This window comes from Sinohyriopsis cumingii, chromosome 2 (assembly GCF_028554795.1).
Source record: "Sinohyriopsis cumingii isolate HCF-2022 chromosome 2, ASM2855479v2, whole genome shotgun sequence".
NCBI classification, from domain to species: Eukaryota; Metazoa; Mollusca; class Bivalvia; order Unionida; family Unionidae; genus Sinohyriopsis; species Sinohyriopsis cumingii.
Genome location: NC_142962.1, coordinates 27105073 through 27224638, shown reverse-complemented (window position 1 = coordinate 27224638; position 119566 = coordinate 27105073). Strand labels below are relative to the sequence as shown.

The 119566-nt window shown below is 38.8% G+C and overlaps 1 pseudogene across 1 annotated transcript; it reads right to left on the bottom strand.

Annotated features, from left to right (window-relative positions):
- Positions 1–843: 843 nt before the first annotated feature.
- Positions 844–83741, bottom strand: LOC149804520 (uncharacterized; annotated as a pseudogene). The gene is made up of 8 exons (XR_016413984.1): positions 83664–83741; positions 78881–79606; positions 77260–78847; positions 42176–42444; positions 37629–37793; positions 16368–16574; positions 11544–12393; positions 844–5124 (listed from the first exon to the last, which is right to left on the bottom strand). The product of XR_016413984.1 is annotated as an uncharacterized LOC149804520 (transcript).
- Positions 83742–119566: the final 35825 nt, after the last annotated feature.

Genomic DNA, 119566 nt, shown 5'->3' with positions numbered 1-119566 from the left:
TTTTTTAACGAGCTGAAATAAACTATAATACAAATATTTTCCAGTATCAGCAACAAGCTGAAATAAACTCGTTGACTCATAATATAGTTAAAAGTTAGAATTCCTGTAGAAATAGCCATGTAAAGTTTAGCAAACATAACCGTTGTATATTGTTTTTGTATTGTCAGTGCACGAATATACGCTATTTCGCCTCTCTCTATCCCTCTGCATCATGTTTTAGTTCAAAATGAAATCTAAGGAATGTTTTCCTTCACGTACGCACTTCAGACACAAACAGTTTGTCAGTCTGTCCATCTATCATGGTTACGTCTTGATTTTTTCTAACCACTTTAGATAAATTCTCACACACAATCTCACAAATATGTATGGGTATATGAATGGGTATATGTATGGGTAAATGAAGTTAAATGGCTGTTTTGCAAGACTGTAACAAACTTATTGAAATAAGATCGTACGTTTCTGACTAAACAATACATTGAATGCCATTGGTAAACACTGTTGTCATCATGATCATTTATTTTAGCAATGAACAATCTTTTGCTAATCTCTCTCTCTCTCTCTCTCTCTCTCTCTCTCTATATATATATATATATATATATATATATATATATATATATATATATATATATATATATATATATAAAGGCCACATTATCTAAATATGAGAGAGAGAGGTTTAAAAGCGAGAGCGATTTATCACTTGGAGAGTTTAGGAGAATGTTGAATTTTCAAAAGGGAAAGGTCTTGTTTATTTTCAGTTCTCCTGATAACTAATTGTGATATGATCGTCAATTTAAAAACAAATTTTCTTTTAAAATAAGAACCAATGCTCTGGAAGAAAGGTAGCATTTGCATTGTTTTATTATTAATCAAATACTGCTTTGCTTTTGAGACACGGTTGTATGCATTCAACCTGACCCGAGTTACTATTTTCATTCAGATATCACAGCGCCCTCTGCTGGCATCGTGGTGCATTATTCTATAGCATCTTGCGTCATGCATCATGCTAGCTTGCATACTTTAAACCTTTGATGCTAGACAGTGTGTTACAAAGTGAAATAAGTCAAATGCAAAGAGAGATGAAAAGATAATCATAATGTTAACGTGTGTAATATTAAAAATGGCCATAAAAACACACACAGGAGATACATACATACATACATACATACATACATACATTGATTGTCTTACGATTATTTGGCAAAGCACGATTCGTTGGGCTTAGAATTCATTCAGTTTAGTCCCAATGAACAGTGACACTATTTTGTCTATTTTTCTTCGATCTCTGCTATTCACCCTTGGTTGCCACACAGGGAACTTTCTAGTGCCAAAGATAAAAAGTTAAGGACGCAGCTGAAACAAATTAGTTAATAATGCTATTTATGTGCAAAACATGGAATGTTCAAAGAAATTTACACAGTAGTCTTGTTAAAAGGAAAATATCAAATATTCTCCTGCATGTTTCACAGTATCAAGACATTATTGTTTCTTAATGTAGCATTCCATATAAAAAAATTTCACTTAATGTAGTAGTCAATATACATACAATATACTTTGGTTATGTATTATCCAATATACAAAGAAAGGGTTTTAATGTTCAACTAAGTTCACCCTTAATTAACAGAATAAATCATAACCGAAGAATGTTCTGCTTAGCTTGTACATAATATACACGAATTCTTACAGTGTTTAAAATATGCAGTGTTAAATAATACATAGAACAAAATTACATTGTCATATGTATGACATGGCGTTATTATATTACACAATAACTTTGACCCATTCTGCTAAATCTAGGTCTGGGCCTGCCTTATATGCAGGCATATGAGTATAACGATCTTGCAGATTTGAGGATATAAAACGTGGCTGTTGTTTTAATATTCATTCTACAGTTTTACTAACACATCGAAGTCCGATTGCAGACTTATTTTGCAAAGCATTAAAATAATTATGTTTTATCACAACAAGCTTTCGCCAGAATACGATGTATCACAGTTTTGGACCTCAATCTGATGTCTTTATATTGGTTACTCTAAGTAAAATTTCTTTATCGAGCCAAAACGTAAGAGTTGGGCTATGAACAGTGTCTACGTTATGACAGTTGTGACCCTGAAGATAGTGAGAAAAAATGTTGGACACAAGAATTACTTTCTATGTCAATAAAGTATATTATATGATAATTGGATATGTCCTCAGTGGTTCTAAGTGAAGACCCAGGGGAAGGATCCTAGGCATTAAGGACCCAGTGCTTACTACGTATATTGATTTTGATTGTAATGCATGGTGTATACAGTATGTGTTTATATGTAGTGGATCACATTGGTTTCCAAATTATGACCCGGAGAATGCGCCTCAGGGGAATAAGGACAGACAAGACCCAGAACCAGTACTGGTTCAAAAACCATGTTAGCTGTCTACTTCTGCAATATTCTTAATATAAATGCAAAGACAGACGAATGCTTCATATCACATGTGTATTCAGTTCTATCAAAATTTATAGCAATTAAGGGTAACCTCAAATCATCTGCACCATCAAATTTTAAGGACTCATTTTGTTGGGAAAATAAACATAAAATTCAGACAGCTAGTTTTGGAGTTCTAGGCTTGCCAAAAATGTTAACATTGACTGCTGATACCGACAGGCAACATCATGCACGCAATTTTCTCCAAGAAAATGAAAAGCAATTCATGGATAACTTTGCTATGTGGCTGTTTTCAGGTACGTTTTCCGTGGTAAGTTGGACACAAGTGATCTGACCTGGGAACATAAGGAGTGTTCCTTCATTAAATTACATGAATGAATGCCACTGCAAAACCGAGAAACAATCTTTTCTGCCCCAACATTGCCAGCCATCGGCCTGAATTACCACAGGCTGAGTCTTACACTGGATGATAACAAGTAAGTGATCAATACAGTCAGTTTATATTGTACATACAGTCAGGTGATGAGCTCATTGATGATAGCATCTCATAAAATTAATTATACAATAAAACAGATGAAAATTTGAAAAAATTAATTTGTCACTGTATGTAATGTTTATGTAGTTATTTTAGCAGTGGATATTTATTTTCACCCATATAGGGATTGCAGATTTTGATCACAATAATAAATCCCTTCAGACTTTAGGATCTACTGGTTAAATGTATTATCATTTCGTAAAACTTTGATATAAAAATTCAAAACTAGTGTCTTTTCTTTCTTGAGTTCAATCATTCTTTTTCTACTGGTATTTAAATTCATTAAATGTTTGCATATCACCAATAAAATGAACAAAATACTTATGAGTATCGCGGTAATGTATCCACTGCGATATAATATACAAAACTGTTCATGCCACGTGCTTGTAATGGCAATAACTGTTCATTCCACGTGCTTGAAAATGCCCAGCCCAGTTAAGAAACTTATCTGACTCCAAATTTAAGCATGACTTAAAATATTGACTATTAAAACTTGCTTTCAAATGTTGTACGACTGGATGGTTTTTGAGCGTTATTTTCAGGCCAATGATAATATCACGCCGTGGACGTGGGAGGTGCGAGCCTTTCCCAAAGACAGAGTAACACAGCCAATTGTGTTTAGAACCATAACGTTAATATCCTTCGTTCATTCTAAAAATAAGTTTGCTTCTTGAAGAAACAAACACCTGGATTTAAAAAATAAAATTACAGTATACACTAACCCATGGATGAACTCGTTGAATCCAGGGTTAAACTTTTAAAAGACCAAAATATTTAATTAATTCACAGGATTTCATCGCAATTCGTCATAAGAGATATAAACAGAGTGGAATTGGTATATATCACGTCCTATCTCGGTATCTAATTCCACGCATTTCAAGTCTCTAACTTGTTCAAGGCTGTAACTCAGAGTTATCAGCTTTATACCAGCCACTCACATTACGTCTCTTCTTTTATGTTAAAATATTCCAAAATGTTATTGCAGTCAATTGTCTTATCTGTGTATTGATCTTTCGACGCAATATGTACCCTAAAAGGGCGATGTTAGAAATTTTACGACTCTACTTGCATTGTACGTTGCTGTTATATGATCACGTATCAATTTACTAGTTTGTTTTACCAAACGGTGTAAATCGGAATTTATGATGGATGGACAATGAATGATTGAGAAATATTCAGATGAAATTAAGTTAGATTAAATGTTGTGTACTCAACAAATTAGCAAACGAAAGTAGATACTAAAATGTCTGACAACCTGATGTTAAACTGCAAGCAATAAAAGGTAGAGCAACAGTTTATTACGCGGTGCAGGCTGATTATGCGACATATCACAGAAGCGGCAGAACAGCGACAGTATAACAAATGCAGGTTTTTGTACGAGATTAGCAGAAGTTCATTCATCTGAACTTATGGATGACATATACATTTTGAAAAAATGGGAATTAACATGAATAAACACTTGGTAAATTGTTCAATGTACTATCTTGACTGATACAATTACCGCTGTATCCTTGACCTTCAGTCATATAACCCACTCATTCCATAAGATGTGACCTTTTGTAGGATTCACATAGATAACGTGTAAGCTGTCATATTATAATTGATTTAGGTCTCGATTTGGAAGGATATGATAAAACAACAAAAGTATGTTCCAAATTTGCACACGACGTCATAAGGATTCAGCACTGTGAAAGTTTAATGCAACATATAGTTTAAGTCAATTATCATTTCTTTCTTTAAAAACACATTGTCTGTAAAAGTCATAGGAGCGGTTTCCTGATCTCCATTTCTGTTCCCCAAGTCTGCTCCTTGCATTTCTGATCACTTCATCTGGTGTGTACGAGTACTGTGGGTCCGGACGACTTATATAGATATCTTGCTTCAATGGGTTTACTGCGAACTCTTCTTCGACGATTGTTCTGGTGGCGAACAGATGTTTTGCTCCATAATGAATGACCTTAATTGTCTTTTGCCCGGGGTTGACTTCTGTCAGGATACCCTGGTGCCAGATCCAATAGTATCTGAACTCCACAATTTGTCCAAGACCAAAATCTCCCCAAGATTTAACAATATCCATATAAAGTTGTTTCTTCTCTTTCTCAAAGATATTGTTTAAGGTGTCTGACAAATGCTCGGCCGCCTTTGCAATTATGATGTCCAGGTTCCCTGAAATAATAATAATAATAATAATAATAATAATGTCCGGCCTAACCATCATTCATTAGAATTCTTCCTTATATAGTAAATTATCTGATCATCTGTACAACAACAAGAATACTCAAAGCAGACGAAAAGGGCTCTCGTAAAATATTTGTGAGGCTATGCTGGTGCTCCGATTGGAAGATACAGACAGAATCACATGTGAATGGCATGGAATGACTACATGACAGTCTACATGGTAATAATATCTCACTCGTGGATCATGGAAGTCTTGAGCCCGAACTCCGTGTCAAAATACTAGTTGAAGAGAAAGTCAGTAAAACGTATCGCCTGCTGTAAAGGAACGATATAAACGTTATATATTTACGATATTGGTCTGAATTAGATATTTTGATCCAGACAATAGCGATCATCACCACTGACATAAAAATATAAATCAGTTCTCAATAAGTGCGTGACTCTATGCATCAATCGATGTAAACTGGAAAAATGGAAACATGAAAATATTAAATTTGAGATCAGGTAATTATACATCGTATGGATAAGAAAGCAAGACACTGCGCTGATGAAACTTCAACTTTCATATCGACTACAAGATACAACGAAGGCAAAATAGTACTAGCAGATTTTCGAGATCTATGCCGACTTCAAGAGGCAACAACGAATTCAAGATAGTGATACCAGAACTAGAACTTTAATGTCAACTACGAGATACAACAACGAAAACAGGTTATTGCTTTTAGAATTTCAGCTTCCATGCCGACTACAAGATGCCACAACAAAGGCAACATAGTGCTACCAAAACTTCAACTTCAATGTCGACTACAAGATACAACAACGAAGACAGGTTAGTGATACTAAAATTTCAACTTCCATGTAGACTACAAGATACAACAACGAAGACAGGTTAGTGATACTAAAATTTCAACTTCCATGTAGACTACAAGATACAACAACGAAGACAGGTTAGTGATACTAAAATTTCAACTTCCATGTAGACTACAAGATGCAACAACTAAGACAGGTTAGTGATACTAAAATTTCAACTTCCATGTAGACTACAAGATACAACAACGAAGGCAAGATAGCGCTGCTAGAATTTCAACGTCCACGTTGATTAGATGATACAACAACGAAGGGAAGATAGTGGTACCAGAACTTCATCTTCCATGTCCACTACGAGATACACCGACGAAGGGAAGATAGTGGTACCAGAACTTCATCTTCCATGTCCACTACGAGATACACCGACGAAGGGAAGATAGTGGTACCAGAACTTCATCTTCCATGTCCACTACGAGATACACCGACGAAAGGAAGATAGTGGTACCAGAACTTCATCTTCCATGTCCACTACGAGATACACCGACGAAGGGAAGATAGTGGTACCAGAACTTCATCTTCCATGTCCACTACGAGATACACCGACGAAGGGAAGATAGTGGTACCAGAACTTCATCTTCCATGTCCACTACGAGATACACCGACGAAGGGAAGATAGTGGTACCAGAACTTCATCTTCCATGTCCACTACGAGATACAACAACGAAGGGAAGATAGTGGTACCAGAACTTCATCTTCCATGTCCACTACGAGATACAACAACGAAGGGAAGATAGTGGTACCAGAACTTCATCTTCCATGTCCACTACGAGATACACCGACGAAGGGAAGATAGTGGTACCAGAACTTCATCTTCCATGTCCACTACGAGATACACCGACGAAGGGAAGATAGTGGTACCAGAACTTCATCTTCCATGTCCACTACGAGATACACCGACGAAGGGAAGATAGTGGTACCAGAACTTCATCTTCCATGTCCACTACGAGATACACCGACGAAGGGAAGATAGTGGTACCAGAACTTCATCTTCCATGTCCACTACGAGATACAACAACGAAGGGAAGATAGTGGTACCAGAACTTCATCTTCCATGTCCACTACGAGATACACCGACGAAGGGAAGATAGTGGTACCAGAACTTCATCTTCCATGTCCACTACGAGATACACCGACGAAGGGAAGATAGTGGTACCAGAACTTCATCTTCCATGTCCACTACGAGATACAACAACGAAGGGAAGATAGTGGTACCAGAACTTCATCTTCCATGTCCACTACGAGATACAACAACGAAGGGAAGATAGTGGTACCAGAACTTCATCTTCCATGTCCACTACGAGATACAACAACGAAGGGAAGATAGTGGTACCAGAACTTCATCTTCCATGTCCACTACGAGATACAACAACGAAGGGAAGATAGTGGTACCAGAACTTCATCTTCCATGTCCACTACGAGATACACCGACGAAGGGAAGATAGTGGTACCAGAACTTCATCTTCCATGTCCACTACGAGATACACCGACGAAGGGAAGATAGTGGTACCAGAACTTCATCTTCCATGTCCACTACGAGATACACCGACGAAGGGAAGATAGTGGTACCAGAACTTCATCTTCCATGTCCACTACGAGATACACCGACGAAGGGAAGATAGTGGTACCAGAACTTCATCTTCCATGTCCACTACGAGATACAACAACGAAGGGAAGATAGTGGTACCAGAACTTCATCTTCCATGTCCACTACGAGATACACCGACGAAGGGAAGATAGTGGTACCAGAACTTCATCTTCCATGTCCACTACGAGATACACCGACGAAGGGAAGATAGTGGTACCAGAACTTCATCTTCCATGTCCACTACGAGATACAACAACGAAGGGAAGATAGTGGTACCAGAACTTCATCTTCCATGTCCACTACGAGATACAACAACGAAGGGAAGATAGTGGTACCAGAACTTCATCTTCCATGTCCACTACGAGATACAACAACGAAGGGAAGATAGTGGTACCAGAACTTCATCTTCCATGTCCACTACGAGATACAACAACGAAGGGAAGATAGTGGTACCAGAACTTCATCTTCCATGTCCACTACGAGATACACCGACGAAGGGAAGATAGTGGTACCAGAACTTCATCTTCCATGTCCACTACGAGATACACCGACGAAGGGAAGATAGTGGTACCAGAACTTCATCTTCCATGTCCACTACGAGATACACCAACGAAGGGAAGATAGTGGTACCAGAACTTCATCTTCCATGTCCACTACGAGATACAACAACGAAGGCGAGAATGTGCTACTAGAACTTCAACTTCCTTGCCGATTAGATGATACAGAAATGAAGGCAAGATAGTCATACTAGAATTTCAACTTCCATGTCAACTACAAGATACAACAAAGAAGGCAAGATAGTCATACTAGAATTTCAACTTCCATGTCAACTACAAGATACAACAACGAAGGCAAGATAGTCATACTAGAATTTCAACTTCCATGTCAACTACAAGATACAACAACGAAGGCAAGATAGTCATACTAGAATTTCAACTTCCATGTCGACTACAAGATACAACAACGAAGGCAAGATATTGCTACCAGAACTTCGACTCCCATGTCAACTACGAGAAACAACAACAACGAGATACAACAATAAAGACAAGACAGTGTAACCAGGACTTCAACTTCATATCGTCTACGAGATGCAATAACGAGGGCAAGATAGTACTACTAGAATTTCAACTCCCATGTCGATTAGATGAAACAATATAGAAGGCATTACATACTGCTGGTTGGAAAAAAGAAAAACTACTAAAGGCATATCGGTACAGTTGAACTCGCAGGTCGAACGCAAGCAATAATGAAAATTATTTGAAGAGAAGAAAGACATAAGGCACTTCAGTGACGTTAACAGTTCACGAATCCTATGCATATTTTGCTAACTATCTGAACCACTGTAAGGATTCGTGGGAAAAGATGTCAATAGTGTTAGTACCTTGATGATTGTTGCTTCTGCGGATAAGTTATCAGAAAATGAATTGGCATTTATTTTCAGTTCTACGTAAAAGAGTTTTCATTCTACTAATCAAACTCCGACGAAATATTAGGAATGTAAATCCAACGTTGTACATGATTCCAAGCACAATTTATGCCACATAGGACCTCTCGGCCACCAGTAATATATCACCCACTAGATCTTCTCTGAATATATGCAAAACACTCTGTCGCAATCGAACTAATTTTCATGCATATTCGGATCATTATCAATGGAGTTAAACATGTTTATCTTAATCTGAGTCTAGGACATTGGAATTCCCGCTTAGAAAAACTTAGTGTACCTCATGTTTATCATGTTCTTTATTATAATTATAGTAATAGATCTTATATTCTTAACAACTTAGAATGTACCCGATATTTAAATTTTGACCCTCATCCTGGTTCTATTTTTGTGTCTTGGTTTTTAATATAATGTTGTGTACTTGATAAATTACCCATTCTTGCAATAACATCTTTAGCAGAATCAGTCTTATGGTTGTGTTCAGTATTTCATTTGGGCGGAATAGATTATTCAAATTAATATTCACTGGAATTAGAAAGAGCTCAATATTAATCATGGTCTGAAGCATTAATTTGAAATTATAGTGAATTCAGACAAAGATATATTTGGATTGTATTACAGACCACAGGTACATAAGCATATTCGAGACTACATGCACATCCACACATTCAGTATTGGAACTTTGGGATAGCACTTATGTTTGAACTTTAACGACTATTCGAGATTTAATTTACAAAAATGTAAATTCTTTTTAAATTTTCACTTTTTATTCTAGGGAAATAATTTTTTTCTGAATTTTTTCAAAACTTGTTGGTTTTCGCTCTTTTCTGTAACTTTGTTTCAGACCATAGAGTCGTAACAAGTTCATTCCTTGTTTTCACAAATGCATTAAAACTAGCGAGACAAACCGTAAGAAAACTCCAATAGGTTTCTCTATGACAACTTTTTATTTATATTGCTTATAATATGACTGGAATTCACGCACACGTGTACTACACATCTGTAAGATTTTTCTATATCTTGTCCTTGATTGATAACAAAAGTAAACATTTCCTTCGATGTTAGAATTTCTTTATAACACTGTTTCACATATTGTATGTATGTATGTATGTATGTATGTATGTATGTATGTATGTATGTTACGACAATATGGTCTTAAACAAAGTAACAGAAAAACCGAAACCAATATGGTATGTATGTATGTATGTATGTATGTCTGTATGACTGACTGACTGACTGACTGATTTTATTTCCTCTTCAACAGAGATTACATCAGATTAATCAAAAAATTCAGGATAATGCAAGATCATAAAATAGAACAGAAAAGTGACAAAAATACAATAGTAATACTGTGTCAGCTACCGTACTGACAAAACGAAATATCTCAATACCTGCAATTATGCAAATCTGCAATCATTTGGCTGAGCATGGCTCTGATCTTTTAACAGTTGCTTGATGATAATATTTCGAAAGGTTAATACGTCTATATTGTTATGTGCTTAACATTACCTTCGAGATAGCAACGAAAAGGAAATGGAAAACTTATAACAGTGTAATTATATATGTAGTTCTTTTTATATGACACATGTATTTATGCATATATATACTTGTTTGCGCGTATGCGTGCGTGCATGCATTTATCTATGACTGACTGTCTAAATGACTTAGTTACCTCTTCAACAAAGATTATATCAGGTTACTAAGATACATATTATACGTATCATACGATTATGAGACAGTATAGACGAGAACGCAAGCATGATATATATATATATATATATATATATATATATATATATATATATATATATATATATATATAGTCAACTAATGCATTTACAAAATGAGATATATAAATACAGAAAACCATATAGAAATCTCTAGGAAATATACATAAACAAATACATAAACACACACACACACACACAAATATATATATATATATATATATATATATATATATATATATATATATATATATATATATATATATATATATATATATATATATATATATATATATATATACATACATGCACACACACACACACATATATATATATATACACACACATACACGCATATATATATATATATATATATATATATATATATATATATATATATATATATATATATATACATACACATACATATAGATATATACATACATACATACATACATACATACATACATACATACATACATACATACATATGCATACATACACACACATTCATATACACACATATACATACATATATATACATACATATACACATACACACATATTCATATACACATACATGCACACACATTCATATACATACATACACATATATATACATATACATACACATACATACACCCATACGTACATACATATACACATACATATATATACATAACCATATACACCGTATACAGCTGTCATACAACAAAATTTGCGGATTTGACAAGAACACGTTGGCCTTTAATTTTTGTATTTGTAATGTTAATTTACTACTTACTTTTTATATCATGTTTGAACATGTTGGTTGATAGTAGGGCATATATTTTATTGTAGAATGAAGCTATGCTGTTTGCGGTCACCAACATGAGTCTATCTGTTACATCATCGTCAATAGACGACATCCAGTCAGCCCTGCTTCCAAGAAGTGTCTCCAACAATATATCTTCTTCTTGATTGAATAAGTTAACCCCATCTCTCACTTCTAAAGAGTCAATCACTCTCTCAAAGAAAACGTTTCGTTCCTCAAGTAGCATTTCGCAACCTAAAATAAGATGTTTCGCTCTGTCGTCAGTCTCTTTTCCGCAGAGTTTGCATACCATAACTTTACCAACAGGCATGATGTACAGTTTCATTACTTCAGAAAAAGGCCATAACATGGATGGAAATTTACGCCCAAGAAACAATATACTACTTGGTTTTAAGTCCAAATGAATGTTTCTGAAGTGAATTAAGTCACCCCTTAGTTCTATATTTGCTCTCCAGGTAGTTTCTTCATGGTTTTGAATAATATCAATAATATGTCGATTCCAGACGAGTTTTTCTTCTGTTTGTACTCTTGCTGCACAGTCTAAAAGAGCACTTCCCATACCATATTTCTTAGTTATTCTGTTAATATCTGGTATAAATCCCGTCTGTTTTAGCGGGTTGGTCAGATACTGACATAAGCACATAATAAAAATCTTTTTCCAGATAAAAGTCCAATCGCCCTTACACAATCGGTTGAAAAAGAGCAATTTCATCCTATCTATGTATGCTTCCATTGACCAGAGTCGTTGCCTCCGTAGGCGAATATTTATCGAAAGCTTGCATACGTCGCGCTGCATATCTCTGGTATAACTCAAGTTCTTCTATATTCGAGTTTGTGATACCTGACCATAGTTCACATCCATGTAGGACCGAGGGTAGAATAATTCTTTTCCAAATCTTCAGACTTGTTAAAGGGTTCATTCCTCCGTCTCTGATACCAATAAAATAAAAAGAGTTTAACAAGCGTTTGCCTTTATCGCATGCTTCTTTTATCGCGTCTTTTGGGTTTAAGTTGTATTTTAAAGGTATGCCGGCATACTTCTTACTTTTGACTGCCGGAACTGGAGATTTGTCGAGCAGAAAAGAAGGGATACCAGTCGTTCTTTTGTTAGTAAACAAGATGGTGCAACTTTTATCTGCGTTATATTTTAATCTCCACCTTTTCGCATAGTTGGAAATTTATCAAGCAGCTGTTGCATTGAATGATGCGAGTTAGACATTACAGTTGTGTCATCTGCTAATAAGACACAAGGCAGGTGGAGATCGACAAGTTTTAGACCTCGCAAAGTGTGATCTAATTCCGTGATTAAATCATCTATCATTACAAGAAAGAACCAGGCAGACAAGATACGGCCCTGTCCTACACCCTGCCTAATATCGAAGAGTTTGGACAGCTTGCCCGCAAATAAAACAGAGCTTATTACTCTCTCAAACGAGTCTTTCGTGATGCGCTAGGTCTTCCCTTTGATGCCAAGTCTGTACAACTTGTAGAATAATCCGTTGTGCCAAACTGTGTTGAAGGCTTTAGCATTATCAAGAAATGTAGCATAGACAGGAGTATCTTTATTCATATAGTAGCATATAGATTCTTTAATACAGAACGCTGCAGTGATACTACCGCAATTATTTCTGAAACCATATTGCAATGGATTTGGAAAAGAAATCTGCTTAGAAAATATAAATAGTCTACTATATATAATTTGTTCTAGAACTTTCTGAAGCACTGGAATTATAGTTATATCACGGTAATTATTCACATCTAATTTGTTATTTCCTCCTCCTTTGAATATTGGTATTACCAAACCTTGTTTAAAGTGGCACGGGTACTTCTCGGCCTCGTACACTTTTGTGAATATAATTTCAAGTAATTGTACACTTCTTGGAGGGTCCGCAAACAGTAAATGATCAGCATCAATACCATCGTGACCACATACCTTATCTTTATTGAGAGAGCTAATTGCACTACTGATTTCTTCTCAAGTGGGAATTTTATCAACAACTTCGTCAAAGTGTGAATAGGTTTCTTTACTCTGTTTTCTAACCTCTGCTAAGACCATCTGGTAATGATTCTCATCGTACAGATAAATATTGTCAGGTAGTGACAAACTGGAAAAATGATTTGCCCATAACTCTCTAATAGAGACGAGGTCGCGTACAATTTTTCCGTTTGATTTGATTTCGTGAATGTAATCACGTTTATTTCTTTTATTCCGTATAAACTTATAGAAAGTAAAATATCGAGCTCTGCAGCCTTTTCAAGCTCACTGAATTGTTCTCTATCGTACTTTTCTTTAGCTTTCAATAATTCTTTTGCAAACAATTTCTTCGCTTTCTTATAGTTCGCGTATGACATACATTCCCAACCTCTTGGCCTACCATTAGAAATCCATGCCCTGCGTTTCAGCCGCATTTCCGTGTCAAACTTTTTTACGTTTAGTAGTTTCCAATAGGGGTTAGCGTACGGGCAAAACGTCTCTATGGGGAGAAACCTAGAAGCTGCTTCATGTAAAATCTTTACTGTCTCTTGAATAATAATTTCAATATCGACATTCGTCGCTAGTTCTGCCTTATGCAGTTGCGCTAACAATTCATTGCGTGTTGTTTCCTTATATCTATTTATTTGTTCTGCCGAGGCTTTCTTCCAATTTATGGAATGAATGATATGCTCGTCGGCCATTGTTGTATTATGTACAAAAGGTGTGACCAGCTCTGTTTTTACAGGATGATGATCTGAAATGGTCAAAGGATGATCATCTATTATTTCTGCCTTAACCACTAAATCGAATTTACATTTTTGCAATAGTATATGGTCTGTCAAAGATTTTGATTTGCCATCGGTTGAGAAAAAAGTAAAATCAGACCCTTCACAAATGGATTGACTATTAACAGATACTAAATGCCTATCGCTCAGAACCTTTCTAGAATAGTGCCTCTAGCGTTTGATGTTAGACAATTGTTTTGTGCTAAACAGTGAACTTAACTGACCATTGAAGTCTCCGGCGAGTATGGGAATGCCTTCTTTGCAGAAAATATCAAACTGATCCTTTAGTTCTTCTAATGTTTCGGAGTAACTTGGGCTAGGAAAATTAGTTGATGACAAAAGTGCTCCGAATATAAAATATTTAAGTCTATCGTTACATTTTACCTCTATCCCTAAAACTCTGTCACTGCCAGCGCTCGACAAGGGATTAAAGCGGAGTGATTTCCTATAAGGGATTGCTATTCCCCCGAACAACTTAGTGGGTGCTGATTTTGCACTCCATGGGGTTTGTTCTTGGGTAGGGTGTTCAACAAATTTAAAGTGATAAGTATAAATCTGTTGATCGTGGAGTGTTCCCTGGCATAGTCAGAGACAAAGTCCTTGTCTAAAAGACAAGGGGTATAAAACACCTGGGACAATGCATTCCGCAAAAATTAGCGATGCTAGAATTAAGTATGCTTGTTGTGCTGTCCATACATTTCGCAAAATTTGGAATGCTATAATTAATTATATGTATTGTGATGTTCATGCATTCCCGCAAAACTAATGCTAATATCTTTTATATATTTTAAAAATGATATTTATTATATTCCGAAAATATTGATGCGATTATTTATGCGATTAAAAACTTGCGTAAACCTACCTCCGCCGTTAATAGGGGTATACGACTTAATGAACAGCTTGACCCCGGAAAAATTACAGATGATTTTGAAACAATGCAAGAACGAAAATCTGAGGGGAAGTACACGCTAGCCACATTGCACAGGTTTATTAAAATGCTATGAGATTATCTCTTGCTAACGTTGATGATTCGCAAATCCAAGATTTTACCCCACTTGCAATTGCAATGGAGCGAATTAGATCAGAGCTGTCAAATGAATATGAAACAAAAATGACTGTGGGTGCGCGTGTAAGTAGTTGAAAAATGTATGTATGACTGTAGAACAGACAGAACGTGAAACGATCGATTGTAAGTAATTTGATTGTGAAAGTGAAAGTTGTGACACTGATCCCTGATTTTATCCTTGACAGAGTCCTGGTGTAAAACACCAGGGGGGCGGGTATTGGAATGTGACTGGCTAATAATAAAGCGCGCGTATCATTGAAAGATATTGGATTTGTGTATAACTTACTAGCTGATTGCTAATACAGAGAGCGTTTCGTTGATCCTTGAATCTGTCAAGGGTATTGTGGAATATGTGTAACCTATTAGCTGCTTGTTAATAATAGAGAGCGTTTCACTGAACCTTGACTCCGTCAAGGGTATTGTGGAATGTGTGCTAATAATAGAGTGCGCGTTTCTTTGAAAATTTGTTGTAGTGGTCCTGATTTCATCACTGCTTTTATCAGTTAGACAGTTTTAAAAAATATTATTTTTTACTGTGCAGATAGTAAGAAAGTATTTTTTACTGTACAGAACGTTCAATGTGAAACACTGCAAGGTCTTGACTGAGTCTTGAGTGAGTCCTTGTCTTTCGACGGGGAGGGGGGGGGGGGCGAGGAGTAGAGTTCTACACGATACTAACGCGAGCTTAAACTCGTACATACAAACTTAAAGTCAGAGATTCGTCTGTAAAATCAAGCAGGTGCCCGAGTTGGTAAGTAAGTTTAAAATGTATCCGTGAAAAAGTGCATTATGACATCGTAAATAAACAGGATTATCAGGTACTAACACATTCAAATATTCAGGGGGACGTCAAGGGTAAGCGAATAAAGAATATATCCCTGCTCACTGTGTCTAGATTTTTTAAGATCTACTTGAAATCCTTCATCTACAGCAATGCAGACTAAATTTACAGATATTGTTGATGTTACCTTCACAACACCTGGTGATATATGCTCAACATCAGCAGCAGGACTCTTGTCATGTTTGCGAATACTTGGAGGAGGTGATATCGCTCTCCATGCCTCGACAATTTTGGGGTATTCATCATTGATGTCGCTGACGTTTATCTTCAGCTCATCATCATTAAATCGCGGTATTTTAAACGTCGGCAGCTCCTCCTCTGTGATTTTGAAGTACTGAAGAAATATTTTCTAATAGTTGAGTGGCAGTAATTCAAACTTGCCTTCTGCACGTCGGCTTGCGATATACATTGCAGAAATATCAGCGATGACTGCTTCCAGCCAGTGAACGTATTTGAGGTCAAACACGAGATGATTCAGGCGCTTGATCTGATAAATGATCTGCTGTTTCAGGCCATCATTTGGATTCTCAGTTGTGTACGCGGAGAATAACTGGCGAAGTTGATCAAGTGAGTTCGTGCACTCTGCATCTTAAATGTTATCCGATATCGATCCGTTTGCGACATTATTATTTACCTCTTGATTTAAATCATGGATCTAAATCAAGAGGATTATAATCTTTGACAGAGTCCTGGCATAAAATGTCAGGGGGTCGGTTTCCTGGTGCTGCTTTGAGATGATATTAAGAATATCAGCAGCACCTACCAATAACTGCAACACCAATTCCTATTGCTGGTGCTGTTATGTATCTGGATGATAATGTTCCGATTATCGTTACTGTTTCAGCGACTACAGCTGATGCAGTGTATACAACATCGTCGATGACGACAATGTGTCTGTTATATGTTTTTATGTTATCATCAATGATATTTTCAGTTGGTTCTGCCACGGGCATGCTTGCTGGTATCTGAAACATTGAACGTCAATTGCAGGGTCAGTGATCTTGCTCGTTATGTAGAGAGCCAACACTCTAAGTAGGTGGCATTTTGGCGACGATTCAAGACACCAGTAGTACAACACGACCAAGCCTTTTGATTCGGGTTCGACTGCAAAGGTTTCCTCTTAGTTTTGCTCTGATATCACTAGCATAGATCCAGAAGATACGTTAAGTGGATAACGCCGTGAAATTGTGGTATGTATTGTAAATGTTATACCGCCGAGTACTGAGAACCTGTACGCACCGGGAACCTCAGCGGTATGTTTGATGGAGTTTCTGAGTGGTGTCCATAATGCTGATCCGGACGCTAGTATATATACATCGTTGATTGGGGTTGTAAGATGAAATACACCATCAATAAACGTTTTGATGTCAACTAGCTTAACGCTGACGACTTTTGGATTTCCAAAGAAATCACCGGCTAATCTAGTTAGGTTTTGCGAAAATTCAAAAACGTATTTACATGATTAGCATGCTCAGATCTGAATGTGATCAATCCATCATTGATTGTAATTAACGAGGTCATCATTGGGGTGTTGCTGTTGTCCAAGTATTTCTTCGTTGCAGCGTTATCGTTTATTTCTAGTTCTCTAAGACCAGTAATTGTATTACTAGCCATATTGAGATCGCCATTCTTTGTATCACTGGTTTTAGAAACGTATTTACTAATCTCAGTTCTGGTCGTACCATCGCTGTTGTCCACGTATTTTTGTTGCCACGTTTTCGTATGATCTTTGTTCTCTCACACCAGCAATTGTATTAGTAGCCATGTTGAGATCGCAATACATTATATCTCCAATTCTTCTGATAATTCCAGTAATTTATCCAATGAGTGAAAGAATTGATTTCTCCAAGATTTTAATTTTACCGTTTTTAGTAAACACAACTAAGTTATATTCGGTAGCGCCTGAAACCCGCAGAATAATATCTGCCAACGGAATATTGCTTGTCTTTAACTGTCCTTGCTGATCCTGCAAAACAAAAACTTCATTTTGTTCAACATCAGTGAGATGCAAAAGATCAGCAAGTTCAACTAGTGTTGCATATTTGGATAAATCTATGTCACTCCCGAGGCAAGCGTCGAGGCAGATCTTCCTTTAATATCTACCACTGTGTATTACACTAGGACCTGATTAAAACGACGGGCGGTATACTCATGTTAAACGTTATGAGGTAGCAGACCACCGTCGGTGGTCCATGATGGCATTGACACAGCATTTAGAATCGCTAGCGATTCTATTCCACTTATAGGTGGATACGTTAATGTCTGTGTTAGTAATTTTGAATACCAGATCCGAGAGCAATGCATTCTGCTGCTGCTGATATACTGTAAAAATTCTTTCGGTGATGCCAGTCCATACGAATCAAAATAAACAACTCTGCATGTGCCAATCACGTATGCAACCCAGTGAGTGTCCGGACCAGAACTTTCATCGAGATTAATAATATCGTTTCTTTGATATTTGGTTGTTTTGTTAATTGTTCACGCATAAAACACCTTTGAAGATTTTAATTTTTAATTTCTTAGCAGCATCAAGTAAATCAAAATTTGACACTGGAAGATCGAAACGCATTCCGTTTAACGAAGAGTCTCCGGTAGTCGCAGATCTTGCCCATACCTCGTTCCCTGGCACCGTATACCAGGCAGTCTTATACCGCGTATCTTTGCTCTTTTTTTAGAGGTCTTTAATCCGTGTTCTGTTGTTTTCTTTAATGCTATCATAGCAGCAGTTCCAACAGCACCAAGTGAAGATTCTTTTGCAACATCTGGAGCCTCAGCGGCTATCACCACTGGTATAGATACAAGAAGTGGAAATATACCACCCGTCTTTGCTATGTCCTTAATAGCACCCGCTGAAAGATCAAGTCTAACACAGGTCTTTAATTTCTTGGTGTCATTGAAGTGTTTGAGTTGACGTTCTGTCAGTGATAGTTTATTTCGGAGATTCAACTCTGTGGAAGTGCAAGTCTTAGCCAAACAGTTAGGAGCACCTTGGATGACTCATGCGTACGACGATGCCACTAAAACCCCACACGCCTATTTCCTCGTTGTTTTAATCCTCCCAAATATATGCGATTTAGTTCCCTCTGTTTCACTACAGTTGCCAGAAGGATGACCTGTCGTGTGCACGTCCCCGTCGTCGACTTGACAAGAAAAATGTATAAAAACCTCGGACACTTCGGGTCTGTCTCACACAACTTCAACATGACGTCCCTTCAGTCTCATCTTCCCGTCAAATTGAATCGTGCCTTCTAAGGTATCAGTCACGAAAAAATCAATCAATACGTGCTCGTGTCTTAGAAGCCAGTCTCAAAGAAGTCTTACGATAGTTTACGGTGACAGCACGTCAATTACTACAAGGTATCATTCACATTCAACATCAAACCAAACGCTTTTTAGAGCGAAATAAAGTAGCCTTGACGCATCGATACTCAAACCAAAAAGCAAATCATTTTGAAACCTGGAGGTAGCGGTTCCCTAGGAGGTGTCATCATTCGCTCCCTCTTAAAATGGGATTCTAATGCCCTAAAATTCTCCCCAAGACAAAGCCACGCCCAAAAAAGCCAAACGAACTTAAAAGATGAAAAGAGCAACGGTGTCAAGACAAGGTCACAACCCCAGAAAAAGAAAAGCCCACAGAAAAAAGAAAAGTCCACAGAAAATCAAAAGCCCCAAGAAAACAGCCTATATCCGCAAGAGAGGCACTTCGGCCAGGGTGCATCCTTACATTCGCAAACCACGACCAGCAGCGACGGTGACCGCGTCTCCAGTTGCCTCAGGTTGTTACATTTCTCCGTGGCTGGTGATGCCTGCCAAACTCAATTTGACACCCGTTCTTCCTCGTTTGATGCAACAATGGAAATTCGCATCTCTTATAACGTCTCCTCTAGCGGTGATACCCTCCTCCTCTTTAGCTACAATGGCTGCTGCTCACAAAGTACCTTCCCCAAAATCAAAGTCCAAGAGAGATCATGCATGTTACAGAGTTTACTGGATTTGTCCAAGCAACAACTGTCCCGATTTAGTCCTTTGCGAACCACTATACGACGTGTGATGCCCGTCCTCAACTTGATACGACGTAAAAACAATCAGTGGCGACGCATTCCAGTATAAAAAAGACTTGTCACAAAGGATGGGTCTCGGTGTTTTGTGCTCCTGAACGCACAAAGATGTCCCCTCAAAGAAGAGCACACTCTTACCATCGTCGTTCTCCTGTTCAAAAAGGAAAAGGGAAAAGAAAAGCACAGTCTCGTCATCCGAAAAAAGGCTTAGCCAAGCATCGACGTCACCCCCAGAAAAGGCATAGCAGTCCAAAGAAAAAGAGGAGCCAACAAATGGGAGGATTCTTTGGGCTTTTTGGAAACACATCGCCACCTTTTTGAAGAAGCGATAGTACAAAAAAAAATAAAAAAGAGTGTGGGGCATGTCATTGACATCAGTGTATTTTTTTGGTGTGTGCCCCGGAACCGACAAAGATGTCACCCCAACCCCACCCCGAAAACATCCTTCTTCACTCCCCAAAGGAAATAAAAGGAAAGAACTGCCTCCTCGTTTAGTCAAACATGTGGACATGTATGTCCTGTTTAAGACGTCTCCATCCAAACAAAACTCATTCAAACAGCCTCCAAAGACGTCATTGATACCCCTGTTAGGAACTTTTGTCAAAAGAAAAGGGGGACCCAAGTTAGGGCTCCTTGGAAGTGTTCTACCCATGCTTCCAGGAAGATAAAAGGGACCTCTGGAGTAAAAAGATCTCAGACGTGACCACAGAAATCGAATGGAAGGACGAAAACTGGCTTTAGTTCCTTACACACGAATGATGGCATACCATCGTTGGCAAGAACAAAGGACCCCGCATTTGCCTCCCAATCCTTATTTGTCCCAGTTACAACACGAATTTCAGTCGTTGATAGATCGCAACGATTTGTCCGAAACAAAAATCGCAAAAGTATGGACAACTACTGCAACGACTGCAACTCTTTCACCATAAATCTTTAGACGAAACAGCTCTGCCAACTCTGAACGTTTTTAAGACCCTAATGAAACGTACATCACCATCACCACCACCTCCAGAGGTCAAGACAGACATAGAGCCACGAATGCCTGAGGAAGAAAAGGTACGAGGTCTTTTCAACACGGTCAGCAGCTCCCATTCCGGCTTCAGCGTCCTTTTTTACCCATTACCCCCACTCCCCAACGTGAAGTACTTAAAACTTGGGTTAAAAAGACGTCCACTCCTCCTTCGATAGAAGGAAAAAAAAAGATGGGAAACCAGAAGTGAAAAAAGATAAGAACACCAAAATCATCCCATTACCACCTCAACCACAACAACTACCCTCGACTTGGCACATAGGACACGTAAAGCCGTTTCCAAACCACCATTTTGTGCCATCCAATGTAGTATCATCGAAGAGTGGGTAACTTATTACAAATGGAGAAGGTATTAGCCAGAATTTACTACGATCTATACCATCCTGCAGATTACGGAGGAATTCAGAAATTGTGTCGCGCTACCAAAACCCGTCAGAAAAGTCTCCGTTTACCTCTAGTGCAACGATGGTTACATGAACAAGACACGTACACTTTACACGAACCTACTGCACGAACATTTTTCCAGAAGTCGCACTCGAGTAGAGACATCGATCATCAATGGCAAGCCGATTTTGCTGATATCTGTCATTTGGCCACCTACACTAGTGGCTACAAATATTTGTTTTGTGTCATCGACGTCTTTTCTAAATTTGCCTGGGTCGTGCCAAACCGACTACTGAGTTAGTGCGTGCCCTAAAACTGGTGTTAAACAAAGCTGTCGTCACCCTGTTCGATGGAAAACCGACAAAGGCACCGAATGTCTGAACCAAGCTTTCGAAAAAGAATTTTAAAAAAACGTGATATTCATTTTTTCACCAGCGAGAATACAAAACTGAAAACAGCATTTTGGAACGTTTTCAACGTACCTTGAAAGAACGCATGTGGATAAGTTTAACGCATCAACACACTCTCAGGTAAATCGACGTCTTACTGCACCGACGTACCCCCCCCCCCCCAAGAAGTGACTCCCGATAACTTAGTGACCGCTTTTGAGCGCCTGTTTGGTACGTTCCCGGCGGTGTCTGTCCCCAAGGAATGTGGAGTGTTGGCAGCAGGAGATTGGGTACGCATTGGCAAAACGAAACGCAATTTCGACAACGGTTACTTACCCAACTGGACCACTAAATTGATTCATGTCACTGAACGAGTGCGTGGCCGTCATCCTGCCGTTTATAAATTGGAAGACATGAACGGAGAAGTGTTAAAAGGAATGTTTTACTTACCCGAGTTACAATGCGTAACCAAAAACGAAGACGAAGTGTACGACATCGAAAGCATTCTCGAACGATGAACCCATAAAGTGACTATAAAAAGAAGTGATATCATGACCTTTCACACAGCCTCACATAGCCTCAGCTACCGCTACCACCGCAGTGACCACTCTTTCACCGAGTTCTTCTCTGCAAGATCTACAAAAGCATACTTTGTGGGTGTGGTGTGGAGAACGTGTGCCTAAAATCATCTTTTTCTGCCAAATCTTTGTGTTGTATAGTGTCGTCGGTGCAGCCATTGCCAGTTTGCGTTTGCAACAATTGTGGAGCATTTTTCTGAGCTGTTGAATCGGTTACCTTCTTCCCAATCTTTCCCTTAAATGCTCCTCGAACGGGAACAACGGGAATCTTGTGCCCAACGCCAGTCACCATCACCACAACAACAATCACCAAAATAATCTTCTTTTAGGCACTCCTCTGACTTCTAGTGACCCCTTGGACAGCAGCAGAATTATGAACACAATAAACAATTTTACTTGACGCTACCCAGAGACAGTTCCATGGTGGTGTTTCCCAAACACACCTTGTGCTGTTTCACAAGGATCCAATTGGATCACAAAGCTCATTAGGAAGTGGCTTGGTCGAAATCATTCACCCTACACAAATCCTAAATGTCCTTCCAAATCAAAATTTATTTACGGTCGAAGTTCACAGCGAGCACGTGCAAAAGTACTTGAATAGCAATGTAGATTATAAAATAATAACACAGAACTCACAAACTCAAAAGTTGACATATAATTTGATAACTCCATCAGGCTATTATTTTAGCGGTCAACATTTGGTTAGCACGAAAAGGAGGAGGACTTGCCATATATGTTCAAAACGATATTACAGATGCAGTAGAAACAGACACTAAAATTAATTTAAATGGAAACCTAATTGAATATCAAACAATCAATATTAAAGTAGGACAAAAAAACTTACATATTTATAATATATATGACCCTGGCGGAAATAATACAAACCCCACCCGGACCTACTCGGAGTTATTCAAAGGTAATGGTTTAAATATCATAATTTGTGGAGACTTTAATGCACACCACACTGAATGGGGTGGTAACCATATAGACACAAGAGGTAAAAGCATAGAAAAATACGGCAGAGAGAATCAACTTGTAATATTAAATACCGGCACACCCACAAGAATAGACGCCAATCCACGGAAAACTGACACCTATTGATTTAACACTTGCAACACCAAACCTTGCACTTCTCACAGACTGAGAAGTGCTACAACAAAGTTCATCTGGCAGTGACCACTTCCCGCTATGTATAAAAATATACATACAATGTCCAAAAACGCAAGAAGTAAACATACAAAAATGGAAAACAAAGCAAGCCAATTGGGACCTGTTCCAACAAGCCGTGAGCAAGATACAACTAGAAGAACTTCAAAGTAACGATGCAAATCAATGCTATCACAACATAACCCAGCCTATAAATGAAGCGGCAGAAAACAGTATACCTAAAACAAGCTGGAAATCCAAAATAATTGTATACCATGGTGGACAGACAATTGCCGCATAGCCATCAAGGAAAGGAAGAAAGCTCTCAACCGTTTTAAACACACAAAACTAGTTTGGGACTTTATAATATATAAGCAAAAAGAAAACAACACAAGAACAGTAATAAAGGAAGCAAAAACTAATTCATGGTGAGCATACTGCTCCACACTCAACCACCATACTAACTCTAAAGAAGTCTGGGCAAACGTCAAAGCCATGAAAGGGAAGTTCCCGACAACATCACCAAAAATATCAGGAACCGACACCAACCAGAACAAAGCAGAACAGCTGGCACGACATTTTGCTCATTCCAGCAGTAATAACAATCATACCAAAAAATGTATGGAGCAAAGACGGGCACTCGAAGAAGAATTCCCTCACATATTCCTAGATCAAACCAACAATGATTCACCACTAAATGACCCATTCAACCTCGATGAATGGAGAAATACACTACTTAACGAAAAACAACCACATCCCCAGGTGAAGACAACCTCGGCTATGACAGCTATAAACAATCTCCCGATAAATATGCAAAGAATTATACTTGACATGATAAACCTAATATGGCACACTGGAAACATACCCACATTATGGAAACAAGCAGTGGTCATAGCTATACCAAAAGCGTGACATTATATAGACCCATCTCCTTCACTAACACCATCTGCAAAGTCATGGAAACAATGATCAACAACCGGCTACGGTACCACCTGAACAAAACCACCTACTTACTGAAAATCAAAGTGGATTTAGAACCAAACCCTCCACCATTGATCAGCTAATTCGACTAGAAGCCAGCATTAAACTTGCCTTCAATGCCAAACGGAAAAAAGATAGGCACTTAATTGCGGTATTCCTAGACCTCGAAAAACCGTTTGATATGGTCTGGACTAAAGGCCTCATCTCCAAACTCAATCAGTTCGTCATAACAGGAAGAATGCACCTTTGGATCTCAAACTTCTTAACGGGGAGGCAAATCAAAACCAGAGTGGGCGATGTACTCTCCGAGAATTACATTATGGACAACGGAACTCCACAAGGAAGCTTAATAAGTCCAACACTGTTCAACCTGATGATCAACAACTTCTGTAACAATATTACCAAACAAACTAGTCGAACTGTCCCAATTTGCTGATGATAGTGAAATATGGAAGGCAAGCAACCGCAACAACCAAAACAACATCAAGCAACTACAGAAAACCTAGACGCCATCAGCAAATGGGCAGACAACTATGGATTCAAAATATCTGCTACTAAAAGAGTAGGAATGCTTTTCTCCCCAACAAACAGGAAACCTACTACATACCCAGAACTCTACATCCAAAATACACCAATCCCATTCGTAAAAGAAATGTACTTTTGGTGACTGTTACTTAACGAAACACTTAATTGGAAAACGCACATAACAACCCTAATAAAAAAAATGTCAACAAGACTTTAACCTCCTAAAAATATCAAAGTGACAACGTGGGGAGCTGACCAACAAACTATGCTCATGCTCTACAAATCATTAATCAGGGCTAAACTGGACTACGGTTGCCAAGTGTGTGCCTCGGCAAACAAGGACTTGCTTAAGAAACTGGACAGCATACAATATAAAGCAATTAGACTATGGTACGGGGACTCTACCTAACATCTCACTCGAGGAGCTACAAATACTGACGGGAGATCTATCAATGCACCTCAGGCGAGAAAAGCACATATTGAGATATGCTACCAGAACTCAATACATCAAGATAACAACCCAACCAAAATGATGATTAAAAAGTGCAACATTCCGTTCAGGCAAAAACGTGCTTTAAACCACCCAACAGGTAAGAAAATACACACACTCTGTGATGAAATTTCAACTATCCGGAATTCAAGCAGAACAATACAATATCAAAGATCCTACACCGTTGAAAAACTGCACCCCAAAATAAATCTGTCTGCCCAGAACTTACGATCCAAAGTACAAAATGCACCAAAAATACTAACGGAAATCCAGAAAGTCATCGAAGAAACTTACTCTGGATTTCTTAATATCTATACAGACGGATCTAAATCGAAAGAACTAACAGAACTGCTGCTGCAATAGTGGTGCCGTAACAACAAGTTGAATTTGGTGCAAGACTCCCGGATGGCTGCTCCATCTACACAGCAGAATTCTGGGCAATAAATGAAGCCCTCATATGGATTAAGACCCAAAACCACAGCCAGTACATCATTATAACTGACTCCCTAAGCGTACTCAAATACCTTGAGACTGGCATATCAAAAGGTAGAGCAAATGTGCTTGAAGACACTATGTTATCCATCAGGTAGATCGAAGAACAAACCATCGATATCCTATGGGTACTTTCTCACATCAATGTTATTGGCAACGATAAAGCTGACCGAAGGGCGAAATACAATTTCCTGAACAATGCAACAGAACCACTTAACTACAGTGTGTATGAGATATATAGCCAGATAAGAAGCAAAATGAACAAGAAAGCCAGCAGCTCTGGGACAACACCAACAAGGGCAGACATTCATACCAACTGCAAAAAGAGGCCACAATCATAATCTAGACACCTCAAATCCTGGAAATCGTGGACATGCGAATTATCAATAGGATCAAAACAGGAAAACCTTTACTCCGAAACAGTTTTGGGAAACATCTCAGGAAGGAACTGAACCAAACTACTAAGTGTCCACATTGCCCTGCTGCAGAAATACTGGACCACGTATTTAACACCTGTCCCAGATACCATAATCAACGAGTCGCTTTCCAAGATTACCAAAAGAAAATGAATGCCCCTACAACCTAACCTGAATTTGTGAACAAGGTACGCAACTAAACCATCGATACCACATACATGAACATAATAAGGTACCTCAAACACATTAACAAACATGGCAACATATAAATACAACCACAATTAATTATTATAACAATTACTAGAAGGGCTAAAGCAGTAAGGTAAGACTGCTGGCTGAAGCGCAAGCCCATGGTTGTTGTTGTTGTTGTTGTTGTTGTTGTGTGTGTGTGTGTGTGTGTGTGTTTATTATTTTTTAATTTTTTTTTCGCATGTAGGCATGCAGCTAACAAAATACTAACCATCATGGTCTGAGAAAAATAACACATATATTCCCATGAATATGTATACATATTATAAAGGTGGCAAACCCTCGCCATCAGGCCCAGATACACGCGACAACAAGAGTGGTACGATATAAATAAACAAACAATTCTTAGGCCCCAACCATACTAAGACTATAAGGTGACCTAAGCCCAGTCATCATCCCCCCCACACACACACAAGGCAAAACTAAATAAGCAACAACAACACAATCCCCAATTATTAACACGACATGTAAATTCAAAACTGATACTCAGACCAAACATACTAATTTATACAACGAAAATGGGCACAATATACCTTCCAAATTCAATATAGCTATTACACAAAGAATCATGGCGATAAAAAACCAGTTGCAAACATCAACATTTAAGGCAATGGAAGTCGAGTCGAAGCAAAACAGCAAATTCCAGCAAAACAGCCAAACACTACAACAGCACGAAGAAGAAGGAAAAATGGTAACACAGAATGAAGGAGTAAAGAAGAAAACGTACATCGACTTTCAAATTGCCAATTAATATGAGGTTCTTCCTTTGGCTATTGATGACCTCTTTCGATAAAAGCTCTATCCCCACAACCCTAACTCGATCTTTGTATACCACCATGAAAAGTGAAAACCAAAAATAAACACAGAGTGACCCAAATATGTATAGCCTGACACCCAGCTAATTGACAACATTTCGGAAAATTAAAAGTACACCATGTACACCAAATTCCAACTTTCAGGATTAGGAAAATTACACGAGTGGCTTACACAACATTGCTATAGATTTCTGTCCACTAGTACAACTGGACTTGATTTGATTTTACGCGCTTTGCCGTTTCTGGGCGTACAGCTTTCCTGTGGCGTTTTGCGTCGCGCGGGTTCCTTGCCTCCTTACCTCGGCCGGACATGCTCACGAATTAAAAAGTGCGACATCCGTCCACAAAAAACAGCCCTTTTCAGGGCTACCCCAATACTCTAGAAAAGACATACCAGTTCAGTTGCCAATTGTATGTTAATAAGTTAAAAATAGAAGTGTGGCTATAAGCACTTCATTTCTTTGCTTTATGTATAAAAAAATTGAAGTTTGTATTTAAGCACTTCGTTTACGTAGCTTGTCAAAAAATTGTATGTGTTTGTGTTTGTAGTTAGTGTTTGTAAGAAAAAAGTGAGTGAGTGTTTCTTTTAGATTCGCGTGTTCCATGTTTTTCTGGGTTGGTTGGTTAGTTGGATTATAGTGGTTTTCGTTCTTTTGAACATGTACCACTTGTTTATTCACGCACTGCGTGATTTTTAATTACTCCTGGGGGAAGGAAAAGGAACCTCATCCCCCCGGCTTTTATGTACTCACAGAGTACTTTTTAATTTAGCCATTCAGGTGTAGGACTAACTAATCCTTAACAACCTGAATGAAAGGCTAATAAACATGAGTGGGAATAGTCACACCATACACTCATGTTTCTTAGTTGGATTGAAATGCCCCAGGTGTTAACCCAAGCAGTATATGACGCCCGCTACGATTGGTTGGCAGCGATGACGTCACATTAGGACACCTGGTCTTGTGGCAGGTGGAAATCGTTCCACATACTGCCACGTGTACGTTGTCCGAGCGTGGTAAAGGAGGAAAGGTACTCGGAAAGCCAGCCATGGATGTCATGTACTCCCCAAAACGCCAGCTCGTACTTATTCCAAATCATGTCCAGTTTTACTAATGGACAAAATATACTAATAATGTGTTAGCCACTTCTGCAATTAATCAAATCATAAGAGTTATAAATTTTGAATTAATTTTCCGAACAAGTTTGAGTTTTTCTGGGTAATGATATGGGTCTTGTAAGTTTGGTAACAGGAGATGTTTTCCTTCACGTTCGCGCTTCACAAATATAAAGGAAGCGTTCACCAGTGTGGCTACCCGTCGTTGATTCACCAACTGAAAGAAGATGAGCAGACTCACCAAACTTCTTGAACTCCAGATGCACCTGGAATATGCCAGACGCCTCCTAGATGAACTGGCCATGGAGGCAATCCAGGAAAATGCCAGGCTTGAAGAGGAGGAGAAGAAAAAGAACAGGAGAAGGAAAAGAAAGAAATTATCCTGTCTCACCTTATGCTAAGACAGAGCTGTGAGGGCAAGCCTATGGTGAGGACACCTCCACAGAGACAAGCACCACAGCCACTACCAGCACAGATACCCATGGCCCCACACATAGAGAAATGGGACCAATATTTGAAGAGGCGAGAGCGGGAGCCTCAGCGTCTGCAGGAGGTAAGGAGGCAGTATCCACGGCTGCAGAATAGGAGGAGGGAAGTCTTCAGGGTCCCGCAGATTGAAGCTTGAAGCTTGGGATGTTGAGGCCACTTAAGTTTCCTCCGCACTCTCAGCAACTACAGTCAGCTGGGACAATGACTGGAGCCGCCGTTGTGTCTGTGGTACCAGGCCTGGAAGATGTAACCATTAGCCAGGTGCATCTGAAGTTCAAAACAACAACCCTTCTCAGGGCTAATCAAATCTCTAGAAAAGAGACTATTTAAGTTGCCAATTAATATGAATGTGGAGTAGTGTGATTATAAGCACTCACTCCTTTCCTGACGTAATTGTGTGTAAGTGTCTATATGTGTGTGTTTGTATGAGCTGCGTACGTTTGTGTGGATAGTAGGTTTTGTAGTTTTTTTAATATTATATTTTGGGGATTTGTATGCGTTTGCGTACGTTTGTGTGGATAGTAGATTTGGGGTTTATTCTTTCCTCTTCTCTTGTGTGGATAGTAAATATTGGTTTTTTATAGTATATTTTGTGGATTTGTATGAGTTCGCGTAAGTTTGTGTGGATAGTAGATTTGGGGGATGTTTTTTCCTCTTCCCCTGTGTGGATAGTATATAATATGTGAAGTAAGTGTAAGGGATGTTTTTCTTCACGTCCGTGCTTGACAAATGTAAAGTCAAGCGTCCGTCATTCGCACCATTCTACGACATAACCAAAGAAGAAGATGGCAAGCAACCATATGGATAAAATCTTGATACTACAGGAAGTGGTGGATACGATTTGCATGGTGGTAAGAATTGAAAATAGGGCCTATAGTCCGCACATTTTAAAAATGTTATTAAACAATTTAAAAAAAGGCTAAGGAGCAACTGAGACGGATGATCAAAGAAGAAAAGGAGGAGAAAGGGGATGAAGTGGACATACAGAGGACGAAAGAGTGAAAAGGAAGAAGAAAATGAAAGGAAAAAAGAGGAAGAGGTGAAGGAAAAAACAGTAGGAAGAATAAATGAGAAGAAGAAGAGGACAAAAAGTGAAAGACAGAAAATAATAAGATGGTGGAAACAAAGATGAAATTAGAACAAGAAACCCATGTGCTCTTTTCAGGGCCACTCATATGCCTCGAAAAGATTTGCCTTCTTTCCTAAACAATTTTAGTAGGTTTTATACTTGCTTGTGTGACAGATTGATCTTCATCAATCTATGTCTGTATGTTGTATATGGTATATATTTTTATGTCCCTCCAGTCCCGCTCCGCCAAGTGTTCTAGGTTTTTTCCCCGCTGTTTGGTCAAATTAAGGTCAGCCACTTACTACATTATTACCTATCTTCAGTACCGTGGCGTCACCTCACCATTTCCATTCCTATTGTCCCTATGCAACAACCCCACTTTCCCTTGTCCGTATACAGTCCCAAAATTTCCCATGTTAAATTCCCATTGTCTGTAAACGTTCCGGGGGGGGGGAGGTGTCTGAAAAATCTTGTCCGTAAACGTTCCCAAGGGGAGTCTGTAATATATTTTCCCATTGTCTGTAGGGCATCCGCCTATACTACTGACGTTTGGTTGCTCCTTTAGCGAAGCACATACAACACTGGCAGAGCTAGTAAAATAAAGCGATATTTTTACTACAAACATGTCTTTGTAAAGTTAGATCCTAAAATCAAGCATGTCATGAATCATTTTGATAGACTCATAAAACCGATTTCAATTATTCCTGCCATGTTGGTGGATTTATTCCCGCTGAATGCATTGAAAGAGTGCGCTTACATTTTTGCACAAAAATATTGAAGTGAAAATGCTATTGCACGTTTTAGAAGATCAACCAAATAAAGTTTATTAGGCATATTTATTGAAAGATGTATTGTCAAGATGAGGATTCCAAGAAGTTTTGGTTAATCAAGAAGTCGGTAATAATGAAAACGTTTTGCGGTTATTTTAATTAAGACTATCGGACAGTTTAATCGAACGTTGGATGCATTGTTTTAAGAACAATAGTCGAGCATTGATTAATGTAAATATTGCAAATTTCGGATTAAATGTTTACATTGGCAGCATCTGTTCTTTGAAGCAAAGATATTTAAAATCTAAATTTAGAGTATCCTCTCACTGACTCAGCGTCGAAAATGGTAGATGGGCAAGACCATATAAATTAATTCATGATGGACTTTGTTCTATTTGTAACGTCTTTGAAAATCTATATTATTTTTTATCCTTGAATCTTGGTAAAATTGGTGCCTACAGCTGCCTCGCTAGGCGCTCGCTCATCGTTACGATGTTAGTGTAATGACTGTCTGGCCTGGTGTCAGGATAATATGATTGGGTGAGAGATCATGCTACATGTCTGCGGCATGATTCCACAGTGCTAGACATCACTATAAACTGCCACACTGCAGACATAGTAATGATATGATTTTAAAAAAAATTGTTAAAGCTACGTTAAAAATCCAAATCACACACACATGCACACACATACACACGCTCACACCCTACATATAGATTTTGCGAATTGACCTACTTTTTTCATTTGCTTTTATCTGCATCAACACACATATGCAGTCTCGTTCCTGGCTATGTTCTCTTTGCACATTATAGAGGATGATGCTTCATTGATTATTCTACTATTCGCCATTCAATTTAGTTAACTGAAAAAAAAATGAATCCTCGCAGTACGTTTGGGCCGTTGGAATGAATAATGAAATTCTGATGCAGCTGCAAAAATAAAATATTTTGGATAGTGCTAACAAATCATTTACAAATAGGAACTATAAATATATCACAATAATGTTCGAGGTCAAACATTGTTTGGAAGCCAATGTAAGTTAGCACGAAACAAATATGATGATGCTAAAAACTCACTCACGAATCAAAACACCCCAGAGACACAGTGATATCATTTATGCATGTAAAATGTATAAGAAACAATCAGAAAATGTGTAAAGCTGCATAACAAGAAAATTCAGGATAAGCAAAGAAAGTTGCGAACAACTAATAAGAAACATTGAAATATTTGACATTTAAAATTAACACCTTTTATGACTATCTTAGGAATATTAACCCAACGTAAGAGAATAATGATGAGACAGGAAACTGAAAAACGATGAAGTATTGAACATTATACAGTATGAAATGAACTAATCTCTTCTGACCATATAGTCAAAGTGATGAAAGTCAAAGTCATGAAAAATCTTAAGTCATCACGAATATCTTTAACCTCATTTCAAATACAGGTGTTTGTTCCAGAAACCAGGACGACAGGATTGATAAAATCCAAATATAAAACATTCTACTGAGTTGTCTCAATGAGTTTTAGCGCAGCCCCCCCCCCCCCAAGAAAAAAGTGTGGTGTCGACCTGGGGGGGGGGGGAGGACTTCTCATTAGACCCCATTTTACAATCGGTGGCTAAAAAATGCTCATTTGTCAACATAAAAATTTCATTCATTTCTAATTATATTTTCAAGATGTTTATGCTGCATCTTCCACCTCATTCAGGAAGTGAAAGGTACCATTGTTTATGATTCTAAATTAATACATTTTCCACAGATTAATTTGTGTTCCATTTATCGTAATTTATTTCGTTTCATTCTAATTATATCAGCTTTCTTGTATGACGGTATTAAGATACGTTCGTAAATTTGTATTTGTCCATTTCTATGGGTGTATTAATTGTGATATTACTTTCATTCTGAGTTGAATTGCCTCTACTTAAAAACATGGAAAATGCACATGCATTCAAAGTGAGATATTAAAAATAAAACAATTAACCTTATATGCTGTGTATTCCAACCCAAATATAATCAATACTTTATCATTGTCATTTGTTACCTGTTGATAACAGTTCTCGACACGAACAAGTATAATCCTTTTCAAATGTGAATATAACCCATTCATGTACGTAGAAGTGAAGTTAATTCTATTTATTCATACACTGCCTGGGCCTAAAATATGCATTCAAACTGAAGACACGTTCAAAACTCGAGCACAAGTTGGTTACCTTTCATGCCTTGACTCGCCCATTACATGTCGCATGTCTAAGCTTGGCGAATGTTTGGACTTTACGGTGAAAGAGTAGAAAAATCTTCCAATTCCACCCGCCTTATGTAATGATGATCGTGACAAAGTTGGTTATACGAACGAGAACTAAAACATGTGCCTTCAGGGCTGGTGGGAGACATAAATCAAATTTGAAATAGAGCTATTTAAATTAGTATGAATACAAAATCATCGCTATATCTCAAAGTATATTTAAATCGGTACGAATACAAATTTATCACGATATCTCAAATTATATTTAAGTCGGTATGAATACTAATTGATCGTCATATCTCAAATTATATTTAAGTCGGTATGAATATAAATTCATCACCATATCTCAAATTATAGCATGCAGTTTCTCTAAAAAGTGTTCCTCCGAATGCTCTGCCTCGCAAATGAAAGTCATAATGTGACTTACGCTTGCGAGACAATAGCTCCATTGGCTTTCATTTCAACTACAAACTTTACGCAGGCAAGAAAATAGCTTCGTGACATATAATAATATTCTATTAAAGCCTGTTTACAAATTGTTTAATTATGCCAATTAAATTGAAACCTTAACAAGTTGCTGTTGTTGTTTTGGGTATAACACTATTTTCAGCACATGATTGGCTATGCATGGCTGCAAGTATATTCAGTCCTGGAAGAACACGACGGGAAGCTACTGTCAACCTTTCTCACAAACCCACGATGGCAAACTTGAGATTTGAACCCAGTCAGACAGAGATGAAATGTCAATAATCTGTAAAGGCGATCGCCTTAGAGCACCCGGTCACCAGCTACTCTGCAACCTTGCCACTGCATCTTAAGATTACCGTACCCGTTGCCGCCACAAAACGGAACTTATGCAACGCCATTTTCGGACGAAACTAATGTCGGTATGTGAGGTAAGTTGGTGCCATATTATTAACGATCCAATAAAATGTACATATCATTCGTCATTTTGCAAGTTTCTTCCAGTCGATTTAAATATAAACTGTACGTTTTCTGGCAAACTAACACTTAAAAAACATAATCGAATAATAATAATAATAATAATAAATCTACTCACCTATACTGTATCCGGCCAGCTTCGGTAAAAGTTTACATTCCAGATAGCTATATATCCTGTCTCGAGATTAGGCAGAGAAAACCCAGTGAGGTTACTGTGGGGTTGAGAAAAACCTGATATGGAGAGATGGTTAAAAAGACAAAGCAACAAACGCAAAACAACAAAAAACACTTTACAGATCTGAAATTTTATCAGTAACTAAAACAAAATCCAGGAGCAAAAATAGTTCAAGCTCAATAGTGCTTTTGTTGTATATGTTGCAAAAATGTTCACAGATTTTAAAAATTTCTTGAACTCGATATCTTACTTTAATTACTCATTTTCAGCTGATGACAGAATAAAATAATAATTAAAAAAACATAAATCTATAATTCCGGTCAAGTAGGAAATGAACTTGAGTTTGGACCAGGTTAAGTCCAACAAACAATGTGACATTACAATAGCAGACATTGCAATTTTACAAAAAATTAAAAAAGAACTAAGTAACAAACAATGTATAATAAATATCGAAGTTCACTGAAAATATATAAATTCTCGTGGAATATTTTGCTTCTCCTTAATTATCATATGTGTAAAAATGATTGATCTCAATGAAAGCCGCTTGTATCCCTTTTGTGCGCCCCGTACATAATAAATTTAGAATCGAAAGTAGAAAACTCAGTAGTGGTGTAAATGCTACGTAATTACTCACGTTTCGAGATGGCAAGTCAGCAGTGTTTTAGAGTGAAAACATACAAATGTACATGGAAATCTCAAACCACCTCTAATGTATGAGGAGACAAAAACATGTTAGTATTGTAGGGGGACGATATACGGACAATGGGAATTAGCAGTATTAGACCCCCCTGGGAAGATATACGGACAAGGAATATACGGACAAAAGGTTGGGATCAAGAGAAATGGAACAAATGGAATGTATTGGAATTGTATACGGACAATAGGAATTGAACAGGGGTGACGTCACGGTACTGGACAATGGCAACAATGTTGCAAGTAGCTGACCTTAATCGGGCGTGGCAAGGGGCTAACCTGAATACGCGTTATTCTAGGGACAAATAGAGTCATAGACATAGAAACGTGATTAGAGACAGAGTTAAAGACATAGAGACATATTACACAAACATATATTTATGGATATAAATCTATCACACAAGCATACAACCGACTACAAAATTTTAGGCAAGAGATGATAGATATCTTTTCGAGGCAGTGGAGGGGCTCTGAAAAGGACCTTGGGGTTTCTTCTTCTTGTTCTTCCAATTTCTGTCTTCTCTTCTTTTCCAACAACACCTTATCTTGTCCACTACATTCTTCTTCTTCTTCTTCTTGTCATCTTTGTCCTCCTTCTCTTTCTACTCATCTTCCTCCTCTTTTTTCCTCTTTCCGTTTTCTTATTCTTTTCTTATTTTCTCAGTCCATCTTCTTATCTGTTCCTTTTCCTTTTTTTTCCTCCTTTTCTTGATTTTCCTCCTTTATCATTTCCCTCAATCTCTCCTTAGCCTTCCTTAAATTGTTAATCCCTATCTTCACATGGTGGGGGCTATAACACCCATCCTCCAATCTGACAAAAATCTATTCTACCATTCCAATATCATCTACCACTTCCTTTAATTTAAGCATCTTGTCCATATGGTTTGTCGCCATAGTTAACTTATTCATTGTTGAATTGCGCGATTGATTGATTGATTGATTGATTGATTGATAATTAAATTAAAGACGTTTTCGCCCAAAAGGGCATGCACGCCTGGTTTATCTCCGAAACGGACTATTTAATTGATCGTGGGGGAAGGAATTGTGCCACATCCGCCACGCATTTATGTGCTCAAAGAGCACTATTTAATTTAGCCGTCAGGTTGTGGGACTAATAAAGTCGTTAACGACTTGAATGTAAGACTTTCATGATTGGGAATGAATTCAACACGCACTCATGTTTAAATTTCAGTCTCTTCCACTGAGCCAGGTGTCTACCAAAGCAGAATGTGACGCCCGTCGTGATTGGTCACGACTATAACGTCACATCGGGACACCTGAATTTTTACGGGTGATAATTGTTCCACATCTCCGTCATAGTACGAATGTCCGGGAGAGGCAAGGAGGGAAGCGCACAGAGTCCTGAAACGCCAGCTCATACTTAGTCAAATCTAGTGCAGTTATTTCTAATGGACAATTTCAAAATGCCAATAATGTGTTAGCCACCTGTGCAATTAATCAAATTAAATAAGTCAATAAATTTCATAATGATTCATTCATAAAGTTAGAATTTAGTGTACAAAGTGCACATGCAATTATCTAAGAAATACCAATCACCTAAGTCAAAATGAGTCATGCATTTGTTTGTATGACGCATAATAAAACCGAGAAAAAATTTAATGGCGGTTTTTGTTGTAGTTGTTGTAGGGTTTAACGCCATTTTTCAGCACAAGATAGGCTATACATGGCGGCCAGTATTAATGATGAGGAAGAACCCGGGAAAACCCCGGAAAGAACCACCGACCCACGAGAAGCTACTGGCAAGCTTTCTCACATACCCACATTGGCTGAATCTGAGACTCGAACCCACGCAGACAGAGGTGAGATGGCAGTGATCCGTAACGGAGAGCGCTTTAGACCACTCGGCCACTCGCGGCCCCTTAATGGCGGTTAGAAAATGATCAAATTAGAACATTAAAATAGATATATTATCTAAAACAGTTTTCAAGCCAAAATGAAAAGCACTGAAAAGGGCTGTTTTTTCTAACACATTCTGCACCTTTCAATGCGGGCACCACACACGGATCGCCTACTCCAATCATTCTCCCAATTAATGCGTGTGGTTGGGAGCACAGATGGTTGATGAGTGGCCTCATCGTCCCAGTGTTCACTCTGAGGGATAGTGAATACTTGTTCCCTCTGTCTTCTCCTATGCCAGACCCGGGGATAATGAGATCTTTGTGGCTCATACTCTTGCCGTTGTCTCTCCAACTCTTCGTCCCACTTTTCCATCTGTGGGACAGCAGCTATTGTTACTGGTAGTAGTGGTTGTGGCTGTGGCTGACGTGGTGGCGGTGTTGGTGGTAGTAGTGGTGTTTGTGTCCTGACTTAGGTTTCACCTCACACTGAGGTCTAATCTTGAAGTGAGGAAGGATCCTTTCTTTCTTCTCTTCCTTCTCTTTCGTCTTTTCCCTCTCCTCCTCCTCCTCTTTATTCCTGGCTTCGTCCTGGATCGCCTCCATGGGCAACTCATCCATGAGTCGCCTGGCATATTCCAGGTGCATCTGAGTTCCAACAGATTACTGATGCTACTCATTTTTATACGTTGACTAGTCAACGATGGGTAACCAGACTGACGAATGCTCCGCTTTATATCCCTGAAGCGCCGACGTGAAGGAAAACAGCCCTTATATAAAAACTAACAATACCCACATTATAACCATATACGTGAAACGAGCCGCCTAAAAGAAATACACACGTTCACCTTTTTACCTTCAAGCACACTTTATTATTACTCATACATATAAAAACACACTATCTTACAAGCTAGGGAAACTAAGTGGTTATAGGCACACTTCTATCCCATTACTTTGAAACACACACACACACACACACACACACACACACACACACACTATCTTACAAGTCAGGGAAACGAAGTGTTTATAAGTACACGTCTATTTTGTAAACTACAGACAATCTCAAATACAGACAAATATTTTGGCAATAGAGTAGTATGTCTTTTCTTGTTTTGAAAAGGGCTGTTTTGTTTGGGCTTGTGGCAATCTCTTATCGTCTAAGTTTGCCTCACCGTCTGGCTGCAGGCTTTCCCACGGGATAGGATCTGCTTCTGCGGAAGGAGAAGGAGAACTCTTTCGTGTCCACTCGACAGTAGACAAAGCCTCTGTCTGGCTCTTGCTAATGCCGATGCTCTTGCTGCTGCTGCTCTCTTTGCTGTTTTTGAAGTCTATACTTCTCGGGCCACTCTTCTTGCTTCTTCTTGATTTTATCTCTTGACCCCTTCTGTCAGGTCGTGGGCCACTTTTAAAATTCGGACATTCTCTATATATTCAGGCCTGTGTATCAGGTTATGCCTGATACAATGTAACTTCACGTGGGCTTCATTCAGTTTACCTAAATTGGAAGTCATTTTCATAGGTTGACGACTCAACAATGATTGGTCAGGCTGGAGACTGCACAGATTATATGGCTCGAGCGCGGACACAATATAAAAAATCCCTACAACTTTTCTCGGGGTAGGAATGAATGCTAAAGCTCATCTCATGGTGAGGGAAAGAGAGGAAAGTCAAAGAGCATATATAGTGATATTTTAAAACAAACCAACAACACCTTATTCAAAACATAACATTTTATTCAACCAATAAACCATCAACAAATAATATAACAATCCATACAATAACAACTTTTTTGAAAAGGTTGACAACGTTATGAAGTCAAGTTTGACTTCCACAGATGGAGGTCATATGTCCATTGATTTTCACTACGTTACCTGACTAAAGACAAGAGATATCCATAATGGTCACAAAACCATCGATCTACGTTTTCATCGTTTTTAGAAGAGTCAGGATCAAAATAAGTCACTAATTGTTTTTCCTAAGGGATATCAAAGACTGCGTTGATGAGGAAAATAGACACAATATCGTCCACACACCATGGAATCTGTGCCTTTTAAGTTCTCATTGTCCAATCGTGTCGTCTGGGCCTTTCTTCTCATAATGTCGATGATGTCGTCTTCCAAAGGTGGCAATCCATACGAATCAAAATACTACACACATTCATCATGGGGAAAGTAGACGGCTACCCAGTAGATTCCTAGTAGATGACTGTCGTCCGTGTGATGACATAAGCTTGATGGTCTTTAGGTTTGCGATGAGACCGTTCATCTTTAGCACACACAACATGATTCCCAGATTTCCGTTTTGTTTGATTTCTTGTATCACAGGTAATGCTAAGTCATGAATTCAATCCTGACTCTTTCCTTGAAAATCTGTGTGAAGTAATCGTCTCTTCGCTTGGTCTCTGTACCCTGGGCCAAGAGAGATTCGATGTGACGGACCTCCAGAGCAGTCAATGGAGGGGTGGAATGATCACGCAAGTTTTTATACCACTGAAGCAACACTGCTTCTTCTGAAATGAGACCCCAAGCGTCATCCAGATACTCGTCCAAGTTTTCTTCTTAACTCACCATCAGACATTTATTGTGTTAAATTTGGCTGGGATGATTGTTTTGATATCCATAGCAATCATTCTTGGTCAACCCTGTAATTGTTTCTGCCAGGTATTTGGCAAAACAGGAGGCTAAATATTGTTCTTGTTCTGGCCATCTGGACATGACCATCACCTCTTCGTCTTTGTCTTTTGGTTCTGCTTCCAAGATATCCTGCCATCCACCACTCAAGGAGGAATAGGAGTCCTTCATAGCTTCTAATAGTCTGGAATGACTTCTCTCAAACTGTTTATTTCTAGAGTGTTGTCGAGTTTGGCATACAAGATGATGTTCACCGCCTGCGTTAGATCTTCTGAAATCTGAAATTCTACACGTGGTTGACCAGATTTTATAGGGTGGAAATGTCCCTCGTCGCTGCCTTGGTCTGGAGTGAAATTAAAGACCCACAAAGAGTAATCTTCTGCATAATATTCGTACGAAATGCCGTGGCTGCTGTTTTTCCCTAATTGTCCCGTGGCTTCGTACATGATCAAGTACGATCTCAAGTAATTCTTCTCGGTAAACTTCGTTTCGAAGGGTCTGGTACATAAGGTTTTGCCATAGAGACTGACTTCGATCTTCGACACATTGTATTGCATCATCTGGAAACGATTGGCAGTGACGGCTCCATTGAGGGATTTGTTGCTGACTATACCATTGATTAAACGTTTGGGTAATTGTCCTTAGAACAGATGATCTTCGATCTTGGATCGGAGTCAAGCAGAAATGGTGAATGTTTTCACTTCCACGCGTAGTATCGGATACTTGGCGGTCGTTCTGCTCATAGTGTGACTGATGTAGTTTCCCACTTTAAGCAACACTTCCACGCGTCTTACGTAGAATCTGGCTTCTTGGATGATGGTTTTGTACTCGTTGGCATGGGCCATCAAATGGAAAACGGTACTACTCGGAGTCATTCTCAGGCCGATATCCACTCTGTTCAGCAAATACTTTTCTTGCAACCACATATCCAAATGCAAACGATCCATCAGTTCTAAACTACGTCCTTGCAGGATTTTCTTTCGACGGTCGTTAAAACCCGCATTGTGAGGATCGTCATCTGCTGTCACGGCTGTGTCGTTAAACTTGTCGTCTCCCGCTGTGTTAGGTTTCCATACGAAGCAATCATCCAGATAAATGTTCTTTGCATCTTTTTCGCACGTGAGGAGATTTTCCAGGTACGCTCGGTAAGGGCAAGTATCCATACTGTTGTTGACTAGTTTGTTATTCAAGTACAAATCCACTTCGCTGTACAAGGAATGCATGAAATTGTTGGCGGGAACTACTATATCATCGGCTTTCGGATCGATGTCGTCCATTTTGATCATTTTGACTTTAAGGTACAAGTAACTGCTATTCGAATCGATGTAATCTTCGGGCTGTCTTTTGATTTCAGTTTCTATGAGGTTGTCAAAGAGGACGAAATTCTACCCATTGGGATTCTTGCGTCGTCATCATAGTGGATGGCATGGCAAACAGATCCAGTTCCGACTTGAAACATTCGCAAGACTCTCGGTGCATCATTTCTTCTCTCTGTTATATAATAATAATAAAAAAATGTAATTCTCTTTATCTTTGTCCTTCTAGGTCTGGGTGTTTGAAGTCCTCTGGAGGGGTGTCTTCGTCTCTTTCTGCCTTGTCCTTGCTGTGGTTTCAGGGAAGCAGGAATGCCTGACTGACCAGTTTCCAGGGCATTTATAGGAGTTTCTCGTTGGCCCAACATGTCTTTGCCAGTTTGAAGCAAGACATTTTTGCGTGCTCTCTTTGAGATTTGTTTGAAGATGATGAGATTTTGGAAAAATTATGTTCCCTGCTTCAAAGCGGAATCTTTCATGGCGGGTAATCTTCGTGTCACCATCGGTTTCAAAACAAGGGCTACCAAAAGAAACGCAGATTTCAGGATATCTCCAAAACCATGTCCTCGCTGTCGAACGACGCCTCGGTACACAGGATACATGACTTACGAGTCGTTAGAGAATCGTTTTAGAAAATGGAGTTTCACCTTAACTTTATCTTTGGAGATCGGAATATTTTGTCCCAGATCTCCTATTATAGCAATGATGACAGTGTTGAAATTTTTGTTGTTGTTGTTGTTGTGGGGTTTAACGCCATTTTTCAGCACACGATAGGCTATACATGGCGGCCAGTATTAATGGTGGAGGAAGAACCCGGGACAACCACGGAAAGAACCACCGACCCACGAGAAGATACTGGCAAGCTTTCAGTGTTGAAATAAGACTTACTGATGGGTACATAAAGAGGATGTACAGATTCGCGGTGAACTTGATAGATGTTTCCACCTTCCTCGTCATTGGTCGTGGCAGAATCCACTTTGAAAGGAATGACTCTCAGTTACGGTGCGGATGTGTGTCCCACCACGATGTAATCCACCACATCAGAGTACACGAAGATCACATTTAATCCTTGGCTCTGTTCTACAGTATATCGAAAAAACTTAAAGTTGTTGCTGATGGGTGGTATGAGTGGACCCTTGATCATCTTGAGGTCTCCACCCAAAATGTCAAACAGTTCAGGACACAGTGGAATGGACAACGTTTTGGCCTCCAAAAATTTGATCAGCAGGCGACAAGCCAGTGTATGGTACTCGATGGTGACACCTCCTTTGGTTTTGTCCAATGCTTTACCAAACAGCACATTCAATTTGGCATCAATTGTGTCCACCAGATGTTGACCGCTAAAATAATAGCCTGCAGGAATTTTCAATATATAGAAGTACTGTGGAGTGTCCATGTAACTGTCACTGGGTAAAGTTAAGTAAATATGGTTATTCATAATTCCAGAGTTCTGCTGTTTGAGGGGTCACTGGAGGTTAGAGGAGCGTTCAAAAGAGGGATATTGTTGTGGTGATGACTGTTGGAAGGGTGACTGACGTTGGACGCAAGACTCCCTTTGTTACCGTTATGGTATTACAGGGAAGAATTGGGGAGAAGGTAACGATGAAACTGCTCAATCAAATGGTCCACAATTGTTTGTCTCCTTTTTGCAAACTAAAATTGGCAATGGCAGCACCGATGACGCAATACGCTACAAATATTTGGCAGAAAAAGATGATTTGCGTTTTAGGCACACGTTCTCCACACCACGCCCACAGGGGTTGCTTTTGTAGATCTTGCAGAGAAGAACTGGGAGAAGGTGTGGCCATTGTGGTGGTTGAGGCTGTGTTGAAGAGCATGATGGTTGACTTGCGAAACGTCGATCCATGAATCAAAACTAGGCGGATATCCTTTTCATTGTATTTTGACTTCTTTGGCATGATGTTTTCCCTCCTTTCGGATTCTTCTATCGAGAATGCTTTCGATCTCGAAAACTTTGTCTTCTTTTTTTGGTTACTCGTTGTAACACGGGCATGCAAAACGTTCCTTTTAACACTTCCCCGTTCATGTCTTCCAATTTATAGACAGTGGGATGACGGCCACGCACTTGTTCAGTTACACGAAACAATTCGGTGGTCCAGTTGGGTAAGTCACCTTTGCTGAAAGTGCGTTCGGTATTGCCAATTCGCACCCAATCTCACTCTGCCAACACTTTACCTTTCTTGGGGACAGCCACAGTCGGGGACGTACCAAACCGGCTTTTAACAGAATGAGACTCTCGTATACATTTAAAGGTACCACAATCATGTTTTTAGTGGTACTTTGAGGTAGAGATCATAATGAGCCCACAAGGAATCGGCTGGTAAACGAAATCCCAGAAAGGAAGTCTCTAAGATACACACCACACGAACACCCAAATTCATTGGATACAGTTTTCCTAAATAGTGTTGGTAATCCACCACAATCTGAATAGTGACGTTGATTTCGAGCCACGTCAATTGATGTATTGCTAATGATAAAGGTCGTAGCATGGTAGCAAGTTTTTATACCCTCTTTTGTTGAAGGTAATGATTTTACTTTATGAACATAAACGGTTTTAGTTCAGTACCGTACAAAATCATTTAGTCACTAACCCACACAACACACGCCGCACAGGTTTCCTCTTGAAAATTTGTAAAAGATTTTGTTATCCTCCAACTCTTCCGTTGGAATTCGATGTACTATGGTCACCTTATAAGTAGAATGAGTGGCATCCAAAACGTTATGAATCTCAGGTGATTCATCAATGTCTGAACAATGGAACACTTTGAAATGGATCAGTCCTCTTATACCATTCATGTACCAATGGTTCCAACATCGGTTATGCAAATCAGTCCTTTTATATCATTCAAGTACCAGTGGTTTAACCATTGGTGACGTAAAGTATGCAATTGTGTTTTGCGTTTGACTTGTATTTTTACAAACTCTCGGTAAATGCGTTCTCTCAAATCCACAGGCAAATCACGAATGTTCTCTTGTAAAGTATCCATCAAGAAATTACTGGGGTCTCACTAAATGTAGGTAGTTACAGTGTAGTGACCTTCGAGCATGTTCTAGGTAAGCTGAATTTTTCTGCTCCCACTGGCAAAGTGACACATCACAACTGAACCACTTGTCTGTATCACCTTCGATCAAGTAGATAAATCTGGCTCTGGCTAATTCTTCGGGAGTATGTCCTGCCATATATTTAGGCCACTTTTCTTTCATCATTTTCCATGGTAGATTTTGTAGTAGTAGTAGTATAAGCAGTAGTAGTAGTGGTAGTAGTAGTATTAGTCATAGCGAAGTTCTCATGATATCCTGCTGAATAGCTGTGGTCACAGCGTACGGAATCACTGCCACTGCAAGGCACAGAATCGCACCCCACTTGAGAATCACCGAACTTGAAGATTCATTTTTCTCGCTTGGCAATTGAAGTCTCAATGAACTATCGGTCTTAGGCGTTTTCCATTTTTATATGCTGACAAATATCGACGTGTCCCTAAGGTAAAGTGAAGTTGTTGGAAAGCCGTACTAGCTTCTGGTACACAATTTGATACAGTTTTTGTATTGGTTGAGTGACGATTTGGTGTGTGGGTAAACATACAATCTTGTGAGGCTCGTAGGTGTTCACTTGAAAACGTTGATCCTCTCCATATTGCAAGGCTTCCTTCAACACACCAAGGTTTACTACTTTACTACTGCGATAATTGAGAGACAATCCTTTAACGTTACACTAGGTGTGCACTTCTCCTTGTGGGTCCCGGTATTCGTAGCCGTAATTTTTGGGACCGCAACTAGCAAAACTTAGAATCTTGTCGTCACTGTGCTCGTCTGTCCAGGCTCCTAAACGGTCTCTCTTTATGACAGGGTGATTGTAACCCAGCCGATCAATGTAGATGCAACTGTCCATGTCAAAATACAGCACATGGCCTCCTAATAGTTTTAAAGCAGGGTACAATTTTAAGCAAGCATGTCACGTAGGCTGCAATGATCACATTTCCAAATTCGTCGGCCATATACAAAGTCAAGATCTTCTTCGTAATTGACCAGGATCTAGTCTTCACGAAGGACGTTCACTTGTTTCATGTATTTGATTTTGTCGTGAATTATCTGGAAGTAGTGGGACGGTTCTGTCAAATGCTCTGTCTTGGGTAAACAAGGTCGTTGTGCCATTTTGCCCTACAAGCAATTCAACATCACTCTGGCAAACGACCGTCAACCTTTCTTTTTCTCGATGTGATCTAAAGTGATGCCTTCCTGCTCAAAGTATTTCTTTGAATTTCTTTGGTGTTCGGGAGTGTGGCACAAGGAATTATAGCCGCTGACTTCTTGTTTCAGTTTCAAAAGGCATCCAAATAGTCTGCGAAACAACCTTTCTGAGTCTCGTCCCCCTTGCGGTACTGTTCTGCCTTGGAAAGGTGGTACATTTGGTAAACTTCTAACAATTAGTATCCCAGGTCTAGAGCTTTGAACAATTCCACGCCGACCCACTTTCCTGTCAATGCGCGTTCTTCATGTGTGTGCTGACAAGGTTGGTCTTGGTTCTACGTTTCCGCACAAGTATGGCACAAGGGAAACATCAGTTTTCCCTGGAAATAGTGAAGTAAAACGGGATTTGTAAAAGTCTGTGAAAGGCAAGACCTTGCATTGAATCAATCCTTCGTATTGTTGAATGTTGTCCACTTCGATGTGTTCCGTCAGCTATTGTGGTTGCCCTGTGGGAAAGTGACAATATCTGCACACGTATGGATAGAATGAACACACGTCCAGGTATTTGATTTCTTCTCCTTTTTCCTCGTCGGCGTGTTAGAGCAAACAGGTGGCGTTCGTCAGTTCTCCATACAAACTGAACCGCAGGTTCAGAGGGTCCACCAACTTGTAACTTTCCACGATCCGTTAAAACGTTTTAACAACTGATTTTGGGTGTACCGTTGTGGGTAGCAGATCGGACATCCGTTAAATAAGCAACCGTTAAACTCATACACGGTTTTAAGGTTTTCTAAGTCCCAGCCATCCACAGAATACGTTCCGATGGTCTTTTCAACTCATCCGTTTCGGGCGTATTTGGTGCACTTGTCTTCTTTGTCACACAAGTAATGCAGTCAGCGTAGGGATTTGACCGAGTATTCGCGTTCGACAAAATAGATTGTTTGAGGGCGTTTGACAGCCATGGTGTTTTCGGGAATGAATCGTTTGTGGTACACTAAAGAACATGCTTTGGCAATGGTGCAAGCTTTTTCAAACGATCGATCCCTCCGTGCTCCATGAGCAATTCTCGAAAGTTTCCACAGCATCACCGTAAAATACTTTAATATTTCTTCTTGAAAGTCAAAGGGGTCCGAGGCGTGAGTGTGGTACCAAACGTAGAAATCTGATCGTTGTTTGGTGCGTAATTCGGAAATTAGCCTTTGGCCATTTCTGTAATTTCAAATGTCTTAGGCATTTGACTCAAAGGCATGGCCAAGTAACTCATCGAATCTTTAAACTGCCCTTGTCCCACTTGCATGGAAATGAGCTTGGCTCCGTTCAAAGTGACTTTAGGACGTTCGATACTTGGTTCCGTATAGTATTTGAGAAGAAACTGTCCATCGTATCCCGAGAAATTGTGAGCCATCACCGTGGCATAGCGATGACAACCTCCGTAACGTTCGACGTCCTCTTGGCTTCACGTCTCGTCGATAGGGTCTAAGATCCATTGCGCTAAATCGGCCAACGTGTCGACAGATTATTTCACGTCCTCCATGAATCTTGCTACTGTGCGTGTAATGGCAAAAGATCGGTTCTTGGATGCACTTATTGCACACTCGATGAGCCACGTAGAAATTAGGAATGTGGGTAGTGTACAATCTCGGCAGTTGACAAACACATTTCTTATGTAATCTTTGTGTCATGAGATGTTCTCCCCAAAACGTAAGGCTGACAAAAGTGAGCTGTCAAGCCGGGCAATGTACTCGTTCTTCTCCTTCGGCAAGGCATAATTTAGAGGATAAACATCCCTCACATTTCGATCCACACCGCTTGTGTTGCTCTCGATGGTTATAGCCATAGTCACCTTTCTCACAATAATAACCGTATCCCAAGAATGCAGTCTTACTGGTAATTGTATCGAAATGTTCATCGTTATGATAGACGTGAATGTTATTTCCGTCTTTGAAAGTTTTGCCTCGAAACAAGAAAGGTCCAGGCACTTCTTGAGAGTAGCGTGGAGCCAAGACGTCTTGCAGGTTTTGCATTACAGGAATTCCGCAGGTAGTGTTTTTAGATAGGCCAGCTTGCTTTAACCGGAGTTCTGCTTCTCTTCGTTGTTTGACTCGGTTCGAGTTTTGAATAGTTTGCTAGGCTCTTTTGCATTTTGCTGTGTCGTTCTTGTCGGCATACATTCGTACCACCACTATGGCACATGCAAAACACATCTTGTATTGAGTGTTGGTAATTTGGACGAGGCTAAGCTTGATGCTGAGAAGGTCGTTCACCAATAAAACTTTCCAGACCCTTTGGGAAGAGAAACGTAAGTCACTTACCGTGTCGCTTTAACATCGGTGTTGTGAAACTTGTCGATGGATTGCTGTACTTGTTGAATCTTTCGATGACTTTGGAAGGTGTCAATTCTGCTGGGCTGCTAAACACGATCCAAACAGGTGACTTAAAACTGTAGTGATAAATGGAAAGTCTCAAGTGGTCGTTTTCTTTGGCTCGACATTGCCGTTTCAGAGTGGTTAACAAAGAATCCCACACATCGGTGATGAACCCCTCTGTTTTCTCAAGTAGTGATGAACCAATCTGTTTCTCAATCGGTTTCGATCCTCTCTTACACTATAAATAACCGAGGTTCGCCTCATTCCATTCAACTGTTCTCGTCACAAGATGTGGACAACGTAGAATCGTCTACCCTGCTATCCCCGGATTATCCCAAGTATATCCATTCATCATGGGCAATTACCCAGATCACAGAGACATTCCTTTGGGAACGGAGGCTCTATTTGGAGAGACAAGACTGTCTGAAACGAGTCGTAATCTACGGTCCAGAGGTCAATTGAAGTTTGAGAAAGATCCATGCAATGTCCTCTGTGTTAACTAAATGGTGTTGACAAAAAATCCAAATGCCCTTTTAGGGCGCATCCAATGCCTCGAAAAGATATATGTTCTATATTGCCTACAATGTTTTCTAGTCGGTTGTATAGTTGTAAATTATGTTTGTGTAATATGTCTCTATGTCTCCAACCCTGTCTCTAACCACGTATCTATGTCTATGTATATTTGTCCCTAGAGTAACGCGTATTCAGTATATCCCCTTGCCACACTGTTCATACAGACTGAGGTCAGCTACTTGCAACGTTGTTGCCAGGTTCCAATACCGTGACGTCACCGTTGTTCAATTCCTATTGTCCTTATGCAGTCACAATACATTCCCTATGTTCAATTTCCCTTGTTCGTATACAGTCCGTATTTTCCTTGTCCGTATATCGTCCCAGTGGGTCTTGTAATGCTAACTGCCATTGTCCGTTTATCGTCCCCCCTACACTACTAACATGTTGAGTGTTAATGCTCGATGATATTGTTCCGATATCAAATTTAGTTGTTAGCGCGAGCACACGCTTGAACATCAGAAAACGCTTTCTTGGCATTTCTGCGAAAATACAAAAGAAGTTACCCGAAGAGGGTCTAAGAGTTTGCTAGGTTTGATTACACATATTTTACAGAAGATTAGTCTGTTGGATAATCTTCGTTAAACTTATCCCCAGTTTGCAATTGCGCAATGCAGAGACCGCCATTCAAAACCACTCTGGCAAACTAATGGATATATAAAGTAAAATAAAAACACAAACATAAAAGAAACTTATCATTAAAACCTAAGATACCCAAAATGTAATATATGCACAAGAAAATTATGCTGAGAGCTCATACGTTTCATATCGACATGGTTCTCATGTAATCAAAAGAAGATCATAGTTAAGAGCAGCTACATTGAAACTTGAAGACGCATTAGCGAATATAAGAAGAATGAGCAGGAGGGAAGTCTGGACAGTCTATTAGGTCTACGAATTAGAGAGCCCAGTTGGAAAAGGAGGCAAATATCGACATACAAGGTCGAGAAGGGTAAATCGAGGCTTCTAACGCGTTCAGAGGCTCGAACGTAGACCCGCACTCTGTCCCTCCCTGCTGTAGATCATCGGTGGTAGATCGTTGTTGTTTTTCTGCGCTGCTGTTTACAGCCAGATCCTGAAACACGAGCAAAATATAGTAGCTGCGGGGGACAGGACTCTCAATCAAAATTGTAATCGAGACAAAAGCGAAATCGTGACGGAGGATAATGTAGTTTGATTGTAATAAACTTATGCGGTTCCCTCTGGTCTGATGAATATTTCACAGCGATTGTGCATCAACGCCATTGAAAACAACCAAAAGATTGCAGTTATCTTTGATGACCTTAGGAATCTGAGTGTGTTAGATCAGGTCGGTATTTTGTGCCTACCTCGTGTAAATATTTGGGCCGGATTTGTTTGTTTGTCCAGCATGACTAGATCGTTAATGTCGCGATCAAAATCTTCAACCGATGGGACATTATAGATGACGGTGAGAAAACCAATAATATCATCGCCATCCTCTTCAAGGGACTTTGCACTTTCATTGAATTCCTTAAGAACATCATAGCATCGCTGATCATCCACAGATGGTGCCACTAAATCAAGTTTACTACCACCTGCGCCATCTCATTATCAGGCTAAATAACAACTGTGTTTAGCTGACCCAGGCAGACGGATTCTAATTCCTCGAAAGAAGTTTGATAATGCCGAATGCTGCTTGACTGGCTCTTGCTCTCGTGTTGCAGAAAGGTCAATGACATTCATAATATTATAAACATGATAAGTATATGAATTGATATTGTGTTCGATGTAAAGGTTTTACCGATACCAACGAATTAACAACAACAACGACAAAGAAACGTCGACGTGCGTTTACAGGCAAGTACGTACAAATATACAAGCGAAACGTTGTGGTGATATCGCTGCTGCACTCGAGAAATTGTCAGGGACTCCATGGGCTAAGTATTCTGTTGAGAAACATATTCCGCGATATAATTATTGTGGTCCTGGAACTCGACTTGATATCCGACTCGACGAAAGAAATCAACCCAAACCAGGAAAGCATCTAATAAATGCGATTGATCAAGCATGCTATACTCATCACATCTCGGGTAAATATCGAGATTGACACCACCGACATATCGCAGACGTCAAGTTGATACGCACGTTGAATTCTGTAAAAAAAAAACCTCTCAGAGAATCACTTGTCATTGATTGATAAGATCGGAGATTAGCGGTAAACTAGCGGTAGGAGCTGCCAATAAATCGCCGATAATTAGGACATGAAGTCGATTTATTATAGCCCAAGAGGGTACTGGAGGCATAGAGCAGCGATTAGTAAACTCGCTGATGCGGAGGTGTCACACGTGCTGTTTCCGCAGATTGGTTGGCCTGACAGGCAATATGACAAATTTATCCGTCGCCGCCTAAAACGATTCAGAACGGACTGTTTGATGTTAGCACTCCCTATGAAGTTCACCAGGTAGATATTTTGTTCTTGCCCTATGATACCAATATAACTGGTAGACGTCGTTCACGCACATACAAATACGCTTTGACTGTCGTTGACGTTGCAAGCAGATACATAGAAACGGAGCCGCTATCAATTAAAACTGCAACTGAAATTTCAGATGAATTTGAACGAATTTATCAACTTGGATCCGGGCCGCATGGCGGCCTACGATAGCCACAGTTGCTATATGTTGAATCTGTCAAAGAAATTCTTGGCACGATAATAATGCTGATGAAACAACACAATGTGAAAATCAGACGATGACACACCGCTTTACATCGTGATCAGACAATCGTTGAACGATTTAATCGAACACTTGCAGAGCGACTGTTCGGATAACAGTATGCTCAGGAACTTTTCACGGACACCAGATCTCGTGAATTGGTTGTAAGAATACCAAGTGTGATTGCTGCGTTAAACAATGAAGTCACTCGTGGAATTTCTATGAAGCCCATCAACGGAACCTTAAAGAAACATAGTGCACACGGACCGCCAGCGATGCAGCGACATGACTTTTTCTCAAAGGTACTCGGCAATATGAACCTGGTGAACTTGAAGGTGGTAAAGTAGAGCAACCGATCCTATTTGGAGTGTAACCAGAACTCAAATGTTCAGCGTGGTAAGACCTATTGGCAAACCTGCCATATACAGACTAGATTCAGCTATGTCGTTGTTTCAACTCCATGATGAACTAAACATCAAGATACATCTCGCGTTTATGATTATGTTTTGTCATTTAGCTGATAACCAGCTAGTGTTTTTCTCACAGTGAAACGCTTTTCGCTGGTTTTCTGAACTTGATTATCTTCCACAGCCATCTTGCAGTTATCTATGATAACCCTCTGTAACTGAGACATTTTTGTAACCCTCTATACTACTATGTACACTAAATTTGATCAATGGATTCGATCATCAACCATCCAGATATTGGTATCTGAGATTGTTAGTCCCTGTGACGAATGAATGGCTATAGCATATCACAGAGTCCATGGGGATTTTAAATCCCATCTCTGAGTGCTAGCTCTCGATGGTTCCGCTAACGCTTTTTCAACAGCATCCACGGGGGCAACGACCTCATCATTAGGAACGAGCTTTTGTTTCATCGATGAGCCATCGCTTGCTAGCAATCCAGAAATCTCAACAGCAGTATTCTGTAGACCGGTATCTGCTGGGTGATAACACAGTGTGACTGTGGATCTGGAAATTTCTTCTAATGAAGTGAAAATAATATACGTTGAAGTGAATCACGAGCAATTTCCGTTGATTTTGTCGATAACCAATCAAAAAACATGTTTAAAGTGTTCTTGTGTACCGTGCATATCTCATAACAGATGATGATTCTATATATTTCTCTCCCATTCTTTCTGGGAGTCCATGCATCACCGCACCATCGAAACAAAATAAAAGGCATGAGACTTAACACCTAGCTTATTCATCTCCCCGACAAGTCGATGAGTTTGGGTAAGTACTATCATATCTGAATCTCTAAACAATGTTTTAACGTGTGTGTTGTTTACCAGAACCACCAGGACCATTAAGATAGATGGTTTCGACAATTGTCTATTTTTTAATACCCCGGGAACAGGTTTATAATCTGCAGAGTCAGAATAATCAAGTATAATCTCGTTTTTTATTCGCCAGCACCTCTATGGTGCATCGCCCGCTGAAAGTTTATCTAGCAGCGTTATGTTTTAAATCGCTATAGATCGACTTGCGGAGTCCGTGGCAACCATGACAGCTTTCTCAGGAAATCGGGTGATCCTCGATAGCAGGTTTATTGACACATAAGCGAGCATCGAAGATCTTACATGATTAAACCGCGAAGAATCACCATCATAGTAACTGATAAAAGTACCTAGCTTGGTTCCATCTGATAGATTTAAAAGTTCTCTGTTCACAAATATACATTTATTTTGTCGTATCAGCAATTATGAAGTCGAGTTCAGAGTCGTCGATGATCAAACTTGTACAACGTCGTTTATTACCCGATGAGGCTCTATGTGTACATTTACCAATGATTTTTCGACCGATATCAGTCATCGTCAACGAAGCTATTTTAGGGTCCTCACACAAAAAAACGAGGTTAGACGTTTATATGAAATTATTGCTTCGCATCAAGCAGAGATCAGTAGCACTATTGGAGCCCAACTAAGTTTGTTCTTCGCGCAGCAGTCCATGGGATTTATCTCTTGATTTGGTTCGTTAAAATGACGACAAAACCAAACAACGATGACCGGATGAATATTCTCAGCATATTCGAATGATTCAACCTCTGCAAATCCGGTTAAATCGAAATCCACCGGCAGTGGACCATTTATCACAACTCGAGTCATCTGGTTTGTTGGATGCCCAAATCTCCCAAAATACCTCCTGCATTAACCCATTCCAAGAATGTTTCCGGGATAACTCGCAATCATTTCAATCGAGATGACATCCTTGTAATCATATTTAGTATTCCAGGGACCTCCGTATCCGTATTCAAACACATGAGCATTGAATATCTTCAAGAATTCTCGAGACGCTGTTCGCCATGAATTTATCTGCATGCAAAAGTGAGCAACGACATATGAGATAGTACAACAATTATTCAGCAATTGTTTTACTAGATCTGTGTCGGATGTGTTTTATAGAACAATCTTCACTGTATCATGAAGAGATTCAGTACGATAAAGTTCATCAGAGGTTAGCACGAAATGATCAAATCCGTGATTATTGTTGGACTGCATACAATCAGACTGTTCAACGCCCGCACTCTCGAATAATTAACTCGATACAGAGTAGTTCTTACTGATATTATATACGCACTCAAGAATATCACCGAAGTTAACCTTTTTCTTGTGGAAATATTGCTTTACTTTACGTACTTGCGTAAGAGTTGTGGTGAATTATTACTATCGGAGAACCCCTCAATCGATACCATGTTGTGTACAATTAGTTAATGTTCTTATCTATCTTGGGAATTTTGATTTCTTGTCCATCTCAGCGATATCTCTTACCGTGGTTCCATTTTCTCTAATGTCCTCCGCCAACTCTTCTATTTTTTGCGTATTTCCTCGTAACACGTTCGTGAAGTGTTCTGCTATTATCAGGGCTACGAGGCTGAGAATAATGTTGGTCATCATCGGTTGAAGAGTATCAACATTAGGTCCATTTAACGTATAAATCGCGTAAACGACTGCGCTTACAGGATATGCAGGCTCATAGTATGGATTGTCAATACCAGTCAGTATCCCCGACCTAGAATTTATATCTATTACGTCAACACTCTTGCGGTGCTGTGATTCTCGAACAGAGTCACGTTTATCAATTATAATCTAAGTTATGTCTACCTCAACGTCACCACCGACGTTAACGTCAGTGAGTTTCAACGATACATTTATTCTGAAGAAGATTTTTTGTCTATTGATAGCTAACGATAATCGATAATATCCGGCTAGATAATTGATCATTATAAGCACCTCGCTCGTCGTTCATCGTAGCTTCGATGAAAATATCATCTTTCTTAATTATGAGCACTAATCACACATGCACTGCATCATAGGCCCTGAACTCGTACTTTGTCCTACGAATATGACTGAGTAATTCTAAATTTGGTGCTTGCAGATCGATCGGCCTATTGGTTAATCTGTCGAGATCGAACCTGGATTTCGAACGCTTGATCGCAGATAATATTGCAAACTCCTCCATTATATAAGTAAGGCAAATATATCTTTTAATTAAATGTCAACCTAGATCAGTATACAATAATTTTAAGAGCAAATAATAGTTGCAAATGGTTGATGATTGGATCGACAAGCCCGTGTGGCAAACGATATTATTTTAAATTTCGCGGTTATCATCAGCAAAGAGTTTAGGGCCAAAATCATGTTTGAAATGTTGAATGGGGTGATTTTCTAAGTAAATGGATCACTCGAGATCTATTGCAAAGCAATCCGGGCAATCCACATAACATTTGTTCCTAGTGATATGAAATTATAATTTAGACAAATGATATACTCAATAAACGGAGCAATGAAACACCATCGATTAATTCAGAACGCACCCAGTCATTACGAATTATGAGGCGTCGCGTGCTGAAGTGATAAGGAACCGTCGGTTAAGAAGACTGGTTGGTTCTGTTGGTATTGTCGGTTTTATCATATTCACTGTTGAGAATAAAGGTATTACACACATAGATGTGTTCATGAGAGTTTTAACGGCTTGATCACTGGTGGTCTTGTTGTTTACCACATCAACGGCGATAGACTTGATAATCGTTCAGGAAATCTTCACACTATTACTCAGAGCAAGAATTGTACGAAAGGCGAAACAGGAGGGAGGATGTATCCACGGTTAGTTAGATCCGTAAATTCCTAGACAGGTGAAGAAAGAGCATTTCAATCAATGTGTGCAGCTGGAAGATATTTTAATATTCACCCAAATTCCGTACAGCGTATCTCGGATAGCATAACCCACTCAGCGTTATCTAAGCAGTATAATCAGCGAATAAGATTTCAATATCATACGTAAATCGCTAGCGATTCACGGGGTGGACCATAAACCGACTTGCTAGCCAAGTGTGATAATAGTGTAAATATTTATTTTGTGCGGACTAAATATTAATGTGACTGAACCTTACAAAGGTATTAGCTAACCACAGATGGATAGCGATCTACAGGTAGGGAAAGAATTTCCACCAGTGGCCAATTTTAACATTCAGTAGATCGGTAAAATTTCATTATCTCATACATCGAAAGGTGTAGCTGACTGCTCGCAGTCAAGGGAGATAACTCCGCTGCGACTAAAGCCTTCGCCTAGCAGTAGGTAGCGATTATCACCAAGACACGCTCCATATTCCAGGAAATCGATGAGAAAGAAGTCGGGATTACTTGCAGTCCAACGTGTTCTGATTTTTTCTGTTTGTGCCACACCGTTATACAAAATCGGTATACGAGCTCCTTCACAGCTTGTGCTTGCATATCTTTTTTGTAACGCCTGATTCTGCTGCCTAACCTCATGAAAGAACCTGGTGTTTGGCCATGAGGGGACTTCAACAATTTTCTCATTAGTATAGCTAACGGGCTATTTCATGTCTAGACCGTAGACCGTGAACGGTCTAACGGTCCATTGCTAGCGATTTACGATTCCACGTTTTGTAACAAATTACTAACTACAAAGAACAATCTGCTATTGATTTTATTATAGTAATAGGTCACGTTCTAAACATAAAATAGCCCAGGTGTTGGTATGAAAAGCGGCTGCCATTATTATTGATTCGGAGAAACCGCTGAGTAATATAATAACAATGGCGGCAGCTTTTCATACCCATATAAGAATGCTAGGGGTTCACAAGGGTGTAGTGTCTACTAATAGATTAATACTGATCAGTTTTGAAGCCTGTTGGACGTAAATAACATACGAGCAACATCAGCTTACGGTAGCAGTATGCCTAGCCCCCGGGAAATACTGCCAAGAGGCATCACCCGAGCCTGGTCATATTCTTTTCTGCTAACACATCAATCATTTATATTAAAGAAATATTTTTATTATATAATAAATTACGAAAATAGTAATGCGATCATTTCCGCTATTGACAAATTACACGATACGTGTATACAACTTACTGACCAACTCAATGCTGAAAAAATCACATATGATTTTGAAACATTGCAAGAACGAAAATCCGAAGGAAGATTTACACTCCCATCCGAGTACTGGATCATCAAACTACTCCAGGGGGCAATGATAATGTTTCTTGCTAATGTCACCCATGATACAAAATTCAACAATTCGTTCCACCCATGATACAAAATTCAACAATTCGTTCCACTCGCGACGGCGATAGAAAACTTCGATTTTAGTTGTCGGGCAAATATGAAGAAAAAAATTGTGGAAATCTGTGTAAGACAGTTAAAGAAATTTGTGGTGGACCGTGAACAGTCTGATCATACTAGTGAATCTGAGTCTGCGTTAGATCGGTAGCGTTCCACCTTGAACGGTTCGATCGTGACATGGAAAGCTAAGAACGCTAGCGTTCTGCTTTCTGAGTAAAAAATAAATAAAATAGTGTGGACAGCAAAAACAGAAGCATTTTTTTTCAACTGTGAAACCCTGTATGGTGGATCGTTGGGCTGTCTGGATACTAATAAAGTATCTTTTTTGAAACACTTTGTGAAACACTCTATGGTGGACCGTCAGGATCATACGGTGGACCGTTTCACGGTCGAGCCGCTTGTGGCCAGGGTCTGTTTCGCACATACAAACTCAGTGATATCTTTTCATGACGTGTATCAAGAAAATGTAAATATTGATTTGTCAGTCTCAAAATGATGGATTGTGGCATCTTTAAAAAACGGGATTAATAGACACTGATACAATCAAATGGCCATGGGGGACTTCAGCGGTAAATGATTAAAGAATATATCCATGTTGTGCCTGCTTTAATTTCCCAAGATCTGTCTGATAACTGCCATTCATGGCATCACAAACTAGGTTCACGGATATCTTTGATGTGATCGCGACTATGCCAGGTAATATATATCGTCCTGAATAATCAACGCTATTGTTGTGTTTCAGTATAACCTGCGTAGATGGGTTTTTTCCCCATGCTATGATGATCGCTGTAAGATACTGGTCGATGATGTCGCTGACAGTTGTTTTTTTTACAGCCTCGATGTCAAGCCCTGGTAACTTAGACGCCGATGTTAACGCGGCGCTCCTGATTTTATAGTGATTGAGAAACGACTTTGTGTACAATAATGTGTCTCCTCGTTGAATCAGATGAATAACCGATTCTAAAATAATTTCGCGATAACAATCAGAGTGAGCCCTTACTTTGCTTAGATGTGCTATTTTTGCAATGATCTGCTGTCGTAGGTGTTCATTGACGTAGCTGAGGAGTTGCCGTAAGTCGCCTACAACACGTTCATGTTAAGCATAGGCCCTCCTACTGAGGCTTTCTTCGACGAATTTACCGTCGTAAATTCCGAGCGAGCCAACGACTTGAGGTATATACTGTATTTTCTTTCCTTTTCAAATAAATACCCCATTCCAGAAGATCCTTGTCTTCGGGTTTTTTTATGACCGCCTGCGTCTCTGTGTTACAGTCGGATTTCTGTGGTGGTGGTGGTGGTACTACCAACGGCCATCCAAGCATGGTTCTAATGGATAAATTATATACATCTACGGCGTAATCTGCTGTTGAAATTTATATGACGGCTTATGTACCGTAATAGCTATTTGATTTCGATTTGATAACTTCCTGCTGAGATGTTGACAACAGTCCTGTCTGTTCTTCCAATGAATTTGATCTAATATTTGGCCAACTATTATAGACTCGCAGTTGTGCAAGCGCGATTTCAACAGACCGACCATTTTTTGCCTTTATCGGTGTAGCAAAGACAATATCAAATTCTGGTTCCGTTGACGTTGCCGATATCATCGTGGTTGTTGTTGGTGTTGTAATAGCGGCAACTTGTTCCAGTAGTTCGCCAGCCAACTGTGCTTGCATTTCATGATCTGTTATTATTATTTGCACGAATTATAATTGAGCGCTATCACTCCGTGGAACACCAACTGTTTCAACACTCCGAATGTTAACACCCGGAGTGCTAGCATTCATTGATTCATCTACGAACTGCATGTTACACGCGTCATGATAAATATTAATCATCGACGTAAATTCTTGATCTGATATTATTTCGTCATTCAACCCCGCCGATATCAATAATGATAATCGTGCATGTGCTTGCGTTGCCTTCCTATAGCAGTGTTGTGTGTTTATGTAATTTATTAGTCTCACACGTTGATAATATTTTAGCTACGATATTAAGAATGCCAACAACACCTGCCATAACGGCAACACCGATTCATATCGCTGGTGCTACCACATATGAGGCTCATAATGTACCGATTAACGCCATTATTTCGGCGACTACAGCCAATGACTCGTATACAACAACGTCAATGACAACGATGCGTCTGCGGTAATTTTTGTTTGTTTGGCTGTATGCGTGTCGATGATGCCTTACAACGACGACTGCTACAAACTCGCTTGTTCAGATCTGTAGGATTATGTGAGACGGTAAATGTCGCTCATTATATTAATGCTAAGTAATTAACTGAGGCGTTGTTTAGACAAATTTCAAACACCACTAATACGTCTATGCGGTTAATTATTTGTCTTCGGGATCCATTATGAATGTTTCCTCGGTACTTTGATTTAGCACGACTGACAAAGTTCCGAAATATCTATTGGTGGAATGACGTCATGGATACGTCGTAAATATCATAAATCGTACAGTGCTAGACACGGAGAGCATGTACACACCGGTGATCTCAGCAGTATATTTTATGGAGTTGGTTTGTTGTGACCATGTTGGTGATCCAGACGATACTGTGTATACAGCGTTAATGATATGCATATGAATTACATTATCGTGAAACGTTTTAATTTTTCTTCGATTTCTGTGATCTTAACGCCGGTAACCATAGAATTTCCAAAGAAATCAGTAGCGACTCTACTTATGTTTCTGCGAAAATTCATAAACGTGGTTACATGATTATTATCTTCAAATCTGAATATTGCCAATACATCACTGATTGTTATTAACGAGGTCCTTATCGCAATGGCGTTGATGTCCACGTATTTCTTCGTTGCAGCGTCATCGTCTGATTCTGGTTTTCTCAAATTAGAAATTCTATTTCCGCTCATGTTGAGTTCAGCAGTCGTTGTATCGCCGGTTTTAGCGACACTTTTAAAGATTTCTCCTATGGTCTCTCCGATTGATACGATTGAGTCCTTGATTCTTCCGCCATCAGTAAATACCGCGATGTTATCGTTGGTTGCAACTGAAACTTGTAGCATAATATCGACCCAGTTTATATTGATCGTCTTTACCCACCCATGCTGATTCTTAAAAACAACAACCTCATCCTGGTCAACCCCGGCGAGGTTCATAAGATAAGCAAGCTCATCTTTAGTTGCATACGCTGACAAATCAACATAACCGAGACCATATTTGTTAACCCTAGCGCTGGCGGTAGACAATCTTCCTTAAGCATCATCAAATCAAAATTAGACATGGGAAGTTTTAGCGCCATCGTTAACAATGGTTTCCTGGTAGTCTACGACCTGAGCCGTGAGAGGCTTGACCATACCACGAAGGGGGGGGGGGGGACTGGCAGCCTTAGACCTCTCCTCCGCGATCGTTTTTGTGGTCAGACTCTGACCTGTCGCTTTCTTCAATTCCATCCCGACAGCAGTTTCAACAGCGACAAGTTCAGCTGCTTTTTTTTCCAACAGCCGGAGCTGCAATGGCAAACAGCGCTGGTATAGCTGCAAGAAGTGGGAATATACCATCTGTTTTTTTCTAAGTCTTTAATGGCACCCGCAGAAAGATCAAGTCGCACGCCAGTCTTTGATTTCTTAGCGTCATTTTAGTGTTTGGGCTGACGTAGAGTCAGTGGTAATTTATTTGGACCTTGCAACGCTATTGATTTCAATGATATGCTTACTCCAGAATTCTTCGCTGATGCTGATTGCATCATTTTTTTCTGACCAGGTGTCAGAGTAACATTCTCGTCATGAGATGACTTTATATCGTGGACGATTTAAGTACATATCGTTTTGATGTATCACACGTGATCTAATTACATGTTTTCCACTGGTGCATCAATGACTCTTATTCGTCCATTAACGCCTTCGAGCAACATTGTCTTGTCGGACAGTACAATAGCAATTCCTCTTTAACCATCAGCGGGCGGTCTTGCCTTACGAGCTCGAAAATATATATCGACGACTGACTGTCTGAACAAATCCAAGTGCTCCAGTGAGAAAACATAGATCGGATATAATGTTGTGAAGTCCCGCTGAGATATCTGCAATCCGGAATCAACATTCTGATCACACCCCATAAATGTCATCAAACGATGATACACACGTGCAACATGATTGTTTTGAAAATCCAGTAACACTTCTTCGGATGTTTCTTGATCCCTATTTAGCCTCAGAGAAACTTGACTAGCCCAGAGCGTACTAAACACCATTGGGTTCCGATGTTGTGGATCTACTTGAGCGTTATCCTGAAGCGCTATAAATATATTTCGTGGTGCTGAAACTCCCTGCTGTGATACTATATGCCATGTGAATAACACAGCAGCACTACTTTGAATAATGTATGTACCACTATCCATGAAAGAAAGTAGCCATTGTTTTTCAGGCAGCGGTGGCGTCATTGTTGGTATGTACAACGAAGCTTTCCAAGTATTACTTTACCAGCAAATGCAGCGTTATCTTGCTAGATTGCATCGTTGTAGGTGTCTTTTCGAAAAAATACAACTGTATATTTAGCACCGAAGATACTTTTCTCACGTTACGGCAGAATCCAAAGATATGTGATGGTGGAATTGCACATAAAAATTCTTCATCACCACTTAACATCGGCTGACGTGCTGCGAATCCTTGGTTGAAATTTCCATTCATCTATGCAACTTCAGTTCCAGCATCGTTCATTGTTATGTTACGGTTCTCGGGGTGATCCGTGGTATCCTTCTGGAAGATCATTTATGGACCAGCAGACCACGAATAATCATAGCTGTACCGTGCTAACCCGATAATAGTCGTAGCAAAGTTAACGTTTTCGAGACATGATTCAATATTCTTTCCATCAATCATGTAAGTGGCACTGTTGAACAACGCTATAACACCATTATTAACAAAACCAACTCTATCTCCAATTCCATACGCTGTATCATCTGCTTTATAAGTCGACCTTCAATCTCAGTGAATGCCTCCGCAGGCATGAAATATCTAATTGTATAATGTACTTGTAGCTCGATTCCTCCACGCCCGTCAGGTACACGCGCATCATAGGAATTGTATTGATAATCGTGCAATGATTAATTCTAGAGGACGGGTGATTCCATGTAAAATGCGGTATCAGATACGCGCTTGAACATTTTATTTATATTCTTTGCTATTTAAAACGACGTCACGATTCACGAGTGAATCAAGACCATTCCCTGCTATCAGACTTACTGTTATATTTTTTCTCTCTCGGCGGCTTGTTGTTTTGTCAGTGTCATGCCAGCAAATTATTTCAACCGCTTATTTACAGCTTGATTTATTTGTTACTGACACTTGCTGACATCACTTCGGTGCTTGCAAGTGTAACTTTCTGAAGTTTTACTGGCTGCGGTCGGACCGCTCTCTATCTGCGTGTTAATCGTGCGAGTCTTTGTTTGATTGCTGAGAACCAGCAGCATCACTAAAGGTGCCAATAGCCTTGATGCGAACAACGTGAATGGCTTTCACTCCTATTTGCTTTGCAAGAGGGGTCGCTTTTAGGGCTACCGTTCTGAATAGACCTTGAACAACATCGCCGAGTCCATCTATAATAGATAACTTTATATGTTGGCAATCATGAATTTATCACCCTGACCATTTCAGGTGCACGTTGAGCATTGCGTATGATCATTATTTTCTTGTTACGGATCTAATTGCATACTTAACAGTGGTTAAGATTAGTCGCTGTGGTAATCATCGGTAATCTCAAGTAAAAGTGACCGATAGACACTGATATCCATGATACCACCAGCGAATCATCGCTTATAGATTTCAGCTGCTTCACTGATGATTTCTGGGGAATTATTGCCTGCTCGTCGCCCACCAATCAGAATTTATATTCGGTCAACGTCCGTAAGGGCATTACAGGAACAACGTTTATATAGACTCTCGTGTATTTATTTATGAAGTTGAGATAACCCACGAGTGGCAAGACCACTTCCAGTTGTTTCTTCTTCCTCAATACGAGGTGGTCTACATTGTTATTTTTCGGGCAATAATGTATCTCCAGGTAACTTTCCAATTTCATTCTTATACTCATCAGAGATTCTAGTTATACCAGGGGAGTTTCGAAATACAAAAGGAACCCATTTTTTCTGAAACACTTGCGGTGTTGAGATCTAATAATTTATCACGATCTGAATATCTGACTCCTGCAACCACTATAGTTTTCTCTCGAGGTAGTTTACGTCCTTCTGCGAAAAATCGGGCTGGTGGTTTTGGTTTTAGTTTTGATGGGGCAGTACCCCTTGCGTTGCCGATCTCCTCGTGAACATTGTCAATATCCTCAAGTATTTGTTGAATTTCTTCTTGCAATAGTGGGTGAGCAGCAGCTGATTTAGTTTGAAGTTCTCGCAGAATCTTTTTAGTAGCCTTGGTTCTTTCTGCGATTTTTCCATTTGCTTTGGCGGTTTGCTCTAACGTGGGAACAAAACCTTTAGTAGCCTCTGTGACCGGTTTAGACAACTCTGCTGCACTTTCTACAAATCCCTCTCTGACTTCCTGACGCTGTTGTAGTTGCTGCTTGACATAATCACGGACGTTGAGATATTTCTTAATCGCATTATGTCGCTTTCGAGCTTATTTAGCTGCATGATTAACGCAGAATCGCTTATTATTATAATAACGACAACGATTTAATTACAGTCCTGTCGCCGGCAGCTACTTTTTTTATTTTTGCTCGTAGTCCAGCACCCCGCTGTAAACAGCAGCGCAGACAATCAACGACGATCTAATACCGGTCGTTCCCCAATCATGTACAGCAAAAGGGAGGAACAGCGCACCTATGTACTTTTATTTTATATTCTGCATGTGCATGAAGTTTGGTTCGTTGTTACGTACCGACCGTAATAGTTATTTGTGCTTAAAGATCATTGTTAATAAAAAACTAAATCATAAGATCGCTGCTCATGTTGTCTGTAATGTTCAACTAAAGAAATCTAACTGAAGAAAACTTTTAAAATGATGTCGCTGATCCCTTGATCTAACTTAAAGCAAATTAAGACGTATTGTCACAGTTTTCGACCAGCCAATTGGAAAAAGCTTCTATCCTCGGTATCAACAGGTCTCCATTTATTTATTATACCTATATCGAAAGAAGGGTCACTGCCTTGTGAGCTGACTGTGTACAAATAATTTACTGTTTGAAATCGCAATTAAGGGTGTGTCTCTTTCTTTGTTTTTTTTTTTGTGATATTGAAATCATTTTCTGTTCATTCGCATACACAAACCAACCCCAACAACAAGTGTAGTAGTTCCATCAGTAGTAAGTATGTACCTAATAAAGACGTGACTATTATATAAAATGATGAAAGTACGTAATTTTACCTAATTAAGACATTACTATTCTATAAAATGATAGAAGTATCTAATGCTACATAATTAAAACATAACTATTATCTAATATGCCACAAGTATGTTATTATACATAATTATAACACGACTATGTATACAATGATAAAAGTATCCAATTCTGCCAAAATAAGACATGACTATTATGTGAAATGATAAAAATATATAATTCTACCTAGTTAGCACATAACTATTATATGAAATGACAAAAATATCTAATTATACCTAATTAACACATACCTATTATATGAAATAATACAAATATATAATTCTACCTAATTAACACATAACTATGATATGAAATGATAAAAATATCTAATTCTACCTAATTAACACATACCTATTAAATGAAATAATAAAAATAAGACATGACTATAATATCAAATGCCACATAATCTGGTCCTGCTACGCCCACATTCGTTGTCTAACTTTTTCTCTCGACAAAGATAGTTGTTTGTTATTAAGAAAAGCGGCCAGATATTGGTAAAAACATGTAGAATGTAAAGAGAATTGTATATTGGGGACTTTTTCCGTTTTAATTGTAAGTTTAAGAACCCCATTCTCTCCCAAAAACACCCATTCACCCCCATTACTTGCTAATTTGGGACTGAAATCTTTATTTTACACATCAAATATGACGAAGAGTTGTCTTCTCAATGTGTGGACCAAATTCGAGTTGTGTATGGGTGGACCGAATTCGAGTTATGTATGTATGTACCACATTAGAGTTCTGTATATTTGGACCGAATTCTAGTGATGTATTTTAGAATGCGAATTTGAAATAAACGTTTCTGTTCTATTTGCGGGACTTGATGAATTTTAGTTTACATTGGAAATAATATACATAGATTAGCAAAACATAAATAGAGGATCTCAAATGGATAACAATTTAATATTGAATTTATGAAACGAGTTGAATAATGTCCAGCTTTTGCTCGTCAAGACTCGCGAAAGCTGGACATTATTTAACGAGTTTCATAAATTTAATATTAAATCATTACCCATTTGAGATTCTTTTGATCACATAGTTTTATTTCAGTAGAAATTATTTAGATAGAAAGAAGAATTAATAATTTCGTTCATTCTGACAGACGCTGTACCTTTCATTTTGTAGTGCGTAAAAATAGTCCCAAACAAAGTCGAAATAGTCAAAGTACATTATACATCTTTGCTAACTATACATCAAAGAATAAGCGTCCATCCAAATAAAACAGAACATTTTACAAAAGACAAATCATTTGTCAACACAAAATGTCCAATGCGTGTGATGTCACATTGTTTGATACGGTGCACAGTAACGTTTTGAGTTGGCCTGACAACACTGTGGCAGTGTTTACGTCTAAATTCCACATCACAACTAAATATGACATTGCGATATTTTTGTGAAAATAAGATTACCGGATGCAGAAATACACATATTTATTGTAATGTATTTGTGACCGGATATTTGCATTATTTTATTTGGAACATTAGATTGTACAGAAGACGTGAACAAATCTATTTTTCGGGTCGGACTTGCATCACATATTTACCGTGTAAATATGATGTGGTTGGATAAAGTTCTGTCAGTTGGGGAGACCGGTTTATGTCTACATTCTTCTGTGAACAAAGGTGAGTTTATTTGCTTCAGCAAGTTTACATTTAAACCAAGCTTGTATATAGAGTGGATTCCATGCTACAGATATACAGCCCCACCATCCATACCCCCACCCTCGCTCTCATCTGAGCAATATTGGTAGTTTTGCTTTTTGTCATTGTTCTTGTCTTGAGGGTTTTGCCATTTTTCATGTTATGATATGTTATATATGATATAACAAAACCTTGTGCGGGTAAATTGGCAATATTGAAACAGACGAGACCGTTTTTCCCAAATTCCCTTTCGCGAATAGGATAAAAAAAATGGCGGCCAAAAATGTTCAATGAAAACAAAAAATTCCAGAAGGCGGGGTTACAAAGTTTTTCCATGATCGCAGCCAATCAGTAAAGAGAATACTGCACAAAAATGTCATGGGCTTATTTGGACCAAACATAATCGAATAAAGTGATATGTTCACATGTCATAATATCAAAAATATTAAACTGCCACACTATAGGCAAATTGTACCGACTATGTCATAATATCGGCTACGTGATAGATGACGATAATAGTGCTGGGGAAAAAAATTGGTTGGTGGGTAAGGTGTTTCAGATTTCAAGTATACAATACCTTTACCTGCAGGTTAGTATCCACAAGAATGTAAAAAAGAATAGCAGCCGCATTTTAGACTTAAAATTATCCAGATAAAAGAAATGGCTAGTATGAATTTTCGTAAACGCAAAAGCTATATAATATCACATCATAAGATTAGAAGGAACACTTATAAATTACAATGAAGCGATCAGAATGTTAAATTTCATAGGTAAAGTATAGACCTTATCCAGGTAAAAATATACATAATCCTTCAGGATAAGAGACGCACTTCTCTCAGTGTAGCTAACTTCACAAAGAGTCTAAACAGACAAAATGGGATCCTTGCCAAGCCTCTACTAAGCAGACTTAAATAATTATGTTAAACAATGATTTAAAATGTTCTATATGTGATGTGATAGAGAAAAATATGATACGGTATAAGGAATACAATCACACAATCAATGTACACAACTTGATTTTAATCGGGACTATGGAACTCCAGGGGCACTCATGCAGCTTTGGCCTGAATTCACCAAATGTAAACCATGACATTGTGGAAACTCACTAACACTTCACTCCGTGACGTTTGCTCCTAGTAATTGGCTAATTATTTCGGTCTGATGAATATTTCCCCAGGACCGACTTCCCATAATCAAAGTAATTTAAAAAATCTAAGAATTTCTTAAAACGGAGCACTGTAAACAAATGCACATACTCCAGATTTATTACAAAAGATATATAGGCTATTAGGTGACTAATAATCTTATAAATACTACTAAAGTATTACAATATCCGGGATATAATTTACCATTATGCAAATTTATATTCAAACAGAGATGGCAATATGGCCCATAGATTTCTAGGTCAATATAAAATATGTTTTAACTTCAGCATTAAGTTGAAGCCAACTAGTTGAAACATCAAAATTGTCAAGCTTTTGTTCCTATAGAAATAGTCATGTACATTTTTTTAACCTCAACTCCATTTGTGTTTTCTGTTTGTCTTGTCTGTGTTTTGTATTTGCCTTTGAAAATGACTCATTTAGTGTCGACAGCGCTTAGGCTAGTTAGAAACTAGTTTTGCAATGTTCGTTGTAGGTTTATTGTATATATCCTTCGTTTAGCGACTTGTAAATCCACTTGGAACAGACCAACCTTCTGTCCTGCAGTCATGTGGAACTTCACGCTATATACGGCTATTATTAAATACCGATAAGTGTTGTTTTAAATTATGTCCCTTGTTTACAGTTAGTTAAGAATATTTTTATATTATTCTAATTTACGGGAAAGCTTAACTAGTGAAAGCAAAAACTAATATCATAAAAAAAGGTTTATTAATTCTTTAAAAGTGAAAGGGCATATTAAAATTAATTCTCAATATAGGATGATTAACTATTTATAAAATACTTTTTTTATTTTATGATTATAAGTATTATGCACACCATAATTTTTTATTATATAAACTGAGTTCTGATGAAATATTGAACATTCGTCAATAATGCATGAAGATATATTATTATTATTATTATCAATTTTTTTATACAAAAATGTGCATTATACATAATAAGAATATTAATAAAACTGTTTATCTATATTTATTCATAAATGTTTGAGATAATTATTGATAGAGATATATGAATCTTTATCCAGTTATGTCTTTTTATGCATTAAAGTATCATTAATCAGAGATGTATATTCATATTTCCATGCCTATTATTCGTTAAAGAATAAGACAATTAAGTTAAAAATGTAAGCTATGACGTCATCTTGTTTATGTCATATTGTTTATATCATTGATCACTTTGAAACAACATGGTTAATGACGTAAACAATGATATTGAATTTAGTTTGAATTCAGTCTGATGAAGCAGTAAAGCGAAACCAGTCACACATTCTACGTGTTGGTGTTGTTTATTTTACAATCTCTCTCTCTCTCTCTCTCTCTCTCTCTCTCTCTCTCTCTCTATATATATATATATATATATATATATATATATATATATATATATATATATATATATATATATCTATATCTATATATATATATATATATATATATATATATATATATATACAAAGAGAACTAAATCTTATAAATATTCGTTAAAACCTGGAAAAAATCTGCAAACAGGCGTGTCTGTACACATCGGTGTACATTCCATACACTTGCCGGTATTTCTCGCGGATGTTGAGCTACGTTGGCTAAATGGTTCTCTTTTGGCGATATGTACATAATATTTCCGGATCAAATCTTTTGTATGGCGACTTGTAAATCCACTTGGAATAGACCAACCCCCTGTCCTGTAGTCATTTTGAACTTCACGCTAGATTTACAGGTTACTTGGGAGTGCAGTATATCCATCCGACAAAACGAGTTCATATTTTCCCATACAAATGCAGTAACCTTTTTATTATATGCTCATTTTCTTATTCTATCTAAGGCTTAATTATATAAACAAAAATACACTACAAGAAACAAAGTAACTGAATGTATGCCATATTCCAAACGAAATACACAAACGCAGATTCATCATTACACAACAACAATATTATTAATGCGCACATAACTCCGCCCAGATAAATTTGAACTTAGTCGCGCTGGATATAACCTTCAAAAGAAAATGGCGTTTTGGGCTACTTAAAATGGACATTTGGAGTCATACTGTGAATGAATGCATATTGCAACACTTTTCAATTTGATCTGGAATGAATAGATTTTGGTATTTTTGTCGATTTTACGAAATTCCGTCATTACGGACTGGATTTATCTGTGCCAATTATACATGAAGTACATCGGATTTCAGCAGCGTGTTGACATCTGCAAGTGTTTTCTGTTCTGTCATTGAATGTTTGAAATCATAATGTGGGACAAATATGAAGTCTTTCAATTGCAATTATCAAAAAGACGCTACGGAATGCAATGTTAATTTCATTTTGAATGCAGTAAGGAGGATGTAATTGCACATGGAATATAGTCGAAATTACAGTACAATTTCGAAATGTGTAATCAAGATTGAGAACCCATGACATGGCTCTTGTAATTCGGATTTGCAGAACTAAGAAATAACATTTTGAGGAAATTGAGGATGTAAAACTGTAAGTATATTTTTTGCCATTCTTATTACCAGCTAAAGAAGACAGTTTATGCCTTGTCACTTGCATTTTTTTAAGGACCCTGTCTGGCGTCTATAGCTAGGCTAAAGCCGAAACACTGTATCAAAGAAACATATCGCGGAATGTGGCAAAGCAGCTGGTACGTGGCACTCCACGAAACATCTGCTTTAGTTTATTCAAAAGCAAATTTAATCAGCCAAAACGTAAAGTGCCTATTATGTGAGTGTACATGATTTGTTTACAAAGTCGTTCCTAATACAATATTGGGTACACGTGAGTGCAATATGAAGTACACATGAAATTAACAGAGAAAAAAATGAGTTTATAATAAATGGCTATTACTAAATATCGATAAGTGTCTAAATTCTACACAGGTGTATTCCGCAAAGATTTACATGCAGGAAAATTGCACAGTTTAATAAACGGGTCACGCCATACTCACATATCGTCCATCAGTATCAACACATATTTGGGGGTGGGATGATTTATCGGATTAATCATAGCGTACAGTATATTTGAAAAATGGACCCTTACAAATTTCTTAATATAAGTTCGGGATATTTTCACGTGCTGATAAACTTATGTGCCACGAATGTGTACAACTGATCTAAAATTTGAAAACATCGCCGGTAAGAAAAGCTGTTCGGCCGCGTTTATCTGAACTTTGTCGGTTGACGTAAATCAGAAGCCCTTTCGTGTCATTCAGCTTGCTTGGCCTTACGATTTCCACTGTATGAAATTTGATGGCCGACGTTATGATACAACAAATGAATAGTAAACATTCGCGGCAAATGAAGGACGCCGATGAAGCCTTATTAGTTTCATATGCTCAATTTGCACGGCTTCGTAGGGTCCCATATTGCTTTAAATAGGTTTTTTTTTTGTTTTCTTCAACGCGGGCGCTTTCTACCTGCTGCGGTGGGTGAACTGAACTCGTTATTTTCCAATAACTACTTAAATGCTGAAACAAAATACCCCGGTGATTTGCTGTAGGTGGAAACGAAACTCGTGTACAGTTTAGTTCATATTCAGTAAAAAGATATTTTATAACATACATTTTTGTGACAATGATGATAATGATGATGATGATGATGAACATGATGATGACGGTGATGATTTGTAAAAGGAGCAGTATTACTAATCGTAGTAATAAACTTAATGGAGCCAATATTAAACTGCATGCAAAACTACCAAGTCACCTTTGCTACAATTTATTAATCAAAATTCAAATCATAGTACCATGCTTATAATTAAACAAAAACCACTGTTTAATATAACTTTGTTTGGTTGTTGTGTTGTTTTATGTACTTCAAACGTATGTCAACCACATTTCAAAAGTTTTTATTTTATTTTGAGATCTACTTCTTTCCGAAACGCAGATGGCTAACATGTAACTAAATGATAAATGTACAGGCAGAGATGCACAGTTAGAGTGTCTTGCCCATCGTAATTCTTCTGAATAATATCTGAATAAATCTTTTCAAATTATTTGGACAATAGGGTGTTCATTACATTTGCAAAACGGTCTATTCAGTTATCATTTTTCTGGATCTGTCTAATTTCGCGAAAGTGAATTACGACCAGTAGGTTATCTACTAATAAACCCACAAACAATCTTCTTCTCTTTGCTGAAAAGAAAATATGTTCGATCTTCTCTATGCCGTCTTCAGTAAGTAACTCGCTAGCACAGTGAACGGGAGAGCAGCGGAGATGACAAAGCAAACTTTTACATAGGAAATGGGAACGTGGTTTTCGACTAATAGACACGACATTTTGAGTTAAGTGGGACGTGTATTGTGTATGGTATGATGTTAAAAGATACCAACCAAAGCGGGACATAGATACATTTATTTCAAAACTTTTTATTACTAAACAAGGTCGTGGCAACCCATCTCTACCATTATTACAAAACGGGAACTTCCACGGTTTGAGATTTGTCTCCAAAATATTGGTGTGCATTCTCATCAATGTCGCCACTTTGCATCTTTTACAACCAAGCACACACACACATACAAACAAACACACACACACACACACACACACACACACATCCCCATACACACGCTTACACACAGTCTAACATAAAACCAAAGCCTTTGAAATTTAAAACTGGGTTGAGTCATGTGTATTTATTTTGTTTTCGTTGTCCAAATCTTGTTTATATCCGTCTACCTTTAAAGCAGGTATCATGAGGATACGTATTTATCGCTTTCATAACTGGCGTGTCTTCGTTCTCGTAGAAATCTCATCTAGCAATAAAGATCTATTTGCAGTACAAATCATTTCTACCCGATAAAGGTGCTCGCACAAGAAGTCAAAAAAAGCAAGAATTACTCGCGTAGCAAAAATCTTATTTTGTTATAAATACATCTTAAAAAGCGTTATTAGTGGAACTATATAACAGATATCACATAGTAATCCATAGAAGTAGAAGAGGAAATGGCACACGTTATATAGCTCAACCGTGATTTATATAACAGTTTCAGATATAACTTTGAAATAATTCTTCTGTTGGTACTTTTATTCAAATCTTCCAATTTGGTGGTATTGGATGAACGTATCAAACATAATTACAGGATTTGTATCGGAATAATATGATATCAGTGATGAACAAAATGTAAGTAATTCAGTTTTGCATGCCTTGGGCCTGTAAACATTACATATTACTCTTGGATGCTACCATGTTAAACGATGACTGCGAGCACTGGAACGTTTCAATCAAAACTCAAACTCATGCATAAAATCAGAAAACTTAGTAGTATTATGCCTTTGACTAAAATGAAGTTAGATTCCTAGAACTTTCGGGATGTTCAAAACGTCTGTTAGCCTGCTAAATTTCGATTACGTTGATTTCCTTCACGTGTAATATCTGAGTTTGATATTTTGAGGTTATTCTTAATTTCTCACTTAACATGGTTACAAGGTACTGGAACTGGATTTTGCTGCTTTTTATATCATATGTTATCATAAACAAAGCCGTTTCGATTAGGTTTAATATCGAGCGTTACAACGATTCTAAGGTTGATCAAGACAATAAAATGAAATACGTACTAGTATCACAATACATGTAGCGTTATCTTGCCATGAGACTAAGCAATGGGACAGTATAAAATCCTATTAAATTTTACTCGAGAACTGAAATGTGTAAAACTTGAGATAAACACCGTAAATTAAGAATCACTTGTAATTTTTCGCGCGAGAGTAGTGTTGTTTTCAGGAAAACGGTTCACTTCAGATATAATGACAAATGAAAATTATTAACTCCATACTAATGTGCAGGGTGCAAAACATCCTCGATATCCAACTCACACCCATTTCATGGTGTCGACGCTCTTAAACAATTTGCAAATGTGTGGACAAAACTATAGAACTTATATAGAACAAGTGTTTAGTCTTCCTTTCCGAAAATACTAGTGCACCTTTAAACTTAAAACCGATGCAAAATGATATATTGAAGAGCACATATCACCTTTGTTTTATTTGGGAAGAGAATAAACATATATCGTAGCTTTCTTATGATTATTGGAAAGTTGAAATACCGATATTTATTGACAATACATTTTTTATCCAGGCAGTAATACATGAAATTTACTCACGCACCGACAGGTAAATATTATGGTAGATATTGCAAATTCTATTTAGATTTTGTCGAGGATTTATATTCCCAGGAAGATGCAGGGGTCTCATACCAGGTACAGGATAGGCGTAGGGGTGTGCTATTTTTTTCTTGTTCCGTTTTAAAGGTACTTTTAACACAAAATGGACTACGTCATGCAGAAGACATGGGAGCTAAATACTTCTCTCAAAGAGACACTGAGACTGGTCGGGGGGGGGGGGGGTATGGCAAGTCTGCTATAGCCAATAATGTGCTGAAAGTGCCGTTAATTTCATTAATATTATCTAGTAGTTGTCACATTCCAAAGTTTAGTTAAATAAGGAAGAAAAGAAAACAGTCCTTTTATAGTGGTTTGCACAGAAGTACAGTGCAGTACAGGACCCTTTTAAAGGCTAAGATTGTTAAAGCTTGAAGATCGATAGAAATATATTTTTTAATGTATTTTGGCTTTGACCTTACTCTTTGGATGATAGCAATCTCTTTTTTATGTATGTTGTAATTACAACTCAGTGGTCTTAAAATTATTAATAGAAAAGAGTGAGAACCAAAACGTTTTGTAAAATTCAACAAATATTTTATTTCTCTAGAATACAAGGAGAAAAATGTTTAAAAGAAATAACGATATTGCGAATTAATCCCAAATAAGCCTACAGTTTCTAACACAAGACCTAATATTTAAAGTTCTGAACAAACGTTAATGATAATCCAAAATAAATCCAACACTGGAAGTGTTGATATGTTTGTGGTGGCCCTTGTGGTGATATGCCAACAGTCTGCTCTTGAATTACTATAATACAAGTCAAGCATATATATTTATTTGAATTTCACTATAATTCCCAGTTAATGTATCTTTTCAAGAATATAAGTTTAGATGATGAGCACATTGTATTTCCATCGAATAATAATTTGAATAAATCAATTCCACCCCAAATGACATATTGGACACAGCAATGATGCTGTCTCAAGATCTTATAGCACGAGTAAATAAGTCAAGAAAAACAAGATTATAAAGTTTTCTAATTTTGACCGCAGTTCACAATTAACATTTTCTAATAAAACCTATTAAATAATGAAATCTTTCATTTTAAAAGGTTCCCAATGTTTGCAAGAACAAACTCTTGCTTATAATTAGAATGTCTATTAGTAGAATTATATTATAAAATGTAGTAAACAACAGGTAGACTAAGCATTTTACGGAGAATTTCCAAAGTTCTAGACTCAGATTGAGATAAACATGTTGTTTACAAAACTAAAATCAATTATTCAGGTCAGGTAGAAAATGAACTTGATTTTGGACAAGGTAAAGTCCAAAATACAGTTATTCATAGCATGTAATGAAATGGAAGAAATTATAAGAACAACTAACAAATAATGCAAATTAAATATACATAATATGTATGAAGTCAGCCATATGCTATTTAATTTACATACATAACAGTACTCAATATAAAACGTTAAATCCACCTATTATATTTTATTTGTAAGCATCAACAATCATATAATGTTCCTGTTAATTATGGCATCCATTATGTGATTTAAAAAATGGCAATACTATTTACTTAATCCTAATCCGCGCTGGTAGTACCCCCAAAATTAAGCCATGTGAACGAGGCAAGCTAAAAAAATTAAAAGATAAAGAAAATAAAACAAATAATATTGTTTAAAGTCATTTTTGTTGTTTCTTTGGAACATTTTGAGTAAAATATTAGTACAATAGATTAAAATGCGGTGACACTGCATTTCTACTTATATACATGTACTGGTATTTAGGTACCAACAGTACGACAGCAAGAAAATACTAACTTTGTTCGATGACAAAATGAATGTATGAGAGTAGGAGAGTTTCATTGATATCTTGAAAAACGGTTAGACAGAGTCATGAACTTTAAGAATATTAACTTTTCATTAAAAACGGGACAGAAAACATTCGACATGTTCATGTGATCCTATTCTGTTAAGTGGTTTTCTAATATTAATTTAAATTTAAATGTTTTTAACATTAATTTAAATTTATGTTTTTTAACATTAATTTAAATTTAAATGTTTTTCAACATTAACTTAATTTTAATTTTTAACATTTTTAACATTAACATTTTTAGCATTAATTTAACATTAATTTAATTTTAATTTTTATTTGCGACAGGCATATTTGATTCAAGATCTGAATCATTTGTATAGACGTGAAAGCCATTTATTACATGATGCTTTCTTTTCAATTATGACAAATTCTGTTTAGCAGTTTTAAATAAATTGCTTAAGATTTTGTTTATTATTAGTAACGGCGGCCATATTTGATGGCGGGTCTGCTTAAGCTTGAAAGTGATCTCTACCAGCAAAAGTTTTGTCATTTTTGGTCAAATTCAGTTAAGAAATTCCGTTAAGTTGTTTTGAGAATTTTTTGTACAGAATTTCCTATTTTTAACAACAGTGGCCATATTGGATGTCGGATGATCATCAGTTGTACAATTATGAACGCCATATAGATCATAATGCTTTCTATCAAATTGGTCAAATTTTGTTAGTGGTTTTTGAGAAATAGTCGTCTAAATTTTGTTATATGCTTAGCTAAGAAGGCCTACTTTCATTGAGGATGGGCATTGTTCACTCAGATTTGAAAGGTCTTGATTCCAGAATGCTCCTTATGCACCATTTGCAGTTGGTTCAGCGGTGCTTTTAGAAGACGTTGCAAATAATAATTCTAAGCGGACGATAGTATTATGGACGACTCACAACGGAAGGACAACATTACCATGAACTCACTTGCTCTTACTTCAAGGTGAGCTAATAATTGAAAATTTCTAACTATGGTTAGGTTTTGCATCTGAACGCGATTACTAATGGTTACCCATTCAAAAGTTGTAGTTTCGTCAGTATTCTCCAGTTTCATACTACCACGTTTTCCTGTCGCTGGCACCTCTGCGGCTTCGTGTACACAATCATAAGGCGTACAATTAATATAGTTTAATTTATAAGAATTAAAGAATGGAAAGATTACTGTAGAATATATTTTGTCATCGAAAGTTCTAAGATTCAACTTCCAGATGTGAAAGATTAAGTACAACATTTTCCGAGCCATCACAAACCTCTAGATATTGCATCTTATTAGATGTGATCAGATCATATCACAAAAAATAAACAACAGCGTAGCTTATTGTTGCCCCTCTCAAGATATCGTGTAAATGTTGCTAATTTAACATGTAAACGTCCAGTCTTTGTCACACACAGACATATTAAAACATATTTTGTTATGACATCAGCGAACATAAATAAACAGCAAAGAAATTCGTGTGGATCTTCACATTATATACATATATCCCGCAGTAAAGAACTGCTGAACCCAATAAAATACCTTACAGTTTATTAGATGTGATCAAGTCGTATCACATAATCAAACAATGGCACAGCTTATTGTTGCCTCTCCCAAGATATAGTGCAAATGTTGCAAATATACGCAAGCAGCAAAAAGATTCATGGTGTACAATAACATTAACAACATAAACCCAGCTTTAAAGAACTGCTCAACCCAATCGAAAAAGTTAACTTACTCCAAATATTAACATGACTTAGAATAGTACCTATGAAGTCTTTCTTGCTTTCAAACTTTACTTGACTAGATGTTTTTTTTAACGGTATTTTCAAGCCAATGGCTTTATTGTGCCGAGGACCTTTCCCAAAGTACACACTGAAGCTACCTTAAAGACTTTGTTTTGAAATAACGAGGATAATCTCCTTTCTTCATTTGTCAAACAAGATTTATTTTAAAGAAAAACTCCTGGACCTAATAGAATCAAACTATTTTATCCCTATTATATGAACAAGTTGAACATAGGGTTAACTTTGGACCAGATTATTTGATTTATTCGCATGATTCCAAGGCAACTTGTCATTAGATATATAACCTGAGTGGATATGGTATATATTTCGTCCTATACCAGTGTCTCTAGCTACGCCTTTCAAGCTGAAACTCAGGGTTGTCATTCCTATACAAGCCACTCACATTATATGTCTCCTTTATACTTATAGGCAAACCTTCCGTTGCTTGACTGATCGTACATTTTACGGCGCATCAGCAAAAAACGTATAAAAGTATTTTAAAATGATTCTGAAATCAATTATTTCTATGAATTGACCTTTTCGACACTTCCATGGAACTCACGGGAACGATGCTAAAATTGGTGTGATTCAATTGCAAGGTACTTGAACCTTCATACACATTTATGATCCAAAACACATCCTCTGCAAAAGTCATAGGACCAGTTTCCTAGTCTCCATTTCTGCTCTCCAAGTCTACTGTTTGCAATTCTGATAACTTCATCAGGCGTGAAGGCGTACTCAGGGTCTGGATGATAGATATAAAAGTTCTCCTTCTTTAGGTTCACTTGTATATCTTCTTTCATGATTGTTCTGGTGGCGAATGGATGTTTTGTTCCGTAATGAACGACCGTAATGTTCTGACGAATTTTATCGACTTTTGTCAGGATACCCTGGTGTCAGTTGCAGTAGTATTTGAACTCCACGATGTGTCCAGGAATGAATTCTTCCCACGATCTAACGGGCTCCATATACATTCCCCTCTTCTGTTCTCTGGAGATATTATTTAAGGATACAATTTGAGCATTCTGACTCGTTTCGTTTTGGTTTTCATCCGGGGTATCCAACTGAAGGCTCCATTCTGTACCCATCATTACGAAGTGAATATCTTTACTCTGGGTATCGACCTTTGCCCAATGAGCCAGTTGGCTTGAATTGTTGTGAAACGTGTTATGCTTTTGTTCACCCAGCCTCCTCCTTGCTCTCTCGACAACAATGTATCCTGGATAGGTGAAATACTCCGAAAAATTTACTTTACGAAGATTTTGTCCAGCCAAATCGATGGAACGTTTCTCTTCAACCACGGTTCGTGATCCAAATAAACGCCCGTAGTGTATCACTTGTATCGAACATTTCTTATTACTAGGGACTTTGTCAATGGACACCAGTACAGCTTTATGGCGTTTGCCCCAGTAGGAAGAGGATACGATATCGCCTTCGCTTAACTCTGATGGGCTATTGATGACCTGCTCCTTATCCTTCAGTGTGATTTCCTCAACCAAATGGCCCGAATTTCTAAAAAACATGCTGTACTTTTTCTCTCCAATTTTCTTCCTGGAGCGGTCGATAATTTCCTTCCTACTGTATCGATGGGCAGGATGATCGTGATAAATGTACACATTATCGACTGACAGGTCAAAACTGAAGATCTCCTCTCTCACCTCAGGGACATCAAACTGTCCTTGGTAGGAATAATGGACAACACTGAGTTTTAGCTCTCTTGCAGTTTTAGTGGTGATAACTTTTGCATAGACTCCTTTGTGCAAGTGTCCGCGATAGCTGAACTGTATTGGATCACCGGCCTTGACCTCCGATTTTATCTTGATCCATGCTATGTTGATCAGTGATGTTGAAGGAGGTCGATTGGTAGACTGATCTTTCAAAATCTGATGCGGAAAAATTCGCTAAATCAAATGACGGGTATATACCTTGGTCTAAGGTTGAGATGGTATCGAAATTCTCATTTACTTTGGCCCAATGACAAAAGTGACATGAGCGATTAGTCAAGACTCCAAATTTTGTTTCTCCAACTCTCTGGCCCGCTCTTCTAACCACTTCCTCAGGCGGATGAACATTGTAGCAAGAATAGTCAAGCTTGAAAAGTTCCATTTCATCCAAGTCAGTTTTAAGCTCCTCTTCAATAATTTCTCTCTTTGAGAACAGCGAGTGTTTGCCATAATGAATCACATGGACCTTGCCAAGTTTGCCTTCAGTGCAGGAATCCACCGATGAAACAATTGCATCGTGTAGAAACTTATAGTACCGATATAGAATGACATCTCCCACTTGAACGTCGCGCATGTCATCCACTCGTATTTTATCGCCTCTAAATAAAGATAAGACATGCTGATTCCTGAAACTAGGACTAAAACCAAGGACAGGATTATAAGTGATATGATTATTCCCGCTAACATTTGACCGGAAGTAATCAACAGTCAAAATATAATGCTGGCAATAGCTGCAAAATAAGATAAAATGGAATAACATGCTTCTAACTTAATGATTGTAACAGTTCTTACATATTCCACCTTTTTTAAACGTTTTGTATAGCAACGCATACCTTATAATGTTTATGGTCCCGAATGCAGTTAGAATCAATCCTGGAATTGCGATAGCCACCTTTGTCCATGGACCTACAGTCTTGCACAATTTGTTCACAACGGTCGCATCATCATCTGCTGTGATATCGATACACTTTAAAATCTTAGACCCACATACGAGAATAAGGTCTAGTATAGTTTTCAACATCTCCTTCGCTATCTCATTAGCATTTTCAATCTGATAACTCAACTCTTCGCCTGTTATGCACCATGTACAAAAATGTTCACAATTACAGATAATTACAGAATAGTTTGGATCATTTTCTAATTTCTTTTGAGCACGGTGCAGTACCTCATCTGGCTGAAATCTGGGATGTCTGTATCGAACTACATATATTTCGTCGAGTCGAAGATCTCGTGTTTCACATGTTTCTCGAATCTTCAGATTTGTATCGTACTGAGTGTCGATGTAATGAATTAATGTTAGAACAGCACTTTGGTCGGTTTCGTTCACACAAATCACATTTTTAACAATAGAATGGTGTGTGTATAAACACTTCTGGTTTCTGTGTATGTGTCGTAAGGATGATCGGCCGCCTTGATAAATATGATCTCCGGGCTTTAACTGTTTGAAGGAAACCACTCGAACATTATCCGAACAGTACTCACATCCTGTTGGTGTAGGCATAAACGTATCTAGTGCCCCGTCTTCCGCTAGGATCATAATTTTTTTTATAAATTGTTTGTTAATCTAGGCAATATATTAAGCCTCTTACCGACAGAATGTTATGTATACATATATTGTGTGCTTAGTTTGTGCCCATGTTATGCATACCTATATTGTGTTTAGTGTGTTCCCCATGTTATGCATGCCTATATGGTGTTTAGTGTGTTCCCATGTTATGCATACCTATATTATGTGTTTAGTGTGTTCCCATGTTATGCATACCTATATTATGTGTTTAGTGTGTTCCCATCTTATGCATACCTATATTGTGTGCTTAGTGTGTTCCCCATCTTATGCATACATATATTTTATGTCTAGTGTGTTCCCATGTTATGCATACCTATATTGTGTGTTTAATGTGTTCCCTTGTTATGCATACCTATATTGTGTGTTTAGTTTGTGCCTATGTTATGCATATTTATATAATGTGTTTAGTGTGTGCACATGTTATGCAAGCCTATATTATGTGTTTAGTGTGTTCCCATCTTATGCATACCTATATTGTGTGTTTAGTGTGTTCCCATGTTATGCGTACCTATATTATGTGTTTAGTGTCTTCCTATGTTATGCATACCTATATTGTGTGTTTTGTGTTTTTCTATCTTATGTATACCAATATTGTGTGTTTAGTGTGTGCCCATGTTATGCATACCTATATTGTGTGTTTAGTGTGTGCCCACGTTATGCATACCTATATTGTGTGCTTAGTGTGTGCCCGTGTTATGCATACCTATATTGTGTGTTTAGTGTGTGCCCACGTTATGCATACCTATATTGTGTGCTTAGTGTGTGCCCGTGTTATGCATACCTATATTGTGTGTTTAGTGTGTGCCCATGTTATGCATACCTATATTGTGTGTTTAGTGTGTGCCCATGTTATGCGTACCTATATTGTGTTTAGTGTGTGCCTATGTTATGCATACCTATATTGTGTGTTTAGTGTGTGCCCATGTTATGCATACCTATAGTGTGTATTTAGTGTGTGCCCATTTATGCATACCTATATTGTGTGTTTAGTGTGTGCCCATGTTATGCATACCTATATTGTGTTTAGTGTGTGCCCACGTTATGCATGCCTATATTGTGTGTTTAGTGTGTGTCCATGTTATGCATACCTATAGTGTGTATTTAGTGTGTGCCCATTTATGCATACCTGTATTGTGTTTAGTGTGTGCCTATGTTATGCATACCTACATTGTGTGTTTAGTGTGTGCCCATGTTATGCATACCTAGAGTGTGTATTTAGTGTGTGCCCATGTCATGCATACCTATATTGTGTGTTTAATGTGTGCCCACGTTATGCATACCTATATTGTGTGTTTAGTGTGTGCCCATGTTATGCATACCTATATTGTGTGTTTAGTGTGTGCCCATGTTATGCATACCTATATTGTGTTTAGTGTGTGCCTATGTTATGCATACCTATATTGTGTGTTTAGTGTGTGCCCATGTTATGCATACCTATAGTGTGTGTTTAGTGTGTGCCCATGTTATGCGTACCTATATTGTTTTTAGTGTGTGCCTATGTTATGCATACCTATATTGTGTGTTTAGTGTGTGCCCATGTTATGCATACCTATAGTGTGTATTTAGTGTGTGCCCATTTATGCATACCTATATTGTGTGTTTAGTGTGTGCCCATGTTATGCATACCTATAGTGTGTATTTAGTGTGTGGCCATTTATGCATACCTATATTGTGTTTAGTGTGTGCCTATGTTATGCATACCTATATTGTGTGTTTAGTGTGTGCCCACGTTATGCATACCTATATTGTGTGCTTAGTGTGTGCCCGTGTTATGCATACCTATATTGTGTGTTTAGTGTGTGCCCATGTTATGCATACCTATATTGTGTGTTTAGTGTGTGCCCATGTTATGCGTACCTATATTGTGTTTAGTGTGTGCCTATGTTATGCATACCTATATTGTGTGTTTAGTGTGTGCCCATGTTATGCATACCTATAGTGTGTATTTAGTGTGTGCGCATGCTATGCATACCTATATTGTGTGTTTAGTGTGTGCCCATGTTATGCATACCTATATTGTGTTTAGTGTGTGCCCACGTTATGCATGCCTATATTGTGTGTTTAGTGTGTGTCCATGTTATGCATACCTATAGTGTGTATTTAGTGTGTGCCCATTTATGCATACCTATATTGTGTTTAGTGTGTGCCTATGTTATGCATACCTACATTGTGTGTTTAGTGTGTGCCCATGTTATGCATACGTAGAGTGTGTATTTAGTGTGTGCCCATGTCATGCATACCTATATTGTGTGTTTAGTGTGTGCCCACGTTATGCATACCTATATTGTGTGTTTAGTGTGTGCCCATGTTATGCATACCTATATTGTGTGTTTAGTGTGTGCCCATGTTATGCATACCTATATTGTGTTTAGTGTGTGCCTATGTTATGCATACCTATATTGTGTGTTTAGTGTGTGCCCATGTTATGCATACCTATAGTGTGTGTTTAGTGTGTGCCCATTTATGCATACCTATATTGTGTTTAGTGTGTGCCTATGTTATGCATACCTATATTGTGTGTTTAGTGTGTGCCCATGTTATGCATACCTATAGTGTGTATTTAGTGTGTGCCCATGTCATGCATACCTATATTGTGTGTTTAGTGTGTGCCCACGTTATGCATACCTATATTGTGTGTTTAGTGTGTGCCCATGTTATGCATACCTATATTGTGTGTTTAGTGTGTGCCTATGTTATGCATACCTATATTGTGTGTTTAGTGTGTGTCCATGTTATGCATACCTAAATTGTGTGTTTAGTTTGTGCCCATGTCATGCATACATATATTGTATGTTTAGTGTGTGCCCACGTTATGCATACCTATATTGTGTGCTTAGTGTGTGCCCGTGTTATGCATACCTATATTGTGTGTTTAGTGTGTGCCCATGTTATGCATACCTATATTGTGTGTTTAGTGTGTGCCCATGTTATGCATACCTATATTGTGTGCTTAGTGTGTGCGCATGCTATGCATACTTATATTTGTGATTAGTGTGTGTCCATGCTTATAGATTGTAAAGGCCATTTTCTAAACATCATATTACATAGATAACTTTTGTACATGAGCGTATACTAAGCTTAAAGATAATTTAAGCAAATGACCTTACCAAGGTAGCGACTGAGAATGTTGTGGAAATAAACTTTGACCCTCATCCAAGTCCTCTTATTGCATCTTACGTTCTTATGTAAATGCTATAATGAGCATAATTATTTCTATTTCATCATCTGCCGAGTGGAGCCAGTCTTTTTCTTGTCTTCAGTTCTCATTTGGGAGGATTTATTTATTTAAAGTATTCGTTAGAATTAGAAAGTGATCATTGATTTTAGGACTAAATTACTAAGTTGGATTTAGTATGAATTTATTCAAGACATTCTGGGTTATGTAATTGTGATATATCAAGACCATTAGCACACTGGCACATTCAAGGCTACTGGAACATCAGCACATTTAAGATTAGAATTCATTCGAACCACCACTGGAATCCAAAAGTACTCTATTAAATCTGGACTGGTTATATAACTTTTAATACTCCTTTGGATTTAATTTATTATACTGTAAAATACTTTCAAATTTTCATCTTGTATTATAGGCAAATCAATTATTAGTTAAATTTAAGAAAAAATTGTTGGTTTTCGCTTTTCTTCTGATTCACAACCTTGACTAAGAGACCAGTTTTAACATATCAGTGGGGGCCCTGAGTGGCCGAGTGGTCTAAAGCGCTCTTCGTTACGGATCACTGCCATCTCACCTCTGTCTGCGGCGGTTCGAGTCTAAGATTCAGCCAATGTGGGCATGTGAGAAAGCTTGCCAGTAGCTTCTCGTGGGTCGATGGTTCTTTCCGGGGTTTTCCGGGTTCTTCCTCCACCATTAATACTGGCCGGCATGTATAGCCTATCGTGCTGAAAAATGGCGTTAAACCCCACAACAACAACAACAACATATCAGTATTGGCATTATATTTAGCTTATTCATTCAAGTTCACGCTAGCAATTACTAGACGAAAACAAGCAGCAAACCTTTGCCAAGTCTGTTCCCCATTCTTTATGATCAATAGAAAGCAAAGAATAAACCTTGTTCGGGCCTTGAACTCTAAAATAATAATAATAATAATAATAATAATAATAAGAATAATAATAGCAATAAAACGTCACCCTCAATTTTAACTCATTAGAATGCTTTATTATATGGTCTGTCATCATCTACATAAGAAAAGCCTACTAAAAGCGGAAGAGAAGGACTGTCTAAAACTAAGTTGAGAAGAACGATCGGCCATCTGCTAAATGTCAACGTGGTGTACCAATTTTGTAGAAAATACAGAAGGAATCCTAAGTGAATGGCAGGGCTTTGCTACACTAATATCTATGAAATAATACCTCACCTGAGGATCCTACCATAGTTTATTTTATTTCCTATCATCTTTCGTATGTTGCTCTATCCATCATTTTCAGCAAGAGGAAGGTAACACCTTTCATTTTAATGTAATAAATTTACCAAATATTAATTTGTGTTCCATTTATCGTAAGTTGTTTCCTCAATTTCCATTTATGTTAATATTTATATATTACGTTGTGGAGCGATGCACGTATTTGTCATATTCGTTTGGAGTCTTGCCTGTGATGTTGCTATCAATCGGAGTTTTATTGTCTCTACTATGTAAAACATTATCTTGTCTCTGTCTGAGGTACACACGTACAAAGTGAGATTCTATAATCTGAACTCATATGTTGGGTATTGGAACCTGAGTGTAATAAACATGTTGTCTTTCTCATTGGCTTCACTTCAATAACATTATTCGACATATATATATATATTCTGCAGGGATTGTGTGTGTGTGCGATTTGGAATTTTAGCGTAGCTTTAACAATTTTTCATTCCTATCGCGGACCGCTCCGATGGCCTAGTGGTTAGAGCGTCTGCCTCGGATGCGAGAGGTCGTGGGTTCAATCCCCGGCCGAATCATACAAAAATGGTACTAACAGCTGCCTCGCTTGGAGCTCAGCATTAAGAGGTTAGTGTTAGGACTGGCCGGCCTGGTTTCAGGATAATGCGGAATGATGCCCCAGTGCTAGACATCACTATAATTGTCACACTAGTAGTAAATGGGGCCACATTAGGGACAATGGGACTTAGCATTAAAAACACCCCTGGGCCACTTTAGGGACAATGGAAATTTAACATGGAGAAAAACGCTGGGCCACTTTAGGGACAATGGGAATTTAGCATAGAGTTTGGGTCTGTCTAGGGACAAGGGAAATTAACATGGGAATAGAGTTTGGGTTTGTCTAGGGACAAGGGGAATTGAATATGGGATTTTTTTTAAAAAAAAAAGGTTTTTTTTAAATGTAAATTTAAATTTAAATTTAAAAAAGGGGTAGGCAATGGAAAGGCTATCTCTTTTCGAGAAATATGGCTGGCCCTGAAAAGGGCCTTTGGGTTTATGTTAATATTAATATTAACATAGATGGCATCTGTCACATCTTCTTCTTCTTCTTCTTAAACTCCTTCCATACACAAGTACCCTCTTGAGACATCCTTGTCTTTCTATGTAAACTCTCCTCATCCATTGACTAGTATCTGGCCTATCAACAACAGTCCACTTGGACCTGACATACATGAGCATGTCCGTCCTAAACATCATGGAAGACACAAGGGTGGATGACTCAACTGTGGTCCACATCTTGAAGCGACGAGAATAGGTGAATCAATGCAGTGAACTGCGCTTATTTATAGGTACAGAAAGGATTGAAACGGATTGAATTCATTCACCAATCCGAACACGCGTTACAAAATTCAGTCAGCTCGCATCCAATCCGAAGAGAGCAGTCTGTGACGTCACGTGGTCTATATAGATTCGTTAGCGCTTGTGTGCAGTCAATCTATGCGACAATGATTCAACATGACGGAAACTCAGAAAACGATCCATTGGGGTGCACCAGCAGGGGAGACTGCCCAAGGGAACCCGGACTTACTTTCAGAAGAGGTACATTGGGATTTTGTGGATTTTCTTACCTCGCAAGAATTTGTTCCGGAACCTTCGTTACCTTCTTCATTACCGCAAGTGGAGAATTTTAGACAGAGACAGAAAGAAGAATTGGAGAAATTTATGCAACGACAAAAGGAAGCGGAACAAGCTTTTTTCCTACAGCAACAGCAACAGCAACAAGAAGAGGTAAGAAAAAAACAACAGCAACAACAGCAAGAAGAAGTAGCAGCAAAGAAACAAGAGGGTGAAAATCAAACGGCTACGGTACTGTTGGACATTTTAGCGGAGTTAAGAAGTTTGAAACAAATGTATCAGACTTCTTTATCACGACCGAAGAGAATACGACCTTCCCGAGCTAAACACGCCAACCCCGTGACTAAGCCTATCGTACCACCCTTAGTGATTTCAACCCAATCATCAGAAGTAGGCCTCGGCCGTGGCAAAGGCTTAAGGCAGTTAAAGTTGATTGGTTAAACTCACCCCTACACCAAAATAAAAAGGCCCTTTTCAGGGCCACCCACTTCTCTCGAAAAGAGATAGCCTTTCAATTTGCCAATAACTCAAAAATCAACAAAAAACAAACCATTTTACCCTTATAGTACTTGTCTGTGTATGAGTGCGTGAGTGTAGCTTCTTATTTTAAAATCAAAACTCAAAGACACTTACCTTATAGCATTCATGTATTCTTTTCTCCATAGTTACAATCCAATTCACAATTCACCACAGAACACTTTAATTAAAAGTTCATTGACTTCTTCTTTCTCCTTGTTTAGTCTCTCTGTTTTTTGAATTTCTTCACCGTTTTTTCCTCATTTTCTTCCCTTCTTCTTTTCTTCTCCTGTTTCTTTGCTTCTTTTAAATAGAATTGTCTTCTTTCTTCCTCTTCTTCCTCTGAAGAATCCCTCTCTTCTTCCGAAGAATCCCTCTCTTCTTCCGAAGAATCCTTCTTTTCTTCTGACTCCTCTTGTTTCTTTTTAGGGCAATCTGGAGACCAATGTCCTTTTTCTTTACAATAATAACAGGTATCTTGACTTTTGTCTTTTTTAGCCCCTGTTTTTTTTCTTTTTTGACGGTCTGGACACTCTGAAGACCAATGCCCTTTCTTCTGACAGATATAGCAAGTATCCTGACTTTTATCTCGAAAGGAAGGAGAGTAGTCCGTAGGCTGGTCTGAAGAGAATTTTCTAATGACCCCTCGCAAAGCTCTGACGAAACGTTCCATCTGGGTAGTCTCTTCCATCGTTGTGCTCGGTTTGAGAGTGAAATGAATAGTGAAAGGACAAGACACACACCCTTTTATATACGCTGGTTTGTCATGACTATAAATTAGTCTATGGTGTTTAAACTTGAGTCATCTGACGTTTTGCACTCAAGATGAAACGATCCTATTCATTCGAGAAGAAAGAAGAAGAAGAAGAAAGTAAGAGGCAGAAACGTGATCTATCGCCTCGTACCAGGGCTGAAATCTTGGCACAAATTCATGCCAGTGATTTTGAAGAGGACATGAGTAAACCAGAATCCGAACCCTCTAAACCAAGTTCACCACCCTTAGTCAACCCTGAAAAGTACTATTCCATTCGAGAGACGGAAAAGCGCTCCTATAGAAAATTTAGAACCACGGCTTACACCTATACGGTGAAGTTTAAAGATTTCAAGGCCGACGTACCCTTGGAGAAAGCAGAAGGGTTTATCACCGAGATGTGGGATTCTTTGCTCACCTCACTCAAGCGACAATGTCAACCCAAAGAAGACGATCGCTTGACACTATCCACAGATCACGACGGTTTGAAATCCCCTGTTTGGATCGAGTTTAGCAGACCCGCAGAACTAACCCCTTCCAAAGACATGGACAAGATTCAACACGTACAACAATCTAATGACCAGTTTGACATCACCGATGGTAAAGCCACACTGAAAATGGCTCACGTCTCTCTTCCTCAAGGGACAGGACGCAAAAAGATGTTATTGGTGGACGACCTTCGCAACACCAAAAAGAATCTCGTCCGAATTAACAACCCTCAAGACCAGATGTGCTTAGCCCGTGCCATCGTGGTGGGACGAACCTATGCCAACAAGAACGACACGGTAGAATGGAAAAGAACCTGGGAGTACATTCGAAAATCGAACCGAACCAAACAACGAAACGAAGCAGAACTCCTGTTGCAACAAGCTGGCCTGTCCAAAGACACACCCTGTGGCATTCCTGAGATGCAAAAATTGCAAGATGCCCTAGCTCCACGCTACACCTTGAAAGTGCACCCTCAAGAAATGCGCGGACCTCTGTTGTTTCGAGGCCAAGACTTTAAGGACGGAAAATACATTCATGTTTATTATCACGATGACCATTTCGATATTATTACCACTATCACCGGATTCCTGGGATACAGATATTACTGTGAGAAATGTGATTATGGTTATAACAATCGAGAGCAACACAAGCATTGTGGATGGAAATGCCCAGGATGTTCGGCCTCTCCACCCTGTCTGAGCGAAGAACCAGTGCCTTGTTCGACTTGTCTGCGCACGTTTGTCAGCCCTACCTGTTACCAACAACATTTGAAAACACAAGGTTCACAGAAGAAATGTGCTTGTCAACTCCTGAGATTGTGCCCTACGTGTAGACAAGGCATACGTACCAACAGTACCAAGGCACACGTATGTCGAGGAAAGAAAAAATGTCACATTTGTCACCACATCGTCGACTTGGAACACCAATGCTACGTGCAAAAATACCAACCCCCACCAGAGAAAGAGGACGGTCACAAGAAGAAAAGCAATTTCATCTTTTTCGATTTCGAATGCATGCAAGAGACCGGCATTCACATTCCTAATTTCTGCGTGGCTCATCGAGCGTGCGAGAAGTGCATTCAAGAACCTATCTTCAGTCATTGCCCTCACTGCAGCAAGATTCCTGGAGGACGTGAAAAAATCTTTCGGGGACCGAACACGTTAGCCGATTTCGCTCGATGGGTCTTAGACCCCATTGACAAGACGTGGAGCCAAGAGGACATCGAACGTTACGGAGATTGTCATCGTCATGTCACGGTGATGGCTCACAATTTCTCCGGATACGATGGACAGTTTCTTTTGAGGTACTATACGGAACATGGCACCGAACGTCCTAAAGTCACTTTGAACGGAGCCAAAATCATTTTCATGCAAGTGGAACAAGTGCAGTTTAAAGATTCGATGAGTTACTTGGCCATGCCTTTGAGTCGAATGCTTAAAACGTTTGGAATGACAGAAATGGCTAAAGGGTACTTTCCACACTTTTTCAATACGGAAGCCAATCAACATGCCGTTCTACCCCATTTACCTGAGTCTCACTATTACGACCCCGACAACATGCGTACCGAACAACGAGAAGATTTCTACGCTTGGTACCAAGCTCACGCCTCGGACCCTTTCGACTTTCAGGAAGAAATGTTAAAGTATTGTCGTTCCGACGTGGACATTTTACGAAGTTGCTATGGAAAATTTCGAGAACTGTTCATGGAACACGGAGGGGTCGATCCTTTGAAAGAAGCTTGCACCATTGCCAAAGCGTGTTCCTTAGTGTATCGACAACGATTCATGCCTGAAAACACCGTAGCTGTCATTAGCCCTCAAACGACCCACTTTGTCAAACGTCAATACTCGGTCAAAGCCCTACGTTGGTTACATTACTTGTGCGACAAGGAAGACAAGTGGATTCAGCATGCCCGCAACGGAGGGGGTGAAAAGACCATCGGAACGTATTCGGTCGATGGCTGGGACTTAGAAAACCCCAAGATCGTGTACGAGTTTAACGGTTGCTTATTTCACGGATGTCCCGTCTGCTACCCTGACCGAGACACTAAAAATCAGTTTTTACAACGGACCATGGAAGACCTGTACCAGGACACTTGTCAGCGGCGCCTAAAGTTAGAACAGCAAGGATACCAAGTGGTAGAAATGTGGGAACACGAATACGATCACCGTTTGAAAACCGATCCCGAGTTTAAACGCCTCGTGGAAAGTTACCAGTTCATGGACCCGCTGTACCCGAGGGAGAGTTTGTACGGAGGAAGGACCAATGCCACCTGTTTGCTGTACCAAGCCGACGAAGAGAAAGGAGAAGAAATCAAATACTTGGACGTGTGTTCGCTGTATCCCTACGTGTGCAAATATTGTCGCTTTCCTGTAGGGCACCCGCAATTGTTAACGGAACACATCGACCTGAAAAACATTCGACAATACGAAGGCTTGATCAAGTGCAAAGTTTTGCCTCCTACGAACCTATACCATCCCGTCTTACCTCACCATTGTCAAGGCAAACTGATGTTTCCCTTGTGCCGTACTTGTGCCGAAACGTGCAACCAAGATCAGCCTTGTCATCACACCCAGGAAGAACGGGCCTTGACGGGAACCTGGGTCAGTGTAGAATTGTTCAAAGCTCTGGACATGGGATACCAACTGTTAGAAGTGTACGAAATTTGCCACTTTCCCAAGACACAACAGTACCACAAGGGTGACCCTACTCAGAAAGGCATTTTCGCCGACTACGTGGATGCCTTTTTGAAACTGAAGCAAGAAGCCAGCGGCTATCCTTCCTGGTGTCACACTCCCGAAGACCAAATAAAATTCAAAGAGAAATACTATGAACAAGAAGGCATCACTTTAGACCACATCGAGAAAAACGAAGGCAGGCGATCGTTTGCCAAAGTGATGTTAAATTGCTTGTGGGGTAAAATGGCACAACGACCGTGTTTACCCAAGACGGAATATTTGACAGAACCTTCCCGCTACTTCCAGATGATTCACGACAAAACCAAATACATGAAACACGTGGACGTCGTTCGAGAGGATTTGATCTTGGTCAATTACGAAGATCTGGACTTTGTATAAGACGACCCTTTTGGAAATGTCATCATTGCGGCTTACGTGACAGCTCATGCTCGCTTAAAATTGTACGAAGCTTTAGAACTGTTAGGGGAACGCGTCCTGTACTTTGACACGGACAGTTGCATTTACATCCATCACCCGATTCAACATCACCCTGACATCGAAGGAGACCGTTTAGGAGCCTGGACAGACGAGCATCCCGACGACAAGATTCTAAGTTTCGTCAGTGGCGGCCCCAAAAATTACGGCTACGAATACCGGGGCAAACAAGGAGAAGTGCACACGACGTGCAAAGTGAAAGGACTGACTCTGAATCATCGTACCAGTCGAGTGGTCAACTTTGGGGTATTGAAAGAAGCCTTGCAATCGGGAGAGGATGGAAACTTTAAAGTGACCACCTATCAACCGAACAAGATTGTACGTTTACCCACTCACCACATCGTCAGTCGACCCTTGGAAAAAGTCTATCAAATTGTATACCAGAAGCGAGTGCGACTTCCCAATCACTTTACGTTGCCGTACGGTCACGTCGGTATTGGTCTGTATATAAAAAGGAACCCTAGGCAAGATCGATAGTTCATTGTTCATTGAAGTAACTTACCATGTCGTTGACGAAGAAGAAACCAGACTGGTTTGGCTTGGACCCAAGAGGTGGCCCAGTGTGCACGAGAGTTATTCAAGGAAAAAAGTTACTTTTCAACCCGTGTTAGTGACGGTGCCAGAAGAACCCGTCACCCAGGACGGGACTGTCGTGGACAGGCCTGAAAGACCCTTTCGGGAGGACACTTGTGTGACCTTACCCCCTACTATAGAACTGGTTAGAACTTTACCCAAAACATGTTGTAAAGACACTTGTGTTTATTCCACGTTCATGGTTATCATGTGCCTTTTATTATTGTTCTTAAGCCTTTGGCTTTTATGTATTTTTGTCTTTCGTATTCATGTTTGAAAAAAAACATTCAATAAACGTGTTCTGAAAAAAAGTATATAAACTCTTGTCTTGTTTGTTTTCGTGTCACAAGTGACATTTTTCATACTATGGCTACCTCTGCTGTCTCTGCTCCCTCTTCCTCTACTGTGAAAGTCATCGACGAACACTTAGATCGTGCCAGTTGGGAGGCTTTGCATCTTCGCCATCCCTTTAACATGCTCATTGCTGGACCTAGCGGTTCAGGCAAAACCGAATTCGTCAAACGTTTGATCGAACATAAACATCATTTGATCGATCGACCCCCTCAACGAATCGTGTGGTGTTACAAAGAGTGGCAATCGGCGTACAGCCTCTTGCGAGAAAGTCAAGGCGATTCCATCGTGTTTGTGGAAGGCATTCCTAAAGAAGACGACGGCATCGTCTCTGACTCCCGTCAAACCCATTTGGTCATTTTTGACGACATGTTAGGAGAAGACGAAGAAGAAATTAAACTGTGGTTCACGCGCAAAGGGCATCACCGTAATGCCAGTGTCGTTTACATCACCCAAAATTTGTTTCAACAAAGTAAAGCCCATCGCACCATCAGTCTCAATGCGCATTACGTGGTCTTGTTTAAAAGCCCTCGAGATAAATCGCAAGTGCAAGTCTTAGCCAAACAGTTAGGAACGCCTTGGCTGACTCAGGCGTACGACGATGCCACTCAAACTCCACACGCCTATTTACTCGTCGATTTGAAACCTACGACTCCCGAGGATTTGCGATTTCGTACCCACTTGTTTCACCACTGGTGCCAAGACGGAGGGCCTGTCCTGTACACGTCTCCGTCCTCGACTTCATTTCACTCCACATAAAAAAATCTATAAAAACCTCAGACCTTTTTTCGTCTGTCTCACTCTCAGTGCGAACATGACGTCCCTTCAGTCGCATCTTCCCGTCAAATTGATTCGTGCCTTGTATGGCATCAGTCGAGAAAAAGATCCACAAACACGAGCTCGTGTCTTAGAAGCTAGTCTCAAAGAAGTCTTACGATGGTTCACGGTGACGGCACGTCAATTACTCCAAGGAATCATTCAGATTCCTCATCAAACCAAACGCTTTTTTGATCGAAACAAAGTCGCTTTGGTCCAACTGGCCGATCCCCGCATCGACACTCAGACCAAAAAACAAATCATTTTGAAACCTGGAGGGAGCGGTACTCTAGGAGGGGTCATCATTCGCTCACTCTTAAGATGGGATCCTAATGCCCCCAAAGTTATCCCCAAGACAAAAGTCCAACGAAGCCCCAAGAAGAAAAAGACCAGGTCCCCAAGGAGAACTTCTCCAGTGGCAGGACCCTCCTCTGACCAGACACCACCACCCCGGAAAAAGAAAAGAAGCCCCCAGAAAAAGAAACAGAGAAAAAGTCCCCAGAAAAAGAAAAGTCCACAGAAAACTAGTCGCAAGAGAGGCACTTCGTCCAGGACGCAACCTTACACTCGCAAACCACGACCTGCCACGGCGGTGATTGCGTCTCCGGCAGCCTCACGTTTGTCCACTTCTCCGTTAATGACACCCAGAACTGAAGAGTACTTGGAGACGTTGATCACACCAAGAACTTCTCCATTGATGACCCCCAAAAGAACTTCCCCAGTGGCAGGACCTTCCAATTTAGTGGCAGTGGCTGCTGCTCACAAAGTACCTTCTCCCAAAATCAAAGTTCAAGAAAGATCGGACATGTTACAAAGTTTACTGGATTTGTCCAAGCAAGAACTGGCTCGATTTAGTCCGTTGCGTACCCCTGCACGACGTGTCATGCCTGTCCTCAAACTAATACGACGTCAAGACAATCAGTGGCGACGCGTTCCAGTATAAAAAAGACCTATGCCCAAGTCGGGGTATCAGTGTTTTTTGGTGCTCCTGAAGACTCAAAGATGTCACCCTCCAGAAAACCCCAAGGAAAGAAAAGGAAAGGACTGCCACCACGTTTAGCCAAACATGGGGACATGTTATCTGTCCTGTCCAAAGCTTCTCCACCCCTACGAAAAAAACTCATTCAAACGGCCTCCAAAGAGGTCATCGATACCGTGTGCGAATGTTGTTTGAACGTTTTGAAAGGCACGATCCCTTTGTCCAAACACCAGAAACAATGCTTAGGCAAACATCGTCACGTTCTTCGCCAAATGGTTCAAAAGAAAATTCCCATTCGTCAAAAAAGAAGATGTTAGTGCAACGTGGAGGTATTTTGCCTCTCTTGTTTGGCCCCATACTGAAAGGAGTCTTGGGAACCATGTTGGGAGGACTGGTGGGAGCAAGATAAAAAGGCCTCGGAAGTTCCAAGATCTCAGAATCGACCCCTGACAACCCCATGGAAGGACGAAAACTAGCTTTAGTGCCTTACAAACGATGGATGGAATACCATCGGTGGCAAGAACAACACACCCCGCATTTACCTCCCAATCCCAATTTCAGCGAGATGTCCCAGTTACAACACGAATTGCAGTCCTTGATGGATCGCCAAGATTTGTCCGAAACAGAAAAATCGCAAAAGTACGGTCAACTCTTGCAACGACTGCAACTCTTTCACCAGAAAGCTTTAGACGAAACAGCTCTACCCACTCTGAAAGATTTTAAGACCTTGATGAAAAGTTCAGCACCATCACCAGTACCAGTACCAGTACCAGTGACCAAGACAGAAAAAGGAAAAGAAGAAGAAGAAGAAGGGTTTCAAACTCCACCAGAAAAAGTACGCAAGTTAACAACACCACCTACCTCCAGAATTGGATGGATTAAAAGGATGATGGCCACCCCTTCTTCATCACAAGAGAAAAAGAAAGTGAAGACAGAAGTGAAGACAGAAGTGAAACAAGAACCAATATCCCCCGCTCAGACATCCTCCTCCTCTTCAACACCTATTGCCGGTCGCACACGCAAAGCATTGCAATCCAAGAAAATACCCCAAGAGAAAAAGAGTAGCATCCTCCAAGAGTGGGTGCCTTATTAACACACCAACCAACACAAAAAAATGGAAAAAGTCTTAGCCAGCATTTACTACGATCCCTCCCATCCTGCAGGTTACGCAGGAGTTCAAAAATTGTATCGTGCTGCCAAAACGCGACTGAAAAGTCTCCGTTTACCTCAAGTGCAACGATGGTTACAAGAACAAGCTACCTACACTTTACACAAACCCATTCGACGCAAGTTTGCCAGAAGTCGCACCCGAGTGGAAGGCATCGATCATCAATGGCAAGCCGATTTAGCCGATGTCTCTCATTTGGCCAGCTACAATCGTGGCTACAAATATTTGTTTTGTGTCATCGACGTCTTTTCCAAATTTGCCTGGGTCGTGCCCTTGACTTCCAAATCGAGCAGCGAGTTAGTGCGAGCCCTGCAACGAGTGTTGAAACAAAGCGGTCGTCACCCTCTTCGATGGCAAACGGACAAAGGCACCGAATTTCTGAACCAAGCTTTCCAAAAAGAATTAAAGAAACGTGACATTCATTTTTTTACCACCGAGAATCCCGAAACCAAAGCCAGCATCGTGGAACGTTTTCAACGCACTTTGAAAGAACGCATGTGGAAATATTTTACGCATCACCACACTCTGAAGTACATCGACATCTTACCGCACCTGGTGCAAGCGTACAACCAATCTTACCATCGAAGCATCGGACGTGCCCCGCAAGACGTGACTCCCGACAACGAAGTGTTGGTGTTTGAGCGTCTGTTTGGTACGTTCCCGACGAGGGCTGTCCCCAAGAAAAGTGGAATGTTGGCCGTAGGAGATTGGGTGCGCATTGGCAAAACCAAACGCACTTTCGACAAAGGTTACTTACCTAACTGGACGACCGAATTGTTTCGCGTCACTGGACGAGTGCATGGCCGTCATCCTGCCGTCTATAAATTGGAAGACATGAACGGAGAAGTGCTCAAAGGAACGTTTTATTTGCCCGAGTTACAACATGTCACCAAAAAAGAAGACGACGTGTACGACATCGAAAGCATTCTCGAACGCAGAACCCGTAAAGTGGGCAAACGACGTGTCAAAGAAGTCAAAGTACGTTGGAAAGGATATCCACCCAGTTTTGATTCTTGGATCGACGCTTCGCAAGTCATCGACTATAAAAAGAAGTGACCATCATGCCTTTTCACACAGACGCAGCTACGTCGACCACTCCTCCTTCACCTAGTTCTTCTGTGCAAGATTTACAAAAACAACCCTTGTGGGTGTGGTGTGGAGAACGTGTACCTAAAACGCAAATCGTCTTTTTCTGCCAAATCTTCGTGGTGTATTGTGTCATCGGGGCAGCCATCGCCAATTTGAGTTTGCAACAAGGAGACAAACAATTGTGGACCATTTTATTGAGCAGTTACATCGGTTACCTGCTTCCTAATCCCTCCCTGAAATTCACCTCGAACGGGAACCCCGGGAACCTTGTGTCCAGTGCCAGTGCCAGTCACCACTTCAACCACAACCAGAACCCCATTTTAGACGGAGACACGCCTCTGACGTCCACTAACCCCTCGGACAGCCACAGAACTCTGGAATTATGAGTCACCAAAGCCAATTTTACTTAACTTTACCCAGTGACAGTTCCATGGAGGTGTTTCCCAAGAACACGTTGTGCTGTTACACGGCCAAATTATCTCAGGCCATCCAGTTAGATCACGAAGCCCATTGGGAAGTGGCTTTAGTAGAAATCATTCACCCGACCCAAGTCCTCAATGTCCTTCCCAATCAAAATTTTTTTGATGTGGAAGTTCATGACGAGCAAATGCAACAGTGGATGGATAGCAATGTCAAATATGACAAGAAAACCCGTACACAAAAGTACACCACCTATCACTTGTTCATTCCCCCAGGCTATTATTTTAGTGGTCAACATTTGGTCAGCACCATAGCCTCCAGGTTTAATGTCGTGTTTCTGAAAGCTTTTGAGCATGTCAACAAAAGTGTCACCATGGAGTACCACAAAACAGCTCGTCGCTTCTTGATGAAATTTGAACGAAGTAAAATCATGTCCATTTTATTTTGTCCTGAATTATTTGACACGTTGGGCGGAGACATGGACATGAGAAAGGCCATGCTCAAGAACAACGAATTACCCATCGTTTACGACAACGAGTCTTTTAGCAAGTTATTTCGTGCCCCGGTAGAACTGAACCAAGGACTGAATTTGATGTTCGTGTATTCCGATGTGGTGGAGTACAACGTGGTGGGACACACCTCCGTACCGTTACTGCGTGTCATTCCTTTCAAAGTGGATTCTGCCACGAACACTGACGAGGAAGGTGGAAACACTTACCACGTCCACCGCGAATTTGTCCATCCTCACTATTTGCCTGTCAGTAAGTCGTACTTGGACACGTTCAACATTGCTATAAAAGGAGATCTGGGACAAAATATTCCATTCACCAAAGAAAAAGTCACGGTGAAACTCCATTTTCGAAAACGGTTCTCTCACGACTCGTAAGTAAGTCATGTATCCAGTGTACCGAGGGGTTGCTCGACAGCGAGGACACGGCTTAGGAGACATGTTAAAATCGGCCTTTCGTTCGGTGGCCCCGGTGTTGAAACCGATGGTGACACGCGGATTGCACGCCTTGAAAGATGCGGCACTGACGCAAGGCAAAGAATTTCTCCAAAATGTCATCATCGACAAACAAAACCCTAAAGAAGCCTTCATGAGGGCAGGCAAAAATGTCTTGCTGCAAACGGGCAAAGACATTTTAGGCCAACGAGAGACACCTATAAATGCCCTGCACGCTACCGAGTCAGGCATTCAGCAAGGACAAGGCAGAAAGAGACGACGAAGAAAACACCCTTTCACCAGACTTCAAGCGAGAAAGGCCAAGAAAAGAAGAACCGTTCGAGACTTAGACGTTTTCGATTATTGAGAAAAGAGACCAAAAAAAATGATGCACCGAGAATCTTGCGCTTGTTCCAAGACGGAACTGGACCTGTTTGCCATGCCCCCCACGATGATGACGATGCAAGAATCCCAGTGGGTGGAATTTCACCCCGTCTCCTCACTGACCGATTCCGCTCCCATCGAGTTTGAAATCAAAGGACAGCCCGAAGATTACATCGATCTGAATAGCAGTTACTTGTACCTGAAAGTCAAAATTCTAGATAAGACTGGAGGTGCTATAGACGATGAAGCAGTAGCTCCCGTCAACAATTTCATGCATTCCTTGTTCAGTGGAGTGGACTTGTACTTGAATAACAAACTGGTCAGTAGCAGCATGGATACTTACCCTTATCGTGCCTACCTGGAAAATCTCTTGACGTACGGAATAGATGCCAAGAACACTCATCTCAATGCCTGTGTGGTATGGGAAGCTGACGAACCTACCAAGTTTGAAATATTGGAAACTGATGAAAAGAAAGACAACAATGATGGATTTCTAGAACGAAGAAAGAGAATCACGGGAGCCGACACAAGTTTAGAACTGATGGATCGTTTGCATTTGGACATGTGGTTGCAAGAAAAGTATTTGCTGAACGGGGTGGATGTCCGCCTGAGACTGAATCGTAGCAGTGCCGCTTTCCATTTGATGGCTGATAGTGACGGTTACAAAACCAAAATCCTAGAAGCCAGACTCTACGTACGCCGTGTGGAAGTGTTACCTAAAGTGGGAAACGACATCAGTCAGACGTTGAGCAGAACGACTGCCAAGTATCCCATACGACGCGTGGAAGTGAAAACCTTCACCATTCCCAAGGGACAGCGATCCATGATCGAAGATCATCTGTTCCAAGGACAGTTACCCAAACGTTTGATCGTTGGTATCGTCGAGAATACAGCCTTCAACGGAGCTGCCGAAAAAAATCCTTTCTACTTTCAACACTTTGGCGTGTCCAAAATCGAAGTCAGTCGCGATGGCAAGACCTTGTGTACCCGACCTTTCGAACCTGACTTTACCAAGAAGAATTACTTGAGATCGTACTTGTCCCTGTACGAAGCCACCGGACAGTTAGGAACCAATACCAGTCACGGTATTACGTACGAGGATTATGCAGGAGGCTACGCTTTGTGGGCTTTCGATTTCACTCCAGACCAAGGCAGCGACGAGGGACATTTCCACCCTATAAAATCCGGCCAGATTCGTGTGGAAATTCAGTTTAAAGACCGAGACCCTGATGAAACGGTGAACGTCATCCTGTATGCAGAATTCGATAATACCATAGAAATCAACAGTTTGAGAGAAGTCATCCTAGATTACTAGAAACCATGGAAGACTGTTATCCCTCTTTACCTAGTGGAGAAACTTTTAGTGTTGGATTATTGTTAAAAAATGTTAGAGTTGTTGTTGTTTAGTGTTAAGTGATTTTTGAATAAAAAATGTTGTGTTTTGAAAAAATTGTTTGATGTTATATTGTTGGATTATTGTTAAAAATGTTAGAGTTGTTGTTTAGTGTTAAGTGATTTTTTAATAAAAAATGTGTTTTGAAAAAAATGCCTTTGTCTTTTGCTTAGCTATAAGAATGTTGGATTGATGCTCTTTCATTTCTTACTATCCCTCTCATGACACTCACTAAACGTTGCGACTCAAAAACCGTGTGGGGGATGTTTTCCTTCACGTCCGCGCTTTGACTTTAAGAACCGGGGTTGTTTCCAGTCTAACCATCCATTGTCGACTCATCCTCCTACGAAGATGTGCTCCAAACTAGCTAAGCTCAACGAAGCCTACGTGAATTTGCATAGGGTCAGACACAGTCTGATACCGAAGCCAGAAGAAATAGAGAATGTGAGAATGTTAAAAATCACTGAAGACCTGATAGAAGAGTTCTTCAGAGAAGAAATGAACAGGGAAAAAGAAGAATGGACAGAGAAGTACAGACTTCAGAGACAGCAGCAACAACAACAGCAACCTGAAGCTGACAGAGGCTTTGTCGATTGTCGTATCGACACCAAAGAGTTCTTCTTCTCTTTTCGAAGAAGCAGACCAGAAAGTCTATCCTCAGAGGACATCGCATTCTTAGAAACTAAAAAAGAATGCCATAGCAAACAAAAAACAGCCCTTTTCAGGGCTACCCAATACTCTAGAAAAGAAATAACAATCCATTTGCCAATGTGTGTAGGTAGAGTAGTGTGAAATAAACACTAACTCTTTTTTAAAAAAATGTGAGGGTATGTGTTTGTGTGTTTGTGTTTGTAAGTGGTTAAGTAAGTTGGTATGGATAGTAGATTAAAATGATGTCTTTTTTTTGGTGTTTGAGGTGTAAATTTGGGGTTAGATTGGATTGCTTTGCGTATGTGGATAGTCTATTGAAGTGATTTATAAAACATTTTAAAATAGTGATGGGTAGCATAAAAAAGTGAGTGAGTGTTTCTTTTAGGTCCGCGCGTTGTTTCTTTTGGTCATGATCTAGGTAAGATCAATTTTATGTTTCTTAGGGGGATGTTTTCCTTCACGTCCGCGCTTTCACTATAAATTGAAACTCGCTGGGCAGTCCAACTACCCTTGTTGATTGATCAACACCAAAAATGAACACGAGACTGGAGAAACTGTTGGAACTTCATGTGCATCTGGAATATGCCAGGCGCATATTAAATGAACTGGCCGCGGAAGCCATTGTGGAGAAGGGAAGGATAAGAGAGGAGGAGGAAAGAAGAAACAAAGAAGAGGAGGAGAGAAGATATAAAGAAGAAGAGGAAAGAAGATACAAAGAGGAGGAGAGAAGATACAAAGAAGAGGAGGAGGAGGAGGAAAAGGAGAGAAGAAGAAGAAATTTCAGAATCCCAGAAACCGAAAATTGGGATTCTGAAGCCACATATCCTGCCTCTGCTCTTTCCCCCCAAAACGTAAAAAGTAACTGGGGGATAAGATGTGTATGCGGCGCCAGGTCTGGAAGGTGCCACCATTAACCAGGTGTCCATGAAGTTCCAAAAAAACAGCCCTTTTCAGGGCTACCCAATACTCTAGAAAAGAAATAACGATCGATTTGCCAATGTGTGTAGGTAGAGTAGTGTGAATATAAACACTAACTCTTTTTTCATAGTGCGAGGGTATGTATTTGTGTGTTTGTGTTTGTAACTGCTCACGTACGATTGTGTGGATAGTAGATTATGGATTTTGTTTATTGTTTCTTAGCGTATGTGGAGAGTATAGTTTGGGTTTTGTAACCGCTCACGTACGATTGTGTGGATAGTAGATTATGGATTTTGTTTATTGTTTCTTAGCGTATGTGGAGAGTATAGTTTGGGTTTTGTAACAGCTCACGTACGATTGTGTGGATAGTAGATTATGGATTTTGTTTATTGTTTCTTAGCGTATGTGGAGAGTATAGTTTGGGTTTTGTAACCGCTCACGTACGATTGTGTGGATAGTAGATTATGGATTTTGTTTATTGTTTCTTAGCGTATGTGGAGAGTATAGTTTTGGTTTTGTAACCGCTCACGTACGATTGTGTGGATAGTAGATTATGGATTTTGTTTATTGTTTCTTAGCGTATGTGGAGAGTATAGTTTGGGTTTTGTAACAGCTCACGTACGATTGTGTGGATAGTCGATTATGGATTTTGTTTATTGTTTCTTAGCGTATGTGGAGAGTATAGTTTGGGTTTTGTAACCGCTCACGTACGATTGTGTGGATAGTAGATTATGGATTTTGTTTATTGTTTCTTAGCGTATGTGGAGAGTATAGTTTGGGTTTTGTAACAGCTCACGTACGATTGTGTGGATAGTCGATTATGGATTTTGTTTATTGTTTCTTAGCGTATGTGGAGAGTATAGTTTGGGTTTTGTAACCGCTCACGTACGATTGTGTGGATAGTAGATTATGGATTTTGTTTATTGTTTCTTAGCGTATGTGGAGAGTATAGTTTGGGTTTTGTAACAGCTCACGTACGATTGTGTGGATAGTAGATTATGGATTTTGTTTATTGTTTCTTAGCGTATGTGGAGAGTATAGTTTGGGTTTTGTAACCGCTCACGTACGATTGTGTGGATAGTAGATTATGGATTTTGTTTATTGTTTCTTAGCGTATGTGGAGAGTATAGTTTGGGTTTTGTAACCGCTCACGTACGATTGTGTGGATAGTCGATTATGGATTTTGTTTATTGTTTCTTAGCGTATGTGGAGAGTATAGTTTGGGTTTTGTAACCGCTCACGTACGATTGTGTGGATAGTAGATTATGGATTTTGTTTATTGTTTCTTAGCGTATGTGGAGAGTATAGTTTGGGTTTTGTAACCGCTCACGTACGATTGTGTGGATAGTCGATTATGGATTTTGTTTATTGTTTCTTAGCGTATGTGGAGAGTATAGTTTGGGTTTTGTAACCGCTCACGTACGATTGTGTGGATAGTAGATTATGGATTTTGTTTATTGTTTCTTAGCGTATGTGGAGAGTATAGTTTGGGTTTTGTAACCGCTCACGTACGATTGTGTGGATAGTAGATTATGGATTTTGTTTATTGTTTCTTAGCGTATGTGGAGAGTATAGTTTGGGTTTTGTAACAGCTCACGTACGATTGTGTGGATAGTAGATTATGGATTTTGTTTATTGTTTCTTAGCGTATGTGGAGAGTATAGTTTGGGTTATGTAACCGCTCACGTACGATTGTGTGGATAGTAGATTATGGATTTTGTTTATTGTTTCTTAGCGTATGTGGAGAGTATAGTTTGGATTTTATTATATGAAATGAGAAAAGTAGGGGGAAGTTTTCCTTCACGTCCGCGCGTTGCTGTTTCTTTGGTCATGATCTAGGTAAGATCAATTTTACGTTTTAGGGGGATGTTTTCCTTCACGTCCGCGCTTACACTATAAGAACCCACGGTATTCGTCGTTCAAACCATTCTACAAAGAAGATGGCTTCTAACCAAATGGACAAAATACAAACATTGCAAGACGTTTTAGACAACTTAGGAATGATGGAACAGATGTTAATAAGACTCGTTGAAGACCATTATTCCTATAGTCCCCATCGTGTAAAGATGGAAATTAATAACTTAAAAAAGGTAAAGGACAAGATTAGTGGTGTCATGAAAGAGATAAAGGAGGAGAAGGAGGATGAAGAGGAAAGAATAAGAATAAGCAAATGGAACGAAAAAATTGAAAAGAAGAAGAAAATGAGAAGAGGAAGAAAGAAGAGGAGGAAGAGAAGAAGAAAGAAGAGCAGGAGAAAAAAAAGAAAGAGAAGAAGAGAAAGAGTGTAGGAGATAAAATAAGAACTTGGTGGAGAAAAAGAAGAAATTAGAAGCAGAAGAAGAAGAAGAAGAAAACCCAAAGGCCCTTTTCAGGGCCAGCCATATTTCTCGAAAAGAGATAGCCTTTCCATTGCCTACCCCTTTTTTAAATTTAAATTTAAATTTAAATTTTAAAAAAAAACTTTTTTTAAAAAAAAAATCCCATATTCAATTCCCCTTGTCCCTAGACAAACCCAAACTCTATTCCCATGTTAATTTCCCTTGTCCCTAGACAGACCCAAACTCTATGTTAAATTCCCATTGTCCCTAAAGTGGCCCAGCGTTTTTCTCCATGTTAAATTTCCATTGTCCCTAAAGTGGCCCAGGGGTGTTTTTAATGCTAAGTCACATTGTCCCTAATGTGGCCCCATTTACTACTCACACTGCAGACATCGTAGCGATATGACTGAAAAATTGTTAAAGATACGTTAAAAATCCAAAACCCACATTCATATCACTACGAGGCGGACGCTCTAACCACTAGGCCATCGGAGCGGTCAGCAGCGATTGTAACACCGTAACATACATACAGACAGACATACAGACAGACAGACAGACAACAGACAGACAGGCAGACAATGGGGCATCATGCCGCAGACATGTAGCATGATGTCCCACCCAATCACATTATCCTGACACCAGGCCGACCGGTCCTAACAATAACATCTTAATGCTGAGTCCAAGCGAGGCAGCTGTTAGTACCATCTTTGGTATGACTCGGCCGGGGATCGAACACACGACCTCCCGCATCCGAGGCGGACGCTCTAACCACTAGAATACATACATACATACATACATACATACATACATACATACATACATACAGACAGACAGACAGACAAACATACAGACAGAGAGACAGACAGACATACCACGATTCGTAACCAACACATACATAAAATGAAAGTTATTTTTCAATTTTCAAATGTGCGTGATCGTTATAATTTTGAACCTTAATCAGTAGCAACTGTTTCTTCATCTCAAAAATAGTCTTCATCTCACCCGTACCCCAAGAAAATATTTCCTTCCTCGGACATTTAATCCGAAGATGTTCTTCGTCGCACCGTTAACCCACAAAATATAAATTGTAGGGTCTATTGAGTCGACCCGTGACCAAGTTTTGAAATATGACTGTACAATTGTCATAATTGCAATAGCAGCAGGGAGGGCGAACCCGCCAATGGTCGAAAAACGTCCAAACGTCGAAAATAAGCCTTCTTACAAATGATCGAAAAAAAGAAAAGCGTCGACAGATTTTTAAAAAAAGCGTCGACACCTTACTGAGAGAGTCTCCGTAATTTTCCAATTAATATTACTTTATTGTCGTTGGTGATTTTTTCTAGTTTATTATGGACGTTGTTTACGCAATTACGTCTTAATTGAGGTCGCGTCTCCCTGCTGCTATTAATTAAAAAAATTATTGTTATAATAAAATGGTTCACTCTGAAATTGCACGAGAACGATTAGAAGCAATTAAGAAATTTCTTCCTGTTAGAGACTCATTTAAAGAAAACTTACGAGCGCAGCAGGAAGCACAAGTTGAGTACGAGGAAGACACTAAAAAGTTATTTAAACCCGTCACTTGCAGCTACTGAGAAAGTTAAAACTGTCATCAAGAAGATCTTCTTCCGGTATCAAAACAAGCAGCCAAACAAACTGAAAAAATAGCTAGAAGAACTAAACAGACAAAAAAGATTTTACGAGATCTTCCAACTGATATAGCTGCGGCTCAACCTCCACCCGTCGGTGAAGAAATACTTGAAGGTATTGGAAAACTTCGTACTGAAGTCGCCGACGTGAAAAAAAAAAACTTGCACCTAAACCCAAACCAGCAAAAGAAAACGTAGAATTGATTGCAAGATTTAAGGAAGGGTTTGTCGAAGATATTAGAAATACTAAAAGAGAAAAATTACCTGAAAAAATATTAATTGGTATATTTAATAAACATAGAATTTTAAAACCCGGACATGAAAAAGTAAGTGATGATTATCTTATTAAATGGATATATCGTGTATATAGAAACAAAAAACAAGCTAGAGATGATGATTTAGAATACAGAAATCTTTATGAAGAAGTAAAAAGACTTTATAGAGAGAAAATAAAACAATTAGAACAACAACAACTCTCCCAGAAAGAACCTTCATATCAGCTTCCTCCACCTCTACAACAAATAGAACAACAACAATCTTCTTCACCGCAGAAAGAGATGATGTTGAAATAATCTAGAGCGATAATGGAACAGATGGCAAAAGAAATGAAGCAAAAAACAGAAGAATGGAAACAAAGAGAAGAAATATTCAGAGACATAGAAACTAAACAACGGGAGAAATTATGTTCACTGGGTAAAGAAAGAGATCCTGGCGATGATTCTTTTGACGCTACTGGAAGTGATCTTTCTTCCCTGAATACAGTGGGAAGTGGTTTTAAAACCTGTCCTGATAATATCCTCAATGACGTGTCGCGGTTAGAAATTCTCATAGGAGGAAAACGTGCCGGAAATAATTCACCAGAAATAATTAATGAAGCAGCTGATATTTGCCAGCGATTATTTCGCGGCGGCATCATGGATATCGGTGTTTACCGGGAACTTATTGATGAGCTCGTTGATGATTAGTCACCGCGATTAGATAAATGATAAATGATAAATAAGATAAGATGATCATACATAATAATTATCGTAGACCTGTACCGGTCAGAGTAGTAAACTCACGACTACCAGTCTACGGAACAATGTACGGAGATGGAAATGGTGATGTTATTCAGGGATTATTCAGAAGATTAGCCCCAAAAGTAGCACCTGTTGCAAAACAATTATCGATGAAAGCTATCGATGTTGTTCGTGAAAAAGCTCCTGGTGCAATTATCAATGTTGCTGGTAAGGCGCTCTCGGCGATCAAAGATAGACTAGCACGATTAATAAAACGAAAACGACAACCAGTAAAATTACCAAGTACTGAAGTGATGCCCGCAGATGTCAGCAAAATAATAAATCAAGCTGCAAATAAAAAACTAGCAAAACTAGCGGATCAAGGACTCGGTGCATCGGGAAATAATATCTCAAGTTTAATATCCGGAAGCGGAATTTCTCGAACGCGGTAATCAACGTGTTAGACGAAAATAATTACAATAAAATGTTCAAGATGATGTCCGACACAGCATTTGACATGGAAGCACCTGCCCTTAAAGATGAGTCTGTACGCGATTATCAGTTTTATTCTTATGACGCACGATTACCAGATCAACGTGGAAGAATTGAACTACAAGTTCATGATACAAGTAGATACTTTTTACCCGCTGAGGCTTTTATTGAGGTAGAAGGTACAATTGTAAAAACGGATGATACTAATTACGGAGATGCAGTAAAAGTTGGTTTTGTCAACAATGGTATTATGGCACTGTTTGATAGCGCCACATATATGATTGATGCAAAAAATATTGAATTGATTCAGAAAGATGTCGACGTTGCTACAACAATAATAGGATTGGCAAGATATTCTGATGATTATATAAGATCAGCAGGTCCCACGATGATGTTTGTAAAAAATAATACTGGTCACCCGGAAAGCGATCCGTATAATATAAGACGACCAAGAAATTTTGCTGGAAACGCTGATGCTGATGTGACGCCAGTAGTTCATGGTGCTAACCCAAATTTCAACTTGGGATCTGCAACGCGTAAAAATATGTTGCTAGGAGCCAATAGAAGTTTTTCATGTACAATTCCACTATCGCATACTTTTGGATTTTGTAGGAATGTTAGAAAAGTTATTTTTGGAGCTAGACAGACGGTTGTTTTTGTAAGAAAAGGTGATGATAACGATGCTCTGTGGAGACCTGCTGGTGATGCTGGTAAAGTAGCATTAATAAAATTTTCCTTGTGGATGCCGGTGATGACTCCAACGATCGCAGAAGAACAGCGATTACTTTCTTTCATGGACACAGGTGGTAAATCCTTGTTGTCATGGTTAACAACAAGCACGGATAGTATACAAAGTAACACTAACGGTCAGTTTACATGGCATATAACATCACAACAAGGCGTTTCTGCACTACAGCATATTTTTATCGCGTTTCAGAACTACGATCGTTTAAATAATCAAAAACGTACTCATATGATATTTGATAAACTGGGTATCACAGATATTTATTTACGGTTAAATGGACAACAAGAACCAACAGAGAATATACAACATAATTATGAACAAAATCATATAGGACGTGTATATCATCGTTTGATATCATTCATGGGACGTGATCAAAATGTGGATACCGGTTTGCAAATATCACAACATGATTTCAGAACTTTGAATTCTATCTATTACTTTTCGCTGGAGCATCTTGATCTATCAAAACAATCTGTCGTTGATATACATCTTAAAGCAACATTAAATACAGGTGGTGGTGTTGATTATAGAGTAATCGCGGTCATACTCAGCAATAAAGCCATGTTACTTGAAGGTGGTAGCGGTCGAATGAGAGTCAGTTTGCACCAGTGGAAAATCTTTAATCGCGTTATTTAGAAAAAGATATTTATCATAAAATGTCGTACAGTCATGTTAATGTCGCTCTGACTCCCGGTCAGGTGAAGAAATTTCAATAAAAAAAACGCTAACAAATGCGGAACAAAAATATCACTAAAGCGAGATCAGATTTCTAGTGGCGGTCCAAACAAATTATCGTTGACAAATAATCAGATTAAACATCTCAATAAAGCCCTAGAATCAAAAACCGGATTCATCTCTCTCCGAGTGCCATCAAGGACATAGTTAAAACAGGTGGTATTTTTTCCACTTCTCGCGGCCATTCCGGCATTATTAGCTGCTGCTGCTCCAGCCGTAGCAAAAGCAGCCGCGTTAGGTGCTGTTGGAACAGCTGCTGGAATGGCTCTAAAGAAAGCAACAGGAAAGGGGTACAATAAAAGGGACGCGGCCTAAGATTGCCAGGATCTCAAAGGGAAGAAGTCTGAGGCTTCCAGGATCACTTCGTTAGACGTTCTAGCATCAAATTTTGATTTACTTAATGCTGCTAAACAACTAAAAATATCTGCCTTTAGAGGTGTTTTTATGCGAGATCAAATACCAAAACAACGGAACGAACTCGAAACGGGTATTATTAATCTTGACTCGAATTCAGGACCCGGTACTCATTGGGTATCATACGCAATTGATCCACGTGGAATCGTTTATTTTGATTCGTACGGGTTAGCTCCACCCGTTGAATTTACCAAGTATGTCGAGCCACTTCATAAAAAAGTTTGGTATTCAACGCTACCAACACAAACAATGACAGATCCGCCAATATGCGGCCGTGAAGCAATTAATGTACAACAAGTAACCGCTTCGTTGCGCGCAAGGTGTTTTAAACAGATCAAGGATCTTATATAATGGTTGATATTTACGGAAGATCTTCCTCTACAAGTAAGAAAAGTAAGAAAAAATCCGATGACATCGATTTGTCAAAGTACGCGACTAAAGATGAACTTGCCGATATTATGAACCTGGCTGGAGTTGACCGAGATGAAGTTGTTGTTTTTCAGGACCGATATGGTGTTTTAAAAACGAGTAACATCAAATGGAATGACATAGTTCGACAAGTACTCGGTGCGGTCACGGATAACATCCCTGTGTTTACTGACAGCGGAAAAATCAGAGACTCAAGTATATCGTTTACAACCATCAGAGATGAAATTGCAAAAAACGTTGCTAATCGTTTAAGAAACACCGGCGACACAATGACGGGAGAACTCAGCATGAACAGGAATAAGATAGTAGTGCTGAGGGATCCAACATCCGACGAAGATGCCGCAACGAAAAAATACGTCGACACCAACTATAACACCGTAGATAGTAAATTATCCACGTTGCGGGCCGAGTATGATGTTCACGTAAACGCGTTCACAAATCTCCGTAGAAATTTTAGAAAAATTAACGAAACCGCAGAGGAATTTGTTGGTAATCCGTTGACCGTTGACGCAAAACTCTCTGATATCAAAACTAACATCGACACGATCAAATGAACACTCGAAGACATCGTGGCGGGGATTCCTGAGGTCGTTAACAAAATTAGTTTGATTAAAATTCCACCTGGAATAACTCCCGGGCATATTACCAACATCGTATACATGGTATCATCTGGATTTGCAACATGGTCAACGCAGAATAAAACTATTAAATATACCGCAATAGTCACTGGCGTGTACAGGCTATCTGTGTTCAGTGCTGCAAAATTCGAAATATTTACAACGTATCCATGGCGTCATTCCACCGATGGGTTTTCCGGGGTTGTGTCTGTTGTATTAAACAAGGGAACCGAAGAAACATTTATTCTGGAAGCAGCTGATAAGACATTAAACGAAACATCTTACTGGTGCTGTTTGGAATTTGTAGCTGAAACACCTCAATTATTTACTGCATAAAATATGATCAGTACCTCAATCGACGAGGCATCTCAATACAGGTATAATCAAGCGCGTGAATGGCAAGTAAAATAAAAAGATATCATCGAACAATATACGGTAAAAGTAAAAAAAATATCGACGACGACTGGTTATCGTCGACGTGATTGTTTATTCAGTATCCGCTGTTGTTGCTTGAACAGGTGTTATATTGTCAATAATGACAATAATGGCACCAGTAGCCGTAACAATCTGTATTTCCGCCACAACAACAATTGCAGGTGTTTTTACTATCGTAGCAAAAAAAATATGCACCTGCATGAATGAAAAATTATCCGATTAAATAATAAAATTACACACAGGGACGGTCGCATACTCGAAGTTATCTTCGTTGTTATCAGCAAGCCTCAGTGATGGAATAATTTCTGATTTTGAGTTTTCAGAAATTATTAAAATATATAATAGTGCTGTTAAAGGTACGAGTATTAATAATGACATCAGTAGAGTTACTTCAACAGATCGTGACAAACACAGCTCCACCAAAAACAACAATGATCTCGGTAAGCTCGACAAATCCTGAATTTAGTGTTAATTTTCCAACTGCGATTCGCGCAAATGAAATCGCGTTAGCACAATTTTATGAGCATATTACAGCTGGCCAAATATCAGATCAAAGTCATTTAATGGAACACCAGCAAATAATTCGCTTGTATTTGCTAATAAAAACAAACCAGATGGAACACCTGATTGGGTCGTTGTTGGGATACCAACTGGCAGTTATGAGATCGAGGAAATCAACGACGAATTTCAACGTAGAATAAAATCAATAACCGGAAAGGAATCAAAAATATCAATTAACGTTCATGAGCCAACTTTATCAGCAACGATTGAAATACATTCACCTGATTACGCCGAAGTTAATTGAATTTATCACGGACGAAGCCCAATTTATAATAATTCCAGAATATCGAAATTTGTATCCATGCACTAACAGGTATATTTATTATATTTCGGAAGATGGTAAAAGATATCCCGTGGTGCCGTTTCGCTTGATTGATGTTGATAAAAAAACTTCAACTGAAATTGTTCATGAAAGAGATTTCAGATAAAGGGCTAACGGAATTAAAACTGAGTACACAACTACATTAACGACATTAGTACGTTTATTTAAAAACTATATCCTGGAGTATCCCAATATCGATCTAAAACATTAGATCATTGCAACGATACAACATTTAAATCAAATTATTTCAGACCATAAATACGTTAATCAAGTTATTGTTGAGATAATAAATGCTAGTACTTATGATGAAGGAAATTAAAAAATAACAACCATCAAACAGATATACATCAATCATTATAAGATAAATGAAGCAGATTTATTAAATTTTATACTACTAGGATTTGAAACTGGCGAATTAATCAGATCAATCAACGATATCATCAACGAAAACCTTCCTAAAATATTCGATGAGTGGAGAAAAATAGCTCCACCCGAGCCTATCCTCAGACGTAATAACGACCCACAAGGAGGTGGTAGACATATTTCACCGGGAATCGTTAATATAACATCAATGATTGCAGGCAATCTTGCTTGTGACGTAATCGATGGCAGTTATCAAATCGATTTTGGAAAGTCAAATCAGGCTCAACAAGGATATATTTTATACACGTTCACACCACAAGTATCTCCTGGGAGTTTGATCGTGCAAGAGCCAACCAATCCTGTTTATCTACGTACACATAATCAGTATTTGTCACGAATCAATTTCAAACTCACCGACAACATAGGACGATTAATTGACCTGCGTGGGGAGAAATTAATTGTGACCCTACATGTAAAGTCTTAAAGACTTTTATCGTAATGATTTCTGTCTTAAAGACTTTTATCGTAATGATTTTTTTATCATAGATCTTTGATCAGAAATATTTTTATTTTATCAGAAATATTTTTATTTTTTCTGAAATATTTTATTTTATCAGAAATATTTTTATTTTTTCTGAAATTAATGGGGTAGTTGGTACTCAGAATCGTGCAAACCAATCAATTTCGTAATTTTGATGGGGTAGTTGGTACTCAGAATTATGTAAAATAATCGAATTTTATGATAAAAAAATATTTCTGATAAAATAAAAAAATATTTCAGGAAAAATATTTCTGACAAAAATAAAAAATATTTCAGAAAAATAAAATAAAATATTTCTGATAAAATAAAAATATTTCTGATAAAATAAAAATATTTCTGATCAAAGATCTATGATAAAAAAATCATTATGATAAAAGTCTTTAAGACAGAAATCATTACGATAAAATAAAATGTTTCTGAATAATATAAAATAAAATAAAATATTTCTGACAAAATAAAAAAAAATTCAGAAAAATAAAATAATATATTTCTGATAAAATATTACACGTGCTTGGTCGGTTCGTGATCTGACATAATTTTTCTTCATTGTCTTAAACGAATACTAATTATTTTCTTGCCTCGTATTCGTGGGATAATTCCGATCTAATTTTTTCTACTGCAGCAGAGAAGGGAACGAATTCCTTCACTCGATCATCTTCTATAGTAGCTAGCAACAGAAACATCGCCGCCTGGAATCATTTTATGAACATGTATTCAGATGATAGTGTGTGTATTCCTTGGTTCTTACGTTCTTGTAAAATTTCAAAATCAGAAATTATTTTTTCAGAATTTAGTTCAACAGATATATTAATACCATCTTTTTCCATTTTTTTAATAGCAGAAATAATATCATTAATATTTTCGTAGTTCATTACCATTATTATACAGTGTGTGTGTGTGTGTGTGTGTGTATATATATATATATATATATATATATATATCAAAAAAATATATTCCCATGTGAACCCTAATCGAGAGTTTTAGCTAGTTCAGGAGGATGTTTCAAGGACAGCACAACATGTATGATGAATGAATGAATGACGACACAACATATAATCCCCTTATGAACCCCTAGTCGAGTGTTCTAGCGAGTTCAAAGGGTATATGAAACACAAACCCCCCATGCGAGCCCCTAGTCGAGTGTTCTAGCGAGCTCAAGAGGGCATGTTTCAAGGACAGCACAACATATATGATGAATGAATGAATGAAGGACAGTACAAACATAAATTTTAATTAAGGACGGCACAACATGTATGATGAATGACAATCCCCACATGGACCTCTATTCGAGTGTTTTAGCAAGTTCAGGGGGTACATGAAATATATACAATGAATGAATGACAGTACAAACATATATGAAATATATACAATAAATGAATGACTGTACAAACATATATGAAATATATACAGTGAATGACAATCCCCACATGAACCTCTATTCGAGTGTTTTAGCAAGTTCAGGGGGTACATGAAGTATATACAATTAATGAATGACAATCTTAACTAAGGACGGTACAAACATATATGGGGCCATTCTCTGCGCTCAACAGATTTTGACACCCACCCCACATAATCAGCCCGTGGGGGACACAAAACATGTATCCACCACCGGTAACGTGGGGGGGTACCTTTTTTCTGTTGAGTTTTGAGGGCTGGCGGGGCCCCAATTAATTATAAAAATCGCTAATAAGCGTAACCACCGACAATTGTCAACCATGGGGACTCGATCGCCGGGCCTCGAGTTCAGTAATTTTACACGCATGCAATAGGCCACAGAATAATCTGACAAATATATGTTTCAGAATATATTATATCGGTTTCTGAATAGATTGTGTATATTTCTGTATGGATATGATAAAACAGCGGTTTCTGAATGGATTGTATATATTTCTGTATGGATATAATAAAACAGCGGTTTCTGAATGGATTGTATATATTTCTGTATTAAAACAGCGGTTTCTGTCTTGAAAAAATAGTCTTTTATCGTAATAGCGAAAGTATCCTAAAACTGAATATTTTTCACCCACTGCACCATCAAATATTTTATAGTTACCTACAGATCAGTTTCTGAACACACTGTAAATATATAAATGTAACAGCGTGTTCAGTCTCGATTTCTCGTAACAGATCGTAAATATCTGCACTAACATTCGTGTTCTGCCTTAATAAAATATATGTACATCTCCTACCACTTCACCATCGAACGTTTTATTACCTACAGATCGGTTTAAATATTTCTGCATTATAACAGCGGTTTCTGAACAGATTGTAAAGATCTGCACTAACAGCGTGTTCTGCCTCGATTTCTCGTAACAGATTTAAAAATAACTCGCTATATTGTACGATGTAAAATACGTTCATTCTTCTATTTTTTAAGCTAAAAAACCATAAATATCTTTCTACGAATATAATTATTGATATTAATTACGACGTAGCTGGTTAATTGACTAATTACGACCGTAAGAATCAGAAATCTACGGAGAAATATATATTTACAGAATTATCTCCCTTAAGCTCAAGTCGAAAAAATAAGTAGTATATGGGGGAAATGCGTACCCAAAATAAAAATTAAATAAATGGTTAATAAATATAATTCTACGTAATTACTTGATAGTGATGATAGTTTATCTCCATTATTGATATTGGGACATGATTTTCTGTTTATATTTCTTGGAAAGAGTGGATTTGGTTATATTTTCCGCGACAAATTGTACTGAAGACGAATTAATATCAAAATATTTGCCAGCTGAATTAATTGATTGAAAAACTCTCTCTTCGCTAGTCTCTGTATTGAGGATTTAATCGCTCTAGGAATCTTCGTGTACTTACCAGTCCCTCCTCGTGTAGAATTCTCACTCCATGTAATAGCCTGAAGATTGGATAAATTATTATCGGTTTTTACACTGTTGATATAATCGATCACAAGACCGTCTTTGATCAACCCCTTGTGACACTCATACACAAATCGAAGACAGAGATAAGGTTTCTTCCCAGCAGTAAACAATAGGTAACCAGCATTATTAATATAACCAACTGGTACTTTCTTCTGACAATTTCTGATCATACCATCACGTTTTGATTCGTAGTTTGTTATTATAGGATGTGGGACAAATTTATTTTGCTCCATTATACAATAATGTTATTTGTTTAAATTATAATTTGTCTGAAAACTTAGTTAAATAGTCCTCCACGGATTATATAGCTCCGTCACTGACATTGTTTTTTTATCATAATATCTCTTAAGTTCTCGATATTTTTTTCACCACAACGTGCACATAACTCTATTTTATCTCGTACTCCAACACCACATCGCAGACACGGTATCGGTCAAAAAAAAAACCTCTACGAACGCTCTGCAAGTGTTGTCCACAAAATTCCTTTCTGCAGGATTTATTGCAGGGAGTTAATGATCCGACCATCAACCATTTGCACTTGTTCTGTTGAGACATTGTATATGTGATATTTTTTATTTAAATACTTGTCTGAAATATAATATGGATGAGTTTGAGAGATTATCCAGAATCAAGCCTTGGAAAACAAGTAAATTCAACCTCGACAGGATATCTTCTGATTTACCAATAAAATATCTAGCTGATCCGAAAAATAAAAGTTTAAGCAATAAAATTCACGACGCCAAGAAAGAATTTCACGTAGATGGTGCATCTCATGTATGGTCAACGTTCAAAATTATACGCGACAAAGATATCATCGACCCTACGATGAATGACAAACGAGCGGCAGCTATTATTGAGCAGCTCGATGATAGAAGCTATCTTTTCAGAATAAAATTTGTCGTGTTAACAGAAACAGATAATTGGATTATCTGTGACAAATATGATTCTGTCCACAATAATAAAAAAACTGTCATACTGAGTAACATTCCAAACCAGGAGCGTTGATTGGTATTGACAAACCGTATTATGAGCGAGCGTATCCTGTGACAGCAGTTATTTATGGAATCTATGTGATAAATGAAAAACCCAGCATTAATAAACTGGCGCCGATGAAATTTTCAAAATAAGCTGTGTGGCTGAACGAGTAATAGAACACTTTACAAATGCGGCCCGTGGAACCGGTTTAACAGATAAAAATAAACAAATGGGCTGATTTAGTGAAGGATACTGGAGCTACAATAAACGATGTTGCTAAGTTGGAAAAAACACTAAAATTCCCAATAATAGTAAACACTATAACAGGGGAGATTTTATATAATTCGAAACATCATAAAAAAGGAGGAGCTCCAATAAATATCATTGATCATAACGCTCACGCGTGAACCAGCGCAGTAACAGTGTTTCCACGAGATCGAACTGTTAAATTTTACCCCCCAGATAATTCTGGGGGAGGCATGTTTGATTTTATTAACGAGATAAGCAAAAACGATCCTGTGTCAGTATGGCTGTTTCAGAGTTCTAACGACGAATCAGATATGGAAGAAAAAATCAAGTTCATTCAGTTTGTACGACCAAATGGTGTTATTTATCGAACAGATCTTCTCCACGAAAAATTGAAAAATCTTGCGCTACATTATACTGATGATACTGACGAACTATTGAGCAACTGTTTTACTGTTCCGTCAGTTGCGGCTCATTTTGCTAGATAGAAAAATTCGTGGAAACAAATTCGGTCTGATTTTCTTGATGATATAATACTGAGTTGTGTCGAATACGAACAAGTGGATTGTGGAATACTAAATACGATCATAAAGATGTTATTTCGGTTGATATGGTTGCATGTTATCCTGGAAGTTTTCTTGGATTGTTCTGTGTACTTTGAGCGATTCGGTCATCCGACGCACGAGATGACACGAGTATCGATAAATGGACCATTACCGGATTTTGACTTAACTGGATTTGCTTGTATCGAGTCATTCGAAATGTCTAAAGATCTCCATGCGATTTGTTATACCTGGTTTGGAAAACATTTTTCAGAAAAAAATCTGGGCACCAATAGTACTCTTACGGTACATGCTTGATTGTGCGATGTTAACACTGTTGATTGTAAGTGAAGATATTATATCATATCGGAAACAAACCGAAGTTTGGTTCACACAATAAAAGAAATATTCCGATGATGAAAATCCTGATATAACCGATAACGAGAATAAAATTACAAAAGATCTCGGTAGAAAAATAATCGGGAGGTTCACTCAAGGAGGATCATATGATCACAGACGACATTGTACAAGATTGATTATGGATGATGCTGAGTTAGATTTTATAATCGCTGATACAACGAGCAGAAATACGTTTATAAGTCGAGAAATTGCTTTCTTGTCAAATGGAACTAAATTATGTACAATTGTAAGTTATATGGACGGTGAGTCACCTCAGTATACTCATTTAAGATCATCGATGCTCGCGTACGTTTCAATAAATCTATTATCGATGATAAATAAAGTTTCTACACTCGCTTTCAGGGTCGCTACAGATTCGTGTTATATCAATAAAAAATATTCAGGATTACTAGAACAACTACATATCAGTACTTGTGCATCATGGGGTTCGTGGAGAATAAAAGAAGAAAATATACTCGATTATTCCGAATCAGCTGAAGTTGCGGTTAAAGATATTTATGTAAAAAACATCAAATATTAAGGCTATCATCTGCGCCATCGGTATACATCCAATAACTAGAAATAAAACAGTTTATCTAAACGGACCTAGAGGTTCTGGTAAAACCACTCGAGCGATCGAACTGTTTCAGAACTCAGATATGATCGTGCTGACACCCACACATAGACTCGCGCGAGAGATGAAACAACGAGGAGTACAATCATTAACTTATCACAGCTTCTTCCAATGGAAGGGTGATACATAGACCTCTTCAAGGATGGGAGAAAAATATATAAAAAATGCATTCCAAGGATCATCATTTGGGATGAAATATGCACGGTGCCGTTAAAAACATTAAAAACATTTCTAGATTGGTTTGTTAACAAGAAATACTGCTGTGATAATGTGCGGCGATCATGGTCAACCACCACCGTTTGTTGGACCATTTCCACATAATTGGTTAAAAAATTTCGTTGATTATTACGAAGAAATAAATGATGATCATAGTGCAATTGATGAAGAATTAAAACAGTTTAAAAAATGAATCAGACTACAGCCGAATAAAATTCAATGTGAAGTAATGCGTGGAATAATTTCAGAAACACCCATGAACTACTTTCTGCAGACGTGGAAACCGAATGATCTGATAGTTGCAAGTAGAAAAATAGTTCGTGATACACTTCAACCGGAATTGTTTCAGTTACATAAAGAAAAATTTCCAACATTGCCAGTTCCGTTATGCTATCGACCAGCTGATACACGGCGGCAGAATATTGATGTTGATATACCAGGACAGACCGAGAAACAGAATTTAGTATTAAATGATATTATCACAGTTGATATCAACGCTGTTAAAGATGCATTATCGTTGAACAAATCTCCGTGGACACTAGGATATGCAATGACGATTCATTCATCTCAGGGATTAACTATTTCTGATACAGTTGTTTGGATTATAGATGATCGTATCGAGTGGTCAAACTTAGTTTATCTCGCAGTGTTTCGAGTCAGAAGAATATCTCAGTTGCGGAGAATTGTCTTGGACGAGTCAGTAACTAGTGATGATATTGACAATGATATAATAAGAAAAAAATTAGCTGGTTATAAACAACGTGACAAAAAAAATAAACGCGATTTTGATCTCGACGTTGAATTTATCAGCACGTTGAAACAACAACAGAATAATCATTGTACAAGTTGTAATTGTGTGATGTTATGGAGATATTCAAATAATAATCCAAGACAATTTACCGTGGATAGAAAAGATAACAGTCGCGGTCATACACGAGAAAATACCATGTTGACCTGTCTTGAGTGTAATCGACGTAGGGGTGCTAGTTAAGTGATCGCGGTGGTAATTGCGTATCCTCAGGAATCACCTGTAATTGTTCACGCGTAAATCCACGTTGAGGAGCAGTTGAATCTAATCTGTAGATTGCGAGTCTACCTGAGGATCTTGTCACGGTGGATATCTTATGTGTGGTAACACTCCAAATAGGATCAGTCGCTCTTTTATTACCACCTTCGAGTTCACCGGGTTCATATAAATACCTTACAGTGGTATTACCTAATAATGGTTGCGCTGAAAAATCACGTCGTTGTACGGGTATATTTTTTTTGTAATTGCATTAATAGGTTTCATGTTGGTCGTTCGAGTTACTTCATTATTTAACGCAGTTATCACACTTGGTAATCTTGCAACCCATTCACGAGATCTCTTGTCTTGAATAAATTCCTTCGCGTATTGATATCCAAATAACCGCTTAGTGAATGTTCGATTAAATCGCTCAACAATTGCCTGATCACGATGAATTGCGGTATGTCCTCGTCGTATTCTGACATTATGCATTATGTTGCTTCATCAACGATGATACTGGACCAAGAAATTCCTTGCCAGGATCAACATGTAGCAGCTGTGGCCATTGCAAGGGTCCACGTTGATAAATTCGTTTAAACGCAGAAGCTACTTCAGCACCTGTCTTTGTCAATAATGGTTCTGCTTCTTTATATCTACTTGCAACATCAACGACAGTTAGAGAGTATTTGTACGGTTTTCTACGTACAGTATCATGTGGTAAAAACAGAATATCAGCTTGATGAACTTCATTAGGGACGCTGACATCGAAATACGCGTACTGAATTTGTTTCGGCTGTGGTAGGTAAATTTGCCATATTGCCTGTTTGGATAACCATTTTTTAGCAGTAACACGTGTGACTTTTGCTGCATCAGCGAGTTTACTAATTGCTGCGTTACCTTTCCAGTATCCTCTTGGGGAATAATCGTTTCCATTTATAATTAATTACCAGCATCTAGCGCTAATTTACCTTTCATCGCGGATCTTATTAACCAAATAGCTAGTGATTCTCTTATATTTTTATTTTTTATAGAATTTAACGCATGAATTAATTTCACATCTGCAATATGTCTGTCTTGTAGATTTTTGCTTTTATATGCTACATTATGAACATGACACGCTTTATCAATAGAGTTTATTGGTTCCTCGCCTGGTTTTGGTTGATCCTGATTATCAAGTCTGATATCGAGTCGAGTACCAGGACCGCAATAATTATATCCTGGTAGATGTTTTTCTCCTTGGTATTTAGCCCAGGGAGTTCTTGGGAACTTTGACATTAATTTAGCAATATCACCACCATCTTTTTTAGGCAAAAAAGAAAACTTTTTTCTGTTACATACTGCACATCTTCCACCATATGCTATTCTCGCATTTTTTTTTTGTAACCGTGGATAGATCATTAGTTGGGGTTTTAGTTCTACAGCGTAAACAATATAGATTCATATGTTTATATAATATGGATATAATTGATTTCTCAGCGACTCGAAAACGAGAACCTGTCAAACACCATCCTGCGTTACCAAACTCGATTAGGATGATAATAATAGGACCATCTGGAAGTGGAAAGACACAGTTGTTACTTAATCTTATAATGAGATGGCTAAAGTGGGATAAATTGTATTTGGTAGCCCAGTCAGTTGATGATCAACGATGTTATGATGTGCTCAAAGATTTTAATGAAAACGCGCGATTACTAGATAAAGATAACGATGTTATCGAGTTTATAACCTATATTGATGAAGCACCATCAGTAGATTGCT